Genomic DNA, 139,572 nt, shown 5'->3' on the forward strand with positions numbered 1-139,572 from the left:
GTGTGATCTGAATCACCCTTTGGCTCTTTCCCTCGGGATCCACCTAGAGAGCAGTGTCCCACGGCCACTGCCGTGGCACAGGAGGGGAGAGGCTGGTGCCACCTTGTTACAGCTGCCCCAGCCCAGTGTCAGAAGCATGGACTGAGCCTCCATCCACCTTCCCTGGGTGGACTTCAAGCCTCTGTCTTCTTGTCTCCAGAGTAATATTTACCAGCAGACATCCAGGGCTGACACTACCCTGAAATGTCCATGTTGATATCTCTGCCGGTGGGACACTGTGTCTGGAGCTCCTTTTTCTAGTTTGTCTGGCACTGCTCTGGTAGCACCATCAGCTGTCCATCACCTGGGACCACCAGGGAGTAGACATCCCATCCTTGGCATCTGGGGTGCTCCAGTATCTCATTGCAGAACTCACTTGAGTCTTGCATCACCCTGGAGCCAGCAAGAGACCCATTTCATGGAACACCACCCACCAGAAGCAGTAGGAGCCAGAAAGGTGTTCCCATGAGGAGCACTGCCATCCAGGGACCACAAAAACCCCAGGACAGCTCAGGTGGATGACAGCAGCGTTGCACAGCTGTCCCCATGCCCTAATCCCAAAGGGCTTGGCACTAGGGAGCACACATAGGGCTTGCAAGCATTTTCTAGCAAGCTTTGTTTTCTCCCACCCCACCCCTGAGCCACCCCTGGGACATCAAGTAAACTTTTCCCTCCCCGTAGGCCGAAGCACGGGTGCAGCAGAGTGCTTGGGCTGAAGGAAAGGAAACACGCGTCTCTCCATGCCAATGTAGTGTCCGACAGGCACCAGCACTGCCCACGCTGCCTGCAATTGGTGGGAAAAGGGAAGGCAACACACAGGCTGGGGAACGACCCTTGTCCACACTGCTTGGGCAGCCCACCTGCATCCTGATGGCAGCCGCCCGGGAAGAGATGAGAAGGTGGCTGACAGCAAGATGGGACCGTGCCCAGATCCGCTCCGCGAGACACGAGGAAGGTGACAACGGCAGCGGCGCTCCGGTTAGTCACCACCGGGAAGTGTGCCATGCCGGAGGCTGCTGGCAGGCCGGCGGTGGTTTTGGCCACCTGGTGTGTGTGGCCTTATTTTGATGATGATTTCAAGATTTCTCCAAGGAGGGGTGCAGCTGGGCAGCGGGAGCTGGTGGGAAGTGCAGAGGAAGGAACAGGAAGAAACTGTGGGGGCTTGTCGGGGACAGTACCCAGGGTCCCTGTCCATGGGGCCAGGTTGTCCCCATAAGGACCAGGGTCCACGTGGGGCTGTGTGACTCAGGAGGCAGGTGCTGCAGGTGTTAAAACCGGGTGCCTGTCACCTGCTGGGGGTGCAACCGTCAAGGTGACATGTGTCCAGGAGTTTTGGACCAAAGTTCCCAAAGCTGGTGGGGACATGGGGTCCACCAGCCCCTTTCCTGGCATGGGAGGGACCCCACAGGGCTCGCCCAAATGACGGCTGGAGGGAGGCAGGGGAGGACACAGGAGCGGGGACGCATCAGATGCATTTCGTCACCCGGCCAAGGGGCATGTGTATGTGTTGGGGGAAGGGGTGGCTGGGCGTGTGGGCGCATTTATTGCCTCTTCCCGCCAGCGCTGGCTCCCTGTGCACACACGGGCGGCAGGGACCCAAGGGCACAGCCCACAGCTCGCTGGACTTTTACCCTGCTGTGCAAACAGGCAGGCGCCAGATTAGGGTATCAGTTGGAATTTCATCCTGTCAACGGCACCCGCAGCCTCTCTGGGCGGGCGGTGGAGCATCTTCCCTCTGGCCCGGCCCCTCACCCACCCACAGGTGCCCCAGTGCAGCGGGTGAATTTGGGAGATGAACATTTCATCCCCCCCAAGGACTCTCTTTCCCTTCAAGCTTCCCCCTTGCACGTGATGGTGATGCCCAGGGCTGGGCTGCCACCACCCCATCCTCTGCCAGGGCAGGATCACACTGGCCTGTCCCCATGTGGCAATGACAAAATGGGATGACAAAGGCAGGTGAAGCCTGGTGAGGGAGGAGGATACATGTGGAGGAGCCAGTCCACAACATGGGGACCACACTGGAGTCTCCACACAGAAGGGGCCCCAGTTTCCCCAGTCCAGGCCAGCTCTTTGGGCAGGTGGCCCATCCCTTCCCTTTTCCCATACAGCACCAGCTCCATTGTCTTTGCCTCCCCCAGACTGTTTTAGCTCCTGATGCCCCATATCCCCTTGCAGGGATGCAGGGAGAGGGTGGTGCCAAGCCATGGGCAGCCCAGGCACTGTTCCGGTGATCGTGGGGTCACCAGGGTGCAGCAGTAAGTGCAGCTGCTGTTGCAAGATCAGGAAAAACCCTCTGCTCTGTCCCTCTCTGCAATGCCACCTCATTCTGCCCCTGCTCCTCCATCTCCTCCACCCAGGAGGACTTTATCCTGCATCAGGTATCCCTCCACAACCACCTGCGCTGCCTAGTCACATCAGCACACATATCCCCACCTCTTCCCAGGCAACACTTGTCACGTTTTGGGGCTGGAGGAGCTGTTTTGAGCAGAGATTTAAGGGCAGCCCCTTGCTCAGTGCCCTGCAGGAGCAGGGGGATATGGCTGGGATGGAGACAGGAGAACGTTGGGCACCGATGCCAGCTGTTCCAGGCACTATCTCACATCCTCATTCTCTGTTTGCTCTTCTTGGACAAGGAGGATATTCAGCCCGTCAACAGCCATAAAATGAGATTAGAGGCCTGGTGGTGCCAATGGGAGGCAGCCACGTCCATGGGCAGCTGGCCTTGTTCTTTGGCCTGCACCAGCCCAAGCCCGGCCTCACCCTTTCCCCGGCTGCCCCTGGGACTACGAGTTTGGAGCCGCTGGGTCGCCTGGCACGACCAGCCCTCTTGACAGCAAAGGGGTGGGATACAGACATGCCACGCCACGGTGTGAGCCTTGCCACCGCCAGCAATGCCCCTGCAGGGTGGGCACAGCACATGCTACAGGGACAAGGCTGCTGCATCAAGACATCCATCTGCACCCTCTTCAGTGGGGCTGGGCAGGACCCCTCACTCCCGACCCTGTCTGTGCTCGGGGGCATCGGTGCTGGTGCGACCCCAGAGCTGGCATCCCTTCCCTGCCACAGCACCACGGGCCAGGAGGAGACAGCCAGAAACCCGTGGCGCGCAGGATTCCTGCTTGCTTTTATTTTCATCGATGCCTAAAAAATAAAAAGGAAAACCAGTTCTGCCTTATATACACAAAAACTGAGCCAAAGTCCCGAGCCAATGCAAACATTTGTCCTCGCCACTGAGCACAGCTGGGAGCTGTGGCCAGGGGAGGTGTCACCGGCCCCCACGGGAAGGAGACTCAAATCCTACGAGAGCTGGAGTGGGGCGGCAGGTGGAGTGGAATGGCAAGAACTTGCTTGTAAAATCCGCAGCATGCCTGGGCACCTTGTTTTCTGGGCCACAGGGAGCTGGGAGCGGTGCGAGGTTGACAGTGGACAGGGCAGCCGAGGGATGCGATGCACAGTCAGTGTTGGGTGCGATGCGAGGGCTCGGCCGGGTGCTCTGCAGGCAGTGGAGGACATGTCTGCTGCTCCACCTTTCTGGAGCTCCGAGAAATGCCACTGGGAAAGGCCATGAAAGTTGCCATGTGAGGCCCATGTACCTTCATCCCTGTCTTGGTACTGGAAAGCCACAGCCCAGGAGAACCTGGTGCAGCCCCGAGAAGGAGCCACAGACCCTCCTGTGTCCCAGCCGTGCCCCGCTGGCCTTTGCGGCACCAGGAACTCAGGCCAACACCGTGGTCAGGACTCAGCAGGGTGAAGGGACACTTCAGCTGCAGTTCACCAGCAGGAAAAGGGGAGTATCAGTTACTGGCCTAGGCACATGGTTGGTGAGAGGTGGTGCAGTGCATGGAGGAGGGGGGAGATGGAGAGCAAAACCTGGAGTCCTTTGGGTTTTGAATAAAATTGTCTTTCTGGAAACCGCCGAACACCAGGGCACACACCAGCCCTTCCTCTGCCTGAGACAGTCCCTGCCCACCCTGGCAGCAGTTCCCAGTGCCCACAGCAGCTGCGCTCCCTTCGAGCAACACCCCAAAGCTCTCCCAGTATCGGCCCTTCTGGATGGCCTGCGGCTGGCTCTTACACCCTGTCTCGATGTCAAACCTTCTTATTTTCCTCCTGTTCCCCATGGGAAGGTGGTCTCAGGGCTCAGCAGGGTGGTCTTCCTCCAGTGTGCCTGTGCCTGGGTCCCACCTCTCCTCTCCCTGTGCTCCAGGCAGAGGATGGCTGCAGTGCCACCTTGCCATGGCACAGCCAGGGACACCGGGGATGCTGGACACATCTCCGTGTGGCTCCTTGTGACCGTGGGGGCAGAGCTGGGGGCACAGGAGCAGGCGTTGCCAGGGTGGCTGGGGGGCATGGGTGGGGATGTGTGGGCACTCTCGCCAAGGACATGCTCCGGCTCACCACCATCACCATGGTTTGAAGGAGTCCTCGCTCAGGTCCTATGGCCAAGGATCCTGCCTAGCTCCCACAGTCTACCTCGCTCTGCCTTCGGCACCCCCCCTTGCCAGCATGGCACATCCAGGAGACCAGCTCAGCAGAAATTTGTTTTTTCTTGAGTCCAGCCAGGTCTTTTTTCTAGTTCAGTCTTGTTCAAACTGCCCCAAAAGTGCCAGGCAGCTGGATTGCCAGGACCAAAGGAAGAGTCCTACCAGCTCCACCTGAAGCACCATAGGAAAGCCATCCTCCACCATCACCCCCTTCCTTCTGTTGACATTAGGACCTTACTTTGGGCTACAAATACTAGAGACCAGACCAGTGCATGTTTCCTACAGGAGAGCAATACTACCTAACCTATGTTTTTTATGTAGGAGAGAGCCCACCAGCCCCTTGGGAAGGTCCCAGTGCCACCTCACCCAGCCTTGCTGGGCACCCCACTGGTTCAGCTGGGGACCATCGTGTCTTTGGGAAGGGGCTGTCACTCTTCAGAGCACACGGACCGGCTGGGCTCTGCTGCATAGTGCTTATTTCTTGGTGTCTATAGCTGGTGAAGAGGGTTAAGGCATGAATTCTTCCTTGATTGTCAGTGGAGATGAGGAGACGAGGTTCGGGGCACTGCTGCTGCAGAGGCCTCCGATGGGTCCCAGTGTGCCAACAGCTGGTGGGGTTGGCGTGGTGGTGCTGGTGGGCTGGCTTTGCTGCTGCATCTTCTTTTTGTTCACCTTCCTCTCCTTCGCCCTCCGATTTTGAAACCAGATTTTCACCTGCAGAAAGACAAAGATGTCAGTGCAGAGATGGGGATGGATGCAGCCAAGGATGACATCCCTCAGGGTCCCCCCAGGGCAGAGTTTGGAAAAGAAGGGAGATCTGTGGAGCAAGTTGGGACCACTGCTGCCTGCTTGGGCTGCTGCCCTTCCCCTCCCCAGCCCCATCTCCACCCAGGACATGGTTTTCCCGAGAGACCACAGCACTGACCTGCCGTTCGGTGAGCCCAAGGGCGGCAGCCAGCTCAGCCTTGCGGCGGATGGTGATGTAGCGGCTGTAGTGAAACTCCTTCTCCAGCTCCAGGCGCTGGTGGTCTGTGTACACCACCCGGTACTTGTCTTTCGTTCTGGTCTTGCCTGGCAGAGAGAACAGAGTGGGGGTGAACTGAGAGGGGATGAAGAGGAGTAGTAGAGGGGTACGAGAATCCCCAAGGGCATGGAGGAGATATACAACCACCTGTGTAGAGCTCGGAAGAAACATGGCAGTGCTCTGGGGACCAGTGGAAAAGAGAGTCATGAGGCTCTTGCTGGATTTAATGCCCATCCTGGGTAGCACCAGGGTGTTTCTCCATGTTGGGAAGTACCTGGGCTTTGGGGAAATTGCTTGGTGGAAAGAGCAGGAGGGATTCAGAGGCATCCCAAGAAGATGGACCATAAATCCCATGTGCCATGACCACTGTCCCTGAGAGGAGCAGAGCTGGAAGCCCTGCAGTGGACTGAGGGCAAGCTGCCTGCAAAAATAGAGCCTGGGAGGGCTGAGGAAAGCCCAGCTCTTTGCCAGGAAGCCCAAACCCAAGGTGCCATCACTTGGAGGCACACAGATCAGGACAGGGGAAAGACAGAAACCCAGGGTTGACAGCATTTCTCTGCCACCAAGAGGGTTATTTTCCTTCTCCCTGCACAGAGCTAAGATGGAGGGCAGTGTTTAGTCCTTTGGTGCAGTCTTTAAAGGTGCACTGGAGAAAGCCCACATGATGCCCAAGCACTACTGGGGACTGGCTCCACGGGCCAGCGGTGTTTGACCAAAGCCAGACCGAATCTTGCCTTGGGCCCCCCCAGATATGGACAGATCCCAGGGCCATCGAGCCCCTGTGCACACAAATTCACACCCCAGGGCAGTGCAAATGGCACCTGCTCCTTTCTAGCAGAAAAATACAGCCAAAAATAGCCCAGCCATCTTCTCCATTAGCTCTTTCATTAATACACACACACGGGGCGAGCTGCGGAGCAGGAGCCAACAGCTTGAACTCTGCCAGGGCTGGCGGCCGTGGTGGGTACGGGTGGCACTTCAAGGAAGGATACCTATGCCCGGCAGTTTGCTGACAAGTCCCTGGTGTTTTCCTCTGCAGAAGAATCCACGGGAGGGGAATAAACACAGCTGTAAATATTTGCTTCTCCACCCGAAATAACAAAATCCTGTTCCACAGCATTGATGGAGATGGAGCTGTGCTTTCAGCTGAGCAGCCACTGTCCTTCCGACTAGGACCCTGGCCATTTGTTCTCCTGGCAGACATGTTCTGAATTTCTGCTGCTGAGAGCATTGCTGCCAGGGGAAGGGGTAGGAGCAAGCCCATAACAGCTCCATGGGTTTCCCAGGACAGGATACTGCCCATCACTGCTGCAGATGTGCAGGGAGGGATTTCTAATGACCCAGGAACCTGTATAACCTCACTGGCAGTCTGCTTTCCCCAGGAAAGGGGATCTTTGTGTGCCTGCCATCCTGTTCATCCATTCCCCCTAATGAGTTCTTGGCACATCAGTCAGTTTGGGCCAAATTGGATGGACATTGAGAAGTCTCAGCAATATTATTAAATTTTGACCATGCTAGTGGAAGAAGGAGTTTGGGTGATGCAGAGCAAAACTGTGCTTCAGAGACTTCAGAGTGAACTCAACCTTAACCAGACATCAGAGAATCTCCACAGAGCAAAACCCCAACCTCCAGGCTGCAAGTTTGTTTCTCAACCAACTCAATTTTATTTTTAAGGGTGTGTCTCTCCTGCTTCCCTATTGCAAGGAGATGGGGACTTTCCCAAGACATTTCTTATGCTGAAAGATAAATGTAAAAGAGTGTCAGAGCCAGGACAACGCAAGGCCATGGTACACTACAAGTGGAAGAGGGGCTCCTCAGGGTCCTTTCCCTCGCAGCATCCCATGGGATGCAAAAAGGCAGCTGGTTTTCTACTAAATAAACAAGAGCCAGCAAAGGTCCAGCTCCTGCCATTGCCACTGAGCACACCACGTGTGGAAGCACAGGAGTGTGTGTGCACCCCTGGGTGCACGTGGAACCAGGGTTGGGCACAGGAGGCATCTTGTCCTGCTGGAGTTGACCCCAGCGCTCCCAGGAACAAAACCAGCAGCCCTGCAACACAAGTTAGCACCCAATTTCCATGACTACATCACTCTCTGTGTCCTTCTGCCATTGCTCCCTGAGGTGCTGGCACAGGCTCAGCACAATGTGATGGTTGAAGGTCCCAGCGCAGTCCCCAAGAAACACCGAAGCTCTCCAACAATCCACAGAGGAGGGTAGGAGCACAGCAAGGCTGCAACATGGCCAGGAATAGAAACCAGACCTCCCAGCACCAGGCCTGGGCTTTAGCCACTAATATTTGAGGGATGTGATGAATTCAGTCACCATTTTAAAGAGCCCAGCTCCTTCCAGGGCTGTTTGGAAGTGGACACCTAATCCCTCCTCACCACCACCGAGAGCAAACCTGCCTCTGGCCACACAGGGTGACTCTGCAGGTAAAAACAGGGTAAAAAAGTAATTAGATTGAGCAAGATGTGTATGGAGATGTCTGTAGACACATGGCTGAAACTCAGTGATTTAGTGTGCGAAGGTCTACGGAGCATTGCTGGGCGTTTGTCCCCACACATCGGGGGACATATTGGCTGTGGTGGCTTGAAACCAAACCGGCCATGACACAATGCTGGGCTGGAGTGAAGAGGGACCCCACGCTCTCCGCTTGCTCTCCCACAGGCCCCCTGTCCCTCCTGTGGAGTTGCTGCTGCCTCTTGCTGCCCCATGGGTGAAGGGTTCATCGGTGTGAGAAGGATCTCTGCATCCCAGCCCAGGAGGGACCTGTGCTGAATTTGCAAACACAGCGATTCCTGGGGAGTTGCAGAATAAACCAGATGCGCTGGCGGAGATTTATGTGAGGTTTAGCAGCTCTGTGAGAAACCGGGCTCCCTCTGCCTGCTCCGGGCTCAGGAACTCCTACAAGTGTTTTTTCTTTCTCATATAAATTTATCTCTTTTTATTTTTCATTTGAAAGCAAAAACCTTTCTGAAAAGATAATGACTTGAAAGTGATCTTATTTGCAAAATTGCTATCTGAGTACCACTCCTTGGAGAAAAAACCAGCTGGGAAGCAAAGGAATTGACAGATGAAGTAAAAAAAATAAATTAAAGAATAAAAAAATAAGGCGGTTTGTGAATACCACATATGCCATGAATTTCAGGAGGAATTATTATTTCCTGCTGCAGCTGTAAAAAGATCCATCACAGCTTGTTCTTTGTTAGTCCCTCTTCACCGTTCATCCTTGATGAAGCCTCTGCTTTGCCTCGGGTCTGGCAGCTACCCGGCTGTGTCGGCGAGCCGCCGCTGTGTGAGCTGGGCACGACTCTCTTGCTGCCCAATATCAGGTAGCAAAGATTCAAAGCAGAGGACTCACCACCAAGCCAGAGACGGAAAGTTATTCATCTCAACTAATTGCTGGTTTCGTCGATGTTTGCTGAATTCAGGAATGTATTATGGGTGATTCACAAGGAAAATAAAAGGATTTGAAAGAAATACTATTGACAATGAATAATTCAGCTACCTTGAATATGAATGCTGGGTTACACTTAACTCTCTCCTGGAGGCTTTTTATGGCTCTGTGAAAGGAAAGAGGAAATTTGGGACGAGTCACCCCAACTCCTTATGGGGAGCCCTTGTACCTATGGGGAAAGACCCCGGCGCCGCAGCGGGGAGCACGACTGAGCAGAAGGATGGAAACCCTCCTGCATTTCCAGGGAATCCCAGAGGAGGTGGACTGGGCTGTCCCACGGCTGGGATAGCCCTGACCTGCGGCTGCTGCACCAGGAGGGAGCGTGGATGGGGTGCCCAGGGTGCGAAGGGGGTGCTGCTGATGTCTCCTAGCACAGCCACTAGCCCCTTCCAGCCCTGCTATGCATTTAAAGTCCTTCCTGCTTGTCCCCAAAAGACCAGGCAAAGGAACTGTTCGGGCAGCCACATGGAGCCATTCACAGGGCCAGTGGGAATGGTTTCGGCTTTGGGATCAAGGCAGGGCCAATGGCTGCATGGGGAGAGGGTATCGTTACTACTGTTAATGTATAACCCTAATAGCACTCACCTGAGCCATGATTAGATAAGGGAATAGCTTTAATGTGCTGTGCAAACCCCAAGGGACGCGCTCCTGAGTGTGCACGCACACGCACTCGCACACACGTGGGGGACTGGGTCCTGACCCCCAACCCGGATCCACTCCCCACAGCAGCCCTGACCTGGGAACGGGGATGCTGGAGCTTCTGCCCTGGACTGGGTCAGGAGCCTCGCAGGGGAAGGGAAAATCAAACTAGATCCCTGTGCCCACCATCCTGCGCTCTACACCCTCATGGCCACAGCAGAGGCTGCCAGGGAGGTGGTAAATCACCCTCTCCAGCCCTGGCCTGCCCACAGGATGACTTTCAGTAAGAAACTGTGCCCCAAACACCCTAACAGATAGGCAATATGGGATATTTTGAGGCTGGTGTTGACCAGCTCTAAGAATAGCTGGGAAGGGGCTGGTTCAAACCAGGGAGGAAAGAGACTGCAGGGTGGCAGTGGCACCCTGGGAGGAGGTGCAAAATAATGAAGGAGCAAGAGCTGGCATGTGTTATATGGAATTTGTCCTTTCCCCAGTTCCACAGAGAGATACACAGAGCCCGGTGTGCCCAGCACAGCTAAGAGGGGTTCAGGCCAGCTCCGAACAGCAGATCCCCATCTGCGGGACACAGCCCTCCCCGCCGCAGCAGGAGCAACACGGTGGCCAGCAGCGAGGAGCATAAACCTGTGCATTTTCCTAAAGGTCTCTATTTCACAGGTCAAAGCAGCTCAAAATTGCAGCAGCTGCAAACCCTGGCTCTGTGGGAAGCCATTACACAGCCATCAGGGCTCCGATCAGGGCAGTTGGAGTACAGCAGCCCCAGCCCGAGGACATGGGCACATTGCAAGGTGCTTTGGCAGGGAGGTGCTGGCGTGGGAGACAGAGGCATTGCTGCCAAGCCAGCTGGCCCCATGGCTGCTTGACGGCTCTGCACACCCCACTGAGCTGCGGCTCCTCTCTTGACTGGCATGAAAAGTCTGGGCAACGTGCTCCTGGAGCCACCCTGTGTGGTCTCACCTTCCTGGTGATGCTCTGGCCGTGCGCTGGCTCCATCTGTACAGCCCCATCTGCCCATCTGTCTACTGGGTGAGTTCCATGCTATCTGATGGCACTACAATATTTTAATGCTGAAAAACATCAGGTGTGAAAGTTCCATCACCTGTGAGAACCAGGGAAAGAACTTGTCCGCGCTGGAGTTAAGGTGCAGCGACATGGGGTGCAAGGCTGTCCCCCCTGGGTGGGTTCTTTCTCTCCATGATAAAGATGGTTCATTCTGAATGAGTAGCATCCACTTTCAAAGAGGATAAAATCCTCCCATCCCAGAAGAATCAGTGCTCTATCAGGAATTGCCATTCCTTCCCAGGGAAAGCTTCAAGGAAAACTTCACCCCACTCCTGGCACAGCTTAGGCAAAGCTACAGATGGAGAAACTGAGGCACAGAAGCAGCTCCAAACCAGAGTGGAGTGCCAGGGTCAGAGCCATGGGCTGTGATTGCTGGTGGGACTCCCTGGACAGATGAACCCCCAGTCCTTCTGCAGCTCCATGGGGGGAATCCCACACACACACTGCAAAGAAGGGGACAACCAGCAGAGTGATGCCCCATGACAGAGACCCCAGGCCCAGGAGAGGGCTAGGGTCAGCTCCTAAAGCTCAGAAGCCTCCAATCTGGCTGGAGTCACCCTCATCTGGCAGCCAGATGTGCTCCAGCTGCCTCTGTGTGGAGGGGTCGATGCTCCCTCTGCCGAGCAGAGGCAATGGCAGCCACGTTGGGCAGCAGTGATGCTGGTGCTGGGGACAGACAGCCCAGCTCATTTCACTGTCCCTAAACCTACTGGAAATGGGAACCTCAAAGTTGCACTGACAGCAGCAGGGGCTGAGCCCACCGACGCTCTCAGTCTGGCCCCCTCACCTCCCACTCACTTGCTCCCCTCATTTCTCCTTCAGCTCCAGCAGCCGCCCCAAAGCACCCATGCTCCTCTGTGACCAGGAAGGGGGGATAAACCTGAACCCCCCACCCTTCCCAAGTGCTGGGAACCAGCAGGTCAGGGTTTTCACAAGCCTTTCCCTTCCCATGCATGTTTCAATATTGTCAGCTATTTTTCCTCCACTGCAGGAAGCAGAGGGGTGATGGATGGGATGACTGATGTGGGGCAAAGGACCAGAGCCATGTGGCTTGCTTTATCACCGCCAGGGAGAAAGGAGCCCCTCCGGAGGGCAATCCTTCCTGAGATCCTTGCCTGAGGTCATTCCTCTGCCAAAGGGTGTTGGATTTAGACAACTGCCAAGTGTCAAAAAACGGGTGAGAGGAACCTCCCTGCTGTACATATTTAATGTTTCTGTACTGTGGAGGGAGGGGATGCTGGATGAATCCTCACCCAATGGGCCCTGCCAAAGCTCCCCCAGCTCTGCTCTGGGTTGGAGAAACAGGCATTTCAGAGCTGCTGGGCTGAAGGCAGGACTCATCTGTGCCCCTGGGTGCTAGGGGCCCCTCTGGGGAGCCCAGCAACCCTGCTGCCCCCAGGTAGCTCCTTGCATGGCTGTTCACCTGACATTGACCTGACCTGGGGATTTCTTCCTGGTGCCAAAGATTTCAGAGCTAACAGCAATGCTCCCATGGGCACCCACTAGCAATAAAACCTGATTCAGCTTGGTACATCATGCACTGTAAATGTTTCACTTACAAAACGGCGCCACTTGTCCTGATGGCTTTCTAGCCTTCTGCGCACAGAGGATTGAGCTCTATGCGTCCAAAACAGCCCCGTAGCTTTGCTATAAGTCAGTCTGCGTGACCGGGGATTGCTTGCCTGGAGGTTACGGGACTGGCAGAGCCAGGAGGCAGAAACTGGGGCTTGGTGCTTGGCAACCCAGCTGTCAGGAAGGGGCAGAAACACCTGGGCAAAGAGCTGGATTTGGAGAGCACAGCCCGGTGCACAGGAGCACAGGCCGGCTGCCGCTGGGTTCCATGCTGCCAGCACAGCAGGACAGGGCCAGATCTGTACCCACAGCCACACGCATGGGCGAAGGCACCCTTCCTGCAAGCCTCATCTTCCTCCCAGGAGGTGCAAACCCCAAAAGGTTGAGGAGCAGGTTGCCAGCAGTTGCAGCGAGCCGGCGGTTCCCAAACACAACCCCGCATTCTTGGACACGGAGCAACACGACAGGAGATGCTTCCACCCCAGGGTGCAGCAGCTTGAGGCTGGGAGCTGGGGCAAGCATTTCCCAGCACTGCAGTGATTCAACCCTTTATTTTGGCAACTGGCAGATTCCTTCAGTTGCTCCCATGTTTTACGAGCACCGAGCCAAGCGCCGCCAGCCAGGCTCCAGCACCGGGTCAAAGACCGCACCAGCACAGGAGGGCGAGGAGTGCCGGGGCGGTGCGTGGGCTGGCCAGCACACGCAGGTTGGAAACAGCCAGTTTCAGAGCATCAACTTCAAGCCAGCCCCACGGCACTGAGCCCAGGTCCAGCTCATCCGTATCTGTCACCTGGCTGGATTTGGCCTGGTTGCGGCAGGAGGAGGAGGAGGACAGCAAGGCAGTGTTGGTGCCAGCTGAGCACCGGGACTCCTCTCCCCTTCACAGCCCCACAGGGCTTGGCCCATCCTTACTGTGGGGCAGAGAGGGGGAAGGATCCATCCCCTTATCCGGGCAATCGCAAAGCTAACAGTAGTGGAGTGGGCGTCCTTGAAGGGTCCCCTCTAGGAAACATCTGCCATTGGCCAGAGGTTTAAAGTGTCCCTCTACTAATCCTGGGGTATTAGCTAGACAAGCCCATCACGTAGGTACTGCCAGTGCTCCAGAGAAGCCCTTTTTGTTCAAAGAAAGTCAATTCTAGGAAAGTTTGAAAGGCCTGTACCTTGGCCAGCAGGCTGAGCAGTCAACAACTCCTAGCTGGGGCCAGGAGTAGGTTGTGGGTTAATAATTCAAGGGGAGAAGACCAATGAGTCCGATGCACGCACAAACCAAATGAACTGGGGGAGAAAAGGGTCTCAAAGGAAGCAACCATGTCCTAAAGAGGGGTCCCCCATGCAGGGACTGACCAGGGAACTGCACCATCCTCCAGCCACCACCATCACCCCAAAATGTACTGTGCACAGCATGAACCCCACCTGTCCAGGAGAAACATTTGTCTCATTATCGGGGTTTTACTCTTTCCTCTAGTTTCATGGACCTCACTAGGGCAACAAATAGAGCTGGAAAACTGAGCTGGAAATGGTGAAAACTGAGACGGAAAACTGCACACCCAGCAAATTACCACTCACTCATGCTTGGAGTATCACTATTTGCTCTCCATCACCCCAAAACCTGTCCAGGCACCATGGGCACTGATAGCACACAAAACCCCCAGCATATTCGACTCCCTGAGGGATGCCCCAATTGCACTTTCACTTGCAATATCGAGCACTTCGGCCTGGCTTGATTAGTGACCTAAAAGCCAGACCTGAGGCAGTATCTGAGGATTTGCATAACTAACGAGCAGAGGGTGAATTTCAAAGTTCAGCCAGCAGCCGTTTCCAGCCACCTTCCTGAGCTTTTTATAGAGCCGGGGTGCAATTCACAGGGAAGTTTGCAAATAATTGTGAATAAGGAGGAAGCATGAGGCTCTGACACGCTGCTCATGAAGATTTTATGAGCAGAAAAAGAGGTGACATCGGAGAGAGAAATGAGGCCTGGGGACATCTTCCAGCTTGGTTCCCTTTAACTCCCGATTTCCAGTGACCATCTCTCTGGCATCACAATCCCTTCTGCTGCAGGTTTATCTTGGCTCAGATGGGTGAAGCACGCACATATTTAGCAACAGGTATATAAAATCATCCCTAGGTAAAGCCTGACTCTGCAATGAGTCACTGGGAGATTTCTCATTGATTTTTCTCAGGCTCTGGATCGCGTTTGCAGAAGCCCCCAACACACTTATATTCCCTGCGTAACATTTTCTCTTACCACTGCACAGCTCTTTCCCAAAAGCTTTCAAACTACAGCCAAGAGCTGTTTATACAAGGCAAGACAGAGAGGAAACCTTAATTTACAGCCCTCTGAAGTATTATGATTTATATCAACAGTTGATATTTATAGCAAAAAAGTCCGTGTATTCATTTCCTATTCCCACTGAGGTGAGATGGGTAGTTAATCAATCCAGACTGATTAAAGTCCAGTTTATTGATTTCAATAAAACGATTCATCTAAGAATTTCACCCTTATCTATGTCAAACCCATCTCTGCCCTGCTCTTTTTCAAGATTGATGGAGAAAGGCTCTTCTTTTTTTAAAGGGCAGCCCTGGAAAACACAGGCTGCATCCCAGCATCCCACACACGGTCCCACCATGGCCAAATCCTGTAGCTGCTTGGCACCAGCAGCTTAAAAAGGGACCTCGCTGGTCATCCATCCTGAGGAAGCACCACAAGAAAGGGACTTTCACCCCAGCACCCATCCCCTCATCCCTGGGGCTGGGCTGGGGCAGCTCCTCCTCTGCGTGCAAGGGGAACAAGGTTGATATATTTCTCCCTTTGTATGCATTTAATCTAAGAGATACAAACTAAGCAACTAATGATATTTTTCCAGAATTCAATCAACTCAATTGTCATCTAACTCAATCAGAGGCACTTTCAAGCCCCTGTTTTATCTCAGCCCCACTGCTGGGTGTAAAACTGTGCCCTTGATCCAGAGAAGAGGTGTGCTGATGTCTTTCTCCCCTCATTAATTTTCCCTCCCACCTCTCTCCTCAGAAGAAACCAAGATGTTCGGACCTACAAAACCTGCACAAGTGGTGGAGTCCCAGTTACATGGGGGGGGCTGCAGGATCACACCCCCCTTACACCCTGGGGCAGAGGGAGGTCCTTAGTCCCAGCACGCCTGTGGATCTCTGTCAGTGTGTACAGGGGGGAGGCATTTTTCATAAATAGGTATATTCAGTGCTTAAAACAGGTCAGGAAATACCAGCCTGCCTCTCCCCTCCTCTTTCCAGACCGGGGCTGTTTTTTTCCATTCATTGGGATGTTCTGCCTGCTCCACCACAGCTACTGGTCCCGCCGGGACAGCCCCATCCCCATCCCTGCCATGTGGATCCAGCAAACATGAGGAGCTATTTTCCATGCTGGAAGACCCCAGGCACCTCTGCACAAGCCCCTTGCATGAAGGTCTCTGCATGCAGCTGACCAGCCCGATGTGGGGACAGCAGGAGACCAGAAACAAGCCTAAAATTTTGCGAACAGGGAGCCTTGGCCCCAGTCCCTGTGATATGGAGCAACCAAAACCAGACTTGCCCCCAAGAGATGCACGAAGCACTCCTCTAGGGAGTTTGGCCCCAGCAGAGCTCTGCAGAGCTCATGGCCATCACAGGAGAGGGAGAGGGGTGGCGGGTCCAGGCAAGCCCGGCAGGCAGAGGGTCCTGCTGCAGGCAGGATGGGTCCAGGCTGGGCTGGCAGCAGCGGTCGCAGCCTGAAGGGGAAGATGAAAGGGCGCGGGCAGGGTAGGACAAAGGGCCCCGCACCTCACCTCGCTGCCAAAGGAGCCGGCCACCATCTCCATGACAAAGCGAAGCCCTTGTCAATTTGGGCTGGCCCCAAGGGGGGATCTGCCCACCGCCTTTGAAGTGGGCAGCAGGGCTCCCAGCCCAGCGCGGGCAGGGGGCTGGGGTCACCCAGACACTTCTCCCAGGTCAGGAGTTCAGCAGGGACAGGACCCCGGGGACATGGGGACAAGGGGACAGGACCCTGGGGACAGCACAGCCGCTCAGTGCCCAGGCCAGCGGTGGGCACAGGAGTGGGGGCACACCTGCTCACGCGGTGCACGGCACCCACACGCTGTGCACACGCGCACGTGGCGTGCTGCAGCCAGAGCACCCACGTGCACCCTCCACATCTCTCTGTCCCCAAACACACCACACTTTGCACACACCACACATGCACACACACACCGCACCTCACACACGCACCACACCTTGCACCGTCCTCAACACACAGCGCCTTGCACGCACGCAGTGAGTGTGCAGCATCCCCTGTACACACGCACTGATGGTATCTATACAGCAAGCACCATACACACATTCTACTCAGGGTACCTGGCACATGCACACAGAGCCTATAGCACCTCACATGCACTGAATATACCTCACATACAGCACATGCAGCACCTTCCCTCTGCATATATACGTGTGGTACCTTCCCTGCACACATATGCACACACACACTACACATGTACGCGGCATAAGGCACCTTGCACACACATAGGCACACTCCCCATACATGGGCTCTCACACGCAGCTGCACGCCAGCTCACACTCTCATGCAGGCCGCAGCCCTGCACGCTTATCCTTGCATACATGAGACACCGTGTCTGACACCCCATCAGGGCTCGCAGGACCCCAGGATCCTGGGGGTCTCTGGCACTGCCCATCCTACCCAGTGGTGGCAGGCGAGGGCAGGGGCGCAGGGGCAGAGACCAGCCAGGGAAAAGGACTTTCCAACCATATAACCCTATCTGCCAGCAACGCGGAAGGATGGTATCCTCCCTGCCCATCCTCAGTCCCTGCCACCTCGGCATTGGGGTCTCCCTGCTCTTTGGGGACCAGGCGCCATGCTGGGGGCAGGCCAAGTGTGTTGTCCCTCCGGGCAGTCCCCATGCAGGGAGAGCTGCGGAGCAGGATCTGGCCCCACAGGACTTCAAACCCAGGGATCCTCTGCACTGAGGAAGACGCAGGGGTGCAGGGTTGGGGGGTTTCCTTACCGCTGTTGCTGGTGCTGGGAATGCTGCGCCTCATCCACTCGTATGGGGTACGTCTCTGGGCGTTAGGGGAGAGCTGGGGGACCGAGCTGCTGATGGGTGGAGGCAGGAGTCCAGAGCCCGGGGGCTGGATGGGGTTAAAATCTGGGGGGCTGAATCCAAACTGCCCTGGGCTGGCGGTGGAAGACGCAGCGGTGGTCCCGTAGGAATGCCAGTCCTCCTTGGCAGGGGTGTAGGGAGAGCCCCAGGCTGCTGCCGGCTGCCCGTGGTGTGGGTCGTTGTTAATCCCGGGCACATGGTGGTAGCTGGCGAAGTCCGAGTACTGGGGCGGCCCCGGCATGTAATTCTGAGGGTTGAGGTTGAGGCTGGGATGCCGGACGGGGCTGGGATACATGTTGGTGTCCTTATCCAAAAGATAACCTACATACATCTTCCCTGGCCGTCTCCGCGCACATGCTGCGCCGCCGTGCCGCTGGCTGCGGGCTGGGTTTGGTTTGGCGGGGAGGCGGCCGCCCCTCCTTCACCGCTGCTTACCTGGGCGCCTTGGGGAGCTGTGTCCTGGGGCCAGGCACCTCCCTGCCCACAGGCTTTTATTGGGCCCAACCTCTTGCAACATTTGCATTGAAAGGCAGGTTTGCATTTCAAAGTGCAGGAACCCCGGCTGGTGAGGGGACTGAATTCAAACCTCCCACCCCAGCTGCTGGGGGGGTGAGGTGATGGGTGACCCCGACAAGCACCAAGGACCCCTCGTCCTCTCTGCTGTCACCACCCCACAGTTGTCCCCATGCCACCAGCCGTGGTCCCTTTGTAGCAGCCAGCTTTGGGGACGCTAGGGCATCATGGGTGTCACCCACGAGGATGCCCCCAGAGAGCTCACCCCGTGCCTGGAGCCATCCGTACCCCAGCAACAGGGTGCCTTGGGCTAAGCCCTTGTATTAAAGCCTGGCTGCGGGCAGGGGACAAGCTGGGCTGTGCCTGCCATCAGCCCTGTTCCCACATTGGGGGGACACCGAACCCTTGCTCTGGGGTGATGCTTTCCTGTGCCCAGTGCCAGCATCTGCCTGATTCGGAAAAGGGGGGCTGGTGGGAAGGGAAGGCTCTGAGTCCCACTGTGTTTACTCCATCCAGGGGCAAACTCACCCCTCTAACCCCAACAGCAAAGCTCAGCCCTACCCTGGAGAGCAGGACAGACAGACAGACAGGGCCAGCTGTGTGCAGGGGGAATGCCCCCACCATGGACCCAACAGGGAGTCCCTGGGTTTGGACATGACTCCAAGGGGCTCATGACCCCGAGGCAAGAGAAGTTTCTTGTCTGTTTTCTCTCTTAAAGAAGCAAAACCATCTCCATATGTTTTCTGATAGGGAAACCCAACCAGAAACAGGACCCTTGTGAAGCCGTGTCTGCCTGCAAGGTGGGAGATCACCCTCTTGTCACCCATCACACCAGACACACCTCTGCTCTGGAAGGGGGATGAGGGAACAAGGACCAGCTCTGTGCCCTCCAGGCCAGAAACCCCCCTCATCTGCAGCTGGGAGCCTCCTCCCTGCCGACGTGCCCCACCCCGCCAGTGTCACACTCTGGCTGCACTGGCCATCACCACGTAGTCACAGTCGTCATTTACAAGCTGGTTTTTCCTCCTCAAATTAAAGCACAGACCCACAGAGGCTCCAGAAGGGTGTTTTGTCACCTCCCCAAGGCCACCTCTGCTCTCACCAGCCCCTTCTCCTGCTGCAAACACAAGCGGTGGTCGATCCTCACCCTCCCGAGACAGAAATGGCCTGGAATTTGACAATAAGAAACAGGAAAAAAAAGAACAAAAAAGCAGGGAAAAAAAGATTTAGAGTGAAATTGAGAGGAGGGGATAAAACAAGAGACTTTCAGAGGTTTTCCTGATCACAGATATTATGAACCTGGGAAGTGTTACTGGTGTGAAATTGCCTCCCAGATTTGTGGAATTAAAAGGAAAATGGTAACAAAACCAGCAGAGCCTCTCTGACTTGAGGAGGTTAATACGTTGGATGCACAGCCATTTCTTGCTTTCCCCTGCTGCAGCCAGTGTCAGATGTTTCCAGCATTAGCCGGTGGGTCGGGGACAGCACCCATTTGCTGGTGCTCCCTGGGACCCTGCTCGCTCCCACACCAGCCCTTCTTCCCAACGACATCCTGAGCTCTCCTGTGTTCATGTAGGGACCAGCATGTCCCCAAGCCCCCGCAGCACTGCTGTCATCTGTTTGCTCAAGGTGGACTTTGCGAGAGCTCGCCGTACCACCTCGCAGCCCTCCCTCGCAGCCAGGCCAGGCTGCTGCCGTTCCCACCCTGCTATCGAGCACACCACGCTGGAGCCATAACGGGCCAGCACCCCCAAACCCGGGGCTGTGGAGCCACAGCGGCTCTGCATCAGTCCTGGGCACCTCATCCCATTGCTCCAGCACTAATTCCAGGTGAAATTGGGTGAAAATACACGGATACCCCTGTGCCACAACCACTCCCTGCAAGGAGGTGGGAGCCAGGATGAGATTGAAGGGAGATGGGGTAAGAGGTAAGGGATCTGGTTTGTAGGAAGGGACCTGAGTAAAATCCCAGCAATGGGAGATCACCCCCAGAGCTGGCATCACCTAGGCTCTGCCTCCCAAGATCTGTCATGGCCAGAGGTACCACAAGAGGTGAGCAATTTGCAGCATCCTCCCTGTGCCTCCAGAGCCCCTGGCCCCTCACCCAGCTTTGTCCCAGCTCCCTCCCTCATGGTAAAGGTGACTGTCATGGTCATCCCACCCAGTGACAGTCTCAGCTCATGCTGCAGCGCAGATTGATTGATGCACCATATAATCCCATCTATCTTGGATTTTTCCCAAGGTCTCAGCACAGCCATGGCTTTGTTTAAACAAGGGAGCCAAGGCCTTCTTCCTTCTCCTCCCACCAGCAAAGAGATGCTGGCCCAGGGAGTGGGAAAAAAAGAAGAAAAGAAGAAAATCCCCCTCGAGCAGATGGTGGGAGGTACGGAGGAACACAAGTGGCTGCTAGGTCCCAGCCCAGGGGCAGCTGCATTTCAGGGATGGGGGATGCAGGGGTTACTCCTGCCGCTGGCTGTTTTCCACAGGCAGTGATGGGCAGCCAGGGCTCCCCTTTCCCTTTTCCCAGCCAGTGGAGCCAAGGCCAAGGGCTCAGGCAGCTTCTGGGGACTGGGGTGTTCAGAGGTCCAGGGGCAGCACCCCACACTTAGCATACTCCCCATGGCAGCTGAAGGGCCTGGTGAGGCACAGCCTCACCAGGTGCCTGCTAACAGCCGTGCCATGAATTCCCTCGGTGGGGGGTGACAGGGGCAGGGGAAGACAATTGGGCCATAAAGATCCACCAACAATAACTTCCCTCTTTTCTTTGGCCTGTTTGTTGCTGGCAGGGATTATGGTTGGCAAAGTTTATGCTGGGGAAGAGCTGAATGAGGAGCCCTCCATGGGCTCCCCGAGGAGCATCCCAGCTGCTAGACTGGGGCTGAAGGGCGCTGCTGGGGACCCTTGGTCCACCCACACCCGGATCCCATGGGTGAGCAGGTCAGGGGCTGCCAGAGTCCCTGAGGGTCCCCACCTGGACGATAGGAGGTGGCAGTACTCTCCCCAGCCTGGGGAACTCCTGCTAGTCCTCCCTACCTGAGCTTCCTGATGGAAACCAGACAGATGCAGCAGAGAGAGAGGGGCCAGGGTTCCTCCGACACTCCCTGGGGCTCGGTGCAGCTATCTGTGATCGAGTGATGCCATCTCCTGGAAGCAGAAGGGCTGGGGAAGGGAGGGCCAGGAGGTCCCCAGGGCCAGGCTGTAAGCAGCCACCACCGATGGAGCAGGTTTGCAGTGAAGACCAGCCCCACCACCTTCTTCTCCCATGAAGGAGCCACTCAACCCAGGAAACTAAACCCTGCTTTGTCCCCCTGCTTGCTCTGACCTCCTACCATGGTTTCAGCGAGACAGGGAGATGCCCGCAGAGGGTCAGACTCATGCCTCCCCTTGCTCCCCTTTTCCCCTGGAGCCTCCTATCCCACCACCTCTCCAGCATCCCCATGGGCCTGTGGCCTCCCCACTCCCCCTAGTCTCTGCTGCTCCCAAAGGCAAACCTGTGGCTTCAGACCAGCACATCCCAGAGCTGCATGGCTCCTCACACACCTCAGCCCAGCCAGCACCCTCCTCCCATTCCCCGGCTTCTCCTGCCACCCTCCCGCATCAGGAGGAATAGGAGAGCAGAACATGTCTCCTGTGCATCATACCTGCCATATACCTTTGGAGTAGCATCCCAGAGAGCAAGGGAGGGATGGGACAAGCACAGCCACCCCGCTGAATGCCCTGAGAGCATCCCCTCCTCTCTGGCAACAGAGAGAGACATCAGTGGAGATTGCAGAGGACAATCCCCTGCCCCAGCTCTATCAGCCCCACTGCAGACTCCCACACACCCTTTGGCTCTTCCCAGATACCTGAACCGTGTCTCTGCTGGCACTTGTGTCCCCATGCTCTGCAGAGCTGGTCCCCAGAGAAATGGGTGCTGGACCGGGATAGCCCAAATTGATGCGCTGTCGTACAGCCCCCCTCTCCCCTCCCCAGAGCTTGGTGTTGCTCTTCAGGATCTGGATCCCTTTCCTGGCAAAATGTAAATGTCACAAATCTTGAGACTATCCTCAAGAGGGAACTGGGGACAGGGACACACGCTGGCATCTCTCATTTCTTTCCAGCACATGTGGGGCCCCTGCTCTCACTGGGTTGGTGATGTGATTCCCCCCCCCGCACTGACACAGAGCTGGGTGCTCACCATGCAGCTGATGGGTGCTGAGCAGGGCTCACCCACCCAGCCTGAGATGGGAGACGTGGGTTCCAAAGGTGACCGAGGCCTGGAAGGCAGCATCCTAGCTGTGCTTTGCTCCTTTGCCGCGTTTCAGGCACTGTGTAAGCAGAGGGTTAACGATTCCCACATTAAGTGGCTGCAGATGTGTGGGAAAGTCTGGGGCGACTGGACGACATCGTTATTAGTATTCACCCAGGAGCCTGCCGCTGCCTCCCAGGGCTCCGCGGAGCACATTTAATACCAAGGCTCATCGTGGGGGTTAGGAAGAGTGCGTGGGATGGGGGCGGAAAGGCCCTGAGGCAAGGAAAGGCAGCGGGCTAGCATCTTCTGCTGCTGGCCAGTGCCTCCTCCAAGCGCCCAAACCCAGGGGAGGTATGGGATGGGCCAGCATCTGTAGGGACACAGCACCGTATGGCGTACAGCTCAGTGCTACCTCCTGACACCACTGTCACACTGCAGTGTCCATGGCCAGCGTTCACAGTGCTGCAGGATATTCTGCAGCTCACAGTGCTCCCCAACACATTGTGCTCAGCCACACAGTCACTTTGGAAGGATCCCAGCACCTTCTGCCTCCTCTTCCTCTGTGGGCACTGCTGTCACCCAGTGCCACCCTGGCAAAGCAGGACCATGCACATGGTAGCGGTTCCTCCAGAGTTCCTGGGGCAGAGCTCTGGGAAGGGCTGGATGAAGCCTCTGTGCAGCTCTCCCCAGGGCCCAAGAGCTGGATCCAGCCAGGAGCAAGTGCTGGCAGCCGCCGTGCCAGATGGGCTGCCCAGATGTGGTGCTGTGCTCCCTGGCACATGCTGCTCCTCTCTTGTGGTCTGCACCTCAACACCACATCAGAGCGATGCTGGAATTCCTGGGATGATTTGGAGTTGATAGAGGCTCAGAGGAACCGAAGCCAGGGGTGAATCTGGCCCTCATTAAACCTTCAGAGAAGTGGGAAAGGCTGACATCTGCTTCTTCTTTCCTACCTGCCTCTCACCTGCTGGCACATGGGACCTGTCACTGACTCCAGCACGGCCATTCTCACCATCATGTTGGCTCACCTGGCTCTGGTGTTTCTTCTCCATCTCAGGCACAGGGTATGGGCTTTTCCCTGTGGTCCCAGCTCCTCCTGGGATGGGGCAGGAGATCAGAGAGCTGCTTTGATCCAGGCGATGCCAGAGGAGTCCAAACACCCTGGAGTGTCCCTATCTCACTGGCTGCTGTCCCCACCAGAGATGCTGCACTACATGACCCCAAGCCCCCGCTAGCACTTGACGATGCTTATTGAGGCTGGAAATCTCAGCTGAGAGCGGCTCTGGCAGCCCACACTGCAGCTGTCCCAGCCCCGGGGGAATCACTAAGTCCTGCAAGCGCCATGAACGGGGGTGCAGGCACCAAAAATAGAGGTGAGCAATGAAGGAGGGGATGAGGCAGAGGTAGCTGAGCTGCTCTCCTCCACCCACACGCTCGCACAAGTGAGTCCCTCCGGCTTCGGTGCTTCCTCTGAGCTGGCCTTTCCCAGGAGCTGCCGTAACCCCGACATGCTGTTCCTAAACAAAGTGTGCAGCCCTGGATGCTCCCTGGGGACGTACAGCACAGGCTGCCGTGTGCTTGCCGGGATGCTGTGAGCTCTCCAGAGCTCTCCCAGAAACCCAAAACAATGAACCCTGGCCTTTGCAGACTTCTGGGAGAGGGTTTTGCTTGCCCAGGTTGTCCCTGCTCCCAGCCCGGGAGTGGGCATTGGGGTCATCCATTTGCAGGAGGGAGAGCGGGGAATATGTCCCACCTCAGGATTGGGATGCTCTGCCCTCAAGCGTGGTCTGTGCCAGCTTCTCCACCCCTGCTCACCCCCGGTAGCCTGTCCCTGGTGCGAGGGGCCTGGCCGGTTTCTCTCTCTCCTGCTGTGTTAGGAGCAGCAATACTATCTTTGGAGGGGGGAAGGTGCCGGGAAACAGCTCTGCTGAGCTATTCCCAGCAGCCCACATGTCCCTGTGCAGGGACCCGTCAGACATGTCTCTATCCCTTGGGAAAAGTGTTGGGAAGAACCATGTGCACAGCACGTCCCCGCTGCTGCCTGCCCCCCATATGAGCTGCTCTCACGCTCACCAGCTCCTCCTCTGCATGACAGACTGGCTCAGCTCGGCAGGGACTGCCAGGGCCCCCCAACACGTGGTCGCCACCACGTCTGGAGTTGGGGAATCCAGCCAGACCGGCACAGGGGAGCATCAGGGTCTTGCCCAGCCATCACCACTTCATCCCCCCATGCAGACCAGCATAAGAGCCCCTCCAGCTCGTGGGGGCTGCCTCCCCAGGGAGAGGCATCCTCTCCATTATGGATGTGGTGTAGTTGGGATCTGTCAGTGCTAGGTTAACGGTTGGACTAGATGATCTTCAAGGTCCTTTCCAACCTAGATGATTCTGTGATTCCAGCATCCTTCCTTTCCCCAGCCTCCCTCTCCTGCCCGGGCTCTGTCAGGCCCACATCCCCCCTGCCCTGCCTGTGGCTGTACCTCCTGGTTGCCAGACCCTGCTCATTGCGTGCAGATAACTGGGGTGCCGCAGCCCAGCTCTCCTCATCCTCCATGGATGCACAGAATAAAGACGTTTCCCTTTGGTTTTTCATCAGTGCAAAGAAAACACTGAGATAACAGGTGATAAGTGGCAATCTCTTGGGCTCATCCAGCCGGGGAATCATTAGCTGTGCCCATTGTGCAGGCGTTCATTAGCGAGGCAGGAGGGGATGAGTCTGCCTTGCAAATAAGCCAGAAACACAGATTTCAGCAGTGTTGTCTTTATGGGAAGGGCTTTTTGATTCTTGGAAAGAAAAACCAAGAAAGATAGAAAGGTATCTTTTCAGGGGAGTCTCCTTTTTCAGGATAGCCAGTGCATTTCTGCAGTTTTTCTTGTTTGGATCGGACAAAAGCACATCCCCAAGATGGAAATGGTGGCAAGAACTGGTGGGTCTAAAGACGGTTTTGATCCAAAGAGCTTCTGCACTTTGTAACAGTGTTGAAACAAATTGCAAAAAAAGATATCCCTTTTTGGACAAATGATAATATTTTGCCTATTGAAAGATTCTCAGAAACCTTATTTGAGCTCACCAAGGTGTGGGGAGGATTTGAAGCAGGTTCATGAGCCGGCTTTCACCCCCCCAGGGTGGGAGGGGTGCAGGACATCAGGGGTGATGGCGTGGCCGCGGTGGAAACTCCTGTCACCTCTCCCAGCTCCATGCCCCTCGGCAGCCCAAACAGTCCAAGTTCCCAACCAAACCCACCGTCTGCCGCAGCATCCCAGTTGCACAAGATTTATTACTCCCCCTTCGAAAAAAAAAAAGGGACTGGGAGGGTGCGTTGGCAGTCCCCGAGTGGCCGCGGCCGGCCGGGGGTCAGCGGGGCGGGAGGCGCGGTGCCGGCACTGCACGGCCCGGGGCGGCGTCCGGGGGGAATACATGGAGTTGGTTCAGTACAGGCCTTCTTTAATAAAAACATGAGTCAGCTGCTGGCGTGGGCAGCGGATTTTCTAAACATCCCCTCATATCCTGAGAAAGGGAAAAAAAAAAAAAAAAAAGAAAACGGGAGGGGGGGCTTGAGGGGAAAAAAAAAAAAGAAAAGAAAAAGAAAACAGGGAAAAAGGCCAGAATTGAAAGCAGACACAGGGAGAGAGCAACTCCTTCCCTCCGGTTTAAGGAGGCAAGAGCCGGGCTGGTCCGGGCTCCTTTTGTTTCCCGTTAGCCAGGCCCTCGCCGCTCCCCTCGGCAGCCTGCGGCAAAACTCCCCTCTCCTTGCAGCCTCTTTGGCTTCTCCTCCTTTTTAAAATTTTTTTTTCCCCCCATCGCACCCGTCTGCCGGGCTTTAATCGCAAGTTTTGCTCTGCAAAGGGTCCCCGCAGAGGGTGGAGGGAGGAAGTCGGACGGACTCCGCTCCTCATTGGCGAGGCAGCCTCCCCCCTTCTCCTCCTCCTGAGGTCTCTTTTATTTATACACGCACACACACGCGTGCACATCCCCCGGCCCGGGGCTTTGCTCCACACTGGGGCCCGAGGCGGCCGGACCCCTCCCAGGTGGGCTGGGGGCTGCCCAGGGCGCTGCTGAGATGCACTAGAGGAGCAGAGTGAGGGCTTGGCTGCAGCCCAGCCCTGGCACAGCCTTGCCTCTCCTTTTGATTTTATTTTATTTTTTTTCCCCTCCTCCCCTCCACTTCATTTCTTCCCTTCCCTCTCTTTCTCCTTTAAGTGGAAAAGCCTTGCCAGCTGGGGAAAGCTGGGAGGGCAGGGAGAGCCTCGGCAGGCAGCAGATAAAGAGTGCGGAGGAGGAGAGGAAGGAATTTCAGGGCGGCCAGTGCCCGTGGGACGTGTGGCACAGGCGCTCGCCCGGTGGGACCCTGCCCAAGGTAAGCCCTCGCGTCACCCACCCGGGTGCCGGCTCTCCCTCCAGCTCTGCTCCGGCCCTTTGGCCGGGAAACCTCATGCTGTAGGTGGTATGGACCCCAAGGACCCTCTCCCCAAGCCAGCCTGGTTGCTTTGGAAGGGGATTTGCTCCCTGGCAAGGGGCTGGCACCCCAAAACACCCCATCAACCCCTGGGGAGGTGGTGTATGGTGGAGAGCGGCCGAGCTTTGCGGTATCCCGCGGGAAAAGCCATCCCATCAGCTCTCACCGGGTCCTGGGCTGGGATGGCTGCGGGGAGCGAAGGGGATGCTGAGGCTGTGGGACAGGAGGGAGGACCCCGCTGAAGCAGGAGTGGGGCCCAGGGGATCTCCGTCTCCCTGGGGAGCTCTCGGTCCCTCCCTGGATTGGAGGGTTACCCTGGCTCTCCCAGCCCAGCAGCCGTGGGACGACTGGGGTGTGCGTGGGGAAGGAGCTGCTTGCAATCCCCAGCGAGACATCTTTTAGAGGCAGGAGCGTGCCCCACTGCAGAGCAGTGTCACAGCTGCATTAGACTGTCCAAACACATCCATGGTCATGCCTAAATGCAGGGTGGTCCCAGCACCATGCCGCTTTGATCTGTGCCCTTGGCAGAACTCCTGTCCCCATGGGCCAGGCCAAGGTGGAGAGGGACGGCTGCAAGCCCTGCTCAGGGCCTGCGCCCTGGCGCGCTGGGTACTGCAGGGGGGAGAGCCTGGTTAAACCCTTCTGGGCGTGGATGTGGGCAACCGCTCTGCTGTCCCAAAAGCCCAGGAGCCGAGGGCCTCCAACAGGCTGGAGCTGGTCTGGAGTGAAGCTGTGCTGACTCAGGCAGCCCTGACAGCCAGGGAGAGTGGGATGCGTGACTTGCAGGGCTTTGGTGCTCACACTGGGACTGTTGTGGGCTCAGAGCATCCAGCTCCTGCCAACAGGAAGACTTTCAAAGCAGGACTTGTGGTGGAAAGGGATGTTGTGCTGCTCCATCCTTGCCCCAGAGCACCTGGGGCTTCTGCTAAAGCAGAGGGCAAATAGCTAAAAGTAGTTGGTTTGATGTGCAAACCCTGCTTGTAGGGGCTTGGCAGTCCCAAATCTTTTCAGAGGGTTTCCCATCAATGACAAGGACCAGCAATGTTGAGCCCCAGTGCTCCCCAAGGGCCATTGAGGGGTTGGCTGAAGGGTCATTTTCCCCTCAACACCTTGCAGGACAAGGTGCCTGTGCAGCCCACACTCTCAGGAAAGGGCACATTTAATTTAGGCAGCTGTAGCCAGTGGCAAAGACATGGCTCTGCCTGGCAGAGGTCATGTGCTGGGCTGGCTCAGAGGAGGAGCCACCAGGTAGCCACCCCGGTTGGCAGCCAGACCTGGGCACAGTCTGACATGAGGTTGAAGTCACTCCTTGACACTGATGTCACCCAGGCTTGAGCATGTTGTGGCCCTGGTGGCAGTTGCCAACCCTGGGCCGTGTCCCTGGGTCCAGGAAACATCCCCAAGTCAGTTGGTGCATCAAGAGGGGTCAGTGTTTTGGAGAAGCATTAGGTCACAGCGACCCATTTGCAGCATGCAAAGGGCTTTTTTTCTCTCCCTAAAGCCAGCTGTCCGTTTCTCCAGCTCAACAGCATGGAGGGTCCTCGCTGAAGGAGCAGGTGGAGGGACTGCAGCCACCCGGTTACCTGCCCTCGGCTCATCTCCCGCACCCCCACAGAGGGCTGGGGGTTCAGGGTGCCCATGTTCTGAACAGAGAGCATGGTCTGAACACAAGCCTGGCCAGCTGTAATGCTGCAGTCCAAGAGAAGTTAGCCATGGCTTGTTGTCCAAAGCCCTGGGCATTTCTAGTGGGGTCTCACAAGGCTCTGGCCTGGGCTTGGTCCTCTGCAATCTCTACATTAACTGCCTGGGTGACAGACGAGTGCATGTACCCAACTCTGGGCTGTCACCAAGCTGGGTGGGCAGCCAGTGTGGGGGCAGATTGGAGCGCAGGAGGATCCCAAGGGCTCTGGGAGGAGTCCAGCACCAACCAGGCAACAGCAAGCTGTGACAGCATGCTGCCATTAACAAGGAAATGTTAAATGGTTGTGCGTGATCTGGGGAGCTAACAGCCCAGATAGCTTGTATGGTGGGAAAGGATCTGGGGGCTATAGCGGACACAAACCAGATTGCTGCGTGGTGCAGGGAAACCCACAGCTCTTCCCGTGGGATGTGCTGAAAGGCACACGGCTGGAGGCAGCGCAAACAGGCAGGGTGGAGGGAGCAGGTCCTCCCCAGCAAGTGATGCCAAGCACTTCAGCAGGGATGCATATGGAAAGGCTCAGGGAGAAAAGGGAGGAAGATCCGAAGCTCAGAAGAGGCTGCAGAGGACTGGGAGAGGGATTGAGGGGGCTCGTTGGTCACTGGGTGTTATGGGGAGGTAGCACAGAGTCTTCATGCATGGGAAAGGTCACTGCAAAGAAGAAAGTTAGCTTTTAGAGGAAATGTGAGGCTGGGTGCCTTCAGCCCCACAGGTTTCAAAGGACACATCAGGCAAACATCTGGCTGGGGAGAGGTGGGCACTGCAGCATGGCAATGACCCCAGGATCTCTTTCAGCCTCATTGTTGGTGGGTCTGTGACAGGATTTCCAAAGTGCTCAGAACAACACTGTTAGGAAGAGGAGAGCACCGAGCCCTTCTCCAGGACTAGGGCAAGACAAAACTGCGTTAGTGAGCACCAGAGGAAACCTGAGGTTAAGAAATGCTCTCTAGCTGCAAGAGCGATGCCGTGCAGGAAGAGACCATGTTGGCTGGCCATGGCATTGCCCCAGTGACAGAGAGCTGTGACCGACCGTTGCCAGAGGGTCAGGGCAGGGACTTCTGTGCCCAGTTCCACTCTGGGGCCAGGCAGTCCCTGAGGTCCCTCTGGCCCCAGTGTCTGATGCCATGCTGAAGCAGGATGGGCTTGCAGTGGTGTTCATAGGGTCAGGCTCTGTCAAAGCATCTTCCCGGGATGCAGCAGCAAAGGGCAGGGACCAGAGTAGCCATGTGGTGGCTGAATCCCATGGGAGCGCAGCCGCGGTGCTGGCAGCAGGGGCTGCCTTTGGCCCAGAGCTGGAGGGAGCTGGAGACTGTGCAGGCTCAGGGCTGGCTGGACACATCCTATCCCTGCGAGGGAGGATCCGAGTCGAACACTTCGTGGAGTTTGTTTGTTTGTACTTTAACCAAGGGAAAGAAATCCCCTGGAGAGGAGTTGCAAGGGGAGGGTATAGACCGGGTATTGTTTCCTGAGAGGCTGGAGCAGCTCCAGGAGGCTCCTTCCGCTCCACCAGGCAAATTGGACATAACGAGGCTTGTTTTAGGGGTGGCTGTTTCCCCTCCTCCTCTCCCCAGTTGCCTAATTAGGCTCCTCGAGCCAAGCACACCTCTGCCCTGCTCCGCTCCCACCGGGACACCTCCTCCTGGAAGTGCAGCATTTTTCTGGCACCGCGGGGGACACAGAGTAGACCCAGCTGGGACAGGGAGAGGGACATGTGCTGGGGATGCACAGAGGGGTGCTGGGATGGGTCATGCGCTGAGCAAGGGGGTCCCATAGGTCCATTGCCCCCCCAGACTGGTAGCAGATGTACAGTGATGTGTTGCCTCTCACACCCTGCTTTTTCATCGTCCCTGGGCATGCACACACCTGGGACACAGGCTGTGGCATGCCCTGGTCTGTGTTTGTACCTTTCTCCTGCAATCACCAACCTGCCAAGCCAGAGGACTGCAGTGTGGAGACCCTGTGCAGGGAGCAGGGAGACCACAAGAGCTCCCACAGAAAGGCTGGATGCCAGAAAAGCCAGGCTGGTGTAGTGACAGTCGTGTACGTCCTGCACCCATGGACGGGCTCGTCCTCTCCAGGGCATGCCTGCAGGGGCACCTGCTCATCTGTCCGGGTCTCCACTAACACCCATCCTACGCTCTTCCCAGGGCTCAGCGAGAGCCAGTGTGTGATGGGGCTTGCAGCAGGCTGTGGGGTGCAGGAGCAGGAGCAGGGAAGGGTTGGGGAGTGCAGGGAAAATAACCAGGGTGCTGCACTGGATGTCAAACCCTGGGCTGCAAACCAGGAGACAGATGGAGTAGGAGGTACCTTCTCCATGCTATGGAAGGGGACTTCTCAGCATGTCCCCACAGGCAGCACTGGGGCTGCTCGGGGGGGACAAGGCTACCAGGGCAAGCAGGAGACAGGCAAAGCTGCCTCTCGGTGAGAGGCCCCATCCTGCCGGTCCCTCTGCCTTCCCTCTTCTGGCCCGTCTACCATGCGAAAGAGTCTGTGACTGAAATCTTAATGTTACCGAGACACAGTAATTGGCACCAATTAAATTGCTACATTCATGTTTGAATTGCTTTAACTGGCGAGACACACTGTCTTATTTATACAAAAAAATATGTTTGCTTGTGGGTTTGTCTGAACCGGGGCCAGCAGAAAATACACCATTTCGAGCCCCGCTCTCTGCAGGCGCATTCTCCTGGAAGTCACCTCAGTTTTAGCCTTTGCCGAGCAAATGGTTGCAGAACAGAAACCCCACTTTCCTCGAGGCCAAGCGCTGCCGGCATCACAAGAGGGGTCCCCTCCTCTCTCCCTGCAGGCAACTGCCAAGTTTCCATCTCCAGGCTGGGAGCTGTTTGGGAGAATATGGTCTGATTGCTGGTGCGGGCAGCAGGACTCGGTGCCCATTTAAAGCTGCGCTCAGGAGAGGGCAGGGGGTGCTGGCAGATGCCAGCCCCTGTGCTGAGTCCTGCCTCGGCTTCTCCTCTGGAGGATCTATGGGGTTTGGGGGGGCAGGGGCTGTTTGCAGAGCATGGGTGCAGAGGGGAGCTGATTTTTGCTTCGTGTCTAAGGGGAGAAGAACCGCTGGAGGTCGAAAAGGACCCTGCATGTAGGGTGTCAAACACGGCTCATGCTGCCAGGCCAGAGCATGTAGGAGGAGGTTATCCAAGAGGGAGGTAGCCCTTGTGCAACCTGTGGATGCACAGGGAATGTGCTGGCTTTCCGCACCCCCTGCTCTAGAAAGCTCCGTTGCTGCCCCCAGGCCCTGCTGTTATAAGGAGGTGGGGGCCAGTCCCTCCTCATACAATTACCAGTGGGCAGGAGAGGAGACATGGGATGAGGGTGTCTCCCCCAGCACTGCAGTTTGTCTGTCTCTGCAGTCCTGGTGCTGGGTGCCACCACCCCGGTGTTCCTGCCCCCCAGGAGAGCTTATGGAGAAGGGGGTAGGATCAGCCCCCAGCAACAAGAGCTGCACCAGCAGCTGCATTTTGCTCCCTCTCAGGAACCCAGAAGTGGCAGGGCCAAATCAAACACAGCCCCCCTCTGAAAGCAGCCTCTGCCCTTCACACCTCAGCACTACCTGGCCCCATCCTCTCCCACCCTGGCCACGGTGCCAGGCTCCTCTCCAGGTCCTACAGATGGGCAAAGGGTACTCTGACCACAGAACTGGTGAGCGCCTAATCCCAGCCACGAGAGCCTAAAACCCCAGAACAAAGCGATTAAGCTCGGGTCCCTCGCAGGCAGCAGAGAAGAGAAAAGCAGATATATCCACAGAGATGGTCTCCTCCTCCTCCCCAGCAAATCTGTGTCTCAGGGAAATTTTCAAAGGAGGATCAGGTTACTCACTCTTCACTGGCATGTGGGGCTGGTAAGACCACAACACTGACTGCTCCTGGAGCTTTGTAAAGCCCCTATATCCTACTAGGGTTCAGGATGGCTCCCTGTCTGCTCCTGCATCCATCACCCTCCCCTCGCAGCTGATGATTAGTGGTTAATTAGAGCCAGCTGGGACCTTTGGCTCCAGCTCTGGCCCCACCATAGCAGCCACCCTCCAAGAGCGGCTGCAAGCAGTTGATGGAGATGTTGATGTGCTGGGGAATGTTTTCTTCCTCATGTATACCTTAGCAGAGTGCTTCCCTTGAATTGCTGCGGGAAGGCAGACACAGCTTTCTGGCAGCCACGGTACAAGAGCAAGGAAAGCCCTGGGGGTACCAGGCCATGGGATGAGCAGCTGGGATGGTGCCTGACCCTTGGTCTTGCATCCTCTGCTTCCCCTGTCCACTCTGCCAGTGGTGAGGAAAAGCAGTGAGCGAGTGGACGGGCTCTGCTCAGAGAGGCAAGGCCCATCCAGCCCCACATACTCAGGAGCTGGGACCCCTGAATATATGCCAGTTTGGGGGTGCAGGGGCCAGAGAGCTCTTTGAGTCACTGTTGCTGGCCAGCCCCAAGGCTTTGCTACCCAGCTGGAGGGGCCAGCAGTGAAGTGATGCCCGGAGCTGTGTGAGTCCTGGCCTGTGGTTTGGGTGTCCTGCAGTCACATTCATAACTCACATTGCTCACATGCTCGTGAAGCAGCCTGGAGCGTTCTCCCAAAAATGTCTTTGCTGTCAGGGGGAATGGAGAAGTTAGGGGATGGTCACGGGCAGCCCTGGATGGGCTCTATTGCATCCTTTAGAGCATCTTGATGGAGAAGGACACTGGGAAAGGCTGAAACGCTCTCAAGGGGCACATTTATGCCTTCCCCAGGGGGTCATCACACTGCAAAGGGTGAGCCCCAAGGCTGAACAGAGCCCTGCTCCCTACACCCAGCATGAGCATCCCTAGTTGTGCACAACACCAGACTTCACGGCTGTGCTCCAAAATGCTGGACAGCCCCCAGCACCACCATGGGTCAGCCCCAGCATTACCGTGGCCCTGGTACCCACTGGCTGCTGTAGGGAGACCAAGGGAGGCAGGGTTTGGTGGAGGCGAGGAGCGGGGTATGCAGCAAGGGACAGCCAAGCACTGCATCGGCCTTGCCTGGCACGTGGCAGCCGTTCCTCCCAACACCCCCATTCCTCCTTCCCCAGCTCCAGGTGAGCCTTGGTCTTTGCCCAGGGTTTTCCCACAGTCCGGGCCAAGCTCACAGGCTCCGGGGAGCAGCCCCGCTGGCCCCAGGGCCCGGCTTTTCCTCTGAAAGCGGAAGCGGGGGAGCATGCGCAGCCGAAAAGGCCACGAATACCAACACTCAGGGCTGGGGGATTATTTATAATGCTGGCATCTCTCCAAACAGATGTTTCATTTTATTTTGAACTTGCACTAAATAGGTCACTCCTTTCCTCCATCTCCCATGGGCTTAAAATGGAGGGGGAAAGCAGGGGGGGGGATTAGGGGTGAGAGAACAGGGCTCACCATGGTCCCACGTCCCCATGTGCCAGCTCCTCACAGCGATGCGTTACGGAAAGCCATGGCTGGAGGTTTGCTGGCCTGTGTGCGTGGATGTCGTGGTCCCCCCATGCTCGGAGAGGGAGAATGGTCGCAGCTGAAATGGGGCTGCGTGGGGCTCGCCACCCCACCCCTTTCCTCACATGGCTGACCCCAGGGCTGCTGAATCATGCCGCCAGGACTCAACGTGGACTCGTCATCCTCCCTGGCAGCTTTCCCCCACCCCGCTTTGGAGTCACGGTCCTCATTTTCAGCTCTCAGACAGATGCTGTCAAAGCCTGCGATATCCCATGGCAGGCTGGCCCAGAGGAGACTGGCTGTGCTAACTCATGTCCTGTTATCTGCTGCAGGACCAGTGCCCTCACAACCTCACAACTGCTTCCTCCAGGTGCCACCGAAGATGGTGACCAGGATCTGGGGTCCTGGGCAGGGGCTCTGGTCCTACCAGCCCCGGTCTCTACAGCAGAGGCAGGCGGGATGGCCCTGAGCTTGCACTGCCCCAGAGGTGGCATCTGCCCCTTCTTTGACCATCTCCTAGAGAGCTGGTCCACAGCAGGGTTGTGGCTTTAATCACAGCTTCACAGACCAAGGAGCTCTGACCACTCAGAGGGTTCAGGGATCAGTGACACTGCCAGTGAGTGCTTGCAAAACCTCACCTCTGTATGACTAAAAGAAACCCCTAAATCCAGGCGTGTTGCAAGCAGCCACCCAGGGCTCTCCGCATCCCTTGATCTTACCAGTGCCTGGGTAAAGCCTCAGGACCCCCTTGGTGCTGGCAGGCAGCTGGGCAAGGAGGGTTTGGGCAGGGATGGCCTGTGGGACCCCGGGGACTCCCCAGCCCCTCTGCTCCTCAGCCCGGTTTCAGATTTCCTACCTCTGCATTTTATCAGCAGCTGTTTATGGGCCTTGGGACGACAGGCTCCCCATGTGTGTGCCCTGCCTAATTCTAGCCATGTGCTGGGAAAAAGAAAAAGGGCTCTGTGATGATAATCTGGCCTGTGAGTAAACGCAGTGTCATGGGAGCCGAGGGACCCCAGAGGAGGGATGTTGCAACTCCGGACAGTTCCAGCCAAAAGAAAAAAAAAAAAAAACCCTCTCAGTTTTATTTAGATTAAAGGGTGGGAAAGAAACAGTGGTGGAGGCCGGGGGGGGAGGGTGGCAGAGGAAAACAGGGCAAGCCAAGGAGTTTCACTGTTGGACAAGCAAGGCTTGCGTTTCAGGGGTCACCAGCCTTTGCTCAGGGAGCTCTTTGCTTTCAAAAGCGGGGGACAGTGCCCCCCCCCAGCCAGGAGAAGCCCTCGCTCCCTGGCTGCAAGTGCCATTGATCATGGGATCCATACGGGGCTTTTTTTATTGCATATGGGCACCCATGATCTCACTTAATGACTCAGATGCGCTTAGACAAAGAAGAAATAAAGTATATTTTACTTCCCGCTAATTTGCACCAGATGTCCCTGGCCTGCTTGGCAGGATGGTGGGGCCAGCGAGCATTGTGGGAGCGCCTGGAAGCACAGCCCCAGCAAGAAAAGGGGCTAGAAATAGAAAGCCAGAGGAAGAGAAAGGACGGGCGGCTGTGTGAAAGGCCTGGCTTCATTTCTCCGCTCCTTCCTTCGCCATGGTCGTGCTGCCGCCAGCCGAGATGCGCTCACGGGCTGGGCCGGCATCCAGCATCTCTGCCCAGCATCGCTGGAGAGGGGAGGCTTGGGCAAGGGGGGCACGGCTGGAGGATAAGAGTAACATGGGGCAATGGATATAGGAATTACCCCTGGAAATGCAAATGGGATTTGCTGAGAGGGGGCTGTGCACCCCAATTTCCAGAAGACAGTACATCCCCTTGCTAGTGATTGATGGTTTGTAGGGACCAGAGCTACTTCCAAGGTGGCTGTCAGAGCAGTCTCCCCCTCCACGACATGCTGAGCCATCCCCTTCCCTATGCACCAGGTTTTCAGGCTGGTTCCCAGCTCCCACAGCTCTGGGGGTGCTTGTGAAACCCCCATACTGGCTTTCTGCAGGGCATTAGTGGTTGTGGAGCAGAGGTGAGAAACATGGGCTAGGCATCCTCAGAAGGAAAGCAGTGGATCGGGAGGGTCTCCTTAGCATGAATGCCCATCTGTGTAGATCTCCCATGGTTTAAGGCAGTTGCAGGGCTAGAAATGTCCTTGTTCAGCATCATCCATGTTTGGGGATGGGCAGTGCCATGTGATGCTCGTGCTAGCAGTGGCTGCCACATGTGCTGAGATGCTCTGCCATGAGCACTGCGCTGTACACATGCTGGGAGCAAGCACAGAGAGGAAGAGCCTCAGAGGTGTGGCAGGGCACACTGAGCAAAGTCAAAGGAAATTCTTGCCTTGTTACCCAAGAATAGTCAAGACTCAGCCTACCCAACATATTTTGGGCATTAGCAAAGGCATCTTGGGCTTCCTAACATCCTTAAACAAGAGATAGGTCTGGAGTGGAGGAACAGCAATAAATCATAAGGTTTGGTGATGCTTGAGTTCCTTAGCAAGGCACTGTGAGGTGGGGAGGAGTGGCAGAGATGGCTGAAGGAATGGTCCTCCCTAAATAAAGGTAGGACCATCCCCAGCAGAGGCTGGATGCAGCTCTTCCTTGTATCCAAAATCCTGGGCATAGCCCTGCTCCTGCTGCAGAAATTTCTGTCCAAGTTCATCAGCCACAGAGACATCAGCCCCCAGCCGTCGCTCGCAGCAGTGAGCGGGGGAGTGGGAGAGGAGGTGGAGGAGAAAGCTCAGCTGTCGTCAGATTTGGGATGCAGGAGAAATGGGAGCGGGCTGCTCTGGAGAAGCTGTGAAGTCACGAGATGGAGAATCAGGAGACAAATCCCAGTCCTGGCACAGTTGAGGCCCTGCCGTGTAGCCTTGGCCGTGCTGTTTGACCTCGTTGCTCTGGCCCTCTTGCTTGTGTCCTGTCTGTAAGAGCACAGCTCCACAGGCCCTCAGAGCCTGGGGTGCACTCTGCACAGCCCTGCTGCTGCTCAGAGATGTCAGGAGGCCCCCGTTTATCCCATCACCTCATGCAACACTGTAAAAGCACGAGGCTAGAGATGCTCACACTGGCTTTCAGTGGTGCCTGGCCCCAGCCAGCTATGGGATGCTATCCTTTCACCAGCACGACAGTGGGCTGGGAAACACGACAGCCCCGGAGCTGGCTCAGCTCTCCCTCGTCTCGCCTGCAAATACCGCTTGCCGCTCTCAGTGTCCGGAGGAGGAGCGGCTGCCGGGTACATTCCTGCGGCTACGCATGCAACGTGACAGCCAGGCTGATGTGATTACAGAGGAGAGTTAAGGACAGACAGTGTGGCTGTGTCACCAGGCAGGGACAGTTGCCTGTATCTGTGTCTTGTTTGGACTCAAAATCCTTCCAGACATTCACGGTGCTGCGATGTCCAGGTCCTGGCCTTGCTGGGCAGCAGCGCGGAGGCGAGCAGAGACACGTCGTGCAGGCTGGTGGGAGCCGTCCTCCTCCGCAGCACTCAGAGGAGCCACAACGAGGCCCCCGGGACCTGAGTCCACGGGAGAGCACAGCCACCCCACAGGCATGTGGGGCTGAGTGTGGGCGCGGGGCTTCATCACCCAGCCAGCCCAGCCTCCTTACGAGCCAGCTGACCTCCTGTCTCCTCTCCCAGCCAAATTCCTCTTTTAGAATAATAAACAGTGCAGCTCAATAGAAAAGCTCCCTGCCCTGCTGGGCCAGGGACAGCTTGCTCTCACATCACGGTGATGGAGAAAGGCAGAGGGAAGGTCTGCACCTGTGCTGGCAGGGAGGAGAGGATGGTGGGGGGGTATAACGTGGGGATGGAGAGCCGGGACTTCACTTCAGTGGCTGCTGTGGAGCTGCAGAGCTGAGTGAAGGGCGCTGGACATGGCACTGCTGCAGGACCTCCCTGGCCTCCAGGCACATGCCAGGATGGGTGGAGGCAAATGGTCCCATGGCTTGAAAATACTCAGGTCCTGGCCCACAGGAGGGACGTAGGAGTCTGAGGGGTCCATGGCACCCTGCTCAAACACAGGGCTGAGAGAAGACAATCCAAGGCAGCTGAGCGTCGTGTAGGTGCCTGTGTTTGGGTCCTTGGGTGGGATAACATCCAGGTGTCTGCTTTTGGATCACTGAGTGGGTCTGCACCCACCTCAGATCCTCCTTGTCTGGCACTCATAGGGTGCATCTTACTGCTCCTGCTGAGAACAAAAGCTGAGATTGAGGAGGGAAACAACAAGTGCTCTCAAGGCTGGCAGTGAGCTGGGTGCTTTTGTATCCCTTGTGAAATGCCTGTGTGCACCCACATGTGGGCTTGCACGTGTCCTTGTGACAGGGAGAGGAAGGTTTGTCCTTCTGCTATCCAGGCTCTGCGTGCATCCTGCGGGATGGGCAGAGCTCAGCACCTCCAAGTGTGCCTCTCACCCAGCCAGAGCAGACAAACAAGGGAGAGGTCACCACTCTTCGTGAGACATTGCCACCCTCCCACTCTGCTTGGGAAGCATCTCCAAGAGAAATGCCTTTCTGCAAAACCAGCAGATTTATTAAAACCAGCTATGAACACAGAGGAGGCAGCCAGAGGCGGCAGGCGGAGGCTGCAGGGCTCTCACTGCTTGCTGAAGCAACACCCCTGCTAGCCCAGCAACACCCTTGCTAGCCCAACACCAGCATGCACCCGTGTCCAGCTCCTCAGCTCCAGCAGTGTTTTGGCCCATTAGTGATCCTGCAGAGATCACTGGTGGAGTGAGGGACCTGTCTGTGTGGGTAAAGGAAGCCAAGATCTCACCTGCAACAGGACTAACAGTGACAACCATGAAGCTGGACAGGCAGCTAAAAGCTGGGCCTGAGCTTCGTGGCAGGCAGATATTTGGAGGGGGAGAGGGGGTAATACAGCCTGGCATGTGCATGAAGGCAGGGAGGGGTGAAAGGAGAGGATCCCAGTTGTCCCTACAACCTTGAGCATTGAATAATGGATGAATCACACACCTCTGTAAAGGAGAATTGGGAAACCAAGCTAATTGTTCTCATGGCAGGGCCTTGGGGGGCAGAGAGATTAGGTTGTCCATCCTTCTCCTCTCTCCTGCAGTGGTGCTCTCTGAGGGTGGGTGCAGTGAGGTCACATTCGTTTACAGCCTGAATTTCACCTCGGTCCTTTCATCCTACCCACCCCCAGCTCTTCCCCAAAAGTGCTCTCATCCCCTCTGGCAAATGCAGAAGAGAGAAGGAGTCACCGAGGGGATTTCTAGAGGGGGGAGAGGGAAGCTGCTGAATAAGCTGGAGACCTGGAAGGCTTTGCTGGTAGATCAGACTTTTGTTGAGCCAAGGCAAGAGAATAATAAAAACATCTGACAAGCTCACGTCATTTAAAAACCATTTCCTCCTTAACATCAAGCAGACCAGGAGGCCACTCCAGGGCCAAGAGGCGGCATTGCTACTCAGCAAGAGATGGTGCCTGGGGCCAGGTCAGCAAGTCCAGATTGCCACTAGCCATCCTCATGCCTGGTGAGCAGCTCCCCAGAGCACTGTGCTGGCATCATGGGGGCTTCTCCTCAGGGTCTGCCTTGGGAGCAGGTTCAAAATGCCTCTTGTGCTGGGAGAGGGGAGGTGGCCTGGTAGCACGGCAGGAGCTCAGCCCTGGATTACGGTGTGGCTGAGCCATGAAGTTCAGCTCCATGCAGGAGCATCCCCAAGTTCAGGACTACTGAATTCATTTCACCCCAGCTTTGTCCAGGCACAGAGGAAGCCCTTCCCTTTACTATTTCCTTCCCTTTTTTAGCTTCTTCATTTTGCTTTTCAGAAATTGTCATCCCCGTCCCTGCAGCCACGATGGGGAGAGTTACCTGTCACCCCATTACATGGGGGACAGACCCCACTGCTCTTAGGGAACTCTGGCCTCATCTCCTCTGGGCTCTGAATTTGCACCAGGAAGGGCTGAAAATGCTCTGTGGAAAAGATTTCTTGAGAAATGTTGATAAAAGGGATTTTTAAGTAAAAAGCCCTCAAATATTCCCTTAAAATACATATATTTAGAAGTTAAATACAAGAAACTCAGTTTTTTGTGGGATTTCTTTGGGCTTGTTTTATTTCATTGGAAGGAGAAAATGTGGGAGGGTTGGAGGGGGATCTGTTTTCTAGCAAGTTTTATCTCATTGGGACTGAGGGAAGCAAAAACTAAGGGAAAAAAAGGCAAGCGGTAGAGCAGAGGGAGGGAGAAAGGCAGGGCTCTGCAGCGGGGGGAGCAGCATTTCGAGCAGAGATGAGCAAGAGTTGACACAACTGTTGGAACCTCCAGCAAAATCCCTGTTTACCAGCAGGAGATGCCTTAGAAACAGCTCCTTCTGCAGATCTGGCGTGAGGGGGAACCAATCACCCTGCCAGGAGGGAAAGGCTGAAAACTGGAAAGAGATGGGAGGTTTCTGAGGTGGAGAAGGGAGCCTGGGGCTTGGGTGGGGGCTCAAGGACACCCCTGCCCGGAGTGGCTGAGGGCCTCCTCCTCTGACAGCAGTGCTGCACTCATCCTGCTTTGCTCTTGGCAGGATTCGGCCACCGAGCCACGGAGCTCGCCATGCTGTGCCCCTCTCTGAAGACAACTCTCTGGCTCCTCATCCTCACTGGTGAGTGCTGTGGCTGGGGAGGTGTGTGCAGGATTGGGCCCTGCACTGGGGATGCTGCCCTGGGATGCTCACTCCGGGGCAAGGGGGAGGAAAGGGGCAATGCTGTGGGGAGGCGCAGGGGTGCACAGCACGCTCCAGGCACATCTGTCCCTCCTAATGGCTCAGGTCTTCGGGCTCATGCTGACCCAATCCTAAGGCGGGGTGGATGTAAAGTCCCTGCATGTCCCTGGGGGCTGTCCCCAGCTTCCCTGCCCACCCGTGGGGACACTAGGGAGGAGCACATGTCCCAGCACCACTGGGACATCTGGGAAAAGGTAAAGCAAGGAAGCTGGGAGAGACACGGGAAGCCATTCAGGAAGACCTTACCTGCTCTATTGCTTCCAAAGGATTTCCTGCAAGGTTTTGCTTTCATTCCTTTTTCACTTTCTTGTAAACTGACATTGTTTCAGCCTAGTCTGTGCCCCGTCTGACACTGTCCCTGTGGAGAGGCAGCCAGCAGAGCAGGGTATTGCCTCATCTTCTCCTCTCTCTCTTGCCCACTAAATGCATGGCCTTTCCAAGCTTTTGAAGGTGCATCTGAGACCTACCTCTGCCTTTACAGAGGCAGGCTCATTTTGGGGTCAGCAGTACTGTACTATACTACTATACTGTCAGCTCCCTAGACCATCTGAACCAGCTCATAGTATGCATAAAAGCCAAGAATGTGAGCAAACATGTGGGTGAGGCCAAGGTCACTCCCATTTCCAGCCCCGTCCTCAACAAGGATGCCCCTTGGGCTGGTGTAACAGCATCACAGCATGGCTGCCTTCCAGCATAGTTTCAGCAACTGCCCCAACTCCCTCCCGAGCCAGCTTTCTGCTCCTCACCACCCAATGACACTGCGCAGCACTGGGTAGCACTGAGGCTGCAGCTACTTTGCAGAAAGGTTGGGCAGGGGCAGACGTAGTTAAAGTATAAAATGAGGGGTTCTCCACCCAGCATTGCCACAGACAACACGGGCAACTTTGAACATTGCTAAACCCTGTGATGTCTTATTTTCTCTCCAGTAAGGGTTTCAGGAGGTACAGGGAATGAAGGATGACCCACCAGGGTCTAGGTTGACAGAATATTTCTGAGGAGTGCACATGTTTGTCAGTGGTGGCCATGCCAAGGAGGACAAATCCAGGAAGGTTATTTTTCAGTGTAAAGGCTGACACTACAAACCAAATACACTGGCATGAGGTTGTGTTTCAGCTTGCTTCTCCTTGGATTTCAGAAGAATCCAATTTGGTCTCATCTCCCTCCTCTCCCAGGTATGCTGGAGGTAACATCTGGGGGCAGCGGGCTGCACATCGAACCTGGAGACACTGAGCTTGTCCTCGGCCTCCACAGCACCTTCTCCCTCTTGTGCTATGGAGATGGCATGCTGGTTTGGGAACGGGAGGGTCAACCCCTCACCGCCTCACTGGAGCACAGGGATGGTGTCTTCGTCAGCAATCTCACCCTCAGGAACGTGACGGGCCGTCACACTGGGGAGTACGCGTGCACCTACAGCCCTGACCAGGCTCCAGAGACAGCAGAGAGGAAAGCCCTGTACATCTATGTTCCAGGTAGGGGACAGCATGTCCTTGTCTCTGCATTTACACGGGGTTTAGTAACCAGGAGAAAGAGGGTTTTGAATTATCATTCTGTCTCCAAGCACCTGGCCTCCCAAAATCCTCCTCCTATTGCAGGAGAGCCCTCATGACAAGTCATCTGGCTGTGGCATGTCTCTGGTATGCCAGGTCATGGGAGAGGCCCATGTGTGGTGTGCTGGGACAAGTGGTGGGACAGGCAATGGTGCTAGGCAGCAGTGTCTGGGTCTCTCTCACCCTCCCGTGAGAGGTTTGGCAAACCCATGACATGGCAGCTCTACTTTGCCATGGAGAGTAAGGGAAGAAGCATCCCACCAGTCTGGAGACAGAGCCCTGTGTTGGAGCAGTCCTGGAGGAGCACAGAGCAGCCCTAGTTCAGCTTCAAGCAGCTTTCTGTAACCAGTGTTTCCTCTCTCTCACAGATCCCTCCCTGGTCTTCCTCCCAACAATCACCTCTGAAGAGCTCTTCATCTTCATCACGGGCTACACAGAAGCCGTCATCCCATGCCGTGTGACGAACCCACAGATGCAGGTGACCCTCTATGAGAAAAAGGTGGAGAACCCCATCCCAGCTGCTTATGACCCACAACAGGGATTCAAAGGCTTCTTTGAGGATAAGACCTATTTCTGTCGGACATTTGTGGATGACCAGGAGGTGGATTCAGACACCTTCTATGTCTACAGGATCCAGGGTGAGCTGCCATTGTCTGAGCATACCTGTGCACCTGCCATAGCTGTTCCTTCAGCCCAATGGCAGGGGACAGCAAAGCCCTCCCCATCTTAACAATGTCCCTGATCAATTTAGAGGCTGGATTTATTCCTGCCTCCATTAGAGAATGGGTTCTGCCAAAGTGTCAGCTCTATCCCTCAGGGAAGAGACCTTCCAGTGGAACAGTCCACCCAGGATAAATGGACTGGGTGTCCACTCATCCATTCCTTCATTATTCGTTCCTTTCTTTCACCTTTCCCACAGTCTCATCTGTGAATGTCTCCATCAGCGCAGTGCAGACCATAGTGCGTCAGGGAGAAAACGTTACCCTGATGTGCACCGTGAGCGGCAATGAGCTAGTCAACTTCAACTGGGATTATCCCCGCAAGCAGGTGAGTGCTCCAATCCCACAAGCTCCAGGCAGCAGCTCCAGCCTTTACCCAGATGTCCCATGGCAATCACTCATCAATATTCTAGGCGAAGCTTCATAGGAAGCTTCACCCCATGGCGGAGGCCGTGGGATGTTGCTGCTGTCACACAGAGAGGTTTGATGGGGAGATCCTTGGATTAAGGCTGTCTGTCTCAGTGGCCTCTGATCAGTGTATGTTCCCTGTCCCTGTGGCAGCCAGACTGAGGTCCTCTACCCTCTCTTCCTCCCTCTCTGTGAGCCTGGTTTTGTAGCTCCAGTGGCAGAACATGCTCTTGACTTCTCAGACCATATCTCCTGTCCCTGTTGTGCAGGCGGGGAAGGTTGTGGAGCCAGTGACTGACTTCCTGCCTGGATCCACCCACGAGATCCGCTCCATCCTCATCATCCAGAATGCAGAGCTGGAGGACAGTGGGACCTACGTCTGCAATGTCTCCGAGGGCTACCATGAGAAAACAGACAGGAAAGACATCACAGTCCATGTGATCGGTGTGTTGCTGCCCACACACCCAAAGCCAGCAAACCACGTGGGCGTCCAGGCAGGATGCCCCAGAGTGACGCCCTCTTGTCTCTGCACAGCCTCCAGCTCTCTCCCGTCCCTCACCTCTGCCCTAAGTAACCATGGCCAAAAGCCAACCCTCACCCCATGTCACCGCTGCCCGCTTCTTGGCTTCAAAACACCCCAGATCTCCCACCATGCATTTTGTGACCCTTTAATACACTTGAGGGTATGGGTAGGAGCTCTTCTGCACTGTGCAGTGCCAAAGCAATGTGAGGTCATATTGCCACCTCCCTCCTGCATCTGTTCTTCTTTGAGGGAACCTGCTCCATCTCCCCAAGATAACAACCTTTTCCCCACGTGCTGCCTGCTCCATGAGCTCCTCTGCTCCAGTGCGGCTCTGCACCCGCACTCTCCTCGGACACAAGCCTGAAGCCTTGAGGGATGAATCTGGAACTGCCCCACCACTTCTGGGTGTTCAGAGTGGTTTGGTCCAGATCCATGTTTGTCCAAAAGGCTGGAGAGGGTGTTGTTTCTCTCTCTGACCCCCCTATCCCTCCTGTCCCCTCTCAGAGCATGGCTTTGTGCACTTCCACACCCACCTGCCCAGCACAGTGTATGCCGAGGTCCACAAGAGCCGCACCATCCAGGTGGAGGTGGAAGCATACCCACAACCCAACATTGTGTGGCTGAAGAACAACAAGACATTGACCATGGAGAGCAGCAGCGAGTTCACCATCACCAGCAGGAACCTGTCAGAAACCAGGTGAGGGCCCATCATTCCTCACCAGGGTGTGGGGAGGGGATAATTCACTAAGCAACCTCCAAATTGTTGGTTGGACACGGTTGGTGGTTGAATGCTTTTCTGTGAGTGGATTTCGAGCATGTCTCAGATGGGTGGGAGCTGGCTGCCTCTGAGCATTGTCAGTCTCCAGGTTCCTTCCCACACCCATTACTCTGGGACTGTGTCTCTTCCAGGTACCAGACGGCTCTGGTGCTGGTGCGGGTGAAGCAGGAAGAAGGAGGATTTTACACCATCCGGGCTTCCAATGAGGATGATGAGCAGGAGCTGTCCTTCCATCTGCAGATAAATGGTGAGGATGGGCATGCAGACATGGGGCTGAGGAATGTAGGAGCAGTCTCAGGGGATGGGTCCGTCCTTTGCTGCAGCCCTTATGCCTCTGACTACAGCTCCAGAGAGGTCTTGTTTAAAGGAAGAGCATTCAAGCAAGAAACATGCTCATTTGAAATATCACACTTGGTCTCAGAGCAAGGGGGATGGGGGGAGAGTGCAGATGCCAGCAGCTCGGCCTTCATGCCCTGGTCCAAGGTAGCAGATGCAGAGATGATTGCGCAGGTCTGATGTCCAGGACTTTCCCCCATGTTCACCTGTGCTCTCCAAGCAAGCAAGATGGGGGCAGGTCTCCTCCATAACCCCCTCAAACCTTTCTCTTTTTGCTGTTAGCTTTCAAAAATAAAACATGATTGATGTGATGAGTCCTACCTCACTGTCTCCTCACCCCCAGGCCATGTTAGGGGTACAGTGAAATAACATTCCCCTTCCAGCCTGCACTCAGAAAGGAGCATTAATTCCCGTCACTGTCTCTTGTTTTCAGTGCCAGCCAAAGTAGTGGATCTCAAGGAGAACAGCAGTGCCAGCAGCGGGGAGCAGACTGTAACATGCTCTGCTGAAGGCATGCCCCAGCCGGAGATCAGCTGGTCTACTTGCAGCGACATCAAATGGTAAGCAGAGTGATGGAGCCCATGGGAATGGCTGAAATCCAGTATTTATTAGAACAATAAACTACTATTTTATTGTATTATTCTGGCCCACATGCCTGGGCATCCCGTGGCAGTGCATGGTCCCAACTGCCACTCAGGTGCCTTTATCCTCTCCTGGACCAGGTGCAGCACCAAGGGGCAGCCCACCCGCCTGCTGGGGAATGAGTCCACAGAGATCGGTCTGCAGACCAACGCCACGTACCACACAGAGCTGCAGGTGTACCGCGTGAACAGCACCCTGCACCTGCACAGGGTGGACGAGCCCCTGCTCCTGAGATGCACCGTGCAAAACTTCCTGGGCACGAACTCCCAGGACATCACTCTGGTCCCACATGGTGAGAGCTGAGGGAAGTGTTTGAGCCAGTGGCAGGGCTAGGCTTTTCTCTCCGTGTCTCCAGCCTGGAGGTGCTGGGCGCCAAGACTGTCCTTTGATGACTGCAGTCCTCAGAGGCAGGAAACCTGGGTAGTTCTGCCCAAAACAAAGCCTCCTTTGGGTTGAGCAGGAAAGGCTGCTCTAGGAGGAGTCTGAAACTCTTATGTCCACTGGCCATGGACATCCTCTTCCCACCACTGGCAGGGTCATCCCTCCAGGGAGGGAATGTCTTGTTATTAGCCCGCGGGTCACTAGATGGTGCCACGTACTGGAACATCCATGCACTGAACATCCCAGATATGAGGAAGGATGGTCTAAGCCCAGGCCTGGACCTGCCAGCTCTCCGCCAAGCAAACCAGCCCCTCTAGCTCCTTACACCCTCCCATGATCAAACCTCTCCCAAGGCAGCAAGTCCTTCAACAGGCTGTAACAACCCATCACCCCACTATCCCTGGGGTGCTGGCCCTGCAAGTGCTGGGCAGGTCTGCCCAGGAGGAGAGGGCAGGGACTGCCCCCACCCAGAGGAGAGCTCAGGGTCGAGCAGGAGTGGAACTGTGGCTAGAGGAGGGAAGGGGAAGGGTGCAGGGACCCCTCTGTGTTGCTGTCCCCTCCTTTCCCCAGGGTACTCAGGCCATGCAGAGGTGAAAGATTCTGACTGCTGTCCCTGTTGTCGTTGCAGCCTTGCCGTTCAAGGTGGTCATCATCTCTGTCATCCTGGCCTTGCTGGTCCTCACCGTTATCTCCCTGATCATCTTGATCGTCCTGTGGCAGAAGGTAAAAGAGGAGAGTGTTCCCAGGCTGCCACAGTGGTACCCCTGTGTTAGGGTGGCTGGGAAGAGCAAAGCTGTGAGCTCCTGCTGGCATGGGCTTGATGATGTCCCACCCATGTCAAGGGCCATGGGTCTCCATCAGTCTCTGCATGCGTCTGGCATCTGTAGGTTAGACGGGGAATGAGGCAATGTCTGCAGGGACCAAAGACTCCCTAACAAAGCCCATCCATATCCCCCACTGCCCTCTCTGACCCTCAGCCTCTCAGATCTCTCTTTTCCCTTTGCTCCCCTTTCCAGAAACCTCGTTATGAAATCCGCTGGAAGGTGATTGAGTCAGTCAGCTCTGATGGGCACGAGTACATCTACGTGGATCCCATGCAGCTCCCTTATGACTCCAGCTGGGAGGTGCCCAGGGACAAGCTGGTGTTAGGTAAAGGCTCTGCAGGTCCCACTGATGGACTTCTGGGGTCCTGTCTGTCTGTGGGTGATAGGTTTGGGATCTCCAAAAGAGACCAACCCAGAGAAGGTCCCTGGAGATACGATGTGGTCCTGGGACAGGAGGACCATCTGGGACCCCAGTGGGAGGCCAGCTGTCCCTTTGGCAAGGGTTATTCCTGGCTATCCTTTCTTACAGCTGGCAGCTCCTTCCCCTCCCAGACAGATGTAAACCAGCCTCAGCCACAACATCATAGCTCACAACCACCTCCATGTCCACCAGCATGACTGCAGCAAGACTGCTGTGGTTTCAGACAGGGAACTTGTCTTTCCCAGGCTCCTCTCCTCACCTCTTCTCGAGGACCACTGCCAACTTTGTCACCCCACTGTTTCTTTGCAGGACGCACTCTTGGCTCTGGTGCCTTTGGACGCGTGGTGGAGGCAACAGCCCATGGCCTGAGCCATTCACAATCCACCATGAAAGTGGCAGTCAAAATGCTCAAATGTGAGTTGCCCAAACACCATCCCTTTACTCCCATTCAAAAACTGCAAGGTCGAACAGTGCCCATGCACTCCCTTCCTTACCCTGTTGTTCACACTGGTTGTCCCCAACAGCCACTGCCCGGAGCAGCGAGAAGCAAGCCCTCATGTCCGAGCTGAAGATCATGAGCCACCTGGGACCTCACCTCAACATTGTCAACTTGCTGGGGGCCTGCACCAAAGGAGGTAGCTGAGCCCCAGGTGCCTTGTCTTCTCTCCCTGCAACGCTGGGCTGTGCTGAGGAGAACTGTCCTCAGAGAGAATAATTTCTGTTTTCTGGTTCAGAATGATTCACCCTTCCCCTAGGAAAGTCTTGTGGGGCTCTGAAAGCCTTTCCAACCTGACAGAAACTGAGAAGGCATATTCTGTTAATCCCCACCTCCCTCCTCAAACACAAATTTCAAATTCCAAAAATGTTTGTTACCAGAAAGATGGCTTTCCCTCTGGCCCTGCCTAGATGTCCTGCAATCTGGCATTGTCCCTGTGGGATGAAATTCTCTGCCCCAGGGAGAGAGCAGGGCCAAGGCAGGGCTGACAGGGGTGGTGTCTCCCTCCAGGGCCCATCTATATCATCACCGAGTACTGCCGCTATGGGGACCTGGTGGACTACCTGCACCGCAACAAACACACCTTTCTGCAGTCCTACGGTGAGAAGGCACGGCGAGAGGCAGAGGTGTACGGGAACACCGCCAAGGAGGACCACGTGCAGAGGTACCTGGACAGCAGCACTCACTTTCTCCTAATGCCTACCCCATCCTAGCCCCCATCAATGAGGGAGACTGGTACTGCCAGGAAGGATACCTATATTTCCTCCAGAACAGTAAAATGAACACTGGCCCAGTGCTGGGACACAGCTGGCTGCTCTGCTACCTTGTGAGACCAGCCCATGTGCCAACCAACCACCTCCAAACAGCTTCTGGCAGACGGGGAGTTAGCAGAGGCAATCTGTGTGTCCTGGAGGCTGAGTTTGCTAGCACACACGCCAGCTGCTCCATGCCAGTTGGGAATATTCCCTGTCATCCTTAACTTTATTGGCATAACCATAGCTACGCATTGAGTACAGAGACGAAGGGCTTCCCAGCATGTCTTAACACTCAGAGACCTCAGCTCTGTATTTTCAGGACAGGTTGCATTGCTGCTGAGCCTAAGGGAGAAGTGCTAGAAGGAGTACAGTTGCACAAGAGGTGCTACAAGGAAAGGGAAATGGTCCTTTGTCTGGTTGCCAGCTGTAAGAGATGCAGGCACATCAACGCAGAGAAATGGTCCCATGGGAAGTTAGAAAGCAGCATTTCCTTCCAGCACGCCAAAACAATAGTAAAATAGAGCAGTGTTAGGACATCAGCACAGCTGTCCCCTGCGCTTTCTGCTTGAAGGCAGCTGAGATCCTCCTAAGCACTAAGTGCAGTCTCCCAAGCCCATGGGGACGTGTCCCACAGCTCTGGCCATGCAGCAGGTTTCCCTTACCTAGCACCAGCATGTGGAAGGCCTCAAGGTGCTGCTTCCCAGATGCACTTGTTGCTCACTCAAGGGATGGGTGCTCAAGGGTGCAGATGTTTGCTGATCCAAACTGAGAAGATTTAACTGTGGATAGAGGGTTGTGCCCTGCTCGCCCAGTTCAGCCTTCTCCAGGCCAGTCCTGGCCAGCCTGGGAATGTGCACAGTCAAGGTGGAGGGTTTTGCCTGCCCACACTGGTTTAAGTCTCATGCTCTCCTCCCCTGTGGGTGCCTGTGGAGCTGCGTGGCCCCAGTTCCCCTTCCTGCCTTCCCTGGTGCCGAGCTTGGGTGCTGAGCCAAGCTTGTGCTCTTCCAGGCAAGGTGAGCATGAGAAGTTTCAGCCTGTGGACAAGGACACCTGGACACCTGCAGAGGAATATGGCAGGGCTGTTTAAAGCTAGGCTGAGGACACCTGAGCTGTTAGATGGTTGAAGGAGGTCTCCAGTGCTGTTTGTGCTTCTCTGCATGCATGATGCAGGGCTTCTTTCCCTGCTGTGAGGGATTTTTCAGTGCTGAGGCTGGAATTGCAGTCCCACAAATCATTGTCCCCATGCCCTGCATCTCCTCCTCTCCTCTGGATCTGAACAGCCTCTTTGTTTCCCCCCATAGTCATCTCTCCTTGTCTGTCGAGAGCGATGGGGGCTACATGGACATGAGCAAGGATGATTCCCTAGATTATGTGCCCATGTCTGACATGAAGGGCGAAGTCAAGTATGCTGACATTGAGTCCTCTAACTACGGCACTCCATACGAGCTGGACAGCTATTCCCCATCAGGTAACAGCTCAGCCACGGCGGGAGGGAGAGGTGCTTGCACTTCAGGCGCTGGATGCCTTTGTTGCAGAGGTGGATGGTCCATATTGCAAAGGTGACCTCTGGGACAAGTCCAGCAGTGGTGGCAGATGCCCTCACGATGGGAACTCCTGGCTTTGCTACTTTGTTGTTGGAGGCAGAGCAATTCCCAGTGGGTCCTTCCACTGGTGGGCAGCCCACGAGTGTGCTGAGTAATGCCAACATCCATCTCTGCTTGCCCTCCAGCTCCTGAAAGAACAGACCGGGTGACGCTGATAAATGAGTCTCCACTCCTCAGCTACATGGACTTGGTGGGATTCAGCTTCCAGGTGGCCAATGGGATGGAATTCCTGGCTTCCAAAAATGTGCGTATGCCAGCTGGTCTGTAGTGCCTGCAACAGTGGAGACCAACAATGCTCTGCTGTGTCCTGTGGTCAGCTTCCACTCACTGTCCCTCTGCCCATGCCAACCTCCTCAGGGGAGAAGTGGCAGTGCAATTGAAGAGCTGCTGACCACTTCTCTTTGGAAACATAGCCCTGGGGATCAGCATGACTATATTTGCACGTGACAGCTAACCCTGGCTTAGATTGAGCTTCAGACCTCAAATTCCCTGACTCTGACCTCCTCCCAAGCCATGTGCAGCACAGCTGTGGTGTTATATCATCCCTATTTACCGGGAGGACCAAACAGCAGTAATTTCTCTGTGCTAAAGCACAAGGCACTCTGCAGCAGAGCTACTACTCTCCACGGACACCCCTATTGCACCACATGCTCTGAGCCCCCTCAGGCCTCATCAGAAGTGCTTGTTTAGTGGAAATTAAGCCACCAAAGAGGACTAGGCTCTGGGATTTCCAAAGGTCTGGCTTAGCCCAGGGCAGGCAGTAACATAGTTGGACCATGTGAAACATCACACAGGGCAGGGCTAAGAGAAGGGGTAGGCATGGCATCAATGATGTGCAGAGAGAAATTCCTGGCTCTCTGCCTCCAGCCAGCCAGTCTGATCCCCAAAAGTGCATGGTCAGTGGTCTTGCACAGAGCACAGAAGAGGAGGTCCCAGCTTCCCGCAGCCTCCCACAGTCCCACTTTACAGTGGTGTAGTATCACCGTGCTTGCTAGTAGTGTCTGGCAGAGTCTTGAGAAAACCTTGGGGCTGTTCATATGGAAAACATCCAACATGGTGGCAAACCAGGAGGCATGAGCTAGGCTGGTGTAACTGATATCTTCAGACTGCTGAGCTACATTGTCCAAACAGGAATGGAGATACCCCTCCTTGCCAGCCCACCAGCCCCCTTTCTTGGTCAGGCCCTGGCAATCCCCCCTCTGCTGGGTTGTTCAAATTGCCCTTGCTAGATTTGTATGCCTGTTGCTGTCACAGGGGTAACAGTCCAGGCGAGCAGCAAAAATGCGGTAGCTCTGCAAGTAGCTTTGAGCCATGGTTGTCCCTAGAGGTGGAGAAGATGCCTCAAATGATGTGAGGGGACTCCTGTCCCTACAGCCCCAAAAATGGGCTAGTGCTGGAACTGGGCTGCTTCCTTGGGCTGCCTGGGGGCCCCTTGCAGTGACAGTGCCCTGCTTCCCCCCTGCAGTGTGTTCATCGTGACCTGGCTGCCAGGAACGTCCTCATCTGTGAGGGAAAGCTGGTGAAGATCTGTGACTTTGGCCTGGCAAGGGACATCATGAGGGATTCCAACTATATCTCCAAAGGCAGTGTGAGTACCAGGAGCCATGCAAGCCCCTTCTTCCTGGGGATCTGGGCCTGGCACCCCCTGCATGCTCCCCCTGTGAGTCACCAGTCCATCGTTGTGCCCAGCCGTGGTGACAAGGCAGGACTCCCGGGAGATGGTGCCATCCTGCACCTGATGGCCTCTGCATGTGGAGTAGCAGAATTGCATGCCCATATCTCCAGGCTCTTACGGAAGAACCTGGGCAGCAGCAGCAAAACTAAGGATTGTCCCCTGTGCAGCCCACCACTGGCAGCAGTGCTGCATCCCTGCCCTGCACCGCTCTGAGTCCGGTCCTGAGCTGCAGGCAGGAGGAGTGCAAGGTTAGGCAGCTTGACAGTGCTGCAGTGAGTCACTGGCCACTCTGGGACGAGGTTCACAGACTTCTTCTCTAACCACTAGACCACAGGGTAAGAGGAAGTGTTTTCCTGTGAGCCAGAAAGACATCTCCAATCTTTCGAGGCAGGAGAGGATAAGGATGTAACTGAGCTTCCCCGGAACCTCCCCTGTGGCTTCAACAACAGCATATCCACTCCAGCTCTGGGTCATTTGGGAACATGTAACCCCAAGCAAAGTAGGCCATGTAATTCCCAGAGACACTCAGGCTGGGAGAGCTGAGAGTGGAGCCAGGCCCCTCAAACCACAATCTTTATCTACTCTATGACCTACTTAACTTCTCTTGTGGCCTTTCTCACATTTGCATGGGATGGCAGAGAGGCACTCAGTGCCTGGGCAGGGAGACCCTCCTGCAGAAGGGCTGGGGTTTTCTAAGTCCAGCCTTGGCATAGCTGCTTTTCCTTCCAAAACGGGAAATGAAACTGGGCTCCTTTGCAATCCTTCCTGGAGATTATTTTGGTATTCATTGTGCAAGCGAATTCCAGGAACAGCACAGCCAGTGCTACATACAAGCTGATCAAGTGATGCTCCTTTTGACGTACCACTCTGAGTAAGAGCAGGAAAAAGGTGGATGTGTCCTTCAGCTCTTTTCTGGTCATCCCATAGCTCTCTCCAGCCTGTTATAAGGTTTCCAAAGTCCAGTTAGGCCTGGACTCCCTTCAGTAGTGCTGTGGCCTTCTTGTGCAAGTCAGTGGACACCCCAAGAACTAGGGAACAGAGAAAGCACACCGTGACAGCTCATCACAGTAGACTGTGATGGAAATGGATATAGCACACCCACTCTTTCCTCCTGCCTGCTGGGTTCATCCTTCACAAGGAAAGTGGAAAATGGTCCCTCTAAGAAGTAGCTGACAGCAGATATCAGCAGATGTGTTGGGCTGACAGACAGCTCCGAAGGGTCTTCTCTCCTGCTAAATTGGGTGTCAGGCTCTCTCCTGTTGCAACAGGTGCTGTAGATGTGGCTGACTCTCTTCTTGTTCCATTTTTTCCCCTTAGACATTCTTGCCCCTTAAGTGGATGGCTCCAGAGAGTATCTTCAACAACCTCTACACCACCCTGAGTGATGTGTGGTCCTTTGGGATTCTCCTCTGGGAGATATTCACTCTAGGTAAGTGCCCTGGAGATCATGGTGGTGTCTGTAGGTCTGATAACATGTTAGCAGGATCCTTCCCAAAGACAATAGAAATACATTTCTAATTCCCACGTCCCAACCTTACCAGTCAGATTAGCACTTCATTCCCTGTCTCCTTCTTTCTCATGCTGACGTTGCGATTTGGAAGTGAAATAGTAAAGGTAAAGAAAAAAGGAAACCTTGGTGTGAAATGCATGTTGGCATGGCGGTGGCAGGCAATCCACCAGCCTGATTTCCTGCTCTCCCTTTACACCCAGGGGGGACTCCATACCCTGAACTGCCCATGAATGAACAGTTCTACAACGCCATCAAACGTGGCTATCGGATGTCCAAACCCACCCACGCCTCTGATGAAATGTAAGTGCTGCCCATACACGTTTTCCCTGGGCCTGCGCTACACAAACTACAGATGCATTTCTGCCTCTCTTTTCCCCACCCGCTAACTCACCGGAGTGCTCTCTCTTCCCTCTTGTTAGCTACGATATCATGCAGAAGTGCTGGGAGGAGAAGTTTGAGATCAGACCATCCTTCTCACAGCTGGTGGTGCTTATGGGAAATCTCTTGGTGGATTGCTACAGAAAGGTATGTTTAAAGGACCCTGTGCTGGAGGGACAGGAGAGGGTCGGTGCTCTGTGGAGTATACTGCCTTGGTTAGGGCCCTCAATCAGGGTTTGGACACTAGTGTTTAGTGCTGCTGTGCCAGAAGATTTTGCTGTGACTAAGGCTGCATTAGTTTGAACAGCCAATGAAGGTGGTTTGGGCATCCTGGGACTTTCCTGAGACAACTGGCATCGCCAGACAGGCAGTTGGTGTCTTAGCAACTGTGGAAATCAGAACTGGCAGGAGATCAAAACCTGCCTCCAACTGTTTGGTATTTTGGAGCTGTGGAGTTGTGCTCCTAATGTCTCCCTTAGGAAATGTTAATGATCTGTCTTCAGTGGAGTCAAGGTAGCTGAACCCAGCTAGAAGATGCCAGCCCCTCTAGAAAAAGTCTAGCCAACAGGGAAAGTAAATACAACACAAGTGCATTTTCTCCATTCACAAGACCTTCCTGTTTCTTTGGTAACCTGCCATGAGAGCAGAGGTACCAGCAGGTGGATGAAGAGTTCATGAAGAGTGACCACCCTGCTGTTGTCCGGACAAGACCCACAATCCCTGGGATGAACAATGCCAGACTCACTGCCAGCTCCCCCACCGGCAGCATCCTCTACACAGCCGTGCACCAGAACGGGGGTGAGAATGATTATATCATTCCTCTTCCTGACCCCAAGCCTGAGACAATCTGCGATCTCCCTCAGGAGGCCTCCATCAGTCGGGCCAGGTAAAAACATTACTTCTGAATGTTGTTTCTTCTCCTCACTGCCCAAATCTGAAAGCAGGCGCCTCAAGAGAAAATGGGGATGCTCTGCTGAGGGATAGGCCAGGGGAGGGTTTACCAGGAAAGAAGGAGGACAGTGTCACCCCCCTCTGAGGTGCTGTGACCTTGCATGAGCCCGCAGGGATGGAGATGAACCAGAGGAGCTGGAACGTGAGCTAAGATAGGGTGCCATGTCACATCCCTGTACATCAGCCAGCACAGCTGGGGACAAGTGACCCCGCTCACAAGGAGGAGGGCACACAGGGGCCCCTGGTCTGCAGAACCCAACCACATGTAAGCTGTGTTTGGTGGCTGAATAGAGCCAACTGATATTGTGTGTTCCCCTGTGGAAAGCTGCTCAGATAGAGTGGGGCTGCTGGGAGCTTGACATGCTTCTCAGCTGTTGGGAATCCTCTGTCTCTTTTTTATGCAGCTAAAAGAGAAGTAGGTGTTTTGTCAGCTGATGTCCTTGGTAAAATGTGAACACAAGAAATAGCACTTTTATTGGCAGTCGGTGGACTTGGGACAAGGCACTCATTTCTCTCTCCCTCTTGTCTCCCTTCAGCTCTATGCTGAACGAGGCAAACACATCATCTACAATATCCTGTGACAGCCCTCTGGGCCTCCGGCAGGATGAGGAGCAGGAATCTGACCCACAGCCAGGCTGCCAGGAGCCAACCACAGGACACCAAGAGGTGGAGGAGAGTTTCCTGTAGTCAGAGCTGGGCTGAGTCTGCATCTCCCTACGGAGAGGCCAGCTGGGGGGCTGACCCAGATGTCACAGAGAGCCATGCTTTGCGCTTGTACATTGGGACATTCCCACCTGTCCCAGCATCCCTCCTTCCCTCCCGTCTCCCAAAGCTGGGTGGGGAATTAAAGACTTTTCCCCATTGCCATCCCCTTCCCCTTTACAAAGAGGTGGCTTAGTGCCAGCAACCTTCCAGATCACTGCCACATCCTCCTCAGTGATCAAACCACTGCAGGAGGGAGACATCTCACAGACCAACATCTTCTTTCAAGTGGAAGACGTGGGTTGGATCTCCACAAGAGACACCACTTTCTACATTGCTAGGATGATACTCCAGCCTCTTCCCCCTCCATGGCAATGAGTGTCATCTCCTCTGCACCAGCACTTCTCTGATGGACTCAGCACCAGACACACCGTGGTTCTGTGAAATGCCACTGGGACGGATGATTTGCTTGGAGTCCATTGCTGCAGTGTAGAGAACCTGAAACACCAACCTTCAGCTGCTGGAGATCAAGAGTGCATTGGGTAGATTTTCCTCCAAGCACAGCCAAGTCCTGGCGAGACCAGCCAGTGTCTCAGAAATACTGAATCACCATTTTCCTTTCTTGACAGCTCTTCTACGGTGGATAGAGCGTCACAAGCACTACAGGTACCCATGGCTCCGGGGCACAGCTGTGCACCCACCTAAGGGGCTGTCACACCCTGAACCCTGTTGTGCCCAGCATGGCACCAGGAGCCCCAAGGGCATGCCAGGAACTCAAAATGCTCTCACAGTGACTCTGTTGTAGTAACAAAGAGGGCAGTCCAGTGTTGTTCGTGTCGTCTGTGTGGACACTAAGCTAATTATCCTTCATTGAAGATTTAAAGGGAACAAATATATTAATCCACTAGCCAGGGCCAGTATAAGGAAGCAATATGGCTATTCATTAATCTACTGCCACTAAGCCTAGCTCATCTGCTGGGAAATCATATAACCCTGCCAGCTGCAAAATCTTTGTGCCTTATTTTTGGGACGCAAGGGCTCCCTTTTGATAGACTGTTCACCCAAACACCCTTTCTCAGGATGGGAGGTCTCACCGGTCCCTCCTGAGTCATAGCAAGACTATGGGGAGCAATAAGGATGCCAGAACACCAACCCAGGGACATCTCAAAAGAGAGAGAGGGAGAGGGACTGGGAAGTTATTTGGTCACAGCTGAAGTGTATCTCACACCCTGCCACTTTCTGGGGGCCAGGTGTAGCCACGTGCAGCCTGCCAGGGCTGTGGATGAAGTGTCATGCAGAGCAAGAGGAATCAGAGAGGATTCCCCTCTCTTGGAAAGTATTTTTAAGAATAAAAGGACAGAGACCTTCCTCCTGCTTCTCACCTCCTTCCTCACTTCTCACAGGCAGGCCTGGGACTTCTTGTGCTCTCAGCTGGCACTTGAAGGAGGAGACTCAAAGCAGGAGGAACACCAGGCTTTTGAAATCAGTTGTGAGCCCCACCTCTGCAGAGATGAAAGCTGGACCCCAAAAACTACAGGTCTGACACCATAGCAGGTTTTTTTTCTGAAAGGAGCGCTGTTCGCTGCATGCCCCCCCGCCGACTCCCATTAACCCCTTCATTGCCCTACTCATGCACATCTCTCTGTGCATCCCACAAAATCTGCACAGGCAGGTTTACAAATTCAGAAATTCAAGTAGCATTTTGCTGGACTTCTGCCACCTCAGAGCCACTGAGAATTATTTTTTTCAAAACTTCTTCCAGAAATCCCCAGCAAAACAGCTTCTGTTTTAAGTTGTCTATCGTTGCAATGCTGCCATTTATGCAGCTAAGAGAGGAGTAGGTGTTTTGTGGGCTGATGTCCTTGGTAAAATGTGAACATAAGAAATAGCACTTTTACTGGCAGCCAGTGGAGTATATTTTCAGCCCATGTGGTCAGAGTCCCCACCATCCATAGGAAACTCACTGTGAATGACAACTGTTTTTCCATGCTCTGTTCCTCCTGCTTGTAACGAAGGAGCCATATTCTGTGGCCACAGTTCATTAAATAATCCTAACCGCGGAGAAACAGTAACTTATGAGATCTTTGGGGTCAGACCACTTTATTTTTCTAACATGTAAGGTGCTTGGTAGGATCCATGTCACTGCAACTTGAGCCCATAGGATGGCACATCAGATCATCCTAATAGCCCCTGTCTGCACCAACTCCATTTTTAATTTGTCCTTCTCTATCAAAGGTGCCCAGAAGTACCCAGTACTCCAGGTGAGGTCAAATGTAGACCCCACATAGGGCATTAATAGTTCTGGTCTGTACTGGATTTTACTTGCCTGGTGTAGCTTTGGATAATGTTGACCTTTTCCCAGCCACAACATACTGGCAGTTTGGAGTCATCCTCTGACCAGTCTAAGCACCTACGTCTTTCTACTCTTCCAGCATTTGTAACCAAGATACTCCCCGCTGTTCCAGACATTGGGTCATCAGCACATTTTATTAACAAACTGTTATTTTTGGGCTGGACTGACTAATAAAAATATTAAATTCTTCTAGCATCAGGAGCAACCCTAGAGAGCTACTTTTACTACCTCTGTCCAGCCCAAAGATTTCCCCATCAATTAACCCCTTCTCACCCTCCCTTTGGCCATTTGCTTATTTACTTGACAAATCCCATGCTAAAGTCCATCTTGTTCAGATTAAGTAATAATTAAATTACTAATTTCCCACTATCAAATAGTTTCCACAGTCCTGAAAGAGGAGATCCATTTCTTCTTCCTGCTGGTGGAACTCAGGTACACTTGGATGCCTACTGCATTTTGTCCCTTTTGTAGATTTACTGCAATTATTCTTTGCATCAAAACCTGTTCTGGCTACTGACGGGGTGCTAACCCCACCTCACTCTTCCTTCTTCAAGCAGGTATGCCAGACTCTTTGCAAAATGGTACCATTCTCCACTCCAGAGAGATATGACCAAATATTTATCTTTGGCCCTGTGACTGCAAGGGCCAAGTCTTGCACTTTGTGGTACTTTCCTGTCCTTACTCAACTATTCCCATCACCATTTAGCGATGGCATGCACACCCGCTGCAGCAAGCAGATCTTCTCAGCCTGGGACAGGCTGGCAGCTGGGCAAAACCAACATATTTTGCTAAGTATCCCTGCAACTGTCCTCAAAAAGAGGGCTTGGCAGGGCTGAGGCTTATAGCAGCCCCCAAGACAAGCTCTCTCTGCTTGGGGAGCCAGCTCCAGCCTCCCGCTCCCTCTCTCTCTGCTGCCAATATTCCAGTCCCTGCATGGCCCATCGGGTGAGGGCCAGGAGAAGTGGTCGGCTGTTCTGGGCGCATCAGTTTTGTAGCCATAATTTGTCTGGTGAGACTCTGAAGGGAACCAGTCCCTCTGGGTTCTTAGTTTCAACGATCAGTATTTTTGTTTGGGTGTGTTTTTGTGTTTAGAGGTGGACCCAAACTGAGCCCCCCAAAAAGGGACATATGCCACAGCTTGGGCCCACCTCTAGTGCAATATCTTTTATTTGTAGATTATATTTTACTCTACAGCTGTTACATCGTTATCAGCACCAGTATATGCATAATCCTACTGCCAGTCACTATTTCATACATACCTAACTGTATCCCAGAAAATAATGCGACACTCCGGTGTCTCTTTCCACATTTAAGATGCTTCTCAGACTGATGTGTGCACAGGTTTTAATCCTTTTGTCTTCGATTTGAGCGTGTTATTATTTTTTTAAGCAAGAGTGTCACGTTTAGTGTTTGTTTGTGTTGTGTTAAGAAATCTAGAGCACAGCGGACTTTACTTGTAACTAAATTGTCTCTGTTCACCTGCCAAGGGGACTGTAGTGGAGTCCCACGGGGATGGGAGGCACAAGAGCACTGCAGATGTGCAGCCAGGAGGAAGTCAGCCAGAAGTGAGAAATGGCTCTTCCCCTTCTTCCCAGTCAGGGTTCTGGGCTGGGGGAGAGACAACACCACAGATACAGGGTACTGGGCAGTGGGGTTAGGTTTTGGCTGTGGGGAAACCCAAGATCTGCCTGTGTGAAGCTGGGCAGATCTGCAGAAGGGGATTTCACAGAAGTCTCCTTTTGGGGGCTTTTTCTAAAATGAGATGTCAGCTAATGTGTTAAGGAGGCAAACCCCATGCTCCAATGCACAGGCGTGAGGAAGAGGTCTGGTCGGGCTCAGTGCTTAGCTCAGGTCCCAGGATCAGTGTGGCCAGTTCATAATGCAAACCGCAGGATCTCCCACTCAGACAGGAGAGCAGTGGGCTGCCAAGCCAGGCCCAGGGAGCCCAGACACAGCCTGGCTGCGCTCCCACTTGAAGAACATGCAGGTTGCCCCTTGGCAGCCTTTGCCCCAGGTGTTGCACAGGCAGAGAGCAGCCAGGGCAGCTGCAGGTCCTCACTGGGCACTAGGCAGCTCCTGGGCCATGCACAGGTCCTTTCTGCAACAGATCCCAGCCCTGCCTGGATGCTGAGCATCCAGTGCTGACTAACGGTGAAGGCACCATGTTGTCTGCAGGACTTGCCAAGGGCAGTCCAGGTATTGTTAAAAAAGCAGTTTTCAGGGGCCAGCACATGAGTTGCTGGGATCCCAGCATAATTCCCAGGTTTCATCCGGAGGACTGAAGTCTCTGGGACATGCCAAGATGGATCCAGTTGACTTTGGCAAAGGCAGGGGAACTGCAGCAGTGTAGCTCCAGCAGCACTTTGGAGAGATGGTTCTTGCAGGGGTGGGAGGAGACAGGGAAGCCAGCTCGTGCTGGGAAGCCTTCAGCATCCCATCTTTCCTGTCCTTTCCTCCTTCATGTATTGCACCAGAACTGCAAAGCTTGCCCAAAGCGTGCCCTCTGCCCTGTCTCTCTCCTGCTGTGCTGGCTTGCTGGCATCATGCTGTTACTCTGCAGCATCTCTGAAAAGAAGCAGCCTCCATGCTGTCTGTCTGAAACCATCCTGATGGCAAAGAAAAGAACAGAGTTCAGACTAAGGTACCAAAGAGTTAACATTTTCCTAGGTTTACAGATGTATTTGTAGGATTTGTACTATGTCACATCTATAGCCGTGAGATATTATTTTTATGCTGTAAACTTTTACAAATACGTTTTTAAAGAGAGTTTAAAAATAAAGGTGTTTTTCTTTTTGCAAAGTTCCATCTCTTCCTTTGTTTGCCTGATTTTGGTTGCTCCCACTCAGATGTGGCTGGGAATACAGCTTAACCATGTCGTGGGTGAAGGCAAAGCATGTTAATACGCTGTGCATGACCCCAATACTTAGTGAAAGCCAAGCTGGGAGCCAGGCACAGAGAAGCACAGCAAGGCAACAGCTGAGCTGAGACATGGTAAGGAAAAGGGGCTGCGAACAGGGCAGGATCTGCCCCATCTCTCTGGTAATTGTCCAGCTTGTGGGTTGTGTTGCACTGGGAGGAGATGGGTAGAGGGAAGGACACTGGGAACAATTCTTGCGTGTATCCCCAACGCCTGCGGTTTGGGCCAGCAGCCCTAAACAAGGTCCCATTGCTGGGTCTGTGCTCAGATCAGGGTAGGGATGCGGGAGATGGCAGACTGAACAGTGCTGGGCTGAAGAAGATGGGAGAATCACAGCACTGTTGATTTTTTCACATAGTTTAATAGCTCAGGGTGATGGGAGAGACTGGAGGTAGCAATGGGGCAGGGCAGCAACACAGCCACACTGCAGTGCACGGGGCTCTCCACGTCCAGCTCTCCTCTGAGCTGGGCTCTCCTCCCCTCCCTTTGGGATGAGGACTTCACTAATACCCTTTAAAGATGAAAGCCCAAAATATTGGCTCGCCACACTGCCACTCCCTCAGGTCCACATGTCCCCCTGCTTTCTTCTTGCTCCCCTCACCTTTCCTCAGTCACCTCTCCAGAAGTGCTGGGCTCCCGCAGCCCCATGAGAGACAGGCACCTCCTGAGTCCAGCCCAAAGTCGTCTCATCTCCCTGGCTCTAGTGAAACTTCTCCTCCCCAAAATGACCCGAGGCTGCTGAACGGAGCTGTTAACAGCCAGCTCTGAGCCACATGCTTGGAAAGCCTGGGGTTGCTGTGAAGAGGGGATTTTTGAACTGAGGTTCAAATATATTGATGTTGACCCTGTTTTTCGGCTGCATGATGCAGCCCCAGTGCAAGTCCCCGCTGGCAGCACTTGTGCCTCTCTCAGGCACCAGCTGCAGCAGGAGACAGGTCCAAGTACCAGCAAGGCTCCCCTTTCCAGCACAGCCTGTCCTGGGCTCCTGTCTTTGCTCAGTTTGCCAGAGAGGAGGTTTGCAGGCTCCCTGACCAGCTCAGGCTGCTTCTCCCTAGATATGCTCTGAGTCACCTGGCATGGCTCAGCCACCACAGGCAGACAGGGCATTTTTCTCCAGGAGCTGAATCAGCAGGGAAAAAAAATCACCTCGTCTCCAGAGAGGCTGCAGCAAAGGCTTGGGGGAAAGCAGGGAGGGGGAATTGGTAGACCTCAGCCCTGAGCCCAGCTGGCTTCCACTGCCCAATCCCTGCCTGGCAGGTCTCTTGCATGTTGGGATGCACTGAGGAGGGGTCATGGGGCTGGGAATGAGCAGGCAGACATGGGGACTCCCAGCAGGGCATTTTCCCCACCCCAAAACAAGTTTCCTCTCCAGTGATGAAACAGGCACCTCATGGAAGAGCTCAGAGAAACAGAGAAACTCAGACTGCAGAGACAAACCCTGGCCTGCTGCAACCAGGGTTTTTAGCTGTTTGGGTACCAACAGCTCACTCAGGACATGGGGGTTTCACATGTGTCCGCAGACTGCTGCAGGGCGGTTCAGACAGGCGTGACACCATGGCCAGCTGTACTCAGTGGCAGGGGTCCTGTAGGGCTGGAATGGCCTAGTCCTGCTCTCAGGCTGGGAAACCAGCCTGAGCTCCCAATGCTCCCAGCCAGGACTCACAGCAGCCTCCACTCTTCCCTCCACAGCCAGTCTGCGGCCAGACAGGCACTGAGCAAGTCGCATGCCATCTCCCAACACGCCTTCCTGGCCATCGGGGCCTCCACAGACATCCCTGGGCTTCAAGTGACTCAAAGTAAAGCTGAAGCTCCTCTGAGAGCATCCCTGCCCCTTGCTCAGAGCTGCTTGGACATATGAGCCCCAGCAGCTCTCCTGTGACTGAGCTGCTGCTTGCAACCACAGGACTTGGGGTGCAGCCTATAGGCAGGAAGAGATGGCCACCAATGAGGGAGGAACTCCAGCAGACAGATTGTCCCACTGAGCATCCCCAGGTATGCCCAGCCCAGCTTGGGGACCTGTGTGTACAGGCTGTGACTTGTCACCTGTGGACCACTGCCATGACAGATGCTCTGCAAGGGGCCTCCTCAAAGAGAAGAAGGGAGGCTGAGAGATTGTTTCCCTTCTTTGTATTAAACCTGTCTGGTTTAATACTTGATCACACTGGTGAGTCAGTTCTCTCTGAGCTGGCATTTGTTCCTGGAAAAAAAACAAAAAAACAAACCTTAAAAAGAAGAAGGAGGGAAACAAACATCCTTTAAAAAGCCCCTTTGGCTCAAAAGGAGGAAAGAATAATCAGGCAGATGTCTCCTGTGGCCCAGACACTCAACAGCCCCCCAGCTCTGGGCAGGACCCCCCAGTGTACAACACCGCCTCTACTTTGTGTTCTTCTTCCTCGCATCCTGCCAGGAAAAACTGCTGAGAGGAAATCTTCTCTGGCCAAAAGCTGCCTTTCCTTTTCTCTGGACTCCCTCATGCTCTCCAGCCATCCTTCTGGCCAAAACCAAGAGATGTCTCCATGTTCCCATGACTCTTAGTCATCTGCAGCACAGTCAGCCATGCTCTCATGTCTTGGCCCCAAGGCCTTGTCTTGCTGGTACCTTGCTAATTATCCCCTTTGGAGAAGGCCATTCTCCTCCAGTTTGTAGAGCCATGAGGGGCACTCCTCTGCCTGGCACCTTTGCACTGCAAGTGCAGATTCAACAGCCATGTCTGTGCAGACATTTTGGAAAAGCCCATCTCTTTCTGCCCAAATTTCACAGCCAGCGTCCCTGTCACCTCCCCACTGATGGGGCTGCAGCTGGGTGCAGCTAAGGCAGAGCCCTTCCTCCCCTGTCCTTCCCAGTGCTGTCAGGTGGTGGCCATAACTTCCCACCCCAGAGCTGCTGTGAACTATCATGAACTTCTGCTTCAGTCTGAGGTTATCCAGCGATAGAGCAGACAGCAAGTGTCTGACTTGACCTGCTAACATCTTGCTGACTTGAACATCCCTAGGAGAGCTGTTTTGCTTCAAGCCTATCCTCACCCCCTGTTTTGGAAAAGGCATGGTCCAGGTGAGTGTTAATGAAGTGCCTAATTACTGTTCTCAGGTGCCTGCCAGGTTGTCAATTAGAAAACAGTTTCAAAAAGCCTCCCCACCAGCAAGGGCTCCTTTGGAGGAGGGGTTCTTGTTTGAGTCCTGTAGCTGCCTGATGGTGAGAGGGTTGCTGTGAGCCCCAGGCTTGGGGGTCCTGGGAGAGGAGGAGACCTGGGGTCCAACTGTGTCCCCCAGCCCAGCTGGGGACAGGGAAGGGTCTGCAGGCTGGACCCCAACATGTCTCCCTGCTGAGGAGGGTGGTGAAGGCTGGCCTGCAGCTGGCTGGGATCAGCCCTGCCTCTGCACGGTGCTGGAGGCAGGGTTTGGGGGTGACCCAGTGTGGCCACAGGACCCCCCTCTGCACCAGGGATCATGCTCTTGGTTAAAATAAAATAATTTGTCATCTTCACAGGCTTCTTCCCACCTGGGAACTGCCCTGGGCTGAATCACCTTTGTGGGCCTGCTGTGGGGGAATCAGCCTGTTCCTGTGTGGGCACTCAGGGCCTGAAGCCAGCAAGAGCCACTGGGCCTGAGGTAAAATGAAGTCCCCTGCCACTAAGGCAGGTCCTAGCCTGGCTCTTTGTGTCCCCAAGCAACTGTGCGGTGGTCCCTGGGGGTTTGGGTGGCAATAGACAGGGCAGATGGGAGTTGTCCTGAACCCTGGCATGGTGCAGTGACCTCTGTCAGCCCTGGGGAGTGGTCTGGGGCTGAACCCCCCTCTGAGACAGGAGGGTGGCCCCAACAGAGGGGTGCGTGCATGGCCCCACCTCTGCCAAGGGAGTTTGTCACCAGTGACGTCTCAAAGCATCGCTTTCTTTTTTTACCTCCTGTTTCAAAAACAAACAACAAAAAAAAGGAATTTCTTAACTTGTGGTCAACTCAGAAAGGAGAAGCTCCTGCTGAGGGAGTGCTGGAGACAGTGCCTGCAAGGAGAGGCGCCCGCTGCTCAAGAGAATCCTTCAGCCGTGTCCCCACTCCACGCTGGGGACACCACGGTCCCTGAGGACATGGGTCCTGCTCTCCTCCTGCTGCTCACTGCAGCCAGCGCCTGGCACGGTAGGTCCACCAAGCCCCCCAAAGCCCTACAGTGTATCCCTGTCATTCTGGGGCAGTTTTGGGATGTGGTGAGGGTTTCTTGGGTGTCTGATGTGAGTGTTCCATCCCTCCTTGGGCAAGGAGGGGGTGACAGCCTTGCTGGGGCTGTGGACAGGACAATGCTGAAGTTGGACTAATGGGCACTTGGCTCCCAGCAGTGGAGGACAAAGCCAGGCTCCTAATTGTGTCTACCAAAAGCCTGCTGTGGGCTGGGATGGTCCCTGCTTCTGGAGGCTGCTGCATGAGGCAGCTGCTGCTGCTCTGGGCAGGTTCTAGGAGCCTCGATGTGGGTAGGGAGTGAACAAGAGAACATGTCTGCTCCATGGTGTGGCAGGGAAGAGACACCAGCTTGGCATTTTGTGCAGGCTTGGCTGTAACAGCTTTCTGAAGACCACCCAGAGCTGGCAGCTGTTATAGAGGGAGGACAGTGGTGGGAAGAGGATGTGTTGTTAGTCTGTGTTGGCTCTGGAGCCCAGCTGTGCTGAGGGCTTGCTCTTGCTGAGGGCTGCCCAAGGGAAAAGGTGCACGTAGCATAGGAAGAGCCTCAGCAATGGAGAGATGGGAAAGGGAAACTTTCCACTCTTTGGGTCTCGTTGGGGCTTAGGAGGAAGGAGAGGTTCAGCAGAAAGGGTATGCTGAGGGAAGCTGTCTCTGAAATAACCCTTTGCCCAAATGGAGCAAGAGCTGGAGGTGCTTGGCCTGCAGGTGAAAGAGTCGGGAAAGTTGGCTGCATTGGCACCTCCCAATGCCCACTTCGTGCCTGGTTGGAGATGTCTGAGGATTGTTGTTTTCTGGTGCTGCTGGCATAAACAACAGGGCTGTAGAGCCAGGATGTGATGGAAACAGAACTTGGGCAGCCAAGAAGGGAAAGGTGAAGCCTGGTTTTTGAGGCTGTGGAGATGGCCAAGAGGCGATAACCCACCAACCTCAAGAAGCAATCACTAGTCCTGTTTTGAGGTTTGCAACCAAACAGAAACCAGTATTACTAATCTTATGTCTTAAGCGCTGGCAGCCTCTCGGGGGTCTTGTGGGGCACTTTCCTTCATTTTCCTCTTGAGCTTGTTTGGGGACACAGTGAGACTCTGGTGTGAAGTCCCCCCTGGAAGGGGGCAATCTGTGGGGAAAGCATTCAACGTGTAACAAGGAGGCAGCATATCCCTCCCGAGCCACTGCAGTGTTCATATTTTCAGCCCGGGAAATTTGCATCCTCTCTCACTGTTGCGCTGCATGGTGTTTTGGTTCAAATCACATCTTTGACATGCTGAGCAGGCTTTTTCCAGGTCTGCTGTGTAGGGAACTGCGTTGTGAAGGCTGCAGTGTTTTTAATTTCTTACATTTTTTTTAAGATAATAGGGACTAGGCGGGTCTGATATAGATTTGTGAGAGATCGTAACAATATCTGTCAGGATCTCTGTGAAAGTTCCTTGGGGCACTGGGCAATGCAGGTCACCATCTGTGACATCCTCATCAGGCACTGTCAGCTGTGTCAGGGTGTTAGAGACACTTTTGTCTGAGCACCATCACTGTCGGCCATCTGCTGCACAAAGCTGCAACGTGCCAAGGTTGTCCAAAGGAAGAGCCTCAAGTTGGAGCCAGAGCCTGACTTCCTTCTCCCTCTTGGATTGCAAGTGCATCTTCTGAGAGTACCCAGGGCTGATGTGGTATGACCATTGTGATCTTGGCTCTTGCTAGGGGAGTGTCAGGGGCTCAAATCCCAGCTTTGGATCAAGCAAAGATTTGAAACCTGATCAGCTCACATCTGTGCTCCTGGACATCTTGAGAGGTCTTCCTGGGGTTTCTTTTGTTTTCTTGTTACGGATGAATCTAAACTTCTGATGTAGAAGCCCCAAGCAGAGATGTGATAAGCACCCTTTTCCCCACTCCCTGCCCCCCAGATACTGTAGGTGGCTCTGGGGAAGGTGTCCTCAGAAACCAAGCTTTTCCTTGCCATCACTGAGGGGGGAGCAAGGGGAGCTCAGGCCTGGTATGGGTCCCTCCCAGGGCCAGACCTTAGCCTAGTTATCTCCCAGGACCAAGTCAAGGTCCTCATGACTGGTTTCTGTGGTAAGGTTCTTGAGTGTCTCTGTCTTACCAGCCTTTACTTCTCCTTCCTTACCATTTCCAAACCCTCAGCAAAGGAAAGTAATGTTTTGGCTGGCATGGGAGAGGCAGGGACAGAGCCTGCAGCTGTAACTAGAGGTCATGGTTACACAACCCAAGTGTGGTAAAACCCTTGGCCAGCAGTTACTGGCAGTGCTGCGGAAGCTGCTGGAGAGCACCAGAGACATCCTTAGGCTTCGTGCAAGATTGCACACTGGTCAGCAGAGAGAAAGCGTCCCCCAGCAGCCCTGCTTCCCCATTCTGGAAAAGGGCCCGTGGGTTTGACTCATCCCCCAGCACACAAGGAGGAGTGGATGCTTGGGTGGCCTTCACCTGGCAGTGTCTCTGCCCCAAGTCCTCACTCCACTTGTGTGGTGGCTGTGCCAATGACAGGAGTCTCCAGTGATAGACTGAAGGCTGCTGGCTGCTGCTTCATTGTTAGGGAGAGCACCTACACTGAGCCTTCTCTATCCATAGCATCTCAGTAGTAACTGGAGGTTGATAACAACAAGGACACAGTGACATGACTCTCTTGTTTTTCTTGTCCTGTTGTGGCCAAACCAAGGACCAGTTACAACATGGTCCTTCCCTGAACCAGTTTGAATACAGCTTTGAGTCAAAGAGCTTGGCTCCCCTATTAAATGGTGCTGAAGCCTTGGATGTGGAGGGATAGCTAAAGCAAAGAGTAGGTGAGGGAAAAAATTACAGTGATAGAGAGTAAAAGCAACAGAAATATGTTGAGCCCTGCTAGAAAATACAGCTTAGAAAAAGGGAGGAACGTTGAACCTTAGATATGTGGAAAATGTGGCTTTGCAGGGGATTCTGGGACATGTTTTTCTCCACTCTGGGAATAAATGAGGCTTTTCCTCTTTCCACAGAAAGATAAAAGCATCACTAAAAAAAACCCCAAAACCAAACAACCCAAGGAGAAAAAATGTCAAACATTCCATGCCCCAAAGCTCCCTGTCTTCTGATTCTTCCTGCAGGGCGAGTGAGTTTGATCCAGGCCTTGTTTGGGTTCCTCTGGGCAACTGCATTGTTGTCATGCACCAGCAATGCTCTGCAGGGCCTTGAGTCTCATATTCTTGACCTTTCATTGCACAGAGGGAGGCATCAGCCCAAGACTTCTTAAATGATGCTCTTTGAGCTCTGATAGACGGGCTCTGGTGTTACAGCCCCAATCGCGGCAGATGGAACACAATGCATGTTTGTACCTCGGACATAGTCTTCCTCACCAAATGAGCTGTGAGCAGGGGTGGATGAAGATGGGTGCATGCTGCTTCTGCTGCCTGTGTTACAGGGACAGTGTCCAGGGCAGCATCTGGGAACAGATTTGCTTTAAACTCTTTGCTACCCATGACCATAAGCAGCCTTCTCTCCTTTCTTCCCTTCAACAAGGGCTGTGAGATCTGGCCACTACTCCCCTTTCCCCAAAGGATGTGCAAGTGCAGCTGGATTAATGGTACTATTATAGGGTGCTTTGCCCTCTCCCACTTCCTGATGAGTTAGGGTTCTTATGTTCATTTGGACAACAAATCTTTCAACTAAACTGTTCCTGTAAGTCCAGAGCAGTCTGCTGCAGAGTTTGAGGCATCACAAGACCAAACTCAGCCCTTGTTTCAGCTGCCACCACCCCAGAGGAACATTGCCTGCAGTGACCTCATCTACAAAGAGCAAAGAAGTGGTAAATTGGGCAGCTACCTTTCTACTTAGTATGATTTGAACCTCAGTGTTTATCCCTTTAAGATGTGAGGATGGGTTAGCGACTGGGAAGGAAAGCAGAAGTGGGAGAATGGCCCTGGATAGGGGCTGGAGGGGAGTGCAGAGCCCCCTGAGCACAGATAGCCATTTGAAATGTGTTTCCTGTCCTCCCTGAAGGCCTGGCATGGGGGTGGTGGTACCACTTCTTCCCTAGCCCCGCAGTACTGATTCATTTCTCACTTCCCCCCACCCTAAATATAGGTGGTGACTCAAAGAACTCGCTGACACGGCAAAACGGGGAAAAAAATATTTCCCTCTGACACTAAGGGCTGGAGTGGGACACAGGTTCCCCTTTATTCAGCCAGTAGAGAAGCCATCTTCAAAGTAGAGATGGCATCAGAAATCCAGCTGGGTTGCAATGCCAGTGTCAGCATGGCCTGGTGTGCTGTATGTACAACTGCAACTATGGGCTTTCATGAGCTGTTTAGCTTTTCTGTGCCTCAGTTTCCCACCCTCAAATATGAATAATAATGGTGACTCACTTCATAATGTTCTGATGGTATCTACAAGGAGAACACACTGTGTGACTATGATAACGCATAAGTATGGGTCCTGCAAAATCCACTGCCCAGCAACCAAAAAGCCGTCTTCCCAAAAGGTGTGAGCTGAACTCCTGCTCTGCAGAAGCTTTCCAGTTCTGTTCTACCTCATCACAGCACCAATGCAACAGAGCGCCCTGTCCTCTAGACTTGACTTAATTTTCACCAAAGGGCGTTATGTTCATATAGTAGCTCCAGCTCTGCCACAAAAGGAAAACTGTTGCAAGAAGAGGCAAAATCCAACAAGAACAATTTCCAAGCTAGCATCTGACTTAATTAGCTCCAAATTTTTTTTTTTTCTGTCCCAGGGCTCTAAATGTTCACATGTGGGGTTTTCTCTTTTCTCTGAAATTCATTCCTTGGAGTATCAGACCATATCCGTCTGGTGGGATGGAGAATGGCTGGAGTGATATGAGCCAAAAAGCCAGTCTGAATCCCAAGCTCAGCAACTTCCTGATGCTGAGCTACTCCATGCTCAGCAGTGTGAACTCCAACAGAGCATCTTTAAGGATCACTTTTGCATCCTCACTCTTTCCTTTGTAGGCTCGGCATCCCCAGTGATCAGCCCTGACCTCCCTGCTCTGGTTGTTAACACGGGTGATCCAGTCATCTTGCACTGCTCAGGAGAGTCCGAAGTTGAATGGAAAAGCCAAAAGAATATATTCATCAACCACACCAGCAGCATGTTCAGTATTCCCAAGGCTACTTACAGGGATACAGGCACCTATAAGTGTGGTTATGTCAACAGCAGTGACAAGGGCATTGCAACTGTGCATCTGTTTGTGCGAGGTAACTATGCTTCCCTCTTCCCACATACCCTGGCAGAACAGCGTCCTTTCAGGGAGCATGGCCATGACACAGGTCTTCTCTACAGCTGTGGTTGTGTGTGTGTTTGGGGAGCAGTGCAGGCTCCTAGTGAGGCAGTGGCTCACCCACAACCATGTAAGCACACATAAAATGGGGTCTGTTACTGAAGCACTGGCATAGAGTACAGAGCTGAATCTCACACGTATGTGGGAATGGCCTGGATCTCTCCCTCCATTTACCTTGGCTTCCCTTCCTGCAAAAAACAGGGATGAAGGTCTGGTCAGTGTTGTAATGGGCAGTGAGATCTGGAAATCAGAGAACTGTATGGCCAGTACCCCAGATAAGGGAGAGAATCACATGAATCGCATCCTCACAACATGACCTGAACCCCAAATATTCTTTTACCCCAGAAGGAAATATGCTGTGGTAGCTCCACCACTTGAGTTCACCCCTTCCCTTGTACCAGAGATACTGTCCTAGACAGGAAAGCTGGAGGTGTGATAAATAAAACTAACACCATGGTGAAAAGTTTAATTAGAGGTAAGCATATTTCTCAGTCTCTCTTGCCTATGTACATTTGTGAGTTGATTATTCTACTCCCCTCAAATGTCTTAGCTGGAACTCAGCTTGTCGTGTGAGTTTTTGGAGGCTGAGTCAGGCAGGCGTTGAGCAGGGCTGCCCCAGCATCGAACTCCCACTGGGCAGCAGTGCTGGAGACTTGCCTTTGCTGGAATGTGTTTCTCTGCTTCAATGTATTTTCTGATCCCATTCTCTGGCCTACCTTGTCTCCTCTGCAGATCCAAATACTGTGTGGTACATCCCGAGTTTCCGGATCTTTGTGACCAAAGGTGGTAATGCTGAGCTCCCCTGTCTCATCACGGCCCCTGAGTATGGATCCAGGGTGACTCTGATAATGGATGATGGCTCTCAGCTCCCACCCGGGACCAACTATTCTTTCAGTATTGAGAAAGGAATCACGCTATACAATGTGCAAAGCAAGCAGAAGGGCTCTTACCGATGCCAAGCAATGATAAATGGAAAAATAGAGAAGTCATCCAGAATAAGACTGTTTGTGGAAGAAGGTAAAGGATTGGGGGGTTGCTGCTGTCCTTGGGGAGACAGCAATAGCTAAGCTGGCCACAGTAGATAGTTAAGGAAAGGCTCCTTGCCAGTGGTAGGAAAGACTTTTTGAACCTGCAATCTTTAAAGGGTATTGAATGGAGGCAAAATTCCATCAACTTCTGGCAAATTGGCTCCTTCAGGTGGGTCTCTGTGGGTTCAGCAGTGTTCAAATCTTTGCAGGCACTATTACAGGACAGAGAAAAAAAGTCCACCTATCTCCCTGGTGTTCTGCGAGTCCTCAGGCAATAATCATGGCAGAAGGTTCCCCTTCCCTTTCAACCCACAGTGCTGACTGCTGTGCTCTCCCCAACTTGTACTGCTTCCTACAGACACATGCACAGACAGGAGTGATGATCCCTAGGGAAGGAGAAGGCTGGGGGTAAAAAAGACTGAAAAGGATGGAAAGGAGAAGGTAGCTGGGCCTTGGGAACTCTCCAAAGCACGCAGCTGGTCCAGTGGCCTTGATGATGAATCTTTCCCTGCTTGCCTTTGTGTAGCCCTGGAGAAGCCTGTATCGGTGATAATGGACCCTATAGACCATGTGCGAATTGTGGGCGAACCTTTTGAAGTCACTTGCAGAGTAATTGCTCCTTCCCACAAGTATGACATCAGATGGGTGACAGCAGCAAAGAACGTAAGTTGTGCAGCTTCAAGGGCGTACAGGGCTTTCCTGGAAACAAGGAGATATAGGGTGGTAAGAACTGCTCAGACCCAAGTCACCTGCAGCAAAGCCTTGGACTGCCTGACCAAAGCAGCTGTTCAAACAAGCTGTAGATATCTGAATGTGGCCATCCTTTCCTTGGGATGACACAGAGTTAAACACCTTCCCATTGTCAGGATCTTGCTGAAAGAGAGAAGTATGTTGTTTCAGCTGTGTTCACTGAGCAGGAGCCACAGTACCTACTGAGGCAACATTTCTCCACCCAGCCCTGTCAGGGCTTGTAAAGCAGCAGACATGTTCAGGACACACAGTTCCCAAGAGAGAAGATATGGGTGAAGAAAGGGAATGCATTTAAAAATCTCTGTTGTGCTGACTTTTAACTGCTAGATGGTTAGATAAAGTTTGCTAGAAGTCCTTATTATATCTGATGCCTTTATTAAGGAGGTGAAATAACATACAAGATATGTTTGGATCACACAACGTAAGGCCAACTTGCAGTCAGAAGGTTGACAATAGCTATATAATCCTAACTGCTGTGGAATATCTGCCCTGAATACTTAGATTTAATATGTGTCTTGGTCTCCATGTAGATGGCTTTCAGTGACAGGGCCCTATAACAAAGCTCAGTACCCCAGAACAGGAGGGGGTGGATATGTTTGTTGTAAGTATTCAGTTCCATCCTCTGCCCTTCCAAGAAAGTGTCTGATGTTCCCTCCCTGCCTGACAGGTCAGGAGAACTAAAAAGCCTAGCTTTGAAAATGAGAACTACTTCATCAGCGACATCCTGTCTGTTCCAGCGGTGACCATGGAAGATAGTGGGAAATACACTTGTATAGCTAACAATTCAGCAGGATTCAGGAATGCCTCAACAATGCTTCAGGTAGTAGGTGAGTGCTTTCCCAAAAGACCAGGAAGGTGTGGGCTGAGTCACATATAGGCTTGAGTATTTTCCATTTCTGCCTCCACCTTGTTCCCAGTTTTTCTGTTGGAAACATCATTCTCGCTTGTGCCTGAAGGCTCGCATGAGAACTGTGGAACTGCTAGAAAAGGAACTGGTGTTCCCTTCATGTCTCAAGGGGCAGGAGGACATTTTTTGGATTCTGGAGGAAAAAACTCAGAAATCTCAGTTTTGTGTGTTTATAAACAGCTTTAAAAAAACAAACAAACAAACCAACAAAAAAACCCACCACACAGGGCAAGGTTATGCTGAAGACCAGGAAGGACTGGCTGGAAGGAAGGGCAAGCCACGTGAGCAGAGTATGGATCTTTGTCTCTTCCAGTGGCAGATCCACATAAGAGGATTCACGTCTATTATACACTTGTTTGTTTCTCAAGATGGAAAATTCATCCTCGCAGCTCATGGGCTGGAGTTTGCTGATGTCCCGAAGTCACTGCATGCCATGGCTCAAAGAGGGCTTAGTCTGAGTTGTTTCCAAGTGAGAAGTCAGGAGTTTAGCTAAGGGGCCTGTCTTCTATGGGCAATCAGGAGATACAGTTTTAGCCTCATCACTTACTAGGACACAGCACATAAAACCTTTTTGCCCATGAGAGTTCACTAAGATTTTCTAGCTCTCCTCAGGCTGAGTGCAATCCGAGCTGCCATGACAAAGAAGCAATTTAAAAGTACTGCTTTGACAACATAATCTGTGTAATGCCTAGTTCCCTCCTGTAGTCTCCCAGCTGAGGCTGCCCTTTCCAGTAGTGGTCCATTTATGAAGCTGGTATAAGCTTGTTTCAGGTCTCTGGACATGTCTGCTAATGGTCATGCTCTCCTCCATCCTGCAGAGAGAGGTTATGTGTTCCTGACCCCAGTGCAAGCTACCAGCCAGGAGGTTGCTTTGGGAGAGAGTCTGCAGCTGCAGGTCCACATTAAGGCTTACCCAAAACTTGTCGACTGGAACTGGAATCACACAAACCCCTTGAAGAACTCTAGGACCAGCACATTGCAGTTCCAAATGACCTCTGGAAACAACTGGTATGTGCTCGCTCTCTCTCTCTTCTACACCGGCTGTGGCATGTTTCCAACAATGCTTTCCTTGTGAGACAGGCAGACCCCATGCCATCAGCTGACAGAAAAATCACTGCTTTTAAAGAGGGGAACTGTTCTGCCTTTCTGCCTTCTCTTTCCAGTATTATTAGCAAACAGCAGCGAGCAGGTCTGATCAGGTCAAGGAGGACACCACTTCTTTGGCAGCCTTCTCTTTAGAAAACCTTGTGGAAGTCAGTATCACATTTGTGGTCTGACTGTCCAAGTTCACACTCTCCTTGCAAGAAGAAATTGCAGGGGTGGATGAACATTACAAAATTAATTCTCTCACTGCTCCTCAGACTTGTCCCATGCTCTGAGGTCTGGACAGTGTATGTACTGAGTGGCACTGTATGCCCCATGTCAAGGGAAGCCAGAAACATCATTATGTGGATAAGACCCAATGGAGGGCACAGGCCTGCTCTTCCAAAGCCTACAGCCAACTGAGGCCAAAAGAGACTGAAAGAAAGAGAATTATTCCGTTTGTTGGGGAGTTTTTGGCAATTCCCCTTTCATTTTCTTAGAAACCCAAAATAATCCACAAGAGGAACTGTACCACTCAGCAAGCACGATGGCTTTAGGGCAAAGTCTTTCTTGCATCTGGGTCTGAGAAATAGGCTGGGTGCAGAGGGGAGTGGGCACTAGGGACCGTGACTTGATGGGCTAAGAAATGGGAGGAATAACTCCTTCTGTCAAAGGCAGAAGGACCAGCATCCTCTAGCCCTTCAAAGGCAATGATTTAGATGTTAAACTCTTCCTTTTGAGCATTCACCCACCCGGAGCCTATCACAGAATCATTCGGGTTGGAAAATACCCTTGGGATCAAGTCCACTTTCAGAAGTGCTGTGCACTTGCTGGCAAAAGGTCTTTCCTCTAAGGAAGATCAGACCCTCTCTGCTTCCCCTGAAGATACAAGTAGCAGACTCCCCTCATGGGCTGGAATTAATGCTGAGAACTGTTCACCTGCTCCTGGGCACAGGAAGCAGCTGCATCTTGCTGAGTGAAGACTGTGTGAGTGCTTAAGTTTCCTCAGCACAGCTTTCTTTATGGTGTTTACTCTCTGTGTGAGCAGGTATAACACCACGCTCCTCCTGAACCGCCTGCAGGAAGGAGAGGGAGGCCTCTATACATTTTATGCCGTCAACAATGAGACCAATGCATCTGTTACCTTCAGTATTTCTGTGAAATGTAAGTGCTGGGCATTGCCTGTTCTTTCACCCTGCTTACCCTTGGGGCTGCTGCCCAGCTGGCAGCAAGTAGGGGGGGTACCAGGGTACTTCCAGCCCAACACCCCCAGGACACAGGGCAAGGCTGTCTCTAGGACCCAGCCCAAACCTGTGCATAGCACAGGGGTTCCTGATGTTTTATTATTGCACACGTGGAATGTAAATTGGGACACAAGGAATGTGCTCTTCCTCCAGTCATAGCACTCACACTTTATCTGCCTTCCCCAACAGCTCCTCCAAGGGTCTGCAGAATCAAGGTGCCAGCCAATGACTCCATCCTTCAGTGCATGGCCATCGGCTACCCTGCCCCACGCATTGAGTGGTACCAGTGCCCCACTCACTCTGACAGGTGAGAAATGCCCAGGACATCGAGCACCTCCAAGGTGTGCACTTCCCCTTCCTATGCTTGGGCTTGCCTACATGCAATATAGCAGAGCCTGTTTGATAACAGCAACAGGGATGTTGCCCTGCTAAAAAAATAGGTTCTTGGGAACTGTCTGAAGAGAGGGGGAAGGTGCTATTCCTAAAGTCCTGAGCTTGATGAGTTCAGCCACCTGTGATTCATGCTCTCCCAATGCTTTTCTGAGGATCATGTGGGTCCTTTGGAGAAGTGCCTTGAAGTCAGCTGCTGTAGAGTTACATCCTGGCTGGTTCTAGTCATCTTTCTGGGACCTTCACAGGTCTGAAGCTCTGCAGAGCACAGGCTGACTGAGCTACAGTGTGACGGGAGGCAACTGCAGCTGCCTGGACAGGGGTGGTTGTGCCTCAGTACCAGCCCTGTTCAAGGAGGGAACTGCTGCCACAGCTGTAGCCACACAGAGGCAGTTAAGGTTTCATCTACACAGGGCTTTGGTGTTCAGGGAGAGGTCTTTTCATCAGGCAGTGAGTAACATGTCTCATAGAGCTGCAGTCCTAATTCCCAGTCTAGTCTGACACAGGCACCAATTCACTTATGAGCAGCTGTGCTGCACAGGAACACTCATTCTCTCCTGCTTGGTATCTCTGCAGATACAACGAGGACTATAGGTTGCTACTGAATGACACCAGTCCCCAGGTGGTGAACATGTTGCCCTTCCAAGAGGTCGAGGTGGAGAGCGCTGTCCTGTTCCAGGAGCTGGGTGACAATTTCACCTTCTGCTGTGTGGCCATTAACGGAGAGGGGAACACTTCTGACATGTTTCACTCGCTCACCATCACCAGTAAGATACAGACTGGTAGCTTGACAGAGTGGGGGAGAATCTGGGGGCTTTTGGGGACCTATTTTCCTATATGTATATCCATATTGTCTTGCAAGAGAGGTGAAATAGATTCCACAGGAGGTGTGAGGCTTTGGCATTTGGCAGTTCTAGGAACCATGTGGGAATTGGTGGCTGGTCATAGCCTGGTGCCAAAGGCTGATCCACACCATGAACATCTCATAACTGCAGTACCTCGCTGCAGGGCGCAGCCCAGCCGGCTGTTGCTCAGCCCACTGGAGTGCAGGAGCTGTATCTTTTGACAGCACTGTTCTTGCTGCACAGATATTTGTCTCCAGTCAGTCTGACCTGCAGCTGGTGCTGTTTGTGGAAACTGGGGTGCACAGGGGGAACCATTGCAGCCTTGAGTTTGGCATCAAGAACTTCCCGCAGTTCCCAGTTCTCAGGTTTTGGCTGTCTCTGAGGCCAGTGCTGGGTTGTGTTGCATACAGGGGAAGCCTAAATGAACAGCTGGGCAAAATGGTCCCAGAGATGGGATTGAAACAGGAATGGTTTACTCATCCCATTTTTTTGCTCCTCCAGGAAATGTCGTGGCCCCTCCAAACAAGCTTTTCAGCCCCATCCTCTCCATCTGCATAGGCACATCAATCCTGCTGCTCCTCCTACTCCTCTTCCTCCTCTACAAATACAACCAGGTCAGATTCCCTGTTGTGTAGCAAGGGCTTCAAGGCCTGCCCAGCCTCAGAGACCCCACTGCCTCTGCTGGCAGCCACAGGCAGGGAGCCTTCAGCTTGGGGGTAACCAGGCAAGCTAACTCCTCATCTCCACTGCCTCCCAACTTCTCCCAGAAGATTCCTGCTACAGGGCAAGGCTCATGCACCAAACCCAGTGTGTTAAAACCTCTCCAAACCTGGTCCCTCAGCCTTGTAGCCCAGAGGTCAATGTGGATATTCCTTGGTGTAGGACAAAGGTGCTCACTCTGAGCTGTCAGTTGCAACTGGTTTTGCTCTGGTCATCATGAATCCACAGACTGAATTAAGGAGGGAAAAAAGTGGTTTGCAGCTTGCATCTACATTTTATTCTCCTCCCTGCTTTATAAAAAGCTGTCTTTATGGGGAAACAGAATGATGATAGAAGGCGTTTGTCTCCAGGAAGGCTTGGTCACTATTTTTATACAAGAACTTACCCCATTTTTCTCTGCAAGACTAATTTTCAGCATTTGGATTTCTTCTCAGTTGCTTCCTTAAACTGTACCAATCAGTAGCCACCTCTGTTTCATCAGTGGGTGAAAATCTCCTGGTTTTCAACTCTCCCTTTTGGCACTTTCCTTTTGACAGCCCATCAAGGCTGCAAATTTTGCAGCAAAGTTCTGGTGCTGGTTGTCAGAAGATCCAGCAGAGCCCTCTTCCAGACGAGCACCTACAGCTTTGCAGGCAGAGCTGTCTTTGGCCAGTAGTCCAGAGACAGAGAGAAGCGTGAATCAGTGTGTAAGCACAGCTCTGAAGAAATAGCTTTTAGGAAGTCTTGCAAGCCCAAAAGAATCAGGACATGTTTATAAATAATCTTACCTATCTCAGCCATGGGCTGCTTGAGACATGGCTGATTGTTGCAAGTGTTAGCTGCATCATGGAGCAGAAGGCAGCAATACTCACCCTCTGGGAGTGGGCAACATCAAATAAACTGAATGCATGTGGCATTCTTTAGGGGGGACCTCCACCAGAAGCTCTGTTGCTTGAAGCATCCTCTCTGGGCCTTTTTCAACTGCCTGCATGGGCACGGATGTTCAACTCTCAGGCAAAGAAAAACGCAGGAGCGTGGGGGAGAAAACAAACAGATGCTTTGCATCAAAACTGCAGATCTGTTTGCCTCAGTTATGGTTCCTCATGCCTGTGCTAACCCAGCTTTGAGCATCTACTCATACACTGCATCCTTCTCCGCAGCTATCCAGGGGAAGTGGTGAGGAGAAGCAGTTCAGCGCACACATCCCAGTAGCTGGGACATGAGGTGATTCATCACAGCCATGGTCACTCCACCCATGCTCCCTTGTGCCTGTCTTGATGGACCTGAGACCACCTTTGCCACACTGGGGTGCAGGTCCTTGCCTGTCTCCTTGTACAGGAGTAAAGGCCATGCACAGTATTCTCATGCCAAGCTATTTCACTGCCTTTCTCTCTATTTGTGCCTCCTGCCTGGCTCCCTAGCCCTCTCAGCATGAATGACAACACCAAGCCCAAGCTGGCAACTGCCCCTGCCCATAGGCTCCAGCACTGCCTTGCCTGGCTATGTCTGCCATGAGATTTGTGGAAAAGAGAAGAAATTCTTACTTGTCTTTCTCCATGTCTTTTTTTGCCCTGTAAGGGAAGCGGGGCTGGGCCAGCTCTGCCATTCTGCTGTGCTCAGCAACCCAAGGTACCAAGGAAGGACACATGGTGGACATCTCCCTCCAGCGCCAGCTGGGCACTGTTGGCCACTGGTCGGGTGGGACATGCTGGCTCTCCCAGCTCTGCCATCCCAAGTGGGGGCAACAGGCTGCTTGAAGTGGAAGAGGCAAGAGAGCCTCCCTCAGCCATGGGTGACAACTTAGAGGGACTTTGTAACAGCAAAGGACCAGGCTGTGCAGACAAAGCCTCTCTCACTCAGACTGGGTTCAAAGCAAGAAATATTTGATGGGCTGAAACCTAAGTCTTAGCTCTATGCCTGCAGGGTGAGACCTAGAGTGCATGCTGGGACTGGGAACCCTCAGGACCTGAGGAACACTGAATAACTGGAGTCTCTTCCTTACAGAAACCCAAGTACCAGGTGAGGTGGAAGATCATTGAGGCATGTGAAGGGAATAACTACATCTTTATTGATCCCACTCAGCTGCCATACAATGAAAAATGGGAGTTTCCCAGGAATAATCTCCAGTTTGGTAAGAAACCTTCCTTGTTGCTTGCCTGGTGGCATGCAGCTCACCACAGAGCTGAAATGCTCTAAAGGAGAGAACCAAAGCAGTTAGGCAATATCCAAGGCTGCATCCAGACATTACAGCAACATTCTTAACCAGGCCTTGTTGTCCTCTTCCACACAGGGTGTCAAATGCTTGGATGCAGCCTCCCTCCATCCCTCCATTGCTCTGAGGAAAGTTGAGAGGATCGTGTCCTTCCTCTTGCATCTGGGGTCATTCCTAATGCACAGAGCTGGTGACCCCATGTTTAGACATGGCCTCTTTCATACCATCTTTTCTCACAGTAGAGTTCCCCTCAGATGTTAACCAGCTCCTGACTAAGGGATGTGTCATCTTGTCTGGGCTCAGCAGGAATCCCCACCCACCAAACATCCTCCTCAAGGCTGTCTGCAGGACAACTGCTCAAGATGTTTTAAGAAAGAGCTTATAAGTACATTTTTTTCCCTCTGCAGGAAAAACTCTTGGAGCAGGAGCCTTTGGAAAAGTGGTAGAAGCCACTGCTTTTGGGCTGGGCAAAGAAGACTCTGTCCTCAAAGTGGCTGTGAAGATGCTAAAGTGTAAGCCCAAAGCAACTTGCAAAGACTGAAATCCCCCAAGCTCCTTTGGGCAGGATGCAGTGTGTGTTCACCACATGTTAGTGCTCCCAGGCTGCAACATCTACTTTTTTAGATGTTTCTGTGATAAGTACTGGGTGTTAGAGAATCACACTACTCTCACTTTTGTGGACACATGTGTCCAGAGGCACAGACAGAGGACACATTTTCCTCTGAATGTGTCTCCTCCTTTTGTCCCATATCTCTGTCTACACCTTTTTCTGTCCTCCCCCATCATCTCTCCCTTGTCCCTCCCTCACTCCTTCACACAGCCCTTCTCTTGTCTTGCAGCATCAGCAGACACAGATGAGCAGGAGGCTCTCATGTCTGAGCTGAAGATCATGAGTCACTTGGGACACCATGAGAACATTGTTAACCTGCTGGGAGCATGTACCTATGGAGGTAGGATCCCACAGCCCTGCTTCCCCCGTGGACCTCTCCCATGGCCTGCTCCTCTGAGGCTCTTACCTCTCTCCTCAGTCTCACACAGAGATAGTTGATGAGCTCAGTGGTCTTTTTTGAACCTATTACTTTGCAAGGGCCTGTGGGCTGGCCATTTCCAGACATGCTTATGTGCAGCGTGGGTTCTGCCACCCCTCCTGGGGAAAGTAATCCTCAGGACAGGTCACAGTAACATCACTTCTTAATGAACCCTTTCTACCTCTCTCCCAGGCCCAATCCTCGTCATCACTGAGTACTGTCGCTACGGAGACCTGCTGAATTTCCTGCGAAAGAAGGCTGAATCTATAATTATCCAAGATTCTGCCCTGGACACCTCGTTAGACAGCACTGCTGATTACAAGAACATTGACCTAGAGAAGAAATACATCCGCAGGTAAAAGCAGAGCTTGGGCGGCCACGGGGCTGAGCAATGCAGGGCCTGGGTACTTGCTGGGAGAAGTGTGCAGAGAGCTGTGCTGGGGAGAGATGAAGGCTAAAGGTCTGGGGACTTGCAGAATACCAAGATGTAAAAGCCACTGGGGATGTCTGTGTTCTGGCTTGGTTGCAGTTCCAACTTTTTCAAAGTCTTTGACAGATATCCCACAATAAATCCAGGTTTCAACCCAGTCTGCCCTCCCGCTACCTGGAATTGGAACTTTTTGGCTTCCTGCACTGTTGGGCACATGGGTTTTGTAGGACAAGAGGCTGAGCACTCCCCATCAGCCAAGGGCAGTTCCTTGACAAAAGGGGAGCAGTACTTGGAGCCCCATACCACAGGGCACCTAGGTCCCCTTTCCAAATCAGCCTCAACGTTGACTTTCCCTTTGCCCTTAAGCCTCTAGCTAAGCCACTTCCTGCAGGCAGGGATGTGGTTTCTTCTCTCAGTGGATGTGGAGAAGGGCAGAAGGTACTGCTGGAGTGTTGATAACAGCCTGTCTCCATCTCTGTTGCTTCTGACTCAGTGACAGTGGCTTTTCGGGCCAGGGTTTGGAAACATATGTTGAAATGAGGCCTGTGTCATCATCATCATCATCTTCAACGTCATCAGATTCTGCGCAAGTCAGGGGTGAGTTAAAGGCTCATTTTTGTGTTTTCATGATTTCTTTACTCCGGCCATCCTCTCTGGTTTAGCTCTGGGGAACCATGATACAGCATCACTTGCATTACTTGCTAGGTTTGCAGCAATTCTAAAACTTCACTTTGAATTTCAGGGAAAAGCTTGGAGGAAGAAGAGGAAACCAGGGAGGATCTCCGTCCCCTCAATCTCTCTGACCTGCTACAGTTCTCCAGCCAGGTGGCCCAGGGCATGGCATTCCTCGCATCAAAGAACGTGAGTGCCAAGAGGACAGCTGCCCCCAGCATCCCAATGGGGAAACACCAGTCCATCCAGCAGACACCAGCCATCCTGTCTGCACAAGGCTCAGGATGTTTTTGGATAGGGTGGCCAAGCTCAAGAAAGCTGCTGCTGAAAACGGGCCTCTCTGCTCCATTGGTTGGGTTCAGACATGCTGGGCTGTGGTGACTGGTGTTCCCTTCAGAGTCTTTGTCTCCCATGGGCTCCAGGCAGGCCATCACGGCAGGGACAGTGTTATGGGGGGAACTCAGGGCTGTACATCGTGCCAGTCTCAACGTTTTCTCCTCAGCTTTTACATGAAGTCAGTAACTTTGATGTAAAGTTTTCCTGCATTGGCAGCTTCCCCGCTGGCCCAGGGACAAGGAACTGAAAGTGGCCGTTGAGCTGTCTGCCAGAGCTGGCTCATTTAGAGTACCAGACTAACCGTATGACTGGTTCAGAGATGAGGACACAGTGTCAACAGCCCCTGGTCCCGAGCCTCCTCCCATGGGGAAGATGATGGCCCCATGAGTGATTAAAGGACGTGGCACGAAATGTCACAATGTCTTAGCATTGCAAATGAGGTGGTTGAAAGAGAGCCCATGCTCCTCGTGCGTGACACAGTGCCTCTTACACAGTACATGTTCCCCTTGCCCCCGTAAGTGTTGTTTCCATGACAGGCCTGGGCTGTAGGGAATTAGTTGGGACTGCTGGGGGACGTTGGCTTGGTCTCAGTTGCGCTATCTTTTCCCCAGTGCATCCACCGTGACTTAGCAGCCAGGAATGTGCTCATATCAGATGGACGGGTAGCCAAGATCTGTGACTTCGGCCTGGCCCGTGATATCATGAATGACTCGAACTACGTTGTAAAAGGCAATGTAAGTAGTTAAAATGGGGACAAGAGAAGGGTAGAGCGTGGCTGGAGCGCGAAGGACAGGGTGTAGCATAAGGGGCCAGCTTGTCCCAGTCTCCAGGACTCTTTGCTCTTCCAGGCCCGCCTGCCCGTGAAATGGATGGCCCCAGAGAGCATCTTTGACTGCATTTACACAGTGCAGAGCGATGTGTGGTCTTACGGCATCCTTCTCTGGGAAATCTTCTCCCTTGGTAAGAAAGAAGTGAGCTTGCAAACCTGTTTTCCATGGCTTACCACTACCCTAATGACTCTGTAGAAAAGTTTCTAAGAAAGGAGGAAAGATGACAAAAATCTAGGTTTTATCAGGGCTATAAAACAGTTATGCTTCCAGAGGGACCATTAAAAACAAAGGATCCTGGATGATTTGCTCAAACTTGGAACTCCCTGAGAATGAGTAGCCCTGGCTTGGGCGATGCTCCAGGCTGAAGTATTAAAGCCTCTGATCTGAGAGCCACCTCTGCTCCCGTTCCTGTCACAGGTAAAAGTCCCTATCCCGGCATGGTGGTGAACAGCAAGTTCTACAGCATGGTGAAGCAGGGGTACCAGATGGCCAGGCCTGACTTCGCTCCCTTGGAAATGTGAGTGGCTGTGCTGAGATGCACACACTGGGGGATGGGGTGGCTGAAGCTGCGTCACAGCGGGCGGGCAGGGAGGTGGCACAGGGATCATGGTCATAGGTCTGCCTGTGGCTGCCAGATGTGTCTGCCCTTGAGGTTCAGGTTGGATCAGGTTGGATCAGCACTAGCATGGCCAGCAGGGACAGGGAAGGGATCTTACCCCGTACTCGGCACTGGTGAGGTCGCACCTCAATGACTGTGTTCAGTTTTTGGGCCCCTCACTCCAGAAAGGCCATTGAATGACTCGAGCGTGTCCAGAGAAGGTCAATGAAGCTGGTGCAGGGTCTGGAGCACAGGTCTGATGGGGAGCAGCTGAGGGAACTGGGGGGGTTTAGTCTGGAGAAGAGGAGGCTGAGGGGAGACCTCATCGCCCTCTACAACTCCCTGAAAGGAGGGTGCAGAGAGGGGGGATGAGTCTCTTGAACCAAGGAACAAGCGACATGACAAGAGGGAATGGCCTCAAGCTGTGCCAGGGCAGGGTCAGACTGGCTCTTAAGAAGCATTTCTTTCCAGAAGGGGTTGTTGGGCGTTGGAATGGGCTGCCCAGGGCAGGGGTGGAGTGCCCACCCCTGGAGGGGTTGAAGAGTCGGGTTGACCCAGCGCTGAGGGATCTGGTAGAGTTAAGAATGGTCAGTGTGAGGTTCATGGTTGGACTGGATGATCTACAAGGTCTTTTCCAACCTCGATGATTCTGTGATTCAGTGGATCCTACCAGGCTGCTCCTTGCTCCCACAGGAAAGCAAGACCTGGGGCAGTCAGTTACGATGCTCCATCCACTATTTTCCCTGTTTATGGACAGGAAGATGAGAGAGCTCACGCTGTATGTCTACATTCCTGAACTTGGTGGATTTTTCTTTTTTTTTTTTTGTCAGCTATTTTTGACCGTAGGACTTTGAGAAGACAAGCCTGAGTATGTTGCAGGAAGGGAATGAGTTTAAGCTTAAAGAAAAAAGTACTGGAGGCATAAAGCCCCTTGTTGATAGATTACTTTACTCACTCCTGTGCTCACCTTTCCCTGGAGCACTGCACATGCACTGACCACAGGTTTTATAGACAGGAGGAGAAGGGATTGCTCAGTACTGTATGCCTGAAATACAAATGCAGGGAAGAGCCTGGGGGTGCTTTGCAGCAGCACAGTGCAATTGCTTTGTCCCTGTTTGGCTCTGCAGGTACAGCATCATGCAGGCATGCTGGAGCCTGGAGCCCACGCAGAGACCTACCTTCGACCAGATCGGCTGCTTCATTCAGAAAGAACTGGAGGTGCACAAGGAGCAGGTGAGGACCTTTGGAGAGAAGGGGGAAGGGAGACATGTTTTCCCCCTACACAAACATAGCTCTTGGACAACCTTCCTGCTGATGTCCCTTACCTTGAACTTGAGGGGACAGTTTAGTGTTGCTGGAAAGTGCAGAGGGGCACCCAGATTTCCCCATGCTGAAGGGTTAAGTCACTCCCCACCATGACCAAAGGAGGCTGAAGAGAGACAGAACAGCTGTTTTGCAGCAACCTCTACAGGCAGTGATACAGCTAGTGATACAGCCACCCTGCCCCCTTCCCGTGGATTTGGTGTGCAGCTGGACAGAAGGTGTGCTGCCTCCTGACTTGCTGTGCTGCAGCTCCACAGAAGCACGGGCACAGCAAAGGGTAGTGTTGAATTCACATCCCCAGCTGGGCATCCCTGCAGAAACAGATGTTGTACTCCATTCATAGAGTCACAGAATGGTTTGGGCTGGAAGGGACCTTAAAGATTATCCAGTTCCAACCCCCCTACCATGGGCAGGGACACCTTCCACTAGCCCAGGTTGCCCAAAGCCCTGTCCAACCTGGCCTTGAACCCTTCCAGGGAGGGGGCAGCCACAGCTTCTCTGGGCAACCTGTGCCAGTGTCTCACCACCCTCACAGCAAAGAATTTCTTCCTTATATCTAATCTCCGTCTCCCCTCTTTCAGTTTAAAACCATTCCCCTCGTCCTATCCCTATACCCCCTGATAAAGAGTCCCTCCCCACCTTTCCTGTAGCCCTTTTAAGTCCTGGGAGGCCGCTCTAAGGTCTCCCTGGAGCCTTCTCTTCTCCAGCTGAACCCCCCCAACTCTCTCAGCCTGTCCTCACAGGGGAGGTGCTCCAGTCCCCTGATCATCTTCATGGCCTCCTCTGGACCTGCTTGAGCAGGTCCATGTCCTTCTGATGTTGGTGCCCCCAGAGCTGGACACAGTGCATGCAGCGAAGGGACCAAAGCACACTTGGGTTGGATTTTATTTTTATTTTTTGCTTTCAAGGACTACACCAACCTCCCCTCTGCTGCTGAGGAAGACAGTGGCTGTGATACCTCTGGCTGCTGTGAGGTGTCCTGTGAGCAAGAGGAGAGTGGCCAGCCCCTTCTCAAGAGCAATAACTACCAGTTCTGTTAGCTGGCACCATCGCCCTGGTGTAGATCCCCGTCCTCCTGGCTCTGCAGAACACACAGTTCTGCTCTGCCCTAGGACGCAGATGCCTTCTGCTTTGGATCTCCTCTCTGCTTTCTGAAGTACGAGTGTTACCAACTCCCTCACTGAAAGGGCAGCGCTGGAGTGACTCAAAACCAAGACTCACCACAGGGTCCCTAAGGCCTTATCTTAAGTGTGGCATAGAGTTGTTAGGATGGTAACACGCTCCACCTCTACAAGGTACAGAGAGGTCCCTGTCACCTGCCTCCCCACCCCCTGGAGGAGGCTGTGGGTGTTTATTGTACTTTTCTTAAAATACTAGTTACAGCCAAGTCAGATATTCCCAAAGTCACTCACAGGACTGAAGCCTTGTGTTTTATGAGCACATCTTGAACTAAGTCCTGAAGCTGGAACTGCTCCACACACCAGAAGCAGCCCTCTTCCTTGGTGGTCCTGCTCTCTTCCCTTTGTCAGTCAGACCCCTGATGTTGCAGAGAAAGTATTTAGATATAGGTAAAGCCTCTGCTTAGCATTAAATATGAAATAAATATTCCTCATGCAATCTACCTCTCTGCAGCTGGTGAAGTGAGCCAAGGAGCCAACCCCAGGATTATGTGAACTTGTGCCCTGGTAACAGGACTGAGGGGCAGTTATTTCTCAGGCAAAACACAGAAGTAACCAGTGTTCTTCCACATGAGCACTTACACAACCCCAATCCAGGAAAGAATGGCAGCTTAAACAGATCTGGAAATGATCACTATAACACATATCCTCCAAAACTTCTGAATTATTAAACATGTAGCAATCACTGCCTTTGTCATGATTACAGATATGCTCTTGTACATATTTTCTGAGTGTATTTTTAGTAGTTCAGCTGAGGTAACTTTTTGTTCATAAGCTAGGGCCTAATGCCCTTAAACTTACTTCTCATCTAGCTCTTGTTCAGGGTTCCTCATGCTGCAGCTGTCCAGTCTGGTGTAGTTATCAGAAGCAGCTAAGGAACCTTCTTAGCTTCACCTGATTCGGTGGGTGAAGGATCAGTATTCCAGGTACAAGCACTGACAGGGCTCAGGCAAACTACAGCAGGACAGAACTATTGTAACACAGGTGGCCTTTGTCATACTGTGAGCAATTACCTTGTGGGCCACTTTTGATTATGTTAAACCTGGTTTTATGCTAACACCAAGTGATTCATTCCTCCTTACTAAATGAAAAGCTAATGTATTTCTGTCTGTCAGCATTATAAAGAATAAAATGTTTAACAAAACAAGTCTCTTCCAGGACTTTAAGGACTGTTCTCAGGGGAATGGATCAGAGCACAGGTGATGCCCTGCAACTCTGCTCCAATTCCTCAGACATTTCTCAGTACCAGTTCTCAAACCCATTCAATCTTGTGTAATGCAAAAATTCATTAAAAGCAAGGTTGTAAAGCACTTTGCTCTGACTGGCTTGTCTGTAACTGGGAAAATGAAATGGTCCCCATGCATGGATATAATGGGGGACAAATTTCAAGGGTGATGCTGGGACATCTGAGATGGGTCACTGGGGTGGCAGTGTGAGGCCAAAGGGCCCTGGTGACCAGAGACTCAAGCTTACTGTGGCTGGAGCTCCAGCCCAGGCTACTGAACACAACCTGAAGAGAAGTTACTGTCACCAGCTGCAGCCTCTCTCCTCTGAAAGTCACCTCAGGAGCTGCCCTGTGCAGGGAAATGCACAACAGTGGAGTCAACCATCTGCAGAACCTCCTTTCCTGCCACCCGTAAGAACTACACCGTAGCTGTTTTTAGCAGGATAATTTTAACTCCACTGTGGAGTGGTGGCTGAGCTGCTCTGCTCAGACCTTGCCTCTGAGAATTCCACCATGGAATGGTGGAGGCATGGTGTACATACACACAGTGTTTGTGGCCCTTCCCTCTGCAGTCCTCCAGGTCTTGTACACAAAAAACAAGTCACATGGCCACAGTTTCACCCCAAAAATTGGAGATAATTTATTAAATTTTATCACTGACTGAAAAAAGTCACTAATGTCTCTTATAATAAGTTAATGTTCTTAACAGAAAAACCCCAAGCCATAATTACTGCATTTGCTCAGACTTAATACATTTACTTTAACAGTACGGTACTCAATAGGTTCCCCTTCACAGAAGGGAGTTTTCAACCACACCGCAAGCTTCTGAATCTTCCCCACTGCTCACTCAAACTCCCTGGATGGCAACTCAGCAGCCCAGCATCCCGCTTCTCTCCTCTGCAGCTCACAGCAAACACCCATCCACCCTCACCTTCACCGCCAGCAATGGCAAGAGGGAGCCGGCAGCAGACAACACACAGAGCTTTGCAACCACAGCCCAAGGTGTTCTTCAGACGCGCGACAGGTGCAGAGTGCTCAGCGAGGAGCAGCATGAGACTCCTCTAACCCACAGGGCACTGCGGGGACACGGGCAGGGCAAATACAACACCTGAGAGAGTGCCAGGACTGCGGCTCTCCCAGCGCCGCCTCTGCGGGAGGAACACCGAACGCTGCTCGCTCTGGGGACACTGCATTCATCGTTTCTCCTTGATCCCACAGTCTTTCTGATTCTGTTCTAAGGGCAGGACAACAGAAATGCAAGTCCTTGAACAGAATTAAACTGCTAAAAAAAAAGTTTCCACAGGGACAGCGCAGAAGTTTTGAGTGTCCCTCCCCTTTCCTACCACCTTACACCGTGCTCACACAGCCCTCCAGTGAGCTCGACTCCCCTGGGGCTTGCCCAGTCAACTCCCACCCTGGCAGACAGAACAGTTTTCACTCACTGTATGTTTCAGCTTCTAAATTATTAGTGCTTATGTAAGGGGACAAACAGTTCTAAAAACTTCCTGCAGCCAAAGCACCCGCAATCCTGGATCCAGGAGTGCAGCCTCCAGGGAGGCTCCCCAGATACAGCGAGTTAAAGCTGCATGACTCCTCCTCCTCGACTAAAGACTCCCTGCAGCCAGCACACATGAAAGCTCTGCAAGATTTCCAAGCAGGAGTCAGTGTCCTCAACTAATCTATTCAGAACATTTTGGGGGAAACGATCTTAGCTGTCTGCCTTTCAGGCCTGCTCCCACACCCCCACCCCTGTCACCAATATGCACAAAGAAGTCAGCAACCAAGATTCAGAATTAAAAAAAATCTGTGCACTTGACCAGGCACACTCCCCACTGCCACCAGAAATGCCTCTCCCTTCTCCACTCGCCAGCTGCAGGGAGGGGAACATTCCACACCACTGCACAGCGGGTCCCTCGCACACCTCAGGAGGCAGCTGCAGCCTTCAGCAAGGGGGTGACAGATCCACGCTCGCAGCAGCTATCATGATGCTATGGAAGCACACAGCTCTTTGGTCATTAACAGCAGTCAAAGCCACCGGCATCACATCTCCAACCTGTAAAAATAAAACTCTCAAGCCAGACAGCTGCCCAAACCTTGCAGAAGCTGGCCCAGCCCACCCATCCACACCACCAGAGAGAGAGAAACCAACAAGCTGGCTTGTTCCTCAGCAACCTCTATCATCCTCCTGCTTCCCCTCTTCATCCTCTTCTGTTTCTGTTTTAATCTGGGCCACTCCGAGCCGGTAGAGAGCATCACGAATTACCACCTCCCCCGGCTGGCAGCTCTGTACGATCTCCTGGATCTGCCGATTCACAATTTCCCTGCTGGTGAGGAAGTCCATGAGGCGGTTGTAGAGGTAATAGTGCGTGGCGTTCTCAAAGGTGATGGGCCTTTGGCGGATGTTGCTCGTTTTGCTGTCGTTGATCGCAGCGATGATGGCACCGTAAGGCTCCAGCTCGCGGCACAGGGAGATGCAGTGGTGCCGGGCCGTTGGATCTCGGTGGCTGTTCTGCTCCGAACCCGTGTGAACAATGCGGCGTGCCGACGACTTGGTGACTGGGTGCTGAACAGAGTGCTCAGCCACAGTCATGTCTACGCTGTAGTGCTGGTCTAGCAGTTCAGGGCAGGACACATACTGGAAGAGAGAGACACACACCAGGTAGAACAAGAAGCAAATTCCTCACAGTCAAGAAGAACAAGACAAAGCTACCACGTGGCTGAACTCCAACCAGCGCTATGACCCCGGACAGAGGCAGGGCTGATTCAGGCTTCCCCTGCACGCCACAAAGGTGGTTCTGTATGCTTCCTCCTCACTCATATGCCCTCAGAGATAATCCCAAGGTACTGTCAACCCCTTCCTCTCCCATTTCTCCAGTAATAGCAGTAGTTTGAGAGAAGTGAGTTGCTGCGTCAAAATAAGCGACATGCCCCAAAGGTCATGATTTGAACTGTTACAACACACTTCCAGCACAGCTCTTCCTATCAAGGAGCAGGAACCTAATACAATGCCCCAAGCAACACATAATGCTTTTTGCTATGCTCAGAAGCTATGCACTGGCAAAGCTGTGAGTCAGGAGACACTTAGCAGGTCAAATTATCTCGAGGCACAATGCAGGTTACATGTATTTTTTTAAATTTTATTCTTATTTTAAATCTCACTTGAAACTTTTCCATATTAGACTGGCATAGCCGAGTGAAAAGGTGAACATTAACTAACCGTTGGAGGATCCATGGGGTCAGAGAAGCAGCCCTGGTTCTTCCCCCACATCTGGGAAGTCAGGCCGGGACAGCAGACATCTGCACACAGTGCCACTGAAGAGGCTGTATCAACAACGTACACTGGAGGCCAGTGACGTGAGGAAACCAACAAGTCCACATGATCCCGGGCATTTTCTCCTCTGACTATGTACTTCGAGCCACACACAACCTGGAAAGAAAAGGATTAACACCAAACACCACAATAAAACTGAAAAATTATGGAAGAAAAGGTGGTCTTAAAAAAAGTTAAGCTTCCTTTCAGGTATTCCAGACAATAGAGTAACCAGACAGTTATTTTCTCTAGAGATATTCTGTTTCCTCCTCATACACATTCACTTTATCTTGTTCAGGAAGAAGTGATTTTCAACTCCATCTCAGCAGCAAGATCAAAACCAGGCTTCAGATCACTAGTTGATCTTGAAATCTCCTGCAGGACTGCTCATACTCCAAGCCCCCGAGGCAGTGCGTTTCATTCCCAAGGCTCAGAGGGGCTCACTCCATTGCTTCTATTTAATGAGGCAGTTCCACACTGGTAAGTCAGATAATAGTGAACAGCAAGGTAAGAAAGAACATTGCTGACTCCAGCCTTCCTTACCTGATGTGGACACACTTTGTAGATTTTCCCTCCTGTGTGATGCGCAGAGGCTTGTGTGATGCTTGTCCCATTCTGTACAAACTCATAGAGTGCCAGGAGGGAGTAGCAGAGCTGGTCCTGGAAAAGATGGGCCCCAGAGAAAGTCTGTATGTGGCTAAAATTAATGGACTCCTCCAGAGAGGGAGGAGGCTGCAGGTAAGGTCTTCCAAATCCTAATTTGCACTTCATCCAATAACTTCCTAATCCTACGCTCAGCACTGTGAGGATGACAAGCAATTACACAATGCTGAGCCTGTGACAAGGTAATTACAGGCTTCCTTTCTTCTAGCCCACAAAGGTTCAATTTACTTCACCATGTGTAAATTATCCTGTAATCTGCAGGCACTCACTTCTAACCCACCCCTGCCCTTAGCGCAGTCAGATGAGCAGTTAATTATCTAGGACAGCAAGTGTGAGTGAGGGAAGACAGTGAAGAACAGCTCCACTCCTTCAGGCTTGTATGTGGGCAAACAAGCCATTACCTTTGTATCTGAAGCCTCCCAAGGGATGCCACACTGTGTCAGAAAGCTCTGCAGCTCTTCCTCACTGTAAGAGCTTATCAGCTCAAGCCTGACGATTTCTTCCTGAAGGAGCCTCACCAAGGCACTCCCATTACCTGCAAAGGCAGGAAACAAGTCTTAGACTCATTCTCAGGAAGGGAAGTCACCAAAATAATTTCTTCTGAAGACTACAGACGCAGAGACTGCACAACCAACTGCCAGCAAGGGAAAGCCGTGACTAGTCCTATTTCCCAAGTGTGTCACAGCCCACACTCCCCTCGAACCCTTTGCTAGTGAGGTCACCAGACTGAGCCCAGCAGAGCCGCAGACTCCATGAGCACTTGTCTATCCTGTCTTTTGTAACCTTTAAATGACTGGCTGGACTGACGTGATGATAAACAAGTGACAGAAGAGTGCAGAAAAATGTGACTGCAGCTTTCAGACAGAGCAGCTCCAGGCTCACCCTTCACATCTCCTCCCTGGTTCTTTCTCTGGAGCTCTGCTTCTTGAAAGCCCATGTAGCTCTTCTGCAGCTCAACTCTCTAAAAAAGCTGCAGCCCTGTCTGCAAAGTCTACTCATACACTTGTTAAGCCTGCAAAGCCAGTTTCCTTCTTACACCTAATACCTAAACTGTTAAGTGAACCTGGTGCTAACTATATTTAGCTCTCATACATCTGAGCTTATTCATCTCATGGTTTCTTGTTACATGCAGTCAATGCCCTGGATATACTGAAAGCTGACAACACTGATCAGGACTAGCACATCCATTTCCTAGTCTTTTTCAAGTTCTATAAAACCTCATTCACCCTTCATTGAGATTGTGATATTGAGATACCAAGCACTGCCTGCAGCTTTCACAGTCCGAGTATCAGTCTAACACGAAACAAATAGTGACTGGTGTTCCTGTTATACATGTATTCCTCTTCAGTCAGACCGTATCTCATTTGGGGTGCAGTGCTCTCTTGTCCCCCATGTCTCAAATGCATCAGAGCACACCGGTGCATTGAAGCTTCACTGGTCAGGCCAAAGCTCAAGCTGCTAAGTATCCTGAGAACAGCTGAACTCACCCCAGCATTCTTGCCTTCTCTCAGCAGATATAACTTTTAAAGTCACGCAACCATCAATTCTCACCTCTAACCATCACCAAAAGATGGAAGTCACCGCCACGTAAAGCATAAACTTCACAAGCACAAGCTCAGCAGTTACCTGTCACTGGCTGTGCATCCAGGTTCTTGTCCTTCTCAGTATTGATCACCATCGCTCCTCTCATCAGTGGAGGGAAGAACGGAGCAACAATAGAGGCATCAAACTTTGTGATGGGGATGCTAGAAGGAAAAGCCACCTGCTCAATCACCTCTGTCTCCATCGTGGACCAGAAGTCTTCTACATTCACTTCACTCGATGGCAAGAATTCTGGCCAAGTAAACTAGAAAGAGCAGGAAACACACTGGTCAAATACAAGTAACTGTAGTTCATTTGACAGTTGTGTGTCAGCCTCACTCAAGGCACAAGGACTATACCCAGGAGAGTGCTCAGCCCACATATAACAAGATGACTTCAGGCTCCTAGAGTTCCCCACAACCACTTTTCATTGGGTGAGAGTCAAAAACATTTATTTGACATAAAAGCCAGACATGCTGCATACTACCAGTTGGGCTTTTTTCCCCATTAGAGAAGACAGCACCTCAAGGAAACTGCTGTTGGGGAAAAAAAAGAATGCCTTCGTATTAAAGGAAGAAGGCCAGGTTCAGCAACTTTCATCCAAGGTCCCTACTGCCAGAGGCTGCTGGACAAAAGCTGTGGTCCAGGGACAGAGGATCTTGTTTTCCCCAAACTATACATCAACACCTCTAAGAGGAAGTGCAGGCATCACCACTCCAGCCACATCCTCTTGCAAGGCATCAGCAGAAAAGTGCTCACAAAGGTCTCATGTAATTATCGTGCATCACGAAGACCAGAGTCAGCAAAAGTCATTATGATCTGCTTTGAACATGAACAGGATGTGAAGTTTGTGAAAAGCCTACCTCTATGTTTTTCAGTGCCAGGACATTTTCCACATTCCTCTGGGCTATTTCCACCTTGGGGGTTATGCCACAGATTCCACAGATCATATCATTGTAATCCCGGACTGTGAGGCACTCAAAGGCCCAGTAGCCATTGCACAACAGTTCCTGGAGCTGAACCTGCTCATCAGGGCTCAGGCTTTTTTCTGAAAAGAGAACATGCCACTGTTATAGCTTTCACTTCCTAAAGTCAGCGGGGAGGTAGAACTCTCCTATGCAGAATAAAACCAAACCTGTCCTCCAGAGAACTGTTACAAAGAACTAGTCACAGAGGTACTGCTGGGTTTAGGAAGTGATTTAACAGAAACATACCACACCAGAAGAGGTGGGTTTTGCCTTTTTATAACCTAACAATCATCAGCTGGTCACAGTTTGGTGTGTTAGGGTAAAAACCAAGAAGGAGAACCCACCAGTTTGCTCCTGAACAGAGTCAAGAATATTGCCAACAGCCACTCTGGGATCCTCTCCAAGTTTAATGTGGTTTCGGATTGCAAACAGAAGATCCAAGCTCACTAGCAACTTGTTACCCACATTGAAAAGGCCTGCAGTTAAAATAAGACAGTTATTGTCTGTAGGGTCCCAGATCTTCCTTACAGAGAAATAGATTCCTTACTGACATGCAAAATACTCATATGAGTATAGTTCAGAGGATAATAGAAACATCCAGATAGTGCTTCTGGGACTGTTCCCTCTGCACATTAGCAAGATTAGCTCCTTTCACAGACTTGCCTTTAAACTAAAAAAGCTACAAGGAACAGCAACCAATCCATTTCCTCAGCTCCACACTGCCTTGCAGGAGGCCCACAGTGACTGCCACTGAGCCTCAGTAGTCAGCCCTGAGGACAGCACTCTGCAGAGATGTCTCTGACTATGATCTCTGGGGCTGCCTTGCAGAACTCAACATCCACCACTTACACAGAGGAGACCACCAGAGAAGCAAGGCACAGTCTTCCTCATCTAATCATTCATACGTGCTTTTCTCACAAATACAGATTTACTTGCAGAATAAGCAGAAGAATAGTGCAAATCAAAAATAATTCCAGTTTAATACACTGGGGCAGGGAACGGGCTTTTCTGTGCAAAGACAATGCCCTGATACAGTCTCAAGGCTTCTGAAGGGTTTAGACTGCAGTCATGCTGTGAGTTGATATGCTTACATTTTTCCTACCTGTGTAAATATCAGTGAAGCTATGGAGGGCCAGACACTGCAGGTTCAAGCACACTTTGACCTGAGCTGTAACCACCTGTAATCTATTAGCTGTCAGCAGCCAGCACTCCTGAGGACCAGCAAGGGAACTGTAACAGACAACAAAAGACAACTCAGAGTCAGGGCCAACAGGTTTCAGTCCAGTCCTGTCAATAACTTAAAATGTTCTAGTTGAGATCAGTTCATTAGTAAGTCAGTCTAAGCCAGTTCACATCATTTCATGCCAGAAAAAAAAAAAGTTACATTTTAGAATGGATTCCCCTGGCAGAGTCAGGTCACTGCTCACATCCTTTTAACAGCACTGCAGGATCTCTCCAGCTCCATACAACGGGCACATAGTACTGGAGAAGTGGAGAAAAATCTGTGGCCCCAGATGCCCTGGGAGAGCATCAGCCCTACTGCTGTGGGACAACAAATGGTGACGAGTAACACATTCTACCTGACAGCCTGTCCCTGCACACCCATAGATTCAGAAAGGCGTGACCCTCTACAGTACAGCTGCCGAGGAGGAAGTTCAGACAGGAAAATGCCAGTTGTGCCTTAGTGGCAGAAATACAGCTGTCCCCCTGAGAAAACAGGAATCAAAGTCAAAGCTAGCTCCCTCCCACTGCCAGGGGTTTAATTAGAGCCTACGCAGGCACACGCGAGTCCCACACTCGGAGCACTGCGAAGCAGCCCAGCATCGAAGCAAGGATTTACAACGCACAGGTTGGTAAGTCACAAGGTGAGGGACAGGGTGCAAGATAGTTCTGTTCTGCAAAAATGACTGAGTACAAAAAGTATCCCTGCTGGAAAAATCTCAGTTAGTACTAGCTTGACCAAAGCAAACATCCTTGACTGGTATCAAGAATATCATTTTAGTTGAAGAAACACAACAGTAAACTACACATTTTGCTGTGGAGAACATTTCAGCTCAGGCTTTCAGCAATAAGATGATGTTTGGCAGACTCAGCGAGGAGATATCCTACGGGCTTTTACACAAATCTAGTTAAGGTAATCTAGCCTATATACTGGTAATTTCTGAAAGTCATTCAGGTTTCAATTTGGATATTTGTTCCAGAAAAGGATTCACTCAAGCCCACGCTAAGCCATGAAAAGAACAAAAACATCATAAGCAAAAAGATCCACACAGGAAATATTCAGATCAGGATGAGAGAGAAAAGAGAAATCACATAACGAGTATCTATAATCCCACAATTTTGCCTCTGTCAGCCTCAAAACATCAGATCGGGAAACAAAGAAGGTATGACTAATGAAAAGATTTTGTTTCAAGGGAAAAAAAATTACATCTAGACTTAGCAGTCCCTCTTTGATCAAGCTCTCCTGCTGTACAGAAATGGTAACTACGACAAAACTACACTGCACAGGAGAAACAGAAACAGCCTACCGCGAAGCAGCTAAACCCTTTCCACGCACATGTACCTTATTCAGTGTCACTTACAGCAGCTTCAGTACCAGGGGCTAAAGCAAATATTATTTCAGGCATGCTTGTAACATAGAATATCAGCACGAGGTTGAAAGAGTCACAAGTCTAAAACAGAATCTTACTTCTGTCCCCCTTTGAACAATGGGCTGTTACAGAGGAGGCACTGCGCAGATGGAGACTCATAGTAGTTTGACCAGGAGGTCTGCTCTATGGTGACCGTCTCCTCACTCACGTTGGAGAGGATGAGCCGCGAGCTGTTGAGTTCATGGATGAGCGCGAAGACCTCGGCCAGTTCCGATTCGTTCTCTGGGATCTGCATTACCTTGCGCAGCAACTGCAGGGTGGACTGACGCTGGATCTCTTTCTGGGATGGGGTTAGGGGCTCGCTGGTGTTCAGCACATCAGACTGACCTGGACTGACCTCCTGGAAAGCAAGTAAAACACTCACATATTCAACTAGGCAAGCATGGGGATGAAATATTAAGAAGCCCAAAGAAGTCATAAAACGTAGGAGAAACACAATAACCTTTGTACCCAGTAGACTTGACTTCTACTCCACTGCTCAGTCATTGACTCCAGAGAGTAGCTTCAAGCCTAAGTTACTTCACCAAAAATAGTTTATTACAGCCCAGCCTTTCAGGTACTCCTGTAGCACTGCTAGACCATGACAGATTTGCCATTAAACTGGAGTGTCAGCGCAGGGATTGAGGATCAAGAGGGTGAGGACAACCACCAACAGGTATATAAACACTTCAATAATCCTGGCAATCGTCACTGCCTTTCTCCAGAGGTTATCAGGTACATTCTCCTCTGTAACATGCTCAGACAGCCACAGCAATCTGCACACCTCTCCAGAAGCCAGAGACAAGCACTAAACACAAACTAGGGGCTGTGATATACAGAACACACTAATCAATTACAACTGATCAACTATAGTCCTCAGACACCACCCTCCCAACACACATACACTATCAAGACAAAATGCACAAGCACAGGAGAACCAAGCTCTAAGTGGCTCAGAAGAACAGCAAGAACGCAAACAGGCTAATCTGTTTAATCAAACTCTTCTGCCAACGTTTCAACCTGTCTTTCTGTCTAGTCTAGCAATGAGCTAAATGATCAGTCCAAAGCCCAGAGACAACAACAAACTGTGTGATAGGAATGTTAAACACATCTAGAACCAGAAAATAAAAAACTAAATGAGGAAGAGACAAGCCACAGGCCTCTCAAAATGCAAGCTGAGCTAAGCACACTGCTGTTCCTTACACAGCTGCTTATGTGTGAGTTTCACACAGGCCATTTCAGTTAGTTTGTTTTTTTAAAAAACACTACACAAAGTTATGTTCTTCAAAATAAAAAAGCAACTGGAAGAGTCATATAACCACACGGACTAAAACGTAGTCTGTCTATATGCTGAGTGGGCATTTCAGCTAAGAACAGGACAGGTCCTTTTTTTTTTTTAAAAAAAAAACCCAAACCAATTCTTTAAGAAAAAAAATCTAATTTTTGAAACTTCAAATGCAAAAAAACACCAAACAAGCAAAACCCAGAATTCATTCTTTATATTCATGTAGAACAGCAGACAACTGAAAAACATCTTTCTACAACAGGAAAAAAAAAATACAACCAGAAATAAATTCAGGCTGGGAGTAAAGTTGCACTACAAACCCCTAAAAACAGGAAGCTCTAATACAAAATGTACTAACTTGACTGACATTAGCCACCAACTGGTCACAAAGCAGGGCATACTTGGGAGTTTATTGATGAAGTCTGAAGTTCAACAGAGCTGATACAACAAGTGTGACTTCAGGGGTGATTTCCCCAGCATGTACTGGCAGGCCGCAAGCATTTTTAAGCTACGGAGCCATCCAGTGGTAGAACTGAGCACACTCGGTCTCGGTTGCAGCCTGAAGCACCACTGTTGCAGGAGCTGGACAGTACAATCATCATCACAAGTATTTTCAGTAGGACATTACTCTATTAGAAAAGCTCATGTTCCCATGGGCGCTTGCAAACTCAGGTACTTCCCTGCCCACCCCACAATAGCTATTTGACAAGACGAAGTATTCTGAACCTTACCAGGGATTTTGCTGTTTTCTCAGCTCTGTCTTTGGCAAGGTTGTATCCGCAGCTTGGACAGATTCGCGGCTTGTGCCTGTTTGTATACACGTAACTACAAGAGGGGTTCTTGCACTTGCCTCTGCCACGTGATGTTGCCAATCCCAAATCCTGAAGGACACAAAAAAGATGTTTGCTGACCTTGACTTTTAGATGACTTAGACTTTTAACAGTTGGACTCGATCTTAAAGGTCCTTTCCAACCTAAATGATTCTATGATTCTATGCCAACCAGATTCTAGAAAAGCCTGCCTGAACATCATATGCTTTTTCCCCACTTTATAACGCCTCGTTTAAAGGTCAAATAGCAGCCTTGTCACTTTGCACAGAATATTTTAACTGGCACTCAAATGTTTTGGGGACAGTTCCAGAGACCACAAACACTCACACATTCAATTAATTCAGAAACCACTGATCCTCCCCTGCTAAACTCAAAGAGGGGATGGGGATTATGCCAGGACATGAAGAAAAATCCAGTTCTTAACAAGGTCCCAAACATGACTGCAACAGAGTACAGTCACCCTGGATTAGGTCAACAGATGACAAAGTACAGACTGTCTCACATTAAATACAAGATACATTTCTGCAAGTCAGTAAAACGGAAGTCACAGAACAGTCTCACCCCAGAGATGACACTCCCCACAGCATAAATCAGACCATCTGAAAAATTCTCACCAAAGTTACAGTGCAGCTGTATTTGTAGGAAGGGAATATGTCTGGTTTGACCTCCACTACTTTAACCTGAGATGCTCTGCTGGTCAAAGCACTGTGGAGCTGGAGATTGAAAGCAGAAAAAACAACATCCATGAGACACCTACTACTGAATACATACATTCTGGAAGCAATACCTATTAGCATTTTTTCTCCCCAATAAATCAATTAATGATCATTTAATATCAGAGGACTACAACACACTGTTTTGCATACTAAGACATTACAATTCAAACAGAAGTATTCCAGCATCTTGGCATACTCAGCCATATTTCACGGGTGAAAGACTCAGTACTCAGCATGTCAGATTATCAAAGCACTAGCAGATCCTCAAAACATCTTCTGGAAGTAGCTGGGAGGTTCTCAGAGCAGCCAGCAGAAGGATCATCCAACAGCATCTCCCAGTTCAGTTCCTACAGTCAGCCATGCAGCATTCATGCTGCTTCTGAGCCTCATCATAAAAACTGTCAGTCACAGATCTCATCATCATCAGGCTGCTACATTTTTATGTTCTATTTCTCACCACTCAGGTCATATCCCTCATCTGGGGAAAAACACACCCAAGAAAATAACATGCAATTGAAGAACAAACCATAGGTACCTTTCGCTCCTCGGCACTTGGTGGCTGCAGAATCGACTGGCCCAACTGTTTCAGCGTACTGGGCTTCAAGCCTGCTGTTCTCACAGGGGAATGCTTGTCTTGAAGGAAGAAAAGGATGCAGCAGGTTAGGTATGAGAAAACAGGTCCTGTTTCATTCTGACATCTTTGGTAAATGCCACCATAGCCACGTGAGATTTTTCTTCTGAACTTGAAATGACCAAAGCAGGTGTTTCATGGCCCATTTACCCACACTCTCAGAGAGAAAAAGTGAGTTTTTCCTAGCATAGGTCACCATCTCCCTTCAGACGTATCTTATTATTTGACAGAGACCACCTCAACACGGTGAGGAAAGACAGCTACTCCCAAAGCACACCAGAGAATACTGCTTTTACCGGTATTTGCAAAGGCCTGTCTGTTGGGCTGCTCAGTGCTGGTTTCTCTCCCCACGTTGGCTGGTGCAGGCAGAATGGCTCGCATGGGTCTTGCTGCAGCCAGCAAGGAGGGCTTAGGTCTTGGTTTACTCTTTACTTCTTGTCCTTTTTGTGTAGGAGCTGGAGCATCAATTCTGAAAGACAAGAGCTACAACTGGAAAAAAATTCCATCGATTTCCCCCTCAGCCTCAATTTTCTTCTCTTCCCTGGCCTGTGCTTTATTAGCACAATAATCACAGCTAGTGATTACAGGAGTAGAAAGGACGAATAGTGCTAAGGATACATCTGTCCTGTGACTACAATTTAATTGTTACTTAAAAAAAACCCAAACTAGCTCTGATGGACAAACTCTCAAAGGAACAATCCTGAACTGGCACAAAACAGACGGCAAACAGAACAGGTCTTACAGAAAGCACTGCCAACAGCCTTCAATTTCTTGGATTAGTCCCATCGGCACACAACAGACATCACACACTCCCATAACATATGGAAAACTGACTCACCCCATTGGCTTTTTTGCAGAGGCATTTGGACACGGCACGTCAGAAGACGGTGGCATCCCCAGCCCTACACTATCTTTTTCTGTCTGCTCCGAAGAGTCTCCGTGCCGCTGGCTCTCTTGACCCAGCATCACTCCAACAGCACTCCCTCTGTCTTCAGCAAGCACACTGTTTGCAAGAATGTGAGCCTCAGAGATGATCACTTCCTCCCACTCCGTCTCCTGCATTTGCCCTCCAACAGGCACAGCATTCAGCAGCTGGCTGACAGCTTCAGAGCTTTCCAAGGCAGACTTGGAGGTACTCTCGCTAACAGCTGCTGATTCTGTGAATACTGACTGTTGACCTCTTTTAGCTGCTGGAGTTTTAAGAGAGGTGCCTGAATTTGGCTCAGATTTGCTTTTTGGTTGCTTTTCCTGGAAACAAAGAGATAGTCACATTTCAGAGTTTTAGGCTTTTGCAGATAAATAAGTTCCCTTCACATATGCCAGGTTTGCCATGGCCTATTTAATGCTGGATCAAAACAGCAAAATCTGAAGTGTTTAAGCAGTGAACTATACAAGAGCAGAAAGACATCATCTCCTATGACAGCAAAGTCCCTGTTAACATTTTATCAGCCTCCTGGCCCTTCGTGTATTATTTTTAGACACTGTTTACTTTGGAAAATCAGTCTTTCTTAAACTCCCTCAAATATCACCATTAGCATCAACATCACAAACTCACCCACCACCCTCTGTAACAAGGACCCACCTCCTACGCTCCCCTTTCAGAGCTTCAGCTCTCTGACGGTGTCTGTTCTTTCGGGAAACAGAGAATTACTTAGGAAGGTTTTCTGACTTTGGGAAAAACATTACCTTCGAGACTAAGGCTACAGAAGCCATGTATTGGGGTCAACAAAGGTAGGATGGAACACGGAGTCGGTAATATGCAAAAAGACAGGAGAAATGGAATCAAGAGTTTCTGGATGACAAGCACATTAATTCTAAGCTCTCTACAGAGTTCATACTCAGAAGGATAATCTAGATTTTTAAAAACAGACTTCTTATAACCTAGTCCCTTTCCCTTCTAAGGAACAGGAAGGTATGTGTATATTTAGTTTCAGTTCTATGGTTAAAAAAACCTGCTGGTGCATGTTTTTCCCAAGGCATGACACCATAAAAACAACAAGTGGAACTGTTTATGCAAACATGTTCCCAGAAGAGCAGAACAAAACTGAAAAAGACAGAAAGAGAACGCCCTCTAAAACCTTTCAGTTCTAATCAACGTAGGACTTAACAGGAGCAGGCGCTCCATATTCAGGCAGAAATATATTTTTGCAGTTAGCCATTCACCTACTTCAGCAGGTTTACAGAACAGAAGCTAAGATGTCATCATCACTATTTGTCTCCTACCATGTAGGAAGCCCAGCCATCAGCTTGGACACTACAGAGTTTGAAAGCTGCCTAAAAAACTTCTTGCCCCTAAATGTTTAATGTATTTCAACACAAAACAAAGGAGGTTCAGAACAAATCCACATAAAGCCACTGAATGCCAATGCAGATTTTCACACTGAGAACATCCTTTAACTTGTGCCTGAGGAGCCTTGTTTCAGACAGAAATTTAATGAACGCACATCTGTTCAGAGCTAATTACCATGACACTGCCAAGGTTTAAGGAGCAAGTTTTGCTGTATACAGCTAGTAGAGATGCCAATAGCTTAAGCAGAGTAGGTATCATGTGGAGAATTCCACTCAAACAAACTTCACAACTCCACCAACACCTGGGAATTTCCTTCCAGCCAAAGGTCAGAACATCGTGAATGATCAGACACGTGGCCATCAGCCAACGATACCCAACAGCACTTCAGCTTCCACTACCTCAACTTTATTAGCTAGCTCCCAAAGGATCATATACCTACTGTAGTTGAGAATTGTTCTCCTTTCCTGTTGAAAAAACAATGTTGCAAGACCACAGAAAACCTCAATTTGTAGAAGAACCTCAAAGGCCGATAAATTACCAGAAGACAAATAGTTCAACCAAATTCCTGAGCTTAGCTAGGACTGCAGCAGGAAGAACAGGCAAATGTCTTCCAGTCACAGGAACTACAATGCAGGCAGAGGGACAGAAGAATGTGTATCCTCTCAACAAGAGAGAGAGATACCAAATTCAGCCCCATCTACTCCAACTGAGTAGATTAGAAGTGGCATCATTACTCCACGTTCGGCGATTTTGGGTCTGTCTGACCTTGGCCAAGTGTCCTCTGCAATGGTGACCTGCTCCAGCACAAGCACTGGAACACAAGTGCAGAGATCAATTCTGGCATATCTGACCTCCTGTGCTAGATCTACAGGTCTAGAAATATCACAGGCATCCACAAAACCAGCACTTTTTGTCTGAAAATCAGGGAAGGAAAGGCAAATTTACCTTTGGGATCCATTTCCCTCCTAGGAAGTTCCCACATGTGGGGCATTTTGGTGGCTTATGCCTGGTGACGTAAGTGAAGGAACAGCCAGGATTGGTGCAATTTCCATGTCCCCTGCGAGTATAGGTGGTTGTCTGAAACAAGAGTCGTCAAGAATTTCTCTACAGAGCTGAAAAACACAAAGCTGTGCTCATCGCTCCCTTTTTCCTCGTAAGCACTTTACAAATGTTATTCAGCAAATCACCAGCCCTCTGCTATTATTCCTTTTACTGATCAACCACCACACAGTTGGATCAGAGTGAGTCAGCACCATAACTACTCTGAGTCTAAATGCTCAGTCTACAAAAGAACCTTCAGGATTACCAGAATTTAGATCAAATTGCAGATGAGAGATGAACAATGCATATGACCTACTGGAGAAGCTAATCTTGCATTTACAGTGATGTAACAGTTCTATTATGAATATGAAGAAGTCATACAATCATATAAAAATGATTCAAACAGCAGTCCACAGTGAGGCAAGATGTGATTAATAGACTCATGTCAACAGCGCAACAAGACTTGAAGACAAGCACTCAAGATTCAGCAGTAATTTGTTATTGTATGCAGAAGTCAAGTACTCCCTGGTGCTTTACTGTAACTTGCTTTAAACTGCTGTAACACCAGCAGCACCACCAGGCACTTCATAAAAAGATCACTAAAGCAGAACCTGTCATCTTTGCGAGGACAAGTGCATCAACACACTGAGTTTTTGTCAACACAGCACTTCTCAATATTCTGTACTCAACACTCTTGAGAGAGCTGTTGTGCCCTAAGTCCCTCTCTAGGTATGTTTTCTTCTAGACATGCAAGTGCTGCTGTCAAAGAAATGAGACAATTTAAGGTAGGTCCTTCTCAGGAACAAAAACCTGAGGTATCTCCATTCTCTCTAAGGCACCTGGAAGAATATCACACTATGCACCACTATAAGTATCTGCAGTATTCCAGGAGCTGGAAGCATAGAGGACCTGGAAACCAGGATTTGATGCTAGTTTATACAACATAAGGAGCTGCAGGGCTCACTGTACAACGAAGCCCTGCAATGACTACAGAAATACAGGTGGCTGGAGTGGTTAGATTAGAGAAATAACATTATTCCTCCTCATGCAACGGGCCACAAAATCTTTTACACGGGTTCTCAAAACCTTAGGTCACTGCTTCTCTCCTGTCACATGGCCAAAGCAACAGCCATCCATGAGACTGGGGAGCTCACATTTTCCTGTCACGAGAGCAGATTCTTGCCATTATATATACAAGGCATAAAACCAGGGACAAGAAATACATCAACTGACATGACGACTCCAAATTAGATTATCTTTAAGAACTGAACCATGATCAAACCCTTCCTACTCTAACATCTTTAAGACAAGCGTATGGTAATGTATCTATACATTAAAATACCACACAAGACTCTGAATTTCTTACCAATTTAATTGACGCTGGGTTCTCCACAACAGAATGTGCTGGCAAAGGTAACATAATAAACTGTGTAGCGGGTGTGGAGGAGCTACTCTCTTCCGTATCCTAAAAAGAAGTCAAAGGAAAAATACATGCAGAAAACAAGAGACATGATGACCTGTATCCCACCCTCTCATGAACACTACCATTGAACATATGTCTTAAGGACTGATGAGACCAGAAAGTGGGAAAGAAGACTGATCATTTCAAAAGCAATGGCCTTATCAGGTCTACTCTGGAAATTACCAAACTCTTCACAGCTTGAAACTGAAAACAGCAGATCCAATTCTTCACAGAATAAGGTTTTCTATAACCAATCCCTAACACTTCAACTTAAAAGGACTCCCTTCTACCTCTCTGCAATCAAGAAAACAGCTATCAGGAGCAGAGAGGTAACATTTTTTCTCCCCAAAATCTTGTAGTTCAATAGCAGAACCCACCCCAAATATTGTATAAGAAACAGTTAAAAAAACTCAAGCAGTCATCTTAAGACACAAGTGATAGCAGCATATGGCAGAGTCAATCTGCAAGCAGAGACGCTGTAATCGCTGAGTTACCAAAGCTGCTGCTTCCCTCACCGCTGAGCGTTAAGCACGCTAGGCAATACAGGATCTCCTGCAGCCACCAAGAATCTTAAGTAAAATGTGTTAAACAGCACTCAAACGTTTCAGGTGAGACTCTGGCAGGAGTCTTGAGTGTCACTAGAAAAACTTACCCTCCCAGTCACCACGGTCACCACAGACACACCATCTGAAACCTGAGGGCGGGCCACGGCGATGCTCCCGTTGGAGATGTCTGTGGAGCTGCTAACTAGAGTCTCTTCAATAACCACCCGAGCTGTCTGATACGGTTGCCCTTCTATTTCCAAAGAAGCCTCATCCAAGAGGATATCTCCAGCCACTTTCTCTGTCATGGCCCCAACATAGTGAGAGAGAACCTCTGATGCAACCACTTCTTCCACAGCATCAGACTGACCAAAGGAAGCAGTCTCTTCTGCTAGCCCTTCGATGGCAATGCACTGCTCAGAAATGCCAACATGGCTCGAGTCCACAGAAAGGATGTTTTGCACAGCATCCCGGGAGACATTTGTGATGTTAGTGGAAGCCGTTAACCCTTCGGACGCTGCCTGACCCTGTGTCACACACAGTTCCAGTGACTGCCTGCTCCTGTCTTCCTGAAGAGTGGTTTTGGGAATAATTATATAATCTGAGCGAGGAAGAATCTTACGGAAACCCGGAATGTCTGGAACTACTGCAGTTCGAGTGGACACCTTGGAGTTCTGTTGGCAAAAACAGATTATGGAATAAATGAATACGAGGAAAGGAAGAGATTCGGTTCTCAAACCTGCTATTTTAGTGCCTAAAGTTCAAGTGGCTTCCTGGGAATTTCTCCACATGACAGAGCCTGCAGAATCCCTCTCAGCCCTGGTGTTCCCATCCACTTTACCATCAATCACCCTGATGACATGACACAAAAATAACTACCATCCCCATCAGTGGGTACTAGACATATCTGTCTTGAATTTCAAAACAGTATCCCTTGACAGAACAGAAGACAAAACCAAGATGCAGTGGCCTCGCACACTGCTTCTTTATGGGCTGTCCCAAGCAGAAATACAAACTGGAATCTGCAGTCAAATGCTTCTCCCACACACAATGCTGTGCAAGCAGATAAGTGCCTCTCTCTCCACGTGGCAATGCACTGCCAGAAAGATGACTTACCGGGTCTAATCCCTCTTTCTCCAGCTTGGCTTTCTCCAAGTAATAGCTTTTTTCAGCCACACTGAGCAACCTCCAGCTCTCACTGATCTTTTTGTTGATTTCAGATTGAGGGAGGTGGGGGAGCTCTTGCTGAACTTTCAAGTAAATATCGTAATAGTAGAGGAGGTAAGCAGATCTGGAATGCAACCAGAAACTGAAATATTAAGGTCATTCTACATAAATTCTTTTGGAAAAAGAAATCTACAAGGTTTACATTTGTCTCAAGGTCAAATGACAAGCATGTTACATTCAATTCTACTTGTAAATGCATTTTTTAACCAAATGAAAACTAATTCTGAGGAAAACCTCTGAAGTAAGGAGAAAGAGCCTAAGGCAAATTATTCTGGGGTATACAAACTTTAGATTGACCAATGGTAGCATCAGTAAAGGATGTCAGAGCAAGCCCAAAGTGTCAAGCTAATGTTTTATACATGATGTTTTACACCACGAAGTGTTCCAAGTGTACTGCAAAGTTCATTCTTATCAGAAACAAGGAAAACTGCTCTCATACCCTACACAGGAGCTAAATGAAAACAGAAGGAACTTACCTAGGCTTTTTGGCTTTTTCTCCATGATCACCAGTACTTTTATATTTCTTTTTCTTCTTAGATGGCACTGGCGATGCGTAAGTGTAAGTGCCCTCTATTTCCTCCATTACCACAGTTACTTCAGTGCCATCGTACGGAGCCTCCATTGCTAAAAATACATTTTTCATGTTATGCACTGATCAAGTTATACAACATTTCTCCCAATGCACAGCTCTTAATCACCTTTGTAAACTGACAGCATCATTGGCACGTATATTTGACTTTAACTAAGATAACTAGTGTTAGCTATTTATCTATTTTTAGAAGAAAATACCTTTATTACTATGACTTCAATACCACCCGTTCAGTGCAGATACACTGCATCTGCACTTAAAAGCTGCCCAGAAAGCCAACTGTGTCCCAGGCTGCATCAAGAGAAGTGTGGCCAGTAGGTTGAGGGAGGGGATTCTCCCCCTCTTCTCCACTCTCATGAGACATCCCCTGCAGTGCTGTGTCCAGCTCTGGGGGCACCAACATCAGAAGGACACGGACCTGCTCAAGTGGGTCCAGAGGAGGCCACGAAGATGATCAGGGGCTGGAGCACCTCCCCTGTGAGGACAGGCTGAGAGAGTTGGGGGTGTTCAGCCTGGAGAAGAGAAGGCTCCAGAGAGACCTTAGAGTGGCCTCCCAGGACTTAAAGGGGGCTACAGGAAAGGGGGGAGGGACTCTTTATCAGGGGGTGTAGGGATAGCATGAAGGGTAACGGTTTTAAACTGAAAGAGGGCAGATTGAGATTAGATATGAGGAAGAAGTTGTTGACTGTGAGGGTGGTGAGACACTGGCACAGGCTGCCCAGAGAAGCTGTGGCTGCCCCCTCCCTGGAAGGGTTCAAGGCCAGGTTGGACAGGGCTGTGAGCAACCTGGGCTAGTGGAAGGTGTCCCTGCCCATGGCAGGGGGGTTGGAACTGGATGATCTTTAAGGTCTTTTCCAGCCCAAACTGTTCTATGACTCTATGCACTCCCCAGGAACCTCTTGGATAAGCCTTGTAATCTAGAACGAGCCTTACACCCAGCAAACAGGTGTCCAGCTACAAGATACTGCAGCCACACTCACAAGAGCAAGGCCAGAGGCTGAACAAGCAAAGAAGCCTCACAATCCTTTTACCCACCAGGTCTCCAGGGCTCCTCGCTTAACACTGATGACAGCCTCCGGGACGCTGGGAGGCAGAGAGGATACGAGAAGCCTCAGGAAATAAAGGGCAACACTACCTGGGCTCAGGTGGAGTCCACGCACGACCCGCACGTCGGCCCGCGCAGTCACTAATCCCGGGCAAGCCAAAGCCCGTTAAACCACGGTCCCATCTCCACCACAGCGCCCGAGGCAAAGAGGAGCGGCGAGGCCCCTTCGGCCCTGGTGAACCTTCCCCCCGGCCCCCTCCCAGGTGCCCCCCGAGGAAAGGCCTTGGCGCCTCGGCCACTCACTGGGCAGCACCGGGGAGGAGCGGTCGGACAGGCAGCGAGCTGTGGTCACGTCCCAGCCGGGGCGCAGCGGCGCGGAGGAGGCAGCGCCGGAGCTACGGGCCAGCCACATAGAGGAGAGCGGGCGGACGGGCTAGGCGGGGCGGGCCGCCCCGGCATGCTGGGCCGGCTGCCAGACCGGGCCCAGGCCGTGGGGCGGGGCGGGGCGGAGCGGAGCGGGACAGCACCGGACCCTGCACCTCGGCGGCCCCTCGCCGCCACCGGAAGCACTGGCGGCAACAGCATCCGGGTCACGGCGTGACGGCTGGAGGGGCGGGGCCACGCGGCGGGAAGCGGCTGGCGAGGCGCGGCGGGCTGGGACGGTGGCCGGGAGGGGTCAGTTTTCCTGCGTGCGCGCGGCCTCCTCTCGCGTTGAGGCGGGAAGGAGCGCGGCGGGGAGGACGGTGCGCGCGCGGCCCCGTTCCCGCCAGTTCTCCTGAGGGCGGTGCGGGCGGCGGGAGCCGCTCACATAGCCGGTCACACAGTGGTCACACAGTGGTCACACAGCTGCTCACACAGCCGGTCACGCGGCACAATTAGAGCGCAATTAGCAAAGGGCTCAGGCCTCTGGAAGCGCCGAGTGCGCTCTGCAGAAGTAGCGCCATATTCTTGCGTTCTCCAGTGGTGCCACGCAGATTTTTGGTCTGACTTTCCACAGCTTTTCTGCCTCCTGGTCTCCTCGGAGCAGCAGGTGCAGGCCTGGCCCTTCCCCTTCGCCAGGGCGAAGCTCTGCTCCTCGGACCGGATAGCGTCAGCCCACCAATGCAGTCAGCCACGCTTCCCGTGCCCAGTGATGAGGCAGATGAAGTGGCAACCTGAAATTCAGATCCAGCTGAAAATCCAAGAAAGCTCAGTGCCACTTGGCTAAGGCGGCGGCTGTAAGGCCAGCGTGGTGCTGCTGCCTCAGCATGAGAGTTGCCAGACATCCTTCTGTTGGGAAACGTGCTATCGCCCTGGGTGCAATAGCCATCCGACATACTCATGGGATCTTTGAGTCCCAGCATTTCTTTATCAATATTTCTGTCAGCATTTTGAAGAATAAAAGTTTCCATACACAACAAAGTAATTATTTTCTCAGTTTTCATGAATGCTAAAAATTAGCGGTTTGCTCCCTGGGGAGCAAATAGCCCCATGGGGCTCTCTACCCGTAACCTTCTTCCTTTAAACCTTTTGGAAAGTGGGATATGGTGCAGCTATTGCTTTAGCATGTTTTTCAAATTACAAATTTTGGCTTTTTTTTCTATTCATGCCTATTTCTGTATTTTACATCATGACTTCTAAGTTTAGAGAAATGTAAACCACATCTATCTCATGTCTTCTCAGATCTCAGAGGAGCAGAATAAGGGCTCTTCTTGTAAGTCGTTAATAAAACCCACAAAGCAGTGATATGACAGCCAGTATTAAATCTGCAACCAGCTATTTATTCTCCTGAAGTCCTGCAGCTGTTTATGTGCTCTGCTAGTGTTTATGTGCAATAATTGGTGACAAACTGTCTGTTCTGCGTCAAACACTGTGTGGCTTCATCCAACCGTGTACTTTTCCGAAGCTCCATACTTTTATTTGGATCAATATATGACCACTAGAATTTTGTTGGAGTTATTACCTAGCTAAATATTTGGGGGAAAATAAAGGCTGATTGGCTTTACAGGACTAATGAACAAGTGAAAAAATAGTTTAAGAGAAAAAAACTCGAAGGAAAGCAGCCGTGTTTCCCTTATCATTCATGGAGGAGTCTCTCACGGCGTGCATGCTGTCAGTGGCATTAGAAACTCAAACTCTTTCCTAAATTGGGCATTTTGACTCTTCCATGGACGTATGGCTTTATCTCAGAAAAATGATATTAACAGCACGTAAATTATTTTAACTATGCTGTAATAGTATTTTGAGGAATGGGAAGCTGCTATGTAGCGGCATCTATTGTAAGCCCGAGGAATGTTACAAAGGAGTACCTGCTGTGTCAGGAGGGGACAGGCACTCCCCCCAGGACACTTTATGCATCATTATCTCAAGAAATGAAAGGTAACGATGGAGATTACACAGGGATCTCCCTCTTCATTTCCCTGATAAAGTACAAGGGCCACTTTGAAGGAGTTCAAAAGACAGCCAGGCACACTGAGCTACAGCAGGTACCAGCATTTATTTTTGAAGAGTTGACTTCAGAGTCTGTTTAATTTGTGAGAAATCGTAGCAGATTATTAATAGTTTCATCCAGCGCCAGGTCCCTCATCTGCAGTCGTCCAAGGCTCAATCCCTTCTCCTGTTCAATCAACGCAATGCTGTCCTGCAGGTAATGTGGGGCTGAAGCCTCTTTTCTAAGTGTGATTTGACATCACCCCTGTGTCAGTCCTCAAACACCACCAGTTTTCAAGATTTCATGACACCAGCCCCTGAAACGAAAGCTGTGTGAGATTGAGACAGCGTGGCAGGGAGGCGGAAAACACAGCCAAGGACTTCAGAGGGTCATTTGCACAGTGGAGGTTGAGGGCCTAAAAACCCCAATGGGACCCACTCTGAGCCTTGTCCTGGGTGAGGGTGGTGTGCAGGGGGTTTAAGGAGCAGTCAGGTGGACCTGTTATCAGCTACAGTCAGCAGGGACAGTTTTCATTAGTCCTAAGTCATTTTAAACCTCCCTGAGATTCGCTAGGACACTACACTGGTGACTGTGGGGTCATGCTTTCATTTGAGAGTAAAAACACACTGAACTAGTTCCTCTGTGGCTCTGCACACATCTGCTGTGGCTCCCGTTTCACTGCGCCAGCCGCGGTCTTTGTGCTGATAATAACTGCAACAGCATGATAGAGCAGCAGCCAGAGGACTGGGGAGACAAAGGAGGAGCATGTCTGTCTGTAGAAGGGTAAAGGAGCCCCTTTTCCCTCAGATATGTTGCAATAAAGATGTTGCTATTTTTAAAATGGCACCAGTGGAAAAGCAAAAAGCAAAAATTCTGATGAATTCCGGTACGTTTGGGAGACGTTTGCAAGAACAAACATCAGGGATCTCAGAAATGTTAACATTTTCAATGTTCCTAATTATATACACAGGTTTCTCGTGGGGTGGGCGTTAAAAACAGCAAAACTTTGGCTCTTAAATACGGCTGTCTTTATTGAACAGGTAACTCACAGCACAAAATTATCAAACAAGAAAAGGGACCAAAACTGACTTAGGTAGCAAAAGGTATCTTCTTGTTTCATCCAAAACAAAGCAGCCATTAAACCGATGGAGTTATCGTACCAACCTCTCATTTATTCTTCCAGGATCATAAAAATCTCAATTTCTCTGCAAGGCTGCTATAGCCATACATAGTACCTGGGGTTTCTGTGTTTATAAAACAGAATCCATCTCTCTTCTTTGAAATTGCTTTGGTTTCTGAGTCGCCATCCAACCAAACTATTCAGCAGCAAACTAGCACATATTTTACAGTAAGTGAAATACATTTCTTTCGAAAAGGTTACATAAAACATTTTCAAGACATTTATTCAATTTTTCCTAAACAATAAAATAGGGGCAATGATTCATATCACTTCTCTATTTTAGTTATTTCAGTAAAATTGTTAACAAGGCTTAGAGGTGACCTTCGTATTTTAAACTAAAATTTGATCTCTACACGTTTTTCTACTAAATGAGGTATAAAAGTATTATATGTTAGGTGATGAAAATAATGAAAGCTATGAGAAGAGGCACAGTTAAAAAGACTATCTACAGAGTTTATGAAGAAGAGAAACCTAGTGATACATTTGTGCAAAATAATGAACAGTACAGAACAGGTTAGGCAAGCGTTCGCATTCCTTCTTTATTGCTGATAAAGGAAAGGGTATAGCTTCTGAAATTGAAAATTCTTATTTCATTCCAATTTGGAAAGTGAAATTGAAGCATAACCATTCAAAGCTCACAGGAAGAAATACCTCCAGCTTTGCTGCCAGTTGATCACAGAGCAGCACAGTACATCAGCAAGTGTCCAAAACCCACTGAAATTTTACATGGATAATGCACTCATCTAGAAAATTGCATCAGGATAAACAAATAGGAGCTAAACGACTTCCTGTTTAAAGAATAAACTCACCACTATCTAGAGGACTAGGAAGAGTTCCCCAAGGCCCCGAATCACCGCAAGAGTCTATTAGAGAGAGTTGAATAGGGTGCTGATGGCTATTAAAGGCAGAGTCCTGACTAAGTCTGACACTTTATAGGGTCCTGAATATATTTTTTTAAAATAAACATTTCTGTCCTACTCATTTCTTCCCCCAGAATCATCAGGAATAATGTGTCATTGTCGATGTGTTAGTTGGAATTATCCCCAGAGAGCCAGAAATATGGTCTTGCCTCAAGAAACAGATTCTGAGTTTTCTCCCACTACCGGTAAGTTGTGTTCACTATTTGCTTGCAGAAACCCGGAGGTGCCCCGAGGTGCTGCATGGACTTTCTGTGGCACACTCGTGACAGCGCCCGGGCCCTGTCGCAGCCGCAGAAGAACCAGCCTTGCAGAACGCAGCCGTCCCTGACACTGCAGCAGCTCGGCGGTCCCTTCCAGAGCGGGCAAGAGAGCCAGCCAGCCCGGGGGCAGGCCGTGCAGCATGGCAGCTCTGCGCTCTGACTAGAGCAGCACCTGCGTGAGAGGACGGAGCCGTTATCTTTGTGGTAATAAATGAGAGTGTGAGACCGAGCCAGCGCAGGGCTGCGCGCGGGGCCTGACGGCTCATCCTCGGAAGGCATGTGGATTCTGTCCTTCCTGCTGTTCACAGCTGCACAAGTGTTATTATTTTCCAGTGTTCATGCTGTGCTGCTCTCTCTGACAGGACATACCACTGTATTTCATTACAGTTTTGTTAAGTAGAGTGTAACATTTTTTCTGAAATCAATCAAGATAGCTGTCTTCTTTCTTCAATGAACATGTTAATGATTTTGGTCCATGTTGGGTTTTTTTCTGTTGTTCCCAAAGCAGTGTGTTTGCTCAGATCCTTTCACAACTTGTGAAGTACAGAAATGTGTTTCACCAAATGGTAAATACATTCATTAGTAAGGAGCTGCCCCTTATGAAGGCATCACCGTATGAAATTAGTGTCCTTGGTGCTGAGCCTGTTAAGTATGACAAGCTTGACTTGGTCTATGTGGTTCATGAAGGAAAAGCTACTCACAGACTTGGCGTTTTGGGTTGCAGCTCTAATATGACACTTTACCAGCAACACTAGTGAAACCTACTCAGCAGCTGCAATTAGGTATGTGATGTGAGATGGGTAAACACTGCTTCTCACTCCCTGTTTTAATGATGAAAAACCTGAAGTGCAGAGATGAAAAAGAATACCTGAAGACTGATATCTCACAAACCCACTGAAGCCACTCACTGGTTGACACAGATCACTGATTCTAACCCCACCTCAGTCGGTTTGGGCGGGGAGGGAAAGCAGTCCCGGGTTAACAACCAGGGAATGACCAGACAGTAATGAAATTTGTAAAGACTTTCTCCACCTGTATCCTACAGCTTTCTGCACACCTGCAACTCTGAGTTCAGAACAGTCATGCGTGACTTTTGGGATGCCATAAAATATTCTCAATCCAAAACCAATGAACTGGATCCAGATAAACATCTATTCCTATCCCTGTGAAACTGCACCCTTCACTCCAGGGTGACCCCACACCATAACTTAATTCTTTCTCAGAAATGCACAGCCAGCAAGGAAAGGGAATCTTCGAGTCAAGGTCTTGGCCCATATTTTCTGGCCAAGACTATCTAAAGTCTTTGTCTACAATGCAGAGAAAGGACCCAGGTGTCATGCACAGGGCGGTAAATTAGCCAGCACGGGTAGGGATTCAGTGGCTGTGTAGCTGCAGCAGCAAGCTCCTCTGAAAGAGCTGGGTCGGATTCCTCAGGAAGACTGAGCCTCACTGTCACAGCAGTGCTGGTCCTCACCCCTGCTAGATTACAGCTTACTCAGAAAGGTTGACAGAAGTTACGGCCACGCTTTTCAGGCCAGCGTGGACATACAGTAAAAGGCAGCACAGTGCCAGGAGTGAAAGCAAGAGGCAACAGCTTCTCTCCTGGCATGGCAGAGCTGGTTGCCTGCAATAAAGGGTAAAGCTTTCTGGGCAGGAGGCAGCAGAGCCTTCTCGGAGCTGAGACTGCAAAACGTGCTCCCTCAGGACCTGGGAGTCATGATAAACTCCACTAATTTCTGGTCCCAAAGCAGCGAGGCTGTTTTTTTAATCTTGCCTCCTGCAAGATAATTAAATACATATTTTTTTAAGAGATAGCCACCAGAACAAGACACTCCGTGCACTCACATCTTCCCCTGGAGATAAAATGGGAGAATGAACAACAGGAGAGATGTGAATCACTTAGTGCTATATTGGAAAGAGCTCAGATACGGGTACAGCTAGTCTGGGATATATAGAGTACGTGTGAATCCCTCCAGAGTCTTGCTCATTGTCCTGCTCTGCAGTATATGAAAACAAGTGTATATGAAAACAAGGAGGCTCTGGTTTGCTCTCTGATGTCATGTTTGAGGTACATCTGGGATGCTGACAGTGTGCACCACTGCTGGATCTGTCTGGGAAAGAAATCCTGCAGCTTCCCCTTCAGTGGTGGCTGACGGCTTACACCACACTGGTGCTGTGTGACAGGTACTGAAGCGCCACACGCCCCAGCAAGGAGGCAGTTTTTGTGAATACACAAAGAAGCTCCAACTGTCAAATACAAAAGGTAATCCCGATCTCTGTGATGTTAATCTGGTTTCAAACAGAGCAACTGAGTGGAGAATCAAGTACCCTGACGGTTCATGTTTTTATAGTGACATTCAGAACAACCGCCTCTCCTGGTGTTTTGAACAGGATAATACCATTACCGAGTGCCATACTATTAATCTTGTCTCAACTCTTTCCACTGAAGGGGAGAACATCAAAGCTTTAAAATCTGTACCTCCCACCTGGTATCTGCCTACTGTCTCTCTCCTCTCCCCTCCTGGTTCCCTAGTCCATTTTGAGCCGAAACCCTTGCCTTATCACATTCGGCAGTTGTCTGTTGATTACAGGAAGTAAAAGAACTTTGAGCCGTGGCTTGGCTTGCATGGCAGAGCATTTCTAAATGTCTGCAAGTCTCTGGCAAGCAGAGCTCAGTGCCAGGGTGTCTTTTCATAGAATACCTCGAAGCGACTTGGCATATTCATCACTCTGGAGGGTCCCTGAACAGACCCTTAGCAGAGCAGTTCACATGCAGAGACACAGTCAAGCTGCCTCCAGCCTTCAAAGCTCCAGTGTCTTATAGAGGTTTTGTGGACTGTAAAGTAGGATGATATCCAGGAATGAAGTCACACCCCCACGCTTCCTTCTAACAAGTGCTGGCTTGTTTATACGATCCCCTCTGACAATATACTGCAGGAAAGTCCGAGCCAAAATCACTTCTTTGTTGTAATGTAGGGGCTGCACCTGTTTGTTAATGCCAAAAGGCATCTATCTCATATTTATTAGCACAACCACAGGGGAATAGAAGGAATGAGCTCTGTATAGCATTGCGCTAACCATGAAACTCAAGAAGTCCTGGCTATTATAAAAGGGCTACAAACATCCAAGAGACAGTTTATTAATACAGCTAACTTAATGCCTACAGTACAATAGAGATAAGAATTTTTAAATCAAAACAGACTGATAAAAGAGTGCATATCCTTGCAACTCTGGATTGAAAATGTCAAATCTGCACTGAGTTACAATCACAGCAACAACAATATATTAAATTCTGTTTAGGAATCTCATTTTTAACTTGCTTTTATAAATCACCAGTCATCTGAATGCATAACTGAAGAATTTTTGCCACAGAACTGGCATTCTGGTTTTTGAGTGGCACAGTGAAAGGTGTGCATGTGAGGAAAGAGATTATTCATTTATTTCTCCTAAGACGGTGCAGGGTACCAGAAATATCAGAATACACGGGGGCATGACCAGACCTGATGAGAAGATTGTAACAAAGGGAAAATATATGCTGAGAAACAGAAAGCAGCTGCTCAGAGTAGGATCTATTCATCTATGGAATGGCCTGATAAGGAACCAAGGGGAAACCATGACTTGAAACAGAACTTGAAGAGACGAAACAGTAACAAGTGCACTGGAGGGAACAAGGAGATTCTGCCCCAGCTCTTCCATTTGACAGACTCCTGTGCAGCTGGTGCCATGCCCATTAGTGCTTGCTAATGAGAAGTCTCAGTCAGAGCTCAGACTTCTGATTTGTCTTTAATAGTGGAGAAGTAGGTTACAAATTCCAGGAGGGGGGACACACAAGAGCCTCTAAGGAAAAAGAGAAGAAGGGACTGCCAACATGCACATAACAACTGACATCTTTTGGGGTGTCCTGTGGTGAAGGGTAACCTTAGTTCCCTAGAAAGCCAATTACCCTCATGCCCCATTTCTCCAAAATTCATGAAGTGCCAATGGGGTAGAAAGCCCCATTGAACTTTTAAACCACTTGATGAATTTCAGCAGAATTTAACAGAGGGCTCAAGGTCTCCACGATGTTGTATTTGAAAAGTTTTGAGCAAGAACACAGCAGGTAGAGAGTGCCACTTGTGTGAGCTGACGCATTATTAGACACCAGAGAGACAGGCAGCAGGCATAAGGCCATTAGGAAACCTGGCTTTCCTCGTTCTGTGGCTCACTGAACTACTTGCAAATGTATTTGTTATGAGTTGCAGCTCACCCTTCCACAAGGAGCAGTTCAAACACTTCCCAGGGTAGACTTCAACCTCTGGGGAACGTGAGACACTTTGAGACCTTTGAATAAAAGGGTCGCAAGTGTGCCTGTGTGAAAGAATTTTAGTAAAAGAGAAATAAATGTCTCCACTAATAATTGATGCAACATGGACCACAGATTAGTGAAGTCATGACCTGATCATAAAAGCCCTGACAGTAGGTTGCTTTCTAGCTTCCTAATCTGGCTGTGATAGATGTTCTGCCTCAGGAGGTCACCGCCACACTGCTCCTAAATTTAATTTTTTGTCTTGCTGATTCCTGGGGTATGTACACAATGTTGTAAATTTGCTTTGTGGCCAGGGTGCCTCATCCTTCTCTTTAGGCTATTCCCTGATGCTGCAGCCTGGAGCTTGTTCATCTTCCAGAGTGGTTTCAGCAGAGGAAGCTCCTTCTTCCAGTTGCACATCTTAGCAATCATCAGGGAGGGAAGCATGAGACAGCACAAGACAACAATAAGAATTGGCTAAAAATTGGGGGGGGGGGGGGTGTTAATTAGCTTCCTTGGAACAGAAAACAACTGTGTTGGTATTTCTTTAGACTCATGTTTGTCCAAACAATTCAGAAGTGCTTATGAGCAGTGGAGCAAAGCCTGTGGTCATCTTTCAGTCAATACTGATACTCCACATTGAAAGCAGTAGATGCTGCTGAAAAATTCCAGGCACTGTTGCCATTGAAAACCCTCCCACACCTGGATTCACAAATCATTACTTTTTTGAGTTTGGAATAAATATTTACCCCTGAGAATTCAAAAGTTGCTTTTCTCTGAGTATTTAACAGCACTTTCCAAGTAAGGTCTGCCTCCTTAATACACGACTGATGGAAACATAATTACTGTAAGATGTGTTCACTTAAAATGCTTTTTACTGCAGTAGCACTATTCAGCTGGCACATACGACATGTTTTACAAGCCTCTGGGTGCTGCACTTGTCCTGTTTCACAGAACAGGAAAGCAAGGCTCAGCAGTTTAAGATCATCTCATCTAGGATTTAACAAAGATGGAAGAGAGAACTAGCTGAAAAGAATTTTACTTCTATCCACAATACAAGCAAATACAATGTAAGTGCTGTTCCTTAAGGCAAAGTGGAAGAAGTAGCAATGAAAGGTCCCCTGAATGGGGGATACCAGGGACAGTGAGAAGTCAGTGCTGCCCTGTGTTGCTGGTCTGCTGACAGAGCTGTTTGCTCAGACACCTCGGTGGTGCTGGGGACTGCAACTTCATCCACCATGCCACTGGATCTAAGAGTGGAGGTCCAGCCACAACCTGAAGGTTCCCTGGGCCTGCTTGTAAATGAAAGGGCGTAAGGAAGTGACTGCTGCGCTCACAACAGAGATGGGGAGCGCAGAAAGCTGCCAGGCAGCACAAGGAATAGCCCTGAGGTTGACTCAGAGAGAGGTGGATTTGTGAGGCACAAAGTTCCTTGGGAGAGGGAGGTTTGGAGGTGATGACTGTGGCTTCCTGTGGCTTGTGTCCCTGTGTCCCAGAGAACAGGGCCACATGCATGGTCACGCTCTGGACTTACCCAGAGCTGCACACACGAGGCAGCACCCACGAGGTGCAAAACTCCACATGACTGGTGCAACTTGTAGGGAAACTTTTGCCTTATAGTTGTTTACACCTGTGAGGGCTTGAATAATGCTGCAAAGTGCTGCTGCTTTTACCCATGTAGAAACAGCCGTTGATGAGTCAGAACATGGAAATAGCTCTGCTGACAGCGAAACAAAGACCCTGGTCTCCTGCCATAGTGTAGAGGCAGTCACTGTGTTTGGAAAAGAGCAGTTCCTAATTATGTATTCCAATATACAGAGTGATTGCTCAGAGAACCTAACATTTCTGCAGAGCCTTTTTACCTCCTTCAGTCCTTTTGTTTACCTGCAAAGCCGTAGTTACCTGCAAACAACAGTTTGCTGTTGAACACAGAAAGTGCAGAGGAGAGCAGCAAGAACAGAGGTACAGCAAATGAGCCCTGTGGGGAAGGATAGAAAAAAATGATTTGGTTTAGTCTGAAGGGGATGGAAGAGATGTATGATAATACCCTTTAAATATGTAAAGATGCAGTATAGAAGGTAATAAACTATTATCTGTGTCTGCCAGAAGACAAGAAATAATAGATATCACTAAGGGAGATTTATTGGTTAGACGTTAGGAAGGGCTCAGAATAGACTGTGCAGGGAGTGGATGAAATCTCCATCACAGGAGCCTTGGAAGAGGTGAGACACTCTGCGGTCAGGAATGGTTTAGCCAGAGGCGTTCCAACTCCTGTTTATTTCCTATGATCTTTTCTTATACTATTTTTACAGCATGTATATGATTAAAATACTCCAGAATATCTCCCTGCTGTCTCGGAAATCTATGAGAAGTACGTTAATAGCTGCATTTCAGAGAGAGAAGTTCTTGCCAGGCTGTTCTAGCTGCTTGGGTTGCCGTGAGTTTAGGTTGTGTCCTTTTAATTACATAGTTACAAAGACCAAGATTCCAAACAAACTGTTGGGTATTAACGACCCAACTCTCACTGATTTTGCATGAAGCCAGTTGGAATTACACGCAATGAGGGATTGCAGTGCTAGGCAGACCTTACAAAGACCAGTGAACCCTGTGCTGTAGTAATATGCCTTTTCCACCATAGCAATCTCGTGTTATTGCACTCCTTGAAGCAACAGACAATTTCAATCAGTTCTTGCCATGCTAGTTTTGCTATCTTAGCTTTACTTAATTGGGTACTGCAGGGTTGTCTCGGAGAGTTGAGATCTGCACTTTGAAACCACTAGATTCTTTTATCTAACCTAGGAAAGAGAAATGGGATTTCACATAGCGAAGTTGTCAGTAACAAAACTGGACCAAAAATGCTGAACCACTGCATAAAAGCATTAGCTGGGGTCCACTTACACAGCTGTCTGTTGAGTTCAACCTTGGAGATTAGCTCCCAGCAACTGAAGCCCTAAATTATTATTTTAATATTCATGTCTGAATTCCCATCTGAAGTCAAAAGCCACCGCAGAAAGCGAGTCAGACTTTACTCTGGCCTCGTTGCCTGGGTTCCCTATCACTGTGCGTACATTCACCAGGCCCTCAGGTTTGACCGCCCCCTCCCCAGTTTTCACATGCAGATCTCTCACCGATTCCTCTTTTGAAGGTTTTTGTTTCTGGTGCTCAAATCTTGGCTAACAGGAGTGCAACTGTGCTGTGTGCTGATTGCAGCTGGCAGGTGGATTAGAGCACATTCAGATGGCTGTGAAATGCCTCTGTGAGACAGAAATGGCAGAACAATGGATTATTTCGCCATGAAGAGCCCAGAAACTGATGCAGACAGACACATTGAGAAGACAAGCTGAGGAGCATGCAGACATAAAGCACTTTTTGCTTCCACAAGCCTGAAGAGATCTTCCCAGCTCAAAGTTCTGGGGATCTGCTGCCAGTTCCCTTCCTCCTCACCTAAGCTGGCTGATTTCTCGGAGGTGCAGGATGTTCTCAAATTCTTCCAAAATATGTGGGAGTGACAGTTGCCAAGTAACAAAAACACGTCACTCTTTTCCTGAAATGCACAATTCCTCGTTTTTCTGTTTTGTAGAATGGACAGATGAGGCTGTGATTTAGGACCCTATTCCAGGATCAGGATCATTTGGACTCCAATCTTGTCCCTGCATAAAACTATCAGATACAGCATTCAAGGTGAGGTAGGGATCTGACTGCCCTTGTGGCTCTTGTCTTCAAAAAAAAAACCTGGGGATGCATTTCGTGATTCACTGAACTGAATCGGTGACCAGTGTAATGAGATTTCATTAAGAATACAGCGATGCTGCAGGCAGGGAGAGGCAGCCTGACATTTTATGACGAGGCGTCCTTCCTCCACACATACTTGAAAGCACTCATAGGGTTGATCTCAAGCAAGGAACAAGGATGATAAATCCCAATCCTTCACAGGAATTATGAGCAAAATTCAGACCATTGTGATATTTGTGGAGCTAGAGAAGGTCCACTGAAGAGCAAATAAGATGACCAGGGATGAAGAAGCTGCCTTAGGAGAAGATGTGACTTGAGGTAGGAGATGAGAAAGCTGGAAAGGAGGACAGCATCAAGATTTACAAAATGAAGAAGGAACTGGGTAAGCACTGGTTCAGCTGCTGTTCAGCAAGTCCCACAGTACTGGAACTAGAGAGCATTTGCTGAAACTAGTAGGGGATTGGTTTTAACAGGTAGAAGAAAGTACTTTTTTACACCATGGGGAGTGAACTTCTGGAACTGGATGCCACAGGAGGCTGTGAAAGCAGACAGAATTATCAGTCGGGGAGGGATTAGACTAAATCACAAACAAGAAGTCTAGAAATGGATACTGAATGGTCTAGACAGGGATGTCCCCTCTAACATCTCTAATACAACAGTTGCGGCTGCTGCTAAGGGTATGAGGGGAATGGACCACTAACGTGGCCAAGTTAGCAGCATCTTTTACTGCCTTAATCTAAAACAGAATACTGGACATGATGGATCCAGATTTGTGTTATTTCTTACTTGTCTCTAGTTTGATAGAGGCTCTGTTCTTCCTGCACCATGACAGAGTTCATTCCTCTTTTGATATTGCTCATCCCGGTCCCAATAGAGCCAACAATCTACCCTACATTCATAAAAAAACATATTAACCTCCGAATTTCATCCAGGGGCTCATCCTCTCCTGGATATCTTGAAATCTTGTTCTGTGACCTTCTTCCTTCCACACAGCAGCAAGGAGAAGCACCTTGTAGCTGAGCTGCCTGCGCATCCTGAAGACGAACCGTGCGTGAAAGTTTGTGACACATTAGCAGAGTGACATGGTGACAACTCTATGCTTGTGCATTTCAATAAGCTAGTTATAAACAAAAGGGTTTCTCCTCTAATGTTCACAGTCTTTGCTACCACACTGGAGAAGACTGAACTAATGAAGATCTCCTCCTGTGAGCTCCATGAGGCATCCGCACTATTCCTTCTGTACTCATTACACTGAGCAGAACATAGACCAGAAAAAGCATTCTTTGCTGGCTATAAATCATGAGTGACACCAAGATATTGCTATTAGCAGCAGAAAAATGCTTTCCTCCCACAACCTCATTCAACCCTATATACATACAACACTTCAGCAAAGGGTGCTGGGGTGTCAGGATAGAAAATTAAATAGAGGTTGTGTTGTCTGAAGATAAATTGGTACCTCCCTTGGCGTGCCTGAGTGACTTTGTCTTTTTGTGATTTGTCTTTTAACTTACAAAACACTGAGACTAGAGATAACGATGAGGTTTAAAAACCTAGCCTTCTTCCCCTCCCAGGCCCTCCTGAACAAATCTCTTCTCTGAAATGAGCTCAAAGAGAAGATAAATGTTCTGGCAGTAATATGCAATATTATTTTTGGCACTTGAAGAATCTCAAGCTAGATAAGGGAAAACTGAAAGGAAGACAAAGCTCTGTTTTTTCAAATGCAAAGGACCAAATTCTGCTCACCCTTATGAACCAGAATCCTTTCTTTTCTCTGGATTATTGCAGCAATTCCTGATTTTCACCAGGTTAGCTGATCCTGAGGCCTTATTTAAAACCCAGCACATTCAGAGACCCTGGTGAAATCACACAATAACAGAGCCGAAAGACAAAGGCATCCAAAGAAAGCGCGGACTCCACAGCTCCTGCCCAAACAAAGGCTAATTTGGTTTCAGACCATGTTAGCTGTAACAATGATAAGATTAACACCTGATATCAAGGGAACCGCTGAGCTTTGTGTGACCTCCTCCAGCAGAACAGCACTCCAGCCCCTCTCCTATTAGCATATGTTAGAGGAACTGCTTCTTTCCCAGTCTAGTATGTATTTCCCTACCGTGCTTTTGTGAAAGCTCAGAGCAGTGTTTCTGCGGATACATTTGTGGGCATATTGAATAAAACATGTGCCATTTGACATTGTAAGCTTGGACTGCCATGGTAATAGGTGAGGGCACATGTTACTGCAGGGCAGAGAGCCACGGGGGAATGCAGGATGAAGCACAGGCCCACGCAGGAGTGTGTCATGTCTTTGATTCTAATAGAGCCCTGACTGAAGGACCCAGCTCACCCTGCACTGATCTAAATGCTGGCTATATATATTGCCTTAAGACAAGGAAAAGTAAAAAGCCCAAACCTTTGCTCTCTTTACGTGCTTTAGCTTGTTACAGACGTATATGCTTTGGAAATCAAATGGGAAGGGATTTTCAGAGCAAACTAAGTGTTTTAGAGGCAAAATTTCTAGTTCTCAGAGAGCCTCCTGTGTCCAAAGCACAGCCTTTGGTCTGCAAATTTCAGTGTGCTTTGTCAAGCCTGGAAGTTTGATAAGAGACTCTGGGACTCTTGAGGGCTCTTAAAGCAGCCTGTAATAGGGAACAACAGTTATTGATGCTGCTGTTTTTAAATCATGATGCTGCCACGTCTCAGCTGTTCTTGTATTTGTCTGGCATGTGAGTAATGGTTGGATGGGACAGTTAGAGGCATCCCCACCTGTGGTGTCTATTCAAAGCTAATCATCTGCTAGGGGTTGCTTGGCAATTAAGAACTGTTCGTGGTACAAGATTTGTATGATGTGACCAGAAAGAGTGTCTTAGCATGAGAAATAGTGTGTTTCTCAGGGAATGCAGAACATCCCTCCTAAAATTTGTGAAATATCCTTGGGTCAGTTCAGTGAAGCAGCATTTTGAGAAGGATGTCGGTAAGAATCAGGAAGAGCCCTAGAGAAAATTCATTTGGTCACCAGGAACAACACTGTCTTCCAGACAAGCTTTGATGAAACACTTATTCATGTTCATTTTGTCACTGTGTCTCTAACGCTGTAATGAAATTTATCCCTATCAGCTGTTGTGCCATTGACAAGAGGCATTCCATCCCATGTCAGTAACACCAGGGCCAGCTCTGCGGAGAGGAGCCCGGCTTGGCGGGCATTCCCTGATGCACCTTTGGCAAGGAGCAGGCAGTGGGATGATGCTTCTGACTCCAAGAATATCCGTAACTACTAGAGGATCTGCCCTTGACACCAACAGAGCAAGGTCATACCCTGTCCTGAGCTCTAAATAGTTCAAAAACTTAAAATGCTTCTGGTCTTTGGTTTCATGGAACTTATCATGGCAGTAAGGCCATCTTTAGCAGAGTGTTAGTATTTGGGGAACCTTCATCTCCAACAGATTTCTGTTTCATGGAAACAAATTAATTCCTGTTTTCTACACAGTCATGACAGTCTATAACATCCTATTTATTTGCCCAAATCAACCTTTGGTAAGAAGCTTTGCTTCCTTGCTCTCCACCTTCTCTTGTTCTGTTTGGCAGTGGACACTTTCCCTCAATGCAGGCATTGTGGTTTTCCATAGGGACAGGTATACACAACCAAGAGCTGATTTCACTGCCAGCAGCGGGTGTGGAAGGTTGTAATTTCTTCCAATGGCAAGGGAAAAGCAGCAAGCTTGCAAGCAGAAATCTATCAGTAAAGCTGCACAAGTGTATTAAATAAAGCAAACAGAACTTTGCTGTTACACTTCAAGTAAATAGTTTCTCCTTCTCAATTTGCTCCAGCATAAAAATCCCTCTGCCCTATAAATACCACTGCCAGTATTTATTGGTGAAGAGCTGGGATCTATTTATTTATTTGTCCATACTTAGTTTAAAAGTCTGGGCTCAAAATTAAACAGTCATTCATAATGTCATTATCTGCCTTGCTCCACAGTCAGATACCGTGTGTGGTGTCACAGGACAAAACCTTTGGCAAAGGCCCTAGAAGAGCAATTTAGCTCCTCACCCATCTCAGCTGGCAGTGTGATTGGCTTCCAAGCTTGCATTGCTGAATGTGTTATTTTACTCTGACATATATTATTGAGTGTTAAATCACTTTCTGAAGTGTTTATTGGCAGTAGTTGAATTCCTTCCACTCATTTAAGCTGCTTTTGAAACATAAACATTTCCTTGTATCTTGGAGTTTGATGGAAACATGGGGAGAGTTCCTCAGGAGGATGGATTGTAGAAATGACCAGCTCAGTAGGTAGGGACAGAATTTATCAGTGCTGTGGAGAGTATCCTCCTCCTTCCATCAGGCTGAAACAGCAAACTTCCACCACCATGCCACGGCACTTCATGTGGGGAAGGTTTACTTGTGTCTTGGTTCTCCCACCATGTCTTGGCCTGTCAGGAAGCAGATCACACTTTCACTGGAACATCAATGACTTCCTGACAGGATCTTTATAGATCCTGAAGCTCCCTGAAAAAAAGATGGGCTGTGATCTGCAGGATCAAGTGCTGAGGAGGTCATTAGGCATCAGCATGCCCGTGCCTCCAAGTGTGGAGTGTGGTCTGCAGCCTCTGCCTGGCAGTGATGTCTCTTGGGAAAGAACCAGAGACCACATTCTTGTACCTATTTAGGAAAATGGAGCAGAGGATCAGAGAACAGAAATAAACAGATTAAAATCTAGTGTGGCAGTCGGAAGCTGAGCTGGAGAAAAAGGGCCAGAGGCAGGTCAAGCTGTGGAGGAGGCAGGAGAGCTGGATTTTCAAATAAGCCCTTTTATAATTCATCTCTTGAGGACTCCAGATGTGACAGCCCAGCAGCCTGATCCAGGCTGGCTTAGTTAGTACTGCAAGTCCTCTTACCTCTTGTCCTTGCTCCAGTGAAGACCTACAAATCAAAGTTTTTCTTTTCTTTTTATCTTTAATGAGGAGGTCTGTTGAGTCTTTTTCCTGCATCTCAGAGTTACTTTCCAATCTGATGAACAGTGACTTTTAGAGATGACACCAGTGACGAGCTGCTGAGATCACAGTAGCAATCAAGGCTCCTTTGATGGCAGAGCTAAAAATACGTTCCCCAGCTGACACAGCCTTAGGGAGGAGAACATATAGTTTGGTTTGAAAGAATACATCTTCCTTTGTCTCCATGTCTTCTTCTGCCAGAGGACACCACATCTGCGACAACCATGCAAGCAGATTACATCTGTCTTCTGAACTGAAGCACCCATGTGCTTCATTCAACCCGCACTAGCCCGGTCCCTTCCCAGGCCTGCAGAGTGATGGCACTAACCAGCCCATGTTTGCAGAGGAGGGTTGGTCTCCTTCCCCTTGGAGGCATTAGCTAAAGATGGATCATTAAGGCTCTTGGGCAGATGACTACAGATGAACAAGCATACACAATGAGAGTTCTCCGTTTGTAATGTGTAATATATGTCAGGAGGTAAGAGGTTGAGCAACCCAGTTTGGCAAAGGAAAATAGCAAAAAGGGAGTATTTTGCTGGCTAAATGAAAGCCTCCTCTGTGTGTGATTTTTCATGCTTCTGCATGCATAACTTGAACGCAGAGAAAGGAAAAATTCATTTGTTTGGTCAGACAGAAATATACCAGATTTATTGTTTTGAGAGATACAGGCAGGTATTTCTACGTGGCTGTGGTAGCTATAATGTTTTGGCAACACAATGTTCTGCCAAAAAAAAGGCATTCACCCAAGAATGTCTCTGGGCTCAGTCAGAGTCAGTCCCAGAGGTGGATGTCCCATCCCTAAACCTCTGCGGGCAGCGGTCCATTGCCAGGAGTCTGTTTGATGCTCCCATTTAGGGTGTTGGCCCTGAAGATGTATGACCTCCCTCTAACTGAGCCCTCAGTGTGGATGCTTTCTGGCTTGTTCTGGCAACGGAAGAACATAAGGAAGCCGTTCCGGTAGTTCTTGTTCATCCATCCGTAGAGAAGAGGGTTGACAAATGTAGAGCACATGGCCCCAACATGGAAGACAGTGTACAGGAGTTTGTACTCATGGAAGATAAGAACCAGATCAAGATCAATGGCAAGCTGGAATATGTGGAAGGGGAGCCAACAGACTGCGAATACCACAACTACCATCACTAGCATTTTGGTTGTCTTCCTCCTCCGGCACTGATTTTCATTCCTAGAAGTGGGACTGACGTGGTTTTTCAGCTTGAACCAGATCCTGATATAAGCATAACAAATAATTGCAAGAGGAAACACATACTGCAGGAGGAGCATGGACAGGCTATAGATAGTGGCATCTCTGTTATTACCAGAAGGCCATTTTTCTGAGCAGACAGCCATTTTGAGGTTGATGGATGGGATTTCCTCATACCGGTACTCTCTGAAGATGGCCAGAGGACCTGCTAGGACAGCTGCTGCTAGCCACATGACAGCTATGATGGTGAAGCTGAGCCTCTTGGAAATCCTGCTGTCCAGGTGGAAAACAATACACCGGTACCTATCCAGGGCAATCACAGTTAGGGTGAGCGTGGACACATGGACACTCAGAGCTTGAGCATAAGGGACCAGATGACAAAGAACAGCTCCAAACTTCCACTCGTCCAGCAACGTGTACACTAGGGTGAAAGGCAGACAGAGCGTGTCCACCATCAGATCTGCCAGGGCCAGGTTAGCTATGAAGAAGTTGGTGACGGTCCTCATGGTCTTGTACTTCACTATGATGTAGATGACCAAGGAGTTGCCGATGAACCCCAGCAGAATGATGAGGGAGTAGGCGGCAATCAGAACAACCTGGACCCCCAAGATCTTGGTGCTGTCCATCATAACACTGCGGGACCCAGAGAGATCCTGGCTGGGAATGACAAAGTCCTTGGCATGCCAGCCCTGTGGCAGCTTCTCGTCCGGTGCTGTCTTCTCCACGGTGAGGGTGCTGTTGTCTCCCTCCAACGGTCCCATGCCTGATCTGAGACCTTCCATCAGGAGAAGGAAGTCTGGAACACAGACACAGCAGAAGTGAGAGCATGGGAGACAGCAGAGCAGCTGCAAAAACTGAAACTCGAAGGGCATGTCCCACATGGCATTTCAGGCTAAACAATCCCCCATCCTTCCTCACACTGAATGGCCTTTCAGTTCTCTTACACCTCCTGTTAGAGCCTATGATCAGTTGAATGCAAATTCCCCAAGGAAAGGTCAGTGGAAAATGCAACTTTTCATGCAAGTTTCTGAGATTCTGGTTTTTTGAATTGAAGAGGGAAAAACCCCTCAACCCGCCAGGGCCAGACTGGCAGGTCCTGAACAGACCTCCTGCTCATGCCCTTTGAAGCCTGCCTCTCCTGCTCCTTCAGACTAGGCTTTGCAAAACCAGCAAGTTGCTTCAAATAAGCCAAAAATTTGGGACCTCTTGGGACTGACAGAAGAAATCGATGATGGTGTCAGTCATCTTTGATGAGATTTACTTGTCTACAAAAATGCCCTGAATCCTAACTCCTTAAGAACTAGGGAAGGAGAAAAACAGCAGGACGCTCAAATTCAAGGTGCTTTTCTCCGCCTCCCCATAACAATTTATTTCCAGACTGTGCACCAGTTTTTTTCAATTTCTTATTTCTCACCTCCCTGGGTAAAAATATCTGTCATCCTGTCTCTGCATGAGTCTCCATCACTGCTCCTGCTAGCAAAGCTACCACCCAAGAGTGGTACCCCCTGGTCCCGAGCCCTGGTAGTGTGCTTAGCATTACTAATGCCATTTTATGAGGCAAGCAGCCACTCTCTGTGACCGAGCAGGTCACGTACACATTCCTTTTCCCTCATTATCAGGCCCTGAAGGTCCTGTGAATCAAGTAGACAAACCAAACAGTTTTCTTCTTCCCCTCCCTGCCAGCCTCAAGGTTCCTGGGCACCAGGACAATTATTCCCTTCCTTGCCGGCCTTGAAGGTCCCAGGCACCCAGCCAGCCAGGTGGTGTTGACCCCGTCACAGAACAGGGAAGCATAACAGCATGCAGAGCACTGCCCATAAAATCAAGCAGTTACAAGTCTCCCTGTGGCCAGGGACACCCCCACCATCCTCTGCTTCCTCCAAGGATTGAGTGAGTGACTTGTCTTTTTTTATAGGATTTTCAAGTCTAGATTATGATTGTTATATTTATACAGCAAACCATGTATTAGGATTTGACCCAATCTGCAGAGGGTCCAGGTGATTACAAATTATGAGTTAAGTTGTGTTATAAATTCTGTATTACTTAGGTGATTAGAAATCATAAGTTGTACTCCAAATTTTGTATTATGCTACTTGTAGATTGAACTATATTGATTCTGCCTGTAGAAATCCTGTGTCATTTCAATCATAAATTCTGTGCTATACTAATCACAATACCCTGTTAAGGAAATAAAGCTTTAATTGGAACCATGATTTAGTGCTGTCACCATTCTGCCAAGGATCCCTAAAAGAACCTGTCTGTCCCCTCAGTGCCGGTGACACCCAGGCATCCGCCAGCTTTGCAGAGGAGGGAGCCGCTGCAGGGACGTACGTGTGCAGGGGCCAAACCGCTGGAGCTGTGAACAAGCCTCCTGCAGGGCTGTTGCTGAGCGTCCAGCCACAAAGAGGCCCGAGAGCCAAAGCCCCGGCGTCAGTGAGCCTCCTGCCACGTGGTGCTCAAACGTCTGCGTGAGTATGGCTTTGGGAGCAGGGAGCCTGACTGGTGAGCCAGAACTGACTCAATCTGGAACCCGTGGCTGGCGGTTGGTGCCATTGTAACGGCAGAGTGCTGTCACGGCAGGGTTTTCATTCAGTCCAAACACAGCAGGAGAAAAGACAGCTCTGTTACTGTCTCCTTCTCAGCCTCCGTGTCTCAGAATTGCTGCTGGGGTATGAGAAGAGGGGTGGACGTGGCCCCTCACATATCCCCTCTCCCCAGCGCTGTGTGTGGAGCCCCCATTCCCACTGCACACTCGATCAACAGTGAGCAAAAGTCATCATTCTGCCCAAACAGGGTGGTCTGCAGAGCATCATGTTTTCTCTGACCTGCAGAGAAGGGGGAATAATGCCGTGCCACTGAGGGAGGGAGGGAGGGAGACAGAGGGCTTAAACAAAGCTGGGAATTAGAGGCAAAGTGCTCGGTACCTTCTCAACCTCCTTGAGGAAGGAATTGATCTGGGTTTGTACGGGGTGAGATGAGAGCACTGCTGACTGGGTGCTGGTGGGCTTCCCACAGGTCCATGCCCTGCAAGATATTCAAGGATGCCTGTCCCTGGGAAGGGAGAATGCTTTCTGTGCAGAACACCTGCATTTCATCTAGTTCCTTAAACAAATAGCATAAAATAATGGTGGCAAGATGGTAAAGGTGGCAGCAATTACATTGCAATGAATAATAAATGGCTGCTGTTTCTTTCATCGCTCCTCAGAGCAAGAGTTGTGATTCCCGCTTGGGAGCTGCTCCTAGGAATCTGTCCGGCCAGCTGCAAACCTGGACCCTGCAGAGGCCCAGCAAAGAGCTGCCTGTGGCAGACCACCCCTGCTTGCATACTTGCTTTCTCCTGCCCTCTCCCTGTCCATTGGCTTCCTGTAAATGAAGTTGTTGGGCTCAGACACCATATGGAGACCATATAGCTACCGCTAAGAAGGTAGGAAGGTAACTTTAAGAAGCTGGAGGGAAAAATGGGTGGATTTGCTGGGGTGAGGGTTTGCTTAAGGGTGATTTCAGACCTCCACAACACCACTGCCCCCAACCCTGGGAAGGGAACCCTAAAGTCCAAAGGGAGGCCACAACTTCTAAGGCAGGAGAGAGGAGCTCAAAGCTGCCCTGCACAGCCAGCACAGTGGGAAACGGAGCAGGGGAACAGGCCCTGGGAAGGTGGCACAGCCACAGCCTCTTCAACACAGCCCAACCCCCACACAGCAGCAGCCCGCAGACACCCGTGCTGCAGCTGGCCCCAGAGCAAACCTTGCTGCCAGAAGAGCAAGGTCGGTGAAGGAAACAGAGCAAGGGCTGGGCACACTTTTCAGTGGCTGTGCTTCCTCTGCTTGCTCTCCGTCTGGGTTTTTGTATCTTCCAGATTGTCTAGTATTACTTTATCACTATCATTTGTTATCCCCTTTTCTGTGGCTTGCCTGTCCCATTTACCTTCATTAGCCAAGTCCTGGCATGACACCAGTGGACACTCTCTTCCCTTTTTCCCCATCTCACCCACCAACTGGCCGCCAGTTCCCATGTTCACATCTCAGGCTATTTCCTTTCACTGGAGACTGGCAGCTACCCACCATCTGAGAGGAGCCAGGAACATCATGATTATTGGAGCTGTTTCACTTCTGAACAAAATGGCCTTAATGGAGTTATTATTTGATTTGGTTTGCTTTGTCTTTTTCCAAGGGGGAAGCTATTAAAAATCAATTAAGGCATTTTAATTAAGGGACGAAATGGTCATAATAAATGTTCCCACTTCAGGGGTTGCCTCGAGGTTCAGGGATGCTGCTAGTGACCAAGGTCCCTTCCAGCAAGTAATGGAAGTGCTGGCATATGTGTCGGAAAAATCCTTGGAGCTGAGAGCCAACTGCTTTTGGGAGAACAAAACAGCAGGGCAGACCAGGAGGAGGCAGAAATACTACCCTAAGCCCTTTCCTCTGTGCTGGGCTGCCATGAAGGGATGCAGAAATGGCATTGCCTGGATCCTGCCCTTACCTCTCCTCCAGCGGAGGTTCAGCCTGAGGCAGAGCTGGGACCCAGGAGCAGCTCCCAACGAGGCAGAGAGCTGTTCCCTGTGCCAGCAGCTTCAGCCTTTGGGAAGGAGGGAAAAGGAGGGAGAAGCACAGAGAAGCTGCAAAACCTCAGCCCTTTCTCAGTGATCAGTGACTGAGAGGGACAGTGACGACCGTGACAGCTCCAAAATCCATTCCTACAGAGGGCCTAGACTAGGTGCCCTGGGACTCACAGGCACCTCTGCTTCCCGGGGATGCCCCAGCTCCCTCCGTGTCCCTGCTGCAGCCCCAGGCACGCAGCCAGCCTGGTCCAGATCTGTCAGGGCACATCCAGACCTGGAAGAGTCATCTGCAAAGGCTAGCAGGGTTCAGAAAGCACGGCTGGAGGGGTGGGCAGAGGTCTGGAGAAAACAGAGCTTGTTAATTAAAATTCCTCTTTTTGTCCTAAGTAGTGAGACTGGAATCGCTGCAGCCAGCAGGCACACATCGTGGGGACAAGGGGTGCAGGAAAGAGGGATGTAGGGATAAAGGTTGCTCAGTGTGCCCAGGAAGTACAATTCTACCACAGTTATCACTGATTCGGAAGGAGGGAGTGGAGGGACCTGGGCCAGCCTCTGCTCTCTGGCTAATGACAGCTACAAGCTCTTTCTACAGCAGCGCTGGGGTGTGAGGGCTGAGACTGATGGATACTTTCATGGCTTGGCTGACTGATTTATTCCATGCTGTGTCCTTCCTCCAAAGAAGCTCCACTCCACGAAACCCCTTCATCTTTAGCAGCCCAGTCTGGAGCACTGACTCATCTCATCCCCAGTCCCATATCTGGCAGCAGTCAGGCATCCGTGGCAAGGAAGTCTGAGACTATCCCTCATCACCAGAACCCTGTTGTCACGCTGGGGCAAGCCACCTTCTACCACCTTCCTGTTCCCCTACAGCACTCGAAAGGCAGCAGTGTTCAGCCCTGCAGCCCACCGCACAGCACTTCAGGAGGTGAACACAATAAACTGAGATATGGAGGTTAACCAGCTTGCCAGAGGCCACACAGCACATCCACAGCAGGCCTGGGAACAGAGCCCAAGTTTGCTAACTCCAGCCTCCTGCGTTCATCATCAGAGAGGACTCTGCATCTCTCAGGATAAAACCTGAACATAGATTTCAGGAGCTGCATGAAAATGCAAAATGTGAACGATTGAGGGGATTTTGCATTCTCTGTGCAATGAGCTGGTTTCAGGAGAAACAGCAGCTCTGGGATAGTTTCCTGAAGCTAAAGGACAGAGAGAAACTGTCCCAGGTCCTTCCATCTCCAGTGAAGGGGTGATTACCCTACTATGACACTATGGCAAAAGGGAAGGCCCTCTGACCTGCCATCATCTGCTGCAGTTTTGTAAATTATCTATCCAGATCAGGCCCATTGGTGCAGAAACCTAATGGCATCACATACGCATTGCCACCCCTGCACTTGCAAATCTCCAGGGCCCCAGAGCTGCTCCCAGGAGACCCAGCGTATAATTGGCACTGGGATACAAAGTACAAGGAGCAGGAGATACAACAGGGATTTCCTGTGGTTCCTCACTCTAAATATTTCCATGTCCCTGCCTAGGCTGGAGCCGCAAAAGACTGAAAGGGACGAGGCAAGGAGGATGCCTTAGTCACTCAGCCCAGGACAGGATGAAAAAGAAGGTGATGAGAAGAGATCCATTTGACAGGGATACATGCTTTCTCCTGGAAATTTCTCCTACAGAAAGCAGAGAGAAATAGTGCAGGGGCCTCTGCCCCATGGGACGTGCCATGGGAGCAGAGCAAGGCTGGCTGGGAGACAGGGCTCAGTGGGTGACGCTGCGATGGAGACACGCCAGTTGTTGGGGCTGTAAAAGCGAAGAAACAGCTTGGTGGAAGGATCATGATTAACCTGGGGAGTCTGTTACCTGCTGAAATTTAGGGAGTCTGGGGTAAGTGAGACAAGGGAGGAGAGGGAAATAACAACCACTAACAGAACAACCAGGGAGAAAACCCAGTATTCTGCTTTGGGACAGACCAGAAACTCTGTAGGTGAAATGCAGGCTACAGCAGGACTATAAGAGGCTCTTTCTGTTCAACAATTAACATGCAAGGAGTGCAGAAAGCAAGGACCAATTTTCCTCCTGCAGTCCCCTATCTCCCTTTGCATCTCTCTCTTTGAGGGCACTGATCTCTGGCAGCGAGCCGAGGGCCAGCAATGTGTGCAGTCCCAGCACGGAGGAGCTGACGGGAGGTTTGTACCAAGCCGTGAGGAGGCAGATTGCAGGAGAGATCAGGATTTCTCAGACAGCCACGCACCTCAGCCCCACACCTGCAGCACGCTGCCCTGTAGCTGTACGTGCCCGGTTTCTGCAGCCCCCTGGAACAACCTGACTGCTCTCGCTCAGCATCCTGCTTCCCAGACTCCCTGCTTCTGCTCGGGGACCTTTCAGAACTCTCTTGCTGGTATTTCTTGTTCACTTTCTATCTATTCCAGCTCTCAGGGCTGTCAGGTCCCAAATTCAGTTTCCCAAAGATGTTTGGACCTTTTTTGCTTGAACCATGTGGCATGGCCAAGACCTGGCCCCATCTCAGCCCTGCCACTCAGACGAGCCCTCCCCGACCCACCTGCAAAGGCCAGAGCGTCCTCCTCCTTCAGGCACCGAGCCGCTCACCTCGAATTACCGTCTCATTGCTGGCCAGAACGGAGCACTTGGTCCTCTCCACTCTCTGGGAGTCAACCTGTGGCAAAGGGGTGGAAAGCACTTTTCTGCAACTGTCCTCATAAAAGCAAGGAAGTCAGGTGAGGATCTGGGCTGCCAGAGGGTGCTTCATTGCTGGGGGTAGCTTCGGAACCCCACCCTGAGCATCTGGAGAGCACCCGCTTGCAGGGTGACTGACAGCCCCCGTCTCACAAAGCTGGATGCTGTGTTAGCTCCTGAATGAGAGAAAGGCAGGGAGCTTGTGTTTAACAAACAGAAATGGAAAAGGGGAGGGAGCCTGCTGCTGCTGTTTATACAGTGTTCAGCCACTGAGGGGCTTCTTGCGTCGAGGAGAGAGAAGCTTTTCCACCACATTCAGTTCCCTCTCCAGGGAAAGTGGTGGGAGCTGGAGGTTTGCAGGGTCCTCGTCCATGCCACTGACCTGGGCAAGTGTCCACTCGCCCTCACTCCACAGCTGTCCTGTCTGCTCAGGCTTTAAACTCATTGGGACTAGCACAGTCTTGTCCAGCGGTGGATCTCCCCTGCAGCAAGAGCTCTGCAGGTCCTGCAATTCAGCAGAGCCTTCGTGGACCTCCCCCCATCTCCTCTGCCTCTGTGTTTGTACAGTACCCTGCACAGAGCATTCTGCTGCTGTGGGACAGGCCTTTGGGTATTCTTGGGATGCAAATAAAAGTAATGGTGAGAAGTTTTAGCCACTTGTCAATGGCTCGGTCTGTTCTAGAGCCAGATTCAGTGTGAAGCTAGGAACCTGAGTGAGTTTCTATTTTAGGGTCCTCACCACTGCCCACACACCTGGAGCAAGAGAGAGGGAGAGGCACAAAATCAGCATTCTCATGTCCAAAACTGCAAATTCCAAGTTCATCAGAGCCCAGGAAAATGCCCTGAGGGCAGCACAGGAGAAGCACAGCTCCCTACCTGGCCACAGGTTCTGCCTTCAAAGAGAAGTCAGGTGTGTTCCTAGCATAGGATTTCCACCACAGGCAACATGTGAGTTTGCAGCTCACCTGGGCTAGGAGATGCTCCCAGAGGTTAGGGAGGAGGACACCTCTCCCCAGCTTCAAGTATCTACAGCTAGGCGTTTATCAGAGGAGTCTTGCTCTTCACCCCCACAGCGGACTTTGGTTTTCCTTTCTTTGTGAGAATGGAAACGGGGAGGGTTTTCAATCAACCTTCTGTGCCGCAAAAGTCACGATACACCAGGAAAAAGAAAATGCTCCAATGGCTCAGCAGAAAAAGGAGAGTGAGAGTATTCCTGAAGTAAGTCACACGGAAAGTGGCACTTGAACTCAAGACTCGGACAAGGGTCCTCATGAGTCCCATCCTTCCCCCTCCTCTCCCCGTCTCCCCTTCAGGAAGGAAAGGGCTCGACACACCAGCGCTGACAGCCAAGAAAACCCACCAGCTGCAATAGCTGGATTTTTATGGGAGTTTTGTGTTTTCTTCCCCTTCGTTTTCCCTGAGGCTGTTGATTTAGCTGCTCTGGAAAGCTGAGAGTGCAGGGGAGCAGGACAAGACAAACCCTCTTGGAAGGGGCTGCTGCTGTCTCCCAGCGGTCTGCAGGGAGAGGCAAAGAGCAGCTAATGGGAAGTGAGTGGTACATGCTATTCCCCACGTTCCTGGTGGATGGATACCCCTCCTTTCCAGGGTCCTCAGCAGTGGGTGGTTGAATTCTGCTCAAGGCTGAGATTTTTTTCCTCCTTTCTCTTCTGGCCTAAGATTTTTCTTGCCCATTCCCCAGAGTCCTTTGCTACAGCTCCCCACTCTTCCCTCCCTGAGGCTGGAATAAGATGTCTGGGGAAAAGGCAGTGATTGACAGAAGAGAAACTCACTGTAGCCTGAAGCCATGAATCTCCATCAGGACCATGGGGTGAATTCCAGTCATTTTTGGCATGTGGTGTTTGCTGGATGGCAGCAAGTCCAAACTCTTAAATCATGGATTAGTCAGCGCAAGTCCCCAAGACTGTCCTCTCCCACGGTCTCAGGGCTCCAGCAGAAAGGTTAGCACCAAAAACCTGTGATGCTCCCAAACATCAACTCATGTCTTTGACCAGATAACTTAGCTGAAAAGCCCCTGTATGCCTGAGAGAGCATACAGAGCCTGGGAAGGGAGAGGTGCCCATGATCCATGGTGATGCACGCGGTCACGAAATCATCCCCCCTCAAGTGATCCTCCTGCGACATGGGGCAGCGCAGTAAGGGAAGGTCGAGCTCTCAGCACGCCTGGGGTGTCACTCCAACTGGCAGCCACCGAACCAGCGTTTGGTCCCTGTTCCCTCCGTGCTCCCAAGCCCTCTCCCCGGGAGCCAGGCTCTTCTCACGACACCACAGACGTGGGCTGCCTGCCAGCCTGCCTAATCTCACCCAGCTACAACATAATTACTGCTGGCGGCGAGTGCGTGCAGCACAGCCCTGACGCTGCCCGGCCCTCAGCTTCTCAGCAGCTAAGGGACACCCGGGGTCTGCTGTGCCAAAGCCCCTCACCCTCCTGGTGGGTCAAGAGGCTCAGTCATGGCACAGGCTGTGGGCAGCCTGAACACCGAGGCGCAGAAACGCCTCCCCACACAGCTAACGGATCTCAGAGAAGCTGAGGGTCTTCCTCACCTCAACCAGCAATTTCACCCTGATGTACGAGGATGGTGAAATGTGAAAATGGTCCCTTGCATTGTCCTGGGGTGTGGAAGGCTGCGCAGCACTGAGCAGAGGTGCCAGGACCCACTGCATGCCCCGTTGTAACCTCAAACCCTGGGGTATTTGCACATGCAGGCTGGGTACACACCAACACCTGCACGGGTGTCCTGGGAGCCTCATGTCCTTTCAAATACTATGGGATCGTTCAAAGGGTCTTTGCAGCCCAAAAGCCTTTTCTCAGTGGTTGGGCTTTGATTAGCCAAAAGCAAGTCTGCTCACCTGCTCTTCTGAGAATACAACAAAGAATTTTATGCTCCAGGGAGCAAAAATTATGTCCAAAAGCTGAGAAATGGGGCAGAGGAGAGGGATGCCTTTTGATTGGCCTATAATCTGCTCTGCCTCAAAGAGCAGGCAGGTCCCCAGCCTGAACACCTTGCAGCTGTAAGCCACACTCTGTAGCTCAACTTCTGTCGTAAAAGAAAGGCATATTATCTGATCGCTCCCTGGGAGAAATCTCTAAGAAATCTGTTACCAAGGCTTCCAGATGCTCCAGTTCATCCTGCTTCATCTGGAGCAGCAACACTGACATACTTTAAAAAGCAGCTTTTCATTTTTCAAACAGCTGTTTAATTCCACCTGCATGTAACCAAAATATTTCCGCTGCTCCTTCCTGCAGTGTCAAGCCTGTGTTTTGCTGAGCTGCCTCAGAAGCATCAGCATGTGGTGGTAACACAAAAACCCCTTTTCCATTTGAGCCCCGGAGTTCACGGATGCAGTGGATTTGGGAGTCTGTGATGCATTTGGGAGCTAAATTAGCCACAAAGCTGCTCAGGGGTGGGAGGGAGGATAGAAAGCTGGCTGCACCTTCTCTGAATTTAAAAGCAGGTTCTCATTTCGTAACTGCCTTTTGTCCCCATATGAACATTTCTGGAATTAGTGGAGGAGCAGAGATAGCATCAGGGACAAGGTTTTGCTAAAATATCTGAGCGATCTAATACCCCAGTGAGAGGTACTGGAGAAGCAGGAGGAGAGAAGAGCTGTGTAGGTTGGCCTGGGACTGCCACAGCTCTGCTTTCCTTGAGGGCAGACAGAAGACGGGGATGATGAGTGTGTCTTCAGGATGAGGGTCAGTGAGCCAGGACAGCGGAGATTGTATGGAAAGAGATTAACACAGTTTGTGTCCTACCAAAGAGGACACACATCACCACACCAGCTACTGGCAGAGCTGGGAGCAGATGAGCCCACTTGCGGAAAACCCACAGGACTCATCTGATTAAGTTCATTAACACCAAGGAGGGTTTACCCCTTCCGGTCCCTTCCCACCCCTGGATCTCCCTCTGACAAGCAAAATCCCCTTGATCATCTTCACATCAGGGCAGAAGGACTCCGGGCAGCTCAGCAGGGTTCCTCCAGGCAGACACCAGGGCCTCTGAGCCCAGAGCTGGTCCCTGCATTTAGCTGCCGTTTCTGCAAGTCACTGCACTCAAAGCTTTGTTAATTTATTAGAGGGTTGTTGCTTGTTGTTTGTGTACCGAGCCAGCTAGAAAACAGCTTCTGCAGAAGAGGATAATTGCAGTCAGATAAGCTCTTCAGAGCCGGGATTGCAAAAATATGTTACATTGTACACCAGCAGTTGTCCAGATAACTAGAAATCTGGCTGAGTTTTTGGGTAGGAGCACGTTTCTCGGTCTGTCACAGACTCCCTGTCTACCTTTGGGCAAATCACTTGATGTGTCTCAATTCCCTGTATGTAAAAGAAGTGATAAAAATCCGGCACAGACCCCCCTGGAGCAGTGGGTGGGACATGCACTACAGGGAACTGGGACTGGCAGCCTCACTAGGCCAGCTGAGGGATGACACTTTTGCCCCGTAGGATTTCTTCCTAAATTGCCCATCTTATTTAGGCAGCGTGTTCTGCAATCAGGGTCTCGCTCTCCCAGGCTGGATACTCCTGACTTATAGTCCCACAATGAAGTTACAAATCTGTGGCCAGTCTGTTGGTCCTGAGATGACAAACAGCGCTATAAACATTGGGTTGTGGCCATGGGAGCAGGCAGAGCAGGATGGGTTGATGGCAGCCCCAGCCTAAACTCTACCTAAGTGTCAAGACTGAAGGCGATGCAAGCACCTGGGAAAAATTCAGGGCATGGTGTGTTTTCCACGGGCTTGGTGCTGCCAAAAGGCACCAGGTTGCTAATAGCTGAGTTCTGGTGCTCAGCATCACCGTAGAGGCAGCAGGATCATGTTTGTTTCTTCGCTACCTCGCTCCATCCTTCCCAGTCCTGTGAGGACCCACATGAGCTGTCGGCAAGGAGCAGCTTATCTACACCATGCTCGGCTCTGTGGTGCCAGGCCAGCGGCAGTGTCAGTGCACACTGGTGCTGCTGGCGGCTCTTCACACTGGGGAAGGGGGGTCAGATCCACTCCTGATACCAACCCAGGGATTTGGCTGGGAATCCATTTGGCTCCGTGTTCCCCAAAAACGTGACTCAGAAGCCACCGTCTGGCACTGAGAGATAGGTATGACACCGGGTCCCCCGGGAGAAAGAGCAGCGTCCCCAGGGTACGAGCAGAACACGCACAAGCCGAGTGGAGATCATGCTGGAAAGCACAAAGCCTTATAAAGGCAGTGCTCTGGGTTTGTCCTTCTTTCAGCTCTTCCAGGCGATGAAAAGGACAGCTCACAACCCTAATTAACTGGAACATGCTAATACCACTGAGCTTCCCTGGCCAGCAAATTTGGCACGAGGCGTGTGGGACACTTTCCAAACAACTGCTCAAGGGAGCGCGTGCCTGCAATTTATTATTTGATGAGCAGTGTTTCCTCTCTGCCTCCACTGAAGAGCTCAGACCAGACACATGAGGGAGGTGAGCCTGGAGCCTGCACATCCACTTCGAAAGCCATTTCATGCTGGAGGGAGAAGACACTTATTTCTCCCCAGGCATTAAAGGTATTTAAAGTGCCAGGGGAAATATGGCTTTGCACAGCATTACCTCTCTGAGGGCTCAGGGCTTCCAAATGCTGCAGCATGTGGTGCTCATCTTCCCACAGGGAAAACCACGTTCCTTGAGGGTGACATTCACTCTGGGCAGAAGATGCGCAGCCTCCCATGACACCCTCATTTGAAGACCAGAGCGGTGTGCATCATCATTTTGCAGAGCAAAGTAGAGGAGTGTGGCCAGCCCTGGTGGCCAGAGAAAGGGGAAAGGTAGCGGGGAGCCTGGCACCATGTCTGCAGGGTGGGCTATTCCCTGTTTTGACAGCTGTCCTGCACAAGGCAGTGCCCCAGCTTATTCCCCTAGAAAAGGAGAGTGGAGGAGCCTGCCTAACTCCTATTACAAATAAATGTCTGTGA

General features: G+C 51.0%; 5 protein-coding genes across 10 annotated transcripts; 2 read left to right on the forward strand and 3 right to left on the reverse strand.

Annotated features, from left to right (window-relative positions):
• Nucleotides 1-5,030: 5,030 nt before the first annotated feature.
• CDX1 (caudal type homeobox 1) lies at nt 5,031-17,749 on the reverse strand. Its single transcript, XM_074883912.1, has 3 exons — nt 17,323-17,749; nt 5,449-5,594; nt 5,031-5,237 (listed from the first exon to the last, which is right to left on the reverse strand). Exons 1-3 carry the CDS (start codon nt 17,747-17,749, stop codon nt 5,031-5,033), a joined length of 780 nt encoding a protein of 259 aa, XP_074740013.1.
• Nucleotides 17,750-25,505: 7,756 nt separating this feature from the next.
• PDGFRB (platelet derived growth factor receptor beta) lies at nt 25,506-60,254 on the forward strand. Of its 3 annotated transcripts, XM_074883593.1 has the most exons (25): nt 25,815-26,188; nt 26,361-26,517; nt 39,114-39,180; nt 40,255-40,332; nt 41,625-41,921; nt 42,368-42,637; nt 42,919-43,046; nt 43,396-43,570; nt 44,154-44,346; nt 44,559-44,674; nt 45,197-45,323; nt 45,486-45,697; nt 46,415-46,509; nt 46,803-46,935; nt 47,341-47,445; nt 47,556-47,666; nt 48,038-48,191; nt 49,584-49,750; nt 50,012-50,130; nt 51,352-51,474; nt 52,879-52,990; nt 53,272-53,371; nt 53,491-53,596; nt 54,097-54,335; nt 54,937-60,254. In XM_074883593.1, the coding sequence occupies exons 4-25, from the start codon at nt 40,284-40,286 to the stop codon at nt 55,085-55,087; spliced, it is 3,282 nt and encodes a 1,093-aa protein (XP_074739694.1). In that variant the 5' UTR covers nt 25,815-26,188; nt 26,361-26,517; nt 39,114-39,180; nt 40,255-40,283; the 3' UTR covers nt 55,088-60,254. The 3 variants fall into 3 exon arrangements, with proteins under 3 accessions (XP_074739696.1, XP_074739694.1, XP_074739697.1); XM_074883596.1 differs by lacking the exon at nt 39,114-39,180 and having other exon boundaries at nt 26,026-26,188; XM_074883595.1 differs by lacking the exon at nt 39,114-39,180 and having other exon boundaries at nt 25,506-26,517.
• Nucleotides 60,255-64,306: 4,052 nt separating this feature from the next.
• CSF1R (colony stimulating factor 1 receptor) lies at nt 64,307-86,676 on the forward strand. The gene is made up of 21 exons (XM_074883355.1): nt 64,307-64,502; nt 69,485-69,730; nt 70,546-70,830; nt 71,368-71,504; nt 72,259-72,418; nt 73,317-73,506; nt 74,630-74,745; nt 75,015-75,132; nt 75,792-75,982; nt 76,562-76,674; nt 78,764-78,890; nt 79,379-79,483; nt 79,811-79,921; nt 80,192-80,354; nt 80,923-81,026; nt 81,172-81,290; nt 82,049-82,171; nt 82,286-82,397; nt 82,685-82,784; nt 83,993-84,098; nt 85,097-86,676. Exons 1-21 carry the CDS (start codon nt 64,454-64,456, stop codon nt 85,226-85,228), a joined length of 2,907 nt encoding a protein of 968 aa, XP_074739456.1. The 5' UTR covers nt 64,307-64,453; the 3' UTR covers nt 85,229-86,676.
• A 525-nt stretch (nt 86,677-87,201) lies between these two features.
• HMGXB3 (HMG-box containing 3) lies at nt 87,202-107,959 on the reverse strand. Of its 4 annotated transcripts, none has more exons than XM_074883353.1 (20): nt 107,705-107,959; nt 106,244-106,391; nt 105,657-105,831; nt 104,651-105,214; nt 103,903-104,001; nt 102,441-102,572; nt 100,044-100,453; nt 99,502-99,674; nt 99,110-99,207; nt 98,473-98,571; nt 97,760-97,909; nt 95,803-96,104; nt 94,216-94,343; nt 93,458-93,589; nt 93,009-93,193; nt 92,191-92,410; nt 90,966-91,099; nt 90,445-90,561; nt 89,809-90,018; nt 87,202-89,226 (listed from the first exon to the last, which is right to left on the reverse strand). In XM_074883353.1, exons 1-20 carry the CDS (start codon nt 107,811-107,813, stop codon nt 88,756-88,758), a joined length of 4,056 nt encoding a protein of 1,351 aa, XP_074739454.1. In that variant the 5' UTR covers nt 107,814-107,959; the 3' UTR covers nt 87,202-88,755. The 4 variants fall into 4 exon arrangements, with proteins under 4 accessions (XP_074739454.1, XP_074739453.1, XP_074739452.1 ...); XM_074883352.1 differs by having other exon boundaries at nt 95,803-96,101; nt 105,657-105,849; XM_074883351.1 differs by having other exon boundaries at nt 105,657-105,849.
• An 18,013-nt stretch (nt 107,960-125,972) lies between these two features.
• On the reverse strand, nt 125,973-133,551 carry LOC141949890 (neuropeptide Y receptor type 2-like). The gene is made up of 3 exons (XM_074884012.1): nt 133,494-133,551; nt 130,855-130,950; nt 125,973-127,171 (listed from the first exon to the last, which is right to left on the reverse strand). The coding sequence occupies exon 3, from the start codon at nt 127,155-127,157 to the stop codon at nt 125,973-125,975; it is 1,185 nt and encodes a 394-aa protein (XP_074740113.1). The 5' UTR covers nt 127,158-127,171; nt 130,855-130,950; nt 133,494-133,551.
• Between the last annotated feature and the right edge of the window lie 6,021 nt (nt 133,552-139,572).

This window comes from Strix uralensis, chromosome 14 (genome assembly GCF_047716275.1).
Source record: "Strix uralensis isolate ZFMK-TIS-50842 chromosome 14, bStrUra1, whole genome shotgun sequence".
NCBI lineage: Eukaryota > Metazoa > Chordata > Aves > Strigiformes > Strigidae > Strix > Strix uralensis.

What these genes read in the sequence shown, in the direction of transcription:
- PDGFRB (XM_074883595.1), top strand. Translation starts at nt 40,284, where the DNA reads ATGCTGTGCCCCTCTCTGAAGACAACTCTCTGGCTCCTCATCCTCACT. An exon ending in AGGAACCTGTCAGAAACCAG is followed by an intron (nt 44,347 to 44,558) that starts GTGAGGGCCCAT and finishes TGTCTCTTCCAG; the next exon opens with GTACCAGACGGCTCTGGTGC. An exon ending in ACTTGCAGCGACATCAAATG is followed by an intron (nt 45,324 to 45,485) that starts GTAAGCAGAGTG and finishes CTCCTGGACCAG; the next exon opens with GTGCAGCACCAAGGGGCAGC.
- HMGXB3 (XM_074883351.1), bottom strand. Translation starts at nt 107,813, where the DNA reads ATGTGGCTGGCCCGTAGCTCCGGCGCTGCCTCCTCCGCGCCGCTGCGC. An exon ending in GAAAAAGCCAAAAAGCCTAG is followed by an intron (nt 105,850 to 106,243) that starts GTAAGTTCCTTC and finishes TTAATATTTCAG; the next exon opens with TTTCTGGTTGCATTCCAGAT. An exon ending in GAGGGAAATGGATCCCAAAG is followed by an intron (nt 100,454 to 102,440) that starts GTAAATTTGCCT and finishes CTTTGTTTCCAG; the next exon opens with GAAAAGCAACCAAAAAGCAA.
- CSF1R (XM_074883355.1), top strand. Translation starts at nt 64,454, where the DNA reads ATGGGTCCTGCTCTCCTCCTGCTGCTCACTGCAGCCAGCGCCTGGCAC. An exon ending in TGTGCATCTGTTTGTGCGAG is followed by an intron (nt 69,731 to 70,545) that starts GTAACTATGCTT and finishes TCTCCTCTGCAG; the next exon opens with ATCCAAATACTGTGTGGTAC. An exon ending in ATGACCTCTGGAAACAACTG is followed by an intron (nt 73,507 to 74,629) that starts GTATGTGCTCGC and finishes CTGTGTGAGCAG; the next exon opens with GTATAACACCACGCTCCTCC.
- CDX1 (XM_074883912.1), bottom strand. Translation starts at nt 17,749, where the DNA reads ATGTATGTAGGTTATCTTTTGGATAAGGACACCAACATGTATCCCAGC. An exon ending in TCCCAGCACCAGCAACAGCG is followed by an intron (nt 5,595 to 17,322) that starts GTAAGGAAACCC and finishes TCTCTCTGCCAG; the next exon opens with GCAAGACCAGAACGAAAGAC. An exon ending in TTGGGCTCACCGAACGGCAG is followed by an intron (nt 5,238 to 5,448) that starts GTCAGTGCTGTG and finishes GTCTTTCTGCAG; the next exon opens with GTGAAAATCTGGTTTCAAAA.
- LOC141949890 (XM_074884012.1), bottom strand. Translation starts at nt 127,157, where the DNA reads ATGGAAGGTCTCAGATCAGGCATGGGACCGTTGGAGGGAGACAACAGC.